At 34.0% G+C, this 144,179-nt stretch overlaps 3 protein-coding genes, 5 long non-coding RNA genes and 1 pseudogene across 22 annotated transcripts; 4 read left to right on the top strand and 5 right to left on the bottom strand.

Moving 5' to 3' along the window:
* Nucleotides 1-41,668: 41,668 nt before the first annotated feature.
* Nucleotides 41,669-43,844, bottom strand: LOC122301963 (annotated as a pseudogene).
* Nucleotides 43,845-62,769: 18,925 nt separating this feature from the next.
* On the bottom strand, nt 62,770-66,505 carry LOC122297102 (CRAL-TRIO domain-containing protein C23B6.04c-like). Of its 4 annotated transcripts, none has more exons than XM_043107010.1 (6): nt 66,248-66,505; nt 65,132-65,219; nt 64,781-64,985; nt 64,127-64,225; nt 63,793-64,038; nt 62,770-63,288 (listed from the first exon to the last, which is right to left on the bottom strand). In XM_043107010.1, the coding sequence occupies exons 2-6, from the start codon at nt 65,155-65,157 to the stop codon at nt 63,013-63,015; spliced, it is 852 nt and encodes a 283-aa protein (XP_042962944.1). In that variant the 5' UTR covers nt 65,158-65,219; nt 66,248-66,505; the 3' UTR covers nt 62,770-63,012. The 4 variants fall into 4 exon arrangements, with proteins under 4 accessions (XP_042962944.1, XP_042962925.1, XP_042962953.1 ...); XM_043106991.1 differs by having other exon boundaries at nt 64,781-64,957; XM_043107019.1 differs by lacking the exon at nt 66,248-66,505 and adding an exon at nt 65,937-66,105.
* Nucleotides 66,506-71,567: 5,062 nt separating this feature from the next.
* LOC122297079 lies at nt 71,568-77,839 on the bottom strand. Of its 3 annotated transcripts, none has more exons than XR_006238646.1 (3): nt 77,471-77,649; nt 75,460-77,355; nt 71,568-71,910 (listed from the first exon to the last, which is right to left on the bottom strand). It is a non-coding gene; the product is annotated as an uncharacterized LOC122297079 (long non-coding RNA). The 3 variants fall into 3 exon arrangements; XR_006238638.1 differs by lacking the exon at nt 71,568-71,910 and adding an exon at nt 73,214-73,479; XR_006238633.1 differs by lacking the exon at nt 71,568-71,910 and having other exon boundaries at nt 75,199-77,355; nt 77,471-77,839.
* Nucleotides 77,840-80,460, top strand: LOC122297094. The gene is made up of 2 exons (XR_006238654.1): nt 77,840-79,796; nt 79,892-80,460. It is a non-coding gene; the product is annotated as an uncharacterized LOC122297094 (long non-coding RNA).
* Nucleotides 80,461-80,726: 266 nt separating this feature from the next.
* Nucleotides 80,727-99,310, bottom strand: LOC122297074. Of its 7 annotated transcripts, none has more exons than XR_006238613.1 (7): nt 99,075-99,310; nt 95,901-98,825; nt 95,289-95,443; nt 88,411-88,908; nt 88,240-88,293; nt 85,697-88,147; nt 80,727-81,259 (listed from the first exon to the last, which is right to left on the bottom strand). It is a non-coding gene; the product is annotated as an uncharacterized LOC122297074 (long non-coding RNA). The 7 variants fall into 7 exon arrangements; XR_006238615.1 differs by lacking the exon at nt 80,727-81,259 and having other exon boundaries at nt 85,933-86,227; nt 87,619-88,147; XR_006238620.1 differs by lacking the exon at nt 80,727-81,259 and having other exon boundaries at nt 85,933-88,147; nt 95,901-98,914.
* Nucleotides 99,311-102,849: 3,539 nt separating this feature from the next.
* LOC122297072 lies at nt 102,850-103,995 on the bottom strand. Of its 2 annotated transcripts, none has more exons than XM_043106925.1 (3): nt 103,701-103,995; nt 103,434-103,585; nt 102,850-103,280 (listed from the first exon to the last, which is right to left on the bottom strand). In XM_043106925.1, exons 1-3 carry the CDS (start codon nt 103,769-103,771, stop codon nt 103,207-103,209), a joined length of 297 nt encoding a protein of 98 aa, XP_042962859.1. In that variant the 5' UTR covers nt 103,772-103,995; the 3' UTR covers nt 102,850-103,206. The 2 variants fall into 2 exon arrangements, with proteins under 2 accessions (XP_042962859.1, XP_042962870.1); XM_043106936.1 differs by having other exon boundaries at nt 103,434-103,573; nt 103,701-103,980.
* An 8,647-nt stretch (nt 103,996-112,642) lies between these two features.
* Nucleotides 112,643-114,333, top strand: LOC122301975. Its single transcript, XR_006240239.1, has 7 exons — nt 112,643-112,928; nt 113,079-113,173; nt 113,241-113,327; nt 113,498-113,547; nt 113,615-113,701; nt 113,814-113,864; nt 113,981-114,333. It is a non-coding gene; the product is annotated as an uncharacterized LOC122301975 (long non-coding RNA).
* Nucleotides 114,334-127,001: 12,668 nt separating this feature from the next.
* Nucleotides 127,002-127,784, top strand: LOC122301605. Its single transcript, XM_043113013.1, has one exon. The coding sequence runs from the start codon at nt 127,002-127,004 to the stop codon at nt 127,782-127,784; it is 783 nt and encodes a 260-aa protein (XP_042968947.1).
* Nucleotides 127,785-139,042: 11,258 nt separating this feature from the next.
* LOC122297070 lies at nt 139,043-142,777 on the top strand. Of its 3 annotated transcripts, none has more exons than XR_006238610.1 (3): nt 139,164-139,448; nt 139,653-140,177; nt 141,548-142,777. It is a non-coding gene; the product is annotated as an uncharacterized LOC122297070 (long non-coding RNA). The 3 variants fall into 3 exon arrangements; XR_006238609.1 differs by having other exon boundaries at nt 139,164-139,558; XR_006238608.1 differs by having other exon boundaries at nt 139,043-140,177.
* Nucleotides 142,778-144,179: the final 1,402 nt, after the last annotated feature.

Genomic DNA, 144,179 nt, shown 5'->3' with positions numbered 1-144,179 from the left:
TGCAGCAAAAGGATCCATCTAAGCAACCTGGGCTTTGCATCTTTTTTCGCTAAAAGGTACTTTAACGTAGTATGATCAGTAAAGATGACAATTTGAGATCCAATCAAATAAGAGCGAAATTTGTCAAGTGCAAAAATTACTGCAAGTAGCTCTTTTTCAGTTGTTGAATAATTCATTTGAGCACTGTTTAAAGTTCTACTTGCATAATAAATAACACAAGGCTTTTTGTCCTTACGTTGACCCAACACAGCTCCAACAGCATAATCACTAGCGTCACACATAATCTCAAATGGTAAATTCCAATCAGGTGATCGCATAATTGGGGCTGAAATCAACCAATCCCTTGAGTGACCATAAAATGACACTTCTCCCAGTTTAAAATCAAATTCTTTTCTTTGCATCTAATCAACACTCTTTCCAAATGACTCAAACATTCATCAAATGAATCACCAAAAATAGAAAAATCATCCATGAATATTTCAACGAAACGCTCTACCATGTCACTGAATATACTCATCATGTATCGTTGAAATGTAGCAGGAGCATTACAGAGTCCAAATGGCATCCTTCGATATGTAAAGGTACCAAATGGACATGTAAAAGTGGTCTTTTCTTGATCTTCAGGAGCAATCTCAATTTGGTTATATCCAGAATAACCATCTAGGAAGCAATAGAATTTATGGCCCGCTACACGTTCAATGATTTGATCCATGAATGGTAGAGGAAAATGATCCTTTCTGGTGACAGAATTCAGTTTTCTGTAGTCAATGCACACACGCCAACCAGTAGTAACTTTAGTTGGGATCAATTCATTATCAGCATTCTTAACTACAGTCACACCAGATTTCTTGGGTACCACCTGCGTGGGACTAACCCATTTGCTGTCAGAAATAGGGTAAATGATCCCTACATCCAGAAGTTTTAACACCTCTGCTCTGACAACCTCTTTCATGTTGGGGTTCAGTCTACGCTGCATTTCTCTAAAGGGTTTAGAATTGTCCTCTAGATAAATCTTGTGGGTACAAATCAAAGGACTGATACCTTTGATATCAGCTATGGTCCATCCTATTGCCTCTTTGTGTTCAATGAGAACACCAATCAATTTGCTCTCCTGAATTTCATCCAATTTTGATGAAATGACCACTGATAATGTCTCCGCTTGGTCTAAAAATGCATATTTGAGATTAGCAGGTAGAGGTTTCAAGTCGAGTTTTGATGTTTGCACACTTGAGGGGAGAGACACGACATCATGAGGCGGTAATTCCTCAAAACGTGTTCTCCATTTATCAGTGTCCATTATAGGAGTAAATTCTAGCAAAAAATTCATAGATGCAAGTACAGAATCATCATCAAAATTTACACCATGAACCAAACAAGCCTCAAGTGGGTCAGAAAAACTTGACAAATCAAATTTATTTTGAACAAGAGTTTGGATCAGATTTACTTCATGCACATCATCATCATCACCAGGTTGTTTACAAATATTGAAAATATTCAACTCCAAAGTCATGTTGCCAAAAGATATTATCATCACACCACTCCTACAATTTATTAAAGCATTTGAGGTCGCAAGGAATGGCCTACCCAAAATTATAGGAATTTGAGTGCAAACATCAAAGACAGGTTCTGTGTCCAAAACAATGAAATCCACTGGGAAATAAAATTTGCCTACTTGAACTAGCACATCCTCAACCATCCCTCTCGGTATTTTAATTGAACGGTCAGCAAGTTGGAGTGTTACCTTGGTGGGTTTAAGTTCACCAAGACCCAACTGCTCATATACCGAGTAGGGTAGGAGGTTAACACTAGCTCCAAGGTCAAGTAAAGCTTTTTCAATTTTAAAATTTCCAATCACGCAGGAAATTGTTGGACAACCCTGGTCTTTGTACTTAGGAAGAGAATTGTTCTAGAGGATGGCGCTTACCTGCTCAGTGAGAAAAGCCTTCTTTGCACCTTCATCGTACGCTTCACTGTGCATAAGTCTTTCAAAAACTTAGCATACGATGGAATTTGTTTGATTGCATCCAACAAAGGAATGTTGATTTTTACCTGTTTGAAAATTTCAAGAATATCAGCATTTTGAACCAACTTGTGAGAATGTTGCAATCTTTGGGGAAATGGAGCAGGTATTGGGGCTTTCACAAGCACATCCAATTCAACCTTCTCAAGTTCACCATCATTCTTGGAATTTAAAGAGTTGTTGGTCTCATCAACTTTCGTTGTTGAAATACTCTTATCAATTATTTTTCCACTACGTAAAGTGATGATGGACTTGGCATGTTCAAATTTTGAATCAGAGGGATTTGAATTTCTTACCTCAAATTTACCTTTGGGATTCGGTTGAGGTTGAGCAGGAAACTTACCCTTCTCTTGAGCATGTAATGCAGAGGTCAAGTCGCTAATAAAACTTCTCGTCTCAATAATGGCCTGCATTGTCTGAGTGTTGATATTTGCTTGTCCCTGCATAAAAGCCTGTAATGTTTCCTCAAGGGTTTTCTTATGTGGAGGCACATAAGGACTAGAAGAAGATGGCCCTTAAGGATTTTGATTTGAATTGGACTCATTCCTCCAACTAAAATTGGGGTGATTTCTCCATCTAGGATTATATGTTTCTGAATAAGGAGAAGAAAATGGTCTCCTATAGGAATTCATGACATTTGCTTGTTCGTGCAACACCTCTTTAAAAGCAGGGATTGTTGGACAATCCTGAGTTAGGTGACCACTAATCTCACAAATGCCACAATTTTCTTCTTCTTTTTCACTGGCCTTAACCGGATTTACCTTCCTAACCTCCATGGCTTCAACTTTTCTTGTCAGACTTGCTATCCTAGCATTCACATCATCATTTCCTTTAAGAACATACATACCTTCCTGAGACATGGCACCGAGTTTCAGCTTATTTGACCGATCAGAACGATCTATGTTATCCCAAGATTGGGCATTTTCAGCTAACTGGTCAAAATAGTCCCAAGCGTCATCAGGATCTTTATTTAGAAAATCACCGTTACACATCATTTCTACAAACTGACGCATTTGAGATGTTAAACCTTCATAGAAGAAACTAATGGTGCGCCAAGTCTCATAGCTATGATGCGGACAAGTTAGCAACAATTCTTTAAAACGTTCCCAACACTGAAAAAATGTTTCATTTTCCTTTTGAGAAAAGTTCATAATATTTCTGCGAAGAGTGTTGGTCCTATGAGTAGGAAAAAACTTTTTTAGAAATTCTCTTTGCATTTCTTGTCATGTGCCAATAGATCTTGGTCTCAAAGAGTTCAACCAATTTTTAGCTTTTTCTTTCAAAGAGAATGGAAACAACTTTAATCTAACAACGTCATCATTGATAGTTTGGTTTTGTAAAGTTGCACAAACTTCTTCAAATTCTTTTAGATGCAAATAAGGACTTTCTGAATCTAAGCCATGAAACTTGGGAAGTAATTGGATTACTCCCGGTTTTAAACCAAAATTTCTCATATTCGTAGGAAAAATCATGCAAGATGGAGTACTTGTCCTTGTAGGCTGCAAATATTCGCGCAAAGTTCTCATTGGCGGATTATTTTGTGCCTCTTCATTTTCTTGTTCGTCATGAACACTACGATTGTCAGCCATGGTATTAGAATGAGAATTTTTAGAATCACCTGACAAAGTATCAACCAATTCTTTTAAAACAGTTTCCTCTCTTCTCAATCTACCTGTTTGATCACGTTGCCACGAGATCATTCATCATAGAGGATCGAGTACATTCAAAAAGTAAAAACAAAATGCAAAACAAGTAAGAAAGTAAAAGAAAAATTTTGGAACGAGATTACCAAATGGTATGAATATGGAAGCAATGTTACATGCTCTGTTTTTTGTAAAAAATCGTACCTGCAAGTAGAATATGAAAAACAATTAGCAAAAGATTACTAAAAATTTTTTTTTTTCTTTTCTCAAAAAAAAAACAATTATCACACATTACAATCCCCGGCAACGGCTCCAAAAACTTATTGCGTCTAAACTTTGACTCAAATTAATGAACCAAAAATTTAGTACAGTTTTACCTGCAAGTATACAGGTGTTGTAGTATCTTACAGGATCGAATCCACAGGGATTGATTTTTGTGATAAAGAAAATAAATTCAGACAATGAAACGAAGTTACGAAAAGAAACGTGCAATCAAATGAAGATTGATAAAATATCTAAATCAAACTAAAATGATAAAATGAATTGATATGGAGAAAGACTAAGGTTTCGAGGATCCGTCTAATAATTTATGATATTGTTTCTGATTGATTTACTTCAATTAAACTAGAATAATGATTCCGTTTAATTGGAAGATTTAGCATTTAAGATCAAGAAAAATAGTCGCTTATGATTGAGCGTGAACGATTGATGAATAAAACATTTACAAATCTATTTGAATACCACAGGGATTCCTCAAGCATTCACTGTATTCGGAAATCACAATGAATCAAGACGAGTATATAGATAATCAAAATATCCAATAATAAAATCTTTCAATTGATCAAGCTCGCAAAATAAATTTTACATGGATTCGGAAACAATATTTAAATCATTAAACTTCACCTCTAACCTTAGTATGAAAATTTAGCCAAACATATTTATTACAAATACTATAGAAATCACATAAGTATTCTCCATTATATAACTAACACAAGAAATACTAAGCAATAACTTAGAAACAACAAAATCTGAAATACAGAGGAATAAATCAGAGATTGAATTCCATCCGTCTCTTCTAAATGAAAATGAATCAATACAAGAGCTTTACACCACAAGTGAAAAACATCCACTCCGAATGAAAAGTAAGGAAATGGAAACCAACATAATGAAAATAAGAACAGAGAGCTGAGTCCGTCTCACGCCGACTCAAAACAAAACAACAAAAAGTTAACTACCACTTCTCATCTCCCATCAAACTCCCTCCACGTCTTCCTCTTTATCCCAACACAAACATCTCCCTTTCTTCCCCTCACAAGTCCCCTCTTCAATAATAAACTCCAGCTCATGCACCGACTCTTTCAAGAGAATAAACCCACTGACTTTGCTTTATTTCACTTCCAGCACAACACAACACTTCAAATGTCCCCACCTAACTTCCTTCCATTCATAAAAAAAAGAAAATGAACTGCAAAAAAATAAAATTCCTCCACTGAGTAATTCCCTTCCACGTCCATACTCTTTCATTGTCTCTCAACTCTTAAGCAAAATAAACCCCAGCCTCACCTGACTAACACTTCTCTCAACCCCATTTAATCATGCACCGACCGGCTGCTTCTCTCACATCCAAAAGAATAAATCCAATGAAATCAGAACACCTATACTTCCAGCTTCTAATCCCACCGACTTTTTCCTTTCTACTCTAATCATGCACCAACTGCCTTCTTTCACTCACATGCAACTCTAATTCTCTCAATATCTCTCCACGTACCCCTCTCTTCTCACAATTCCAACCCGTACATTACACCTTAACCCCTACACCGATTGCTCCCCTTTCTCTTCTCACCTCAAATCTCTCTCTCTACTCATGACCAACACACCTCAACCCCTCTCTATCCCCCACGTAACCCTCTCACTCTACACCTCTCCAACCGATTGCTTCTTTTTCTTTCACGTCCAGCAACATATATATATATATAGCTGCTTCTAGTCGTCCAAACTCCCTCCTCCAATCACAATTCCTTTTTCTTTCAATCACCATCGATTTTTCCTCTTCACTTCCCTTCAATCACGGCACCTCTCTTTCTTTACACACCAACCAACTAATATTCAACTCATGCACCGATTTCTCTCTTCAATTCAATCAAGCACCTATTTTCTCTCATCACTCCTACACGTCTCCCTTGTTGAAAAATTAAACACGGCACTTCTCTACTCACCCACTCTCCTATCTCTTCTCTCCGTCCACTTTAGCTGCACCAACCTTCTTTCTTTTTTTTTTTTTTTCAGTCCACATGCCTTCACGTTTCAACTCCATTTTTAGACTTTAATGTTGCACCTCCAAAAATTCTCAAGCCTCCGTGAGTTTCGTTCAACCATGAAGATCACATGCATCTTGAATAATCAAAGGAAGAAAATAACCACTGATTCTTCATTTTATGTCTTCTTTTTCAGCTGCTAAGTACGTCCTTCCTTCCTCTCAATTAGTATGCATTTTTTATCAAAAGTTCCAACCGGATCTCATTTGAATTTTATTTAAACTGAAAATAAGAAGAAAGAAATAACACTCAAAAATAAATTATCAAAAACAGACTATATATGTGAGGAAATATTGTCCCATTAAATCATAGTTATAAAATTAAGCATAAACATAATATCAATCAATTAAAAATCACAACTCGTATTTATGCTTATTAACTATTTTTTCATCTAAAACCAATAATAGTGTCATGAAGAATTTAAAATACATTGGTTTTAAATAGCTAAAACATGCAATATTTCAGCTCAATCAGATTGCCTTGACGCAAACCACAGGCTCATTGGATGAAACCTTTAATAGTGCCATTCATCATAATAGAGTAGTAAGGGGTCAAAATACAAGCCCTGATAATATCACAAAACTGTGTAGAGAAGCCAAAACAACGAAGAACCTCCAAAAGGAAATTCCAATCCACTCTATAATAAGCCTTAGCCAGATCTACTTTAAGCATAATATTTCCCTCATGGGCCTTCTTATTGATGGAGTGGACCATTTCCTGAGTAAGGCTAATATTTTCAAAAATACTTCTACCAGAAATAAAGGCGCTTTGTTCCCACAAGATCATACTTGAAAGAAAACCTATCAATTGATTAACAATAATTTTGGAGCAGATTTTATAAAACACCAAAGACAGGCTGATAGGACAATACTTATCAAAACCTGAAGGCGTATATCAACCTTCGGAATCAAGACCAGAAAAGAAGCCATAAAAAATCTAGAAAGCTGCTTAGAGCTAAAGAGCTCTGATATAGTTTTGAAGATGTCCACTTTCACTACCTCCCAACTACTTTTGAAAAAACCTGACCAAAACCCATAAAGCCCTAGGGAGCTATTAGATGGAATAGAAGATAAAGCCAAAAATATTTCATCCATAGTAGGAACTGAGCACAGTCTAATATTATCAATATCCGAGATGACTGGATCAATGAGATTTGACAAATTTGGTAATGCTCTAGTCAGATCCCCTGCAGAAAGTTAGAAAAAAAAATCTACAGCCCCTTGATGAATACTCTCCGGCAAATAAAAAATAACCCCATTGGAAGAGCGCATTTCCATAACACGTTTACTCCTTCTATTAGCCAAACAAGCATGAAAAAATTTTGTATTACGATCACCTTCCACTTGCCGTTTTAATTTAGACATTTGGGCCAATCTAGTGTCTTCCCATCATCGCCAGGAGTCCAATTCCACAGAAGAAAAGATATGCTCCTTTTCTATCTCTTCATCCCAGCCTTATTGCAGTCTGTGTTCCAGGCCCTCAATCTGTTTCTCAAGAAAATTGATGTTTGTAATGGTACTACCAAACACTCGCTTATTCCATTCATGCAACCCAACCTTCATTTTTTTTAGTTTTGCCACTAATTTCATGAGACCCCTACTTGTAACATCATCAGACCACACATTTTGGACACACTCTAAAAAATTCAGGTGATCCACCCACATTTGTTGAAAGCGAAATTGCAAAGGTCCATAAGAGAAAGGGTCCATCTTGAATTCAATAAACAAAGGAGAATGGCCCAACGTGGTGCGCAAAAAGGTAAAAGCAAACAGCATTCGGAAACAAGGAGAGTAAAGAGACATCCATGAAAACCCAATCTAATTTGGCCTAAGAGTGGGTAAGCCCCGACTAACCATTACACCAAGAGAAAGTGGTGCCCTTTGATTTCATCTCAACCAAACCACCCTATTGAATCCAATTATTGAAGTCTTCCATTGCAACTCTAGGACGTGGGCATCCTCCCCTTATCTCTGAATTATTGCGAACAATATTATAATCACCAGCAAAAAGACAAGGCTCCGAACCCATGAGATGAGAGCTAAGATCCTCCCACAAAATTTTCCAAGCATACATATTAAACTTGGCTTGAGCCTTCAATTCAACCTTTAATGTGGCCAATTGCACTTTATTTTATTTTATATCGAACCAAACTTTCTTCAAATTAATTGCAACTCATTTAAACTAAATTTTTTTTTTAATCAAAATATGCCAATACAATAATTTCCTCATTTACATTCAACTCCCATTTATATTCTATAGTGACACAAGATTAATGTGACTAAAACTTAACATGTAGATCAACTAGAATCAAAATGTGACGTCATATTCAAGATTAAAACAGTTCAAAAATATAAAAATACCATGCATTTTAATCACGTGCACTTCAAGTTGGCTTTGTGCCAGTAAAAAATTATCAAGAATTAGTTAGAAAGATTTTTATTTTTTGTAAAGAAGGGTAATCAAATCCTTTCTAGTATTTTAAAAAAAAATTAAAAAATTGAAAAAAAAAAGGAAAAAAAGAAAGAAAGAAACAAGTCGGGTAATCCCAATCTTCCGAAATCGGGTATCCAGTAATTGAAATTCACTTGGATTTGGTTGAGTCAGATGGATTTTTGGCTCAGGTTGGATGAACAATACTACATACAATTAATATAATTCAATAATCTACAATTCCTTGATCTCCTTAATATGGCTTAAGCCAGCTTTGGAAGTACGTGCATTGATCTTAGACACTTCTTCTTGAAAATGTGATACAGTTGCCGATTGGTGAATGGGGGATCAGAGAGTCAAATAACAATTGGTTTGGGTTGTTCTAACTAATAGGATGAAGAATGTGCAAAATCCCATATTGTTTTTGAAGGATTTTTCAATGGCTAATGACTAGAATTCGCATTATCTTTAAAGACTTTGTAAGGGTTAATTTTTTTATATAGGGCAAATAAAAGTGTTACGAGTTAATGATAAACAATAAGCCGCATGCAGTACCCAACTAATTACATAATTCACTAGAGTTAGATGAGTGGCTGTAAAAATAAGAAAATGAGAAATTTTGTACAAAATGCACACAAATTCATTATAGACACAAGTATATATATACACTGCTAGCATGTATAAGATCTTGAGATTATTGGGATTGCAATTATAACAAATAAAAGGAAATTGAAGCTAGTTTCAAGAGGAAAATATGTAACAAGAGCATAATGATTTGAGAATATATCTTTCGAGCTAGCTGTGTTACTTTCCTTTAAGGGAACCTTGCCTTGCACATCTTCACAATCTTATATGGAGTGTGAGCCTTGTGTAGGACAAGAGTTTACCTTAATATCTACTTGCATGTCTAGAGCATTGCTGGATGATTGTATCTTAAAAACCGCCCAACGAACCAATGGGTGGGAAACACATCTTTAGCTTGTCCGAAAGAAGGATAAATCAAGAAGGTATGAGTCTATTAGTGAAGATATCAGCAACTTGGTCATGTGTGGGAAGATAGCAAGTGACAATGTCCTTTTTGACAACCTTCTCTCAGATGAAGTGGTAGTCCACTTTCACATGTTTGGTACGAGAATGGAACATGGGGTTGGAGGCCAAAGATAATGCTTCTAAGTTATCACACCATAGAGTTGGTAAAAATGTGAGAGAGATTTGTGACTCCTTGAACAACATCCTAAGCCAAAACATCTCTACAGTGCACAATGAAAGAGAGTAATACTCAGCCTCGATGCTAGATTTAGACACAATAAGATGTTTCTTAGCAACCAATGAACAAGGTCCAAAATAGTTTCCTATCCAATCTAGATCAATGTAAGCATAGAGCTGCGCTAAGCCTTTTCCAAAATGCAATCCATGGTTGATAGTGCCATTTAGGTTAGGAGAACTTGTTTAGATATTGTCAAGGTGTCTTGGTAGGATTATGCATGAACTAACACAGTTAGTTGACAGAGAAAGAGATATCTGGTCTGTCAAGGCACAGTATTGTAATGCTTCTAACAGTTGCCTAAACTCATACAGATTGTTAATAAGGTCACTATCATGATGAGGTAACTTAAAGCTTGCAAGAGTGTGTCTTGGCTGGTTTAGCCCCAGTCATTTTAGCTCTACCAAGTAAATCTATCACATATTTTGGCTGAGATAAGAACAGTCGCTGCCTTGTGTGTTGAACTTGTATTCCTAAGAAAAAGTACAGATTCCCAAGGTCTTTCTCGACAAAAGTAGTTTTCAAACAAACAATGAGAATAATGATTATAGATAGATTATTGTCAGTGACTATAATATCATCCAAGTAAATTAAGAGAAATACATGGATGTTGGACTTGTGAAGAATGAAGAGTGATTAGTCAACTTGGGATTATTCAAAATCGAGATTGATAAAAGTTGAAGCAAGTTTGTTGAACCAGGCTCTAGGAGCTTGTTAGAGACCATAGATTGATTTCTGAAATTTGCACACATGTTAAGGGAACCTGTAATGATGCAACCTAATAATTCTAAAGTCGGAATATTGATAACTTTTATTAGGCCTAAATTATATATAATTGGTCATATTGGATAAGCACACGATCGATTAGGATTGAAATTGATTAGGATTTTTAATTAGGCTCAATAACTAGGTTAATTCTCATTTATTATTTATTAAACGAGTTAGACTCCTTTTAGAATTTAAAAATCGGTCATTAGAAATTCCATCACTAATTGAAGTTCCCTACATAATCTCAGTCATTTCTAATCTTACATTAAATGAATTACTAGATCATGTTTTTTAATGTAAACTCTCTTCTTGAATGATCACAATCAAGTCTAACTCGAATTCAAATTTGTCGACACCTGCTCCCAACTCTCTTTATAAATATCGTCCGTGTATTGTTGGGAAAAACCATAAACATTTGTAAGTGCAACAGTAAAACTCAAAATACCCAATCCATCACTGTGTGTCCCATGTTCACCATGCTAATAGCCAACTGCCTCATTCCTCTCACAACATCCCTCATGTTTTCTATTTTCTTCAAGTTCACATGATGGATTTAATGCCAGAAATATTGGATTAAATCTATGGAGTAAGTAGCTTGATCATAAATTTAAATAATTATCATTACTATTAAAGTCAATTATTTAGAAACCAATGTTTATGTTCCAAGTATGTTATGATATCTACAAGCACGTCACTCATCATAATTTATGATCATGTTTCATTTATCATATTATAGTTATGTATGCATTATGCGTCTCATATAATATCTCACGTTGCATAAGAAACGTAAGTTTTTACAAGACAAAGTGTAAGATAGAGATCAGATAAATCAGATGGTCATTCAGATGCATACTATCAACGCAATCAGGGTGGATGTGCAAGCCACCAACTCAATGATGGTCCACCATAGTATTTTATCATATTAGATCAACGGTTCCCCTTGTGGCCACAGCATGTGGGACCAGCGCATAACCTTGCACATAGGGTGAAATGTGTTGGCCAGTCAAACAAGTCAGTTAAGTTAGATAATTTGGATTAGTCAATTTACCAAAAATATTTTCAAGTCATGCATGTCATCAGCATATTTATGAACAATCATGATTTTAATTATCAACATGAAATATTTCATGAAAAACCTTATGTTAAATATGTTTACATTATATTGGGTTTCGTATTGAGTCATCAACTCATTTTAGTTGTTTTACATTTTCAACCACCCCAGGTCAAAATATTTGTAAAAGTAGAGCTGCAAAATAGGACTTAGTCTAAGGAGATGTGACAATGGCCTACATCATATACAGAACTTTTATGTCATAATTTTGCTAGTAACAATGTTTGAAAATTTTTAACAAATGCTTTTGCACACTTTCGATTATGATTTCAGTATTTTAATACAAAATGACCTTATTTATTATAAGAAATCTTTCGTCTTTGTACTTGGCACTTCCTTTAGAATAAAATAAATAAATATATTTTTAAATCAGGTTCAATAGTAGCACTCCGGCTCCTGTGATTTTTTTTTTAAAAAATGAACATCTTTCTTAACTTTGGAGAGTGGGGTGTTACAGAATCAATGGTCTCTAAAGCCTTATGGTTGTTCCTTATACACCTCCTCTTCGAGTGTCTCATGAAGGAATGCATTAGAGACATCTAGTTGTCTCATAGGCCATTTGAAGTGTACTACCACAGGTAGGAGAGTTTGAATTGTGGAGGACTTGACCACTAGGCTAAAAGTTTCTATATAGTCAATCTCACTTCTTTGTTCAAAACTTTTGGCTTTAAACCTTTCCAAAGGACCATTATCTCTTTGCTTGACATTGAAGACCCATTTATTTGTACTGGCATTTTTATGAGATTGCTTTGGGCATAAGGTACATTTATAATTGGGTTTGAGGGTTAGGGGCTCTTTACTCATGGCCTGGTGCCATTCAAGGGACTTCATTGCTTGAGAAAAGTGTGAAGGTGCTGATGGCAACATAGTGGAGAAAGAAATAATAGAATTGAGAACCATCAAGGAATGCTTGGTTGAAGAGTATAATATGTAGTCTAGAAATGTCTTTGGTCTCCAAGAACCATCTTGTGATCTAGTTGTCATGGGATGAGTAGAGATGACTAAGGTAGGCATTTGAGATGTAGAGTCTTTGGTTTGTACATTTGCTGGAGAGAGATGTGAATTCAGGTGAGATTGGGAGGTGTTTGGTCATCAACTGAAAGGACTGAATCAATGTGTTCAGGTAATATTTCAATAGAGGAGTTGTTGCAGAGATAGTAGAAATATGGGTACATTGAAGATGACATGTTTGTTGATGATCATTTTCTTGGTGATTAGATCATAGCATTTATAGCCATGGTAATTTGAGCAATAGCCTAAGAAGATGCACTCATTTGATGCACTCTTTTGACCTATACATTAGTCTGTGACTATTGTATGGACAAAGAAATGTAGCAAGCACATCCAAAGACCTTGAAAAGAGAGTAGTCTGGATCTTTGTTCAATAGCTTGACATAGGGTGATTCATACTTCAGTAGAGCAGTAGGCAACTTATTGATTAGGTATACTGCAATGTTAAAAGCATCTATCCAGTAAGTCAAAGGAAGCTTAGATCGAGCTAGGAGAGCTAGACCTATTTCTATAATGTGTCTATACTTCCTTTCGGGTAGGCCATTTTGCTAGGGTGTTTATGGATAAGATATTTTGTAAATAATGTCATTTGAGCTTAGGGGATTTTTAAGTTGGTTGGAGGTAAATTCTCCCTCACAATCTAAGTGAAAAGTTGTGATCTTTCTGGATAGAAAGTTTTATGCAATGCATTTAAACTTGAAAAAGCACTCATATGTTTTAGATTTATGATGCAATGGGTATATTCAAGAGAAACGACAAAAATTGTCAATGAAGATGACATAGTATTGACAACCATTAGTAGAGTCAATAGGTGAAGACCTCAAATCTGAGTGACCTTTTTCCAAAGCTTATGTTTTTACATTATTGGACTCAACGAAAGGAAGTCTTTTGGACATAACAAGTTGGAGTGACTCAAAGTGAATCATGTACAACTAACTCAACAATAGGAAGCTGAACATATTTCTTAAGCTTATCTAGAATATGAGGTGGTGGATGACCTAATCTTCGATGCCAGATGGATGAACTTGTAGAGACTCGAATGAAGGCAACAAAGTCTTGGATTTATTGGTTGTTTTTTATAGATGGATTGCATACAAGCCATCCTTACTTAGCTCTTACAAAAGCGTCAGCCCTATGAGGTTGTCATTCACACAGAAATAGGAATCCGTTAGTTTAAACCAACACTTGTTGTTAACACAATTTTTCTATGGACAATAAGTTGGCAAAAGCATTGAGATAATGGAGAATTTTTTTCATTTTAAAATACTGTATGGAATTAAAAAGGATTGAAGAATTGGTGTTTGCTATTTGCAAACAGGTACCATTCATACAACCACCTCTTCTTTTTCTTTGAATAGTTTTATATAGTCAAGTTCACCAAAGCAGTTCTCACATGGTTGTTAACTCCATTGTCAGCCTACTAGGGCTGCTCGTTAGGTTGGTCAGCAATAGAGTCAGTTTTTGCAACCATAGCTACCAATTGAGCAAGTGGATGTCTTCCTTGATTTGAAAAATTATTCTCTGGTGTCCAATCTTGCCACAAGTTTGGCAAGGTGCTCTGTTGAAGTTGAATTAACTGATTCATTGTTATTTGTGTTTCTCAAGGGTTGATTCCCATTTGATATTTTTGTATTGATAGTTGTTTTTCTATTCATCAGAGGACTTTCCTTTATAGTTGCTAGAATATGCAAGCCTTGGTATATAAAACAAAAATGGCAGGATCCAAGGACTGGGATTGTTGTTGGTGATTGTCAAGCAGTATCTCATAGTTGAGAAGTTCTACTTAGAGTCTTCAAAGGACATTGTTGACTCACGAGTAGAGAAATTAAAGGAGGTGATAAACAATGTATAGGTAGGATTAAGTCCACCAACAATGTGGGCGATAAGATCATCATCTCCTATAAATTTTCTTGGTGTTGTAAATTGGTTAGTAAATGCCTTGACTTGGTTAAGATACTTAGAACAAGGACGTGACCTTGATTTAGAAATTAGAGTTGGCATTTTAGGTATGTTATTCTGGATCTTAATTGTGAAGCAAAGCTTGCAGCCAATGAGTTCCACACCTATCTAGATGTGTTCAAACCATATATTAAGGATAATACACATGACTCAAAAGGAGTGGTGTTGAACCAGCTTAGAAGGTGTTGATTTTTGCTAAAAAGAGTAATCGGTTCACTATTGTGGTGATTTTTTCCAATTCTTCAACTAGAAAACTAGGAGGGCATGGCTCATTACCATCAACAATACCTGTCAACTCATGGCTTCTAAGAACTAGTAAAAACTGAGACACCCAATTCAGATAATTAGTGTTTTCCAATTTGACAAAGATAAAGTATGTAATGTTGGGAAGGTTTAGGGTGTTGTTGGATGTGGTGGAGTAAGAGATAAATGAAGATGATGCCATGTTGTTGGTGTGTAGGGTTGAAGGGTTTCCCGAAAAGGGCTCTGGTATCATGTAAAAACAAAGAAATAAGAAGTTTTGCACAAAATGCACACATTTTCATCACAAACACAAGTATATATACACTGTCTGCAAGTATAAGATCCCATCCTTATTGGGATTGCTATTACAAAAATAAAGAGAAATTGCAGCTAATTTAAGAAGGAAAATCTATGAAAGCATCCTAATAATTTGAGGGTATACTGCTGAGCCAGTTGTGCTACTCTCCTTCCAGGGAACATTGCCTTACACATCTTCACAATCTGATATGGAAAGTGAGCCATGAGCTAGACAAGAGTTGATCTTAGTATTTGCGCATGTATGAAGCATTAATGAATGATTTTATCTTACCAGTGAGGAGGGTCCTTTCCATTGTGGAACCATGGTGAGAAAAGCGATGGCAAAAAGTTTGGAGTGCTTCCATTCGAAGAGGCAACGGCCCATTTTGCTAGGTCTTGCACACAGAAGTTTGCACTACACATGACATCTTTTTCAATTTGTAGATTTAGACTTCATTTTATAAGATAACTTTGTATGCCAAGTGTTTTTTAATTATTTATTATGTTATATACTTAATACCTTAAATGATACGAATTTTCATCATTTTTGGTCTAGTGGATTCAAGTAGCAGCCAAGGAACTATGCATACTTGTAATAGTACAACTTTATGCTCAAACAAGACGCATATAAATGGCCTAAATTCTAAACTTAAGTGATTTGATAAATAGAATGTTGCATAGCCATTACACATATTAACAAAGGCTTCTGGTGAATGTATTCCTTGTTGTTTTGTATGCTGTTTTGACCAACAATTGTTTTTATTTTATTTTTTAATTACAAGACCTTGGGAGAAGTTATACTAGAAGTTTTGCGAGGGTCATGAAAGGGTATTGGTTAAATCGAGTGAGTACTTGTATTCTATGTTCTAAATACAAATATATTGAACTAACTTTTGGCTGGCTTAATGATGCAAGGGGATCCGAGACAGATGATGTTGAGCTGTCAGATTGCACCTTGATGGCGCTGAGATACCATGAGTTGGCAGATCATCGCAAAGGCAGGAATTGATTGTGATGTGTTCCTCATTAGGGCCGTTTTGAGTGCGTTTCAGTCTTTTGGCCATAACTTTGGCTACGGGTGTCAGAATCGCACATAAGACCCCAATTCGGAAAGCTCTTTTCGGCGCGTACGCTGTCCACATCGAGCATGGCTCCATGTGCCTTTTTTTTTACCTCAAATTCTGCTATTTTCCCCTCCGAATCACTAGTTTTAGTTATTTTTTACTATTTATGGTAATATTTCACTTGTCAGTTAGGAAGTCATTTTAAACCCGATTTGGGCCGGATTTTTTGCAGATTGTTTATTTTATTTCGATTTTCAATTTAGAGTGATTTTCAAGATTTTGCTATTTTTGGCAAAATTCGAAAAAATACGATTTTTTGCTATAACAGTCCGACTTGTGGACTAATTTTGATCATTGCTTGATTTTATAATATTCCGTTAAACCCTAGAGACTTTTCTCTCTGGTTTTGGGCGATTTTTCTCCTGTGAATCATCTGTTGGGACTAGCCTGCAGGATAATCGCTATTTTGTCTGGCGTCACTTAAGTGGTAAGACTTTTGGTCTCAAGAATGTGCTCCTTTAGGTCTAACTTTTAAACGGTTAAAAAATATAAAAATATGTTGTGTTTGCATAGGTGTTTCGTTCAGAAAATTATATTGAACTAAGTGCATAGTTAGATTACCTTAGCTTAACACACGAAGTAATGCTAAATACAATTATAGGATATGCAAGTCTCACATACTCCCTTTGAAACAAGTGAGCTCTATAATTAAAAAATGAGTTTTTTAATGTGGCTCCTAGATGTATATATTATTCTCAAAGAAAATATGCCAGACTTGCAAACTCTAAGACGTTATAAATTATTTTCCCAACACCTTCATTATCACACCCCCTTTTTCAAGCACTGAAATTCCCCAAGTACCCCTGTAAAACCATGAAATTATCTATCAATTTCCTTGAAAAAACTGGTTAGATCTCGATATTATGATTATTAAACGAATCAAATACTTAAAGAAAATAATCAAACTTATAAGATACAACGATTGGTTACGAAGATAAACTATTTAAAGAATTCTTTAAAGGTAAAACCCTACGAGGCAGCCAAATCGAGAAAAGTCAATTTTTGTTTAAAAATCAATTACATGTAATTCTCAATTAAAAACCCTTTGTAACTTGACTCTCTTACTTGTCCAGACAAATGACCCATTTGTCTTCTACCGTAGTAGCAGCCAAAACCTCTGGCAATTTTCAAACTATTGACTTCCCTTCTTGAACTCCAGTGGCTGAAATCCAATCAATGATCATTCATACTTGAAACACGATCACACTCAAAAAGAGATCACAAATATGAAAATTCACGAAGAAATTTTCTCACCAAAATATGCACTAGAAAATGCTTTAGAAAATATGTAGATCTGAATCTCTATGGATCCTAACCAATAGGATCTCTTAAATAAACAATTTGGAAAGAGTTCCAGTTGAAGTAGGATTCTACTGACGGATAGAAATTGTCGCAAGGACGTTCTTGACGAATTGCTGACATTTTACAATAACTTTCTTCTGCAGTGACTGATTTCTGTTCAGCTTCTATTCTGGATAAATGCAGAACCTCATGGACTCAATTTTTACCTCAATGACTTATCTAAACAACCTCTAAAACTTCTAAATAGACTCAAAATTGTTTAGAGATATATCAATAATTATTTTACATTCATCTAAAAATTTTAAATATAATGATAAGATAAGCCTTATTATATAGTCATCTAATCCTAGCTAATTTTTGCCTTTACAATCTCCCCTTTTGGCGGATTGTTGACAAAACCAACTTGATAAATGTAATATAAAACCTATCAAAATCACAAACAGCAAACCAATAAATCGAATAGAAATTCCAAGCAAATAATCAAGAATAAAACAATAATACAATAGAATAATGTTATAGTCCAACATCAAATTTATGTCCAGTAAAAATAAACAAATATCATTCAACTCCCCCTCAACAAATTCATTTAAGCAAGTTCATTAAACTTCCCCTCAACAACACACTTATTGAAACTCTCCCTAAATTTCGCAATACCAAAATATTTCAATATATTTCAATTTACTCTTCCAATACTCCCTATTGTTGTCACTAATCTGACAAGACTCATAAGGAAATAAATATCACTTATGTGTGCCAAGATGAAGACACTAAGAAAGACATGATGAACAACTCCTATGTGTCTCAACTTTTTATGGATTAAATGTACCCAATGTATGAGCATGAATTTATATCAAACAATGAGCAAATGATTGAGACAACTTAATTGAGACAAAAAATCAAACAATTGGTGGGCATTGGGATAAAACAGAACTGTATAATTACATAACCCACCAAAAATCATTCTCAATACATGCATAGAATACTCTGGAAAAAAAAAAATCCAGTCACTATCCACTCAACCCAACAAATAATCAAACCAATCCTTCAGATACTCAAACTCCACAACCAATCGCCATCAAACAAACTTCGAGCCCTAAACTTATAAAAAAAAAAAAAAATCGAATCAAACAGGCTTACCGTGATGTTGAATAAGAGTCAAAAATTGTTTGTTCTTAATCCCGAGAGAATTGAAACTGGTATGGGTGATATGGGTAGAATCTGAAAGTGCGAAGAGAGAGTACCTTGGGCTACTATATCGCACAGGATGAGGAAAAATATCAGGATAAGGCTGGGTGCTTTTTGTAGTGATATAAATCACTTAAGTGACTAAGGTCTATGCTCCTGTCATGCCTCATAAAGTCCCAATGGGACTTAACCAAACACCTATGAGGCCACGTCCCTGACGTAGACCAACACTCATAATTTATCACACACAACACTTTAATAGTTTTTATTACTTCATATATTTTATAAATAAAATGAAAAAATAAAAAATAAAATAAAAAATATGGAATAATCAAAGCCCTTTTTTTCATTTTTATAAATATATATATATTTATTATTATTATTATTTTAAATATGAGCATTGAGACAAGTAACATACTTAGATGTATCTTAGGTCAACCATAGTGTATCTCACAAAACAAATTTAATCATTTACACCCTCTCATTTGCCACAATCACTATGGATGTTCACACCTCATGAGATCATCAATATCAAAGTTCGAGTGAGTGTGTGAGTGAGCAAGCTTATATAAGGTAGCAGCTCTTTATTTTATTTTTTTCTCTTCAATATATTTTTATAATATTATCCATAAGTATTTTCTTCTTATAGATGCTCCCAAGAGATTGTCACTTATCTCAAAAGTCAAACTTCATACTAGGGCCTAGACACATGAGTATCTTCACCAAACGCTAGTTTGCACAATCCCTTTTTTTATATCCATTTTTGTTGCTCATCTTTTTCCACAATGATTAGAGTAACGATTATTTCTATAAGGACTTAAGGAGATAGATCCGTGTAGGGTGTTAATATTTTTCCACAATAATTTAACACCGACTTTTTCTATACGGATCAACTTTTTGTATTTGGCAAGGGGAGAACTCTTTATTAATGTACTATGTACAACTAGTATTAGTCAATTCAAGGCATGGACTCCCTCTATGGTGAGCATCTCGTTAAATAATATAAACTTTAATTATAATATGCGTACATATAAGTTCCTCATAGTGCTTTGTAAATGAACTTTGCCAATATGACCTATAAGGTTAATATACACAAAGTGAATTGCACAAAGTAGTGAGATATATAGGTTCAAGAATTTACCATGTGAGAACACAAGTGTTTAAATTTTGTCATATCAAGCATGCACTTTCCTTAAAGAAAAACTTTGAACCAAACCAGAAAAAAATTTTATATTATATTTTTCTTATTTAGAACTGAAAAACAAAAACATAAAAGCAAAACAGAAAAATAAAATGCATGTCCTAGACTAATGCAATAATATAAAGAATGCAAGAACATACAAGTAGTCCTATCAATTAATGTGATATGGCATCTTCTTTGACCACCCACTTTGCTTTAAATTTTGGCCTATTCTTTTCATCAACACAACTTTGTATGGTATTTTCTTTATTTTGAAAGCAAAAATCTACTAGTTCACCAAACTTAAAACTTATAGAGGTTATTTGATGACTCAACTCTTCAACCTTATTTTCTAAATTCTTTTCCTTCCTTGTATATTTTATTTTTCCTTCCTTTTTCTATATTTTTTTCTTCCTTCCTTTTTCTATATTTTTTTCATGTTAAAACAATGTGACTTTATATGGTCAAGAATACCACAAAAATGACAAGTAGGAGTAAACTTACTTTCCGACTTACCTTGGTTGGGCTTCTTTGTCATTGATCTATCATGTGAAGCTCTTGGAACATGAGTTTTAGATACGGCCTTCTTTGGAGCTTCCTCATCTTGACTTCATTTAACAAAAATGATATCTTTTAATGAAGTGACAGCAGATGATGAGCCTTTAAATTCCATACCTTGGGAAGTCATATACCCCAAACCCGTGCAATCACAATCAGATTTTTAAAAACTCAACATCTCGTCAAGTTTCTGAATTGCATTGTTTTCTTTGCATTCTCAAATTTTTTCCAACTCCTTCTCCAGTATTCCTCGTTGAGCATGTAACCTTGATACTTTAATTTCATATATCTTTAGTGCCTCGAACAGGTTACTCTTCTCATTTTCCACAGCTGTGTGATTTTTATATAGCTTCTTATTTAATTTCTTCAATTTGATTACTTCCTCACATAGATCATTATAGACTTCTTATAAACTTAACTCATAATCAGACACAACTATAGCAACCTCCGAATCACTATCATTATCATCACTTTCAGATTTTGTTAGCCCAATATCAGAAAAATCATTAACAACAATAGAAAAAGCCACACATGAATTGTCATCATCAAATGATGAAATTGAAGTTTCAAATTCTAAACTGTCATTAAGTGTGACATTCAATGTTTTTCCTTTACTTTTCTTGAAATTTGGACATTCAATTCTTATGTGACCATAACCAAAACATTCATGACACTTTACTTTATCATTATTATCAAATTTTTCTTTATTCCATTTTTCAGAATAATTTTTCTTTACAGAAAATTCTTTACCTCTTTTCTTCATTCCACTAGAGTTTTATTAAACATAAGTTTTCTAAACTTTCTTGCTATGAGATCTATATCCTCATTGTTAAAATTTCTTCATCAGAAAAATCATCTCGATCTTCTTTTACTATTTTTAAAGCAATGGACTTACCTTTCTTGTTTGAGAAAATGAGGATTCATACGTTTGTAAGAAACCGACTAACTCTTCAACCTTTATTGTATCCAAATCCTTACTTTCCTCAATGGCAGTAACCTTAGGCCGAAATCTTTCAAGTAGAGACCTTTCCTCATGACCCTTGAATCCTCCAACTTCTCACCGAGATTAAACTTGGAATTCACAATATCATTCAGTTTAGCATAAAAATCATTAAAACTCTCATCTTCCAACTGTTTAATCTCTTCAAATTTTGAGGTTAGCATATGTGATTTTGAATTTTTTACTATTCTTGTGCCTTCAAGTGTAATCTCCAAAATATCTCAAGTTTCTTTAACAATCTCACATGTGACGCCAACCCAAATCCCACGTACGGACACGAGAAAATCGAGACGTCCGAATGGTGACATCACGGGTCACCACCCTATCGCCAAGTGCCAAGTGTGTGTACATGCAACAAGAGTGCAAAAGAAAACACGCAGCGGATAAACAAGGTCAAATAACTAAGTACCAGAATTTTTCTTTGTTTAATACAAAGCCGTTAAAAACATACATAATAAAATATTACAAGCTACAAATATTATTTCAAACCAAATACAAAGCATAAACTCCAACTCAATACTCTGGAGGAGCCGCCTCCTCGGGCTCAGCCTCCTCCTCCTCCTCGATCTCTGCATCAAAATCTACAGTACCAAAAATGGTGCCGCAGGTAAGTAAGATCCAAATGCTACTAGATAAAAGCATATTAAACTCAAACAATATATATAAAAGAATGCCAAATGCACATGACCCGTAAACCACATTTTTCCACGCACGCCAAAAATCCCATTTGGCCCCAAAAACCTATTACTTTCCAACTCACACCAAAAGTCTCATTTGGCCCAAATCTAACTCAATCAAATAACCAATTATTCCGAATGCACCATGACCTCCCCTAGGGGTCATTCGCACACCCTGGCTCATGTGCCACACCGCACGCGTGTGACACCTAAACGAGCGATGCCCAGTTCCGCACCCTACGCGTTCGTAGCCAAACATCCTCTAACCCTCTCCAACGAAGAGCCACGGAGTCGGTACGAGAGCGTTACCATCCCGCCCGCTCCCTTTGTCGCCCAGCAACAACTCAAGGGATATCACTCAGTATATTATGCTCCCGAGTGAACAGAGGAGCTCCACCGAGATAATACCCCATCTCGACTTGGGGTCGTGATACACACGCACCCGAAAATCCATTTACGCAAATAAAACAGGATTTTCTCAATTTAAAACATGCACGTGAATGCACCATGTAAATGCAACCTAAAAGTACAATTAACCAACCAACCGATCACAAATCAACAAACCAAGCAACTCCATCCTCAATCTATCCGACTCCCGAACTCCTCGGACTCAGTCCGGAATCAACCAACTAGTCCAATAATTCATTGTAAGAGCAATAATATATTTAAATCTAAAATAGAGTTTGAAAAATACTTACAGCGCTATAAGGTATTTTTTGAAAACTTACGACGTTGCAAACGACGGAGAAAAAGTATTGTAACAGTGCATTTTATACTGTGGCCGTGGGTAGTAAATTACCCACTTTCGAACGGGGACAAACCAAGACACGAAATTGATAAGAAATGGCCTAGGGATGTTTATGAAGCTAAAGGAAGTGAGCTTTGGCCGTGGGTGGTGGTGGAAACGACGGTGGAAATGCAAACACGGGTTTATCAGAGTTGAGCTCGTGGGAGCTGCTCCGGCAACTGATCAGGGCCGAAAATGGGTGGGTTAGGATAGCAAGAGGTAGGGGAAGAAGTTGTGAAGAGGTGGTGGTCGGAGGTGGAGCGACGGCGCCGGAAACGGCAAAAAGCCGTGCGGCTTGTATGGGCTGTAAGGGGTGATCGGCGGCACGGATGGGGTTGGAAATTGGTGGGGTGGTGCGCCGGCAGGAGGGGAGTCGAACGGTGGTGGCTGTGTAGGCCACATTGGCCGGCGGCAGTGGGTCTGGGTGGAGAACAGGTCGGCGACGGGAGAGAGGAGAGAGGGAGTTCGTGCGTGCAGGAGGGGAAAACCAGGAAAGAAAAGAAGAAGAAAAAGAAAGAAAAGGAAAGAAAAAGAGAAAGAAAAAGAAAAGAAAAAAAGAAAAAAAGGAAAAAGAAAATGTGAGGGAAAAGAAATGAGGTCCAGTCCTCATCTTCGAAGACCAAAAACTGATCCGACGAAAACGATTTTTAAAAATCATAAAACGACTAAAATAAATTAAACACCACATCAAATAAAATAAAACTAATTAAAATACAATAATTTAAAATAAAAGAACTAATATATTAATTAAATTAAAAACAACTCCTTCAGTGAAAATACACGTAAAAACGAGGTATCACATTACAAATGGAGATTCTTTTAAATTTTCGGGGGATATCGCCATGAAACTAAAGTTAAGTCCTTTGCTATTCTAATTGCAATTACTGATTTTTATCTTTCATCCAAGCATCTATAAATGTCTCAGATTTAGTCCATCCTCGTTCAATCGAATGCCATACATGTTCATTCAAAGACTTGAGGAAAGCCCTCATACAAACTTTCCAATAAGCATGATTTTCCCCATCGAAGTATGGTGAAATATATAATGACGTCGACATGATCTACAAGGGCACGAATCACACTCAAATGAGTGAATCTCGCTCTGATGCCAATTGAAATTTTCCAAGTAACCCTGTAAAATTACGAAATTGTCTACTAATTTCCTTGAACAAACTTGTTAGATCTCAATATTATGATTATTAAACGAATCAAATACTTAAAGAAAATAATTAAACTTGCAAGACACAACGATTGGTTACGAAAGAAAACCCCTTAAAGAACTCTTTAAAGGTAAAACCTTTTGGGGCAACCAAACCCTAGAAAGTCAATCTTATTGTTTAAAAATTAATTGCAAGTAATTCTCAATTACAAAACTTTTGTAACTTGACTCTCTTACTTGTCTAGACAAATGACTCATTTGTCTTCTACTGCAGTAGCAGCTAGAACCTCTAGCAATATTCAAACTATTGACTTCCCTCCTGAAACTCTAGTGGCTGAAATCCAATCAATAATCCTTCACACTTAAAGCATGATCACACTCAAAGAGAGATTACAAATATGAAAATTCACTAAGGAATTTTCTCACCAAAATATGCACTAGAAAGTGCTTTAGAAAATATGTAGATCTGAATCTCTGCAAATCCAAACCAATAAAATCTCTTAAATAAATAATCTGGAAAGAGTTCCAATTGAAATATGATTCTTTTGACGAATAGAATCTATCACGAGGAAGTTTCCTGATGAATTGTTGGCATTCTGCGATAACTCTCTTTTGCAGTGACTGATTTCTGTTCAGCTTCTGTTCTGGATAAATGCAAATATTCGTGGACTCATTTTTACCTCAATGACTTATCTAAACAACCTCTAAGACTTTTAGATAGACTCAATATTGTTTAGAAATAAATCAATAATTATTTTACATTCATCCAACAATTTCAAATGTAATGATAAGATAAGACTTATCATATAGTCATCTAATCCTAACTAATTTTTGCATTTACAAGCACCATCTCAAGCGTGGAATGCGTATAATGAGATTCAAAATATCGCATATATTCACCTTTGGACGAATTCTTGAATGTTTTATTTTCACTCAAATAAGATTCAAAATATGGTTGGCCCTTCTTTTACCTCAATGATAGACTTGATAATTGGCACTTCAGTTTTAGGCAGTTTTTGTGTTAGGGGTTTGATCCACTGAAATCACACTGAATCAGATTAAAATTAACCTTTACCCCCCAAACAGATAATCTTCTTGGATTTATCATTCCTTCAGCAAGTCTAGCCAGATTTCTGTGCATAGATCCAAGTTCAGCTGTGATTCATTCGGCTAGATCAACCCCAAAGCGATACCAAACCTTTTGGATAATTAGTGCAGCAAGTTTCAGTAGGCCATCCTCCCCACTTGATTGGGTGATTGCGCTATGCAATTAAATCGACACTCAACAAAAAGATTTTTTCAGCATTGACAAAATATAGTTCAGAGATTTATATTGTTGGATTTGAATGAAAATTACACCTTGCTTTTCATGCAATTCAGTGACATCAAGAACGCAAGTCTTCCCTCATGGTTAGAGATAAGTAGAAGAAAGAAATGGCGGCATCTTTTATTTTGAGCATCATTTCCCTGCTCCCAGCATAAACTAGTCATATCTTAGTTTTGTGTGCATTATTCTGAGCATTAGTATGCGCACTCAGCTAGCTAGAGGTGCAAATGTTTTACATACTTTGACTCATTTTTTTTATAAATGTGATTGGATGCCACAAATCTCTTGGAAATATGCATTAGATGTAATATACGAAGAGTCACAAAGTCTCATAGTAGCATCATAAAAAATCTTCAAAATTTTACCATTATTTTAACTCTCACCCAACCACTAGATTTTGAGGGCTCAAGCTCATACTACAACAATAGTGAGAAAAATAACCATCATCATTCTCCAATCGTAAAAATGGGTTTTGAAATTTTTCTGCAACTTCTAGCATGAAATAAGTCAAGTTCCATCTAGTGGGAACACATCAAGGCATGAACAGTTAATTTTCTCATTCTCTATACACTTTTTGAATTTTTCCATTATTGTAGGAAATGATCTAACATACTTAATCACATTTCCCACCCTTGTGATTAAATCAGCACAATCTTTTAGTCCATCATTCACAATAAGATTCTTAATATGGGCACAATACCTTATGTGAATATACTTCCCCTCCAATAAATGACCTCCCACAAACCTTTTTTTAAGTAATCGATGGCAACATTGTTTGAGGAAGTGATATGAACCCACAGGAATAGAATCCTTTAAATCTATAATCAATTTGAAAACTCATCCAAGAAAACCAAAATCAAGCCAATGGAAAATCTAGACCCGTTGAGGAACTTGTTTCAAGAACCTAAATTATAGGAAATCTAGACACAAGACTCAAGGAATTTTTACGAGAGAAAGAGTAATTACAAAACAAGATAACAATTAGAATGATGTATTTAGCCACTTTGAAGATAAGGCTCAATCAACAAATTTATTTCTTTCTCTTTTGTTATAACTATATAGCAACTTTTGAATATACTATCTTCTTGCTTTTCTTTTCTTTTCTTTTCTTTTCCTATCATTTCATTTCCTTTCTTTTCTTTTCTTTTCCTATCATTTCATTTCCTTTCTTTTCTTTTCTTACTAATTCAATAAAAAACAACAATATTCAATTGTGAAAATCAAACAGTTTAATTCAAACTCACAAAAATTGACAAGGAAGTAGAAGAGAATCAATGAAACAACACTCCAAGCATATGACAAACTTAGATATGCAAGAAACCTTAGAATTCTGAAACTCTACACGATGAAGAACACGATAGCTCTAATAAGATGAAATTTCGGCAGCCCCTTGTTTGTTTCTCTTTTTCTTTTTTTACAACATTAGAATAATGAAGATAAGGCTCGATCAACAAATTTATTTCTTTCTCTTTTGTTATAACTATATAGCAACCTTTGAATATGCTACATTCTTTCTTTTCTTTTCTTTTCTTTTCTTTTCTCACTAATTCAATCACAAACAACAATATTCAATTGCAAAAATAAAACAATTTAATTCAAACACACAAAAATTGACAATGAAGTATAAGAGAATCAATAAAATGGCACTCCAAGTAATTGACAACTTAGAGATGCAAGAAACCCTAGAATTTTGAAACTCTAAATGATGAAGAACACGCAGATCTAATAAGATGAAATTTCGGTAGCCACTTGTTTGTTTCTTTTTTTTATTATTATTTTTTTTACAAATCTAGAATAATGAAGCCCTAGAATTAAATTTAAAAATGCAAGAATTAAAAGTTAGAATCAGATCTGATAAGAAACTTTGCTCTGAATACCAAATGATATGAATCCACATGAATGGAATTCCTTAAACCCACAATCAATTTGAAAACTCACCTAAGAAAGCCAATGAAAAATCTAGACCCGTTGACGAACTCATTTTAAGAACTTAGATTATAAGAAACCTAGACCCGTTGAAAAACCTGTCTCAAAAACCTAAATTATAAATAAGAACGCCACAAAAGTTATGATTTACCTTTGATAAGTTTAAAATTTCATTCAAAAACAATATGAAATAAACTTAACTCACAATAAAAATATTCATCAAATTTCATAAACCTTTGTAAAATGTGGCAATAAGAAGTTTAAATACCCAATCCCCAATTAAAACCCTAGGCCAAAATCAGACCCCTCCTTCCAAAAATAGCCCTAGCCAAATTTCACCCCAAGGAAACACTATAGGCGGTGCCCCCCCTGGATGCATATCATAAAACCCTAGTTCCTAAAATAACTTTCCCAATAAGGCCTTGGCCAAAAATACAAGGTCTTTCCAAAAACCTTATTTCATAAAAAATAAGACATGTGCGGGCTAAGTATCCTCAAGCTCAATTATTCTAAACTAATAAAATAAGTCCTTTAAAAGGATTAAACAAGTTGAAAGTCTTTAATAACAATAGGCCCAAACAATAACTCTAAGTTATGTCTTCCATAGCTTGTATTAAGTGGATCAAAACTATATCTCCTTCTCTCAAGCCCATCTTGAATGTTGGGCTCTTACTAGCTTCATCTCAAGTGAATTGCACCTATCATTACATAACTTCCTTGATCTTTCTAGCTCTTGACCTTGTAATTGGCTCATTGAAAACTTGCAAAAAATCTTTAAGATTTCGTCCACGTTGGTACCCATCAGGAAGCATTGTCAATTGTACTAGTAAAGATCTTGTCAATACCACAATCCTGTAGACATGACTCTACATGCTTTCCATTAGTGTCCCATTTGTGATTAGGAATCAAACAAAAATTTATAATTTTTTTGTGTAATTTTCATTCACAATCAATTAAGTGTGCAATAAGACAGATATAATTTTAAGTTCTAAATGAATGTCCAAGTGTAAGTAGTTAAACTAATTCGCCCAACTACTTTAAATATTTTTCTCAACTTCTCCTTCTCTTTTTTAGATAGTTTAATACACTCTCTTACTATAGTGGTTCGAGATGGCACTTGGAATCTTGGTTCTCATGATTTACATACCTTCCTAAATTCTTGTGCTTCCACGAGCCTAAACGGAACCTCTTCACAAATTATCATCTCTACAATTGTCATTCATACATCTTTTGGATCAAACTTATGTGTAGTTGTTATGTCATGCATATTGTTATCTCTCTTATGATTCATAGTTTGTTGATTCAAGGGTCTAATTCTATTTGATTTTTTCCTACAAACACCAACATGATGAAGCATACTTGATGTACCATTTTTTTTGGGGTAATAACTAATAAGCGTAAGTCTTGTGGTAGTAATTACACCCCACTTTTGGATCACTTAATAAATATCCATCTATTTTTGTGAAGTTTCCCACACCGTTGAGGGGTCCTTACTTGCCTTTCTTTTGGAAGGGAGGCAAGCATTACTACTACTAAACAAGTTAATGTTTGAAGCTAAAGGAGTAATAATCTCATCATCTCTTAAATTTGTAGGAGCGTCACTTCTGAAGCAATCTATGGTATGAACTGAAGTATAATTATCATATAAAAGCATGAGAAAATATAATAATTCAGCAACATTATTCCAATAAGATTTCAACAAATAGATATGACATGTGCATCCATTATCTAAGATTATATGCCTAGAACCCTGCACATAATGACCATAAATCAACAAATTGCTTGCTTACTATATATCTCAAGAACATAAATAATGGACTATAGGTTGTGCAATACAAAAGTAGTTAAAAGATTTCACCAGCCTTGCAAGGGAAGCATTTCGTAGAATTTAAATTCCAAAAACCCCGACTGATTGCTCAACTTTTTCTAGATGAGATAACCCTCTAATTGAAAATTTTTTCACTAGTTCTTGCAAAAATACCAAAACTATGATCCAGGGGAATAGGAGTAAAAAGATTTCACAGACACTTGTCCCCAAAGACATTATAGATATAGTTTAACTTAAGAAGCAATATGTTAATCATCAGCTGTTTTTAACACTGCTTCTAGGATAACTTAACTACTCTCAAACAACCTTCAGAATTACCTTCCAACAAGTTCAAATACTAATCAACAAATGATTCATATCGTCCAATAGTTGACATTATGAGCAATTTTGTTTTTTACAAGTAAAATTGTCTAAAGAAACTGCCTCTTATACTTCATTTTTGTCAAAAGAAACAAATAAATTTTTTTTCATGTGAGTCCAGTATTTATTCACTTTTTTAGAGTAATTGTGTGGTGCTTGCACACTTACGACTGAAAGTATCATTTCTCATGATTAAAATTTAAATTAATAGTATAAGTAATTCTACATATAACTGTTAAATGCGTAAACGCCATATAATTACTTTGAAAAAAAGTATGGTCCACTATTTAAAAATTATTTTTTTTTCATATGGGTCCGATGTTTTATTAATTTTTTTTCTAAAACAATTACGCGACGGTTGCACAGTTATAAATATCTTTTACCTGATAGTATTTTTCAAATGGGTGCTGCTATGCCCACCGAGGCTCCCCATCGAACGTCCATTTTTTTTTTCTATTTTTCTTTTCAAACATTTTTTGAACCTTTAAATATTTTTAAAATAAAAATCACAAATTTATTAAAAAAAAACTTCCTTAATCATTTAGTAAAAACAAACCAAAAATAAAATAAAATTACAGCTTTTGTACGGTGATATTCCTTGGTGGGAATATGATTTCCCTTTTCAGAAATATATAATTGGTTAATTTTGTAAGGCGGCCACTAGAAACAATAGCATACAGTGGATCTCAAGATAAAAAAATACATGATTCATGGATGCTCAATCCCTCTTTATAATAAGGACATTGAAAGGCTTTGGTTAATTTCTGTCACTTTTGAGATTATATTTTACATGCATTTAAAACATGCTTGCTTTAGACATAATGTGTCGGAACCTGTGTGTTGAAATTTTAGACGTCACAAGTACCACTGAATTATTGTATATAATTAATAGCTTTTATCACCAATTACTTATATGACATCAATTTTGCATTCAGCCACCAAAGCGCATCACCCACTAAGTAGCCTTTTGATATATTCTCCAGATCTCTCAGGGACAAAAAGTGTGGGTAACCAAAGGCATATATAGGTGCCATCGAACCAGCGCTCAGCTGCAAGATAAAAGAGTACAGGAATGTATAGTCCGGGGTACTAGCTACTGTATGGATGGATGCCTTGTTTGTTTTCGCATATAAGATGAGATGAGTAGAGATAAAAATTAAAAATTGAATAAGATATTGTTAGAATATATATTGTTAATATTATTATTATTTTGAGATTTGAAAAAGTTGAATTGTTTGTTTTATTTTATATGATAATTTAAAAAAATTATAATGATTAGGTGAGATGAAATATGTTATGAAAACAAACAAGTCATTATGTCTCTAACGTTTGAAAAACAGTGGGAACCTTTTAAGATTCCCAAATAAGTACATAGATAATAGATGTTTTAAACGAAGAGATGGAACTAAATTCTAATACTAGATTATTTGAATTTAAGTAATTGTAGTTATATTTAGGGTCTCATGCATATTAGTATAATAGGATTTTGATTATTTCGATTTTGATTCAAATTTATTGAATAAATAAATTATCCTGTTTTCGGAAGCTTACAGAACTGGCCGGGCTCTTCCCTTTATTTATATATGCTTGAAATAAGCCATGAAGTGGCTGTTTCAATACTACTTCAATGTATCTGCATTCATGGGAATTGCCGGATGGCCCTTTATTTACTCTTCTTGCCTGGGTACTAGCTAATTAATTGTTTACCTTTAAAAAAAAAAATCTTACTACAAATTATTTTCCAGGTTTTTCTATATATATATATATATATATATATATAATTTTCTTCAATATCACTACAACATGATGATATCTCGGTTTTTCTGGCAGTAACTTTGACCACAAATTATAGTGTAAAAATGGGTAGCAACAAGTCATTAATTTGCTGTGGCATTTTTTATTAATTTGCCACAGGCACCTTAGCTACCAGCATGCGCGCGACTACCGGCACCAAACATCCATAGAGACCAGTCCGCTATCGGTTCGGTCTGGTACTGTAATTTTTTTTTAATTTTTTTTATTCTTTTTTTTTCAAATAAATTTATTTAAATTATTAAATTAAAATTAAGTGAATTATCAATACAGATTATATAACTAACTCATTAAAAAATATTTTATATAGTCAATAATAATAAATTAGATGAATCGTACTAGTGCATTTCAAGAGATACATATATGGCTGCATTTTGATGTTGAGCTGAGCAGAATTGAGTTAAGTTGAGATAAGATAAAAGTTAAAAGTTGAATAAAAAATTATTAGAATATTAATTTTTAATATTATTATTATTTTAGAATTTAAAAAAATTGAATTTTTTATTATATTTTATATTAAAATTTGATAAAATTATAATAATTAGATAAGATGAGTAGATATAGGCTTGGGATCCAAATTGGGCCATGTCATGGTCTAGGATATTGGATGGCTTTGATTTTTGTCACTCTTAAAATTAAATTTTATATATCTTTCTTACAAACACTGAATTATTGTATATTTAGTAATATAGCTAATTTGTGTCTCCAATTAGATCATCAGGAGAAATCCTTCAAGCGAACAAAGCATCATCCACTAAGTAGCCATTTGACGGATCCTTGAGATATTTCAGAGACGAAAAGGTCCGGGAACCAAAGCCAACGGTACTGTTAGCTAGAGAACCGATACTCAACTGCAAGATAAGAGTTTTGTTATAATCTTTTCAACCTCAAACAGCAAAAGATAAATAATCTTTTCACATGAAGGATTGATCAAGAGATCCCTGACATGTTTTTTCAAGGTGATTGCTGTTGACTTGGTCCCCTTTTCGCAGCTTATATTTTGCGTACAATTTTCGGTTAGGAGTAACGATTTCTGAATCATCCGGTCGGAGATAGAGAGACAAGAAGCAGTGATCTGAGGTTGCAATGTCTGATCTTCCCCTTGGATAGAGCAACAACTTCCTATATATATCCAGAAATATTATATATATATATATATATATTTATTTATTTATTTAATGCTAACTACAGTCTACCAAACACATAAAAGTTAAAACCATTTGAAATTCTGATATAAAAGCAAAGATTCCAAATATAAGATAAAGAGTACCATTTACGTCCTTCAACAAGGAAGACATTAGATAAATGATAGCTTTCTTTCAGCGTGTCAAACTTGTCAACCCTCCAAGTGAAATAATTGATTTGAGGTTGATTTATCATCGATAGGCACACCCCCTTGCCGGCCAATACCTTTGATGACAAAAACTTCAGCTCCAAGAATGCAAGAATCGTCAACAATATAACCCTTTAAAAGATCGTTGAGATTGTCATGAGAAAGTATTAATTGAGCGAACCCCATTCTGGTTTTAAGTTATGGAAGAGTCTTAGAGTTCCATCTGCATCAAAATTGTTCAAGTTTATAGGAAATTTTCAACTATCAAAATAAATATCTCAAAAGAATAGACATGATATATATAAAGAAAATCTCATGCTAAGATTTAAATTTAAATTTAACTTATTTGTATATGTATAAAAGAGTAAATATTTATTGAGAAAATTTTCCAAAAAAATAAAAGATGTAAAGCTTAAACTTACTTTTTCTGTTTGTCTCTTTTATTTAATATTTACCATTGAATTTGTAAGTCTTCTTAAAGAATATTAAATGTTAGAAACCTACCATTGAATTTGTAAATCTTCTATTGCCAAATATAAGGAGATGTGACTTTTACTATTCTTCTTCCCATTTGTTTGGAGTACCAATCTCCTGGAAATGAAAATGGTTGGATTTATTTATTTATTTATAAAATTTATTTATTAACAAAAAAAAAAAAAAAAAACCGAGAGATGGATATATCTTCAAAATGTACCAATTGTAGCCGCCAACTTCAAACTGGCCCGATTCACCTTTCTAAACCTCTGCCTCAAACAGAACTGAGAAATTCTTGATTTGAAATGTGTAATGAGCTGGCGGAAGATCTCTAATTGATCTTACAACGTACGCCTGAGATTGAAGGGAATAAAAAACATTCAGGCAGACCAAAAATATAGAGCTAATTACTCGGACACTTTTGTTTTTGTCTAGTTACATATTCTAGTGCCACAGATCTGTGGTTTGAAGTTCTTGGAAACATATGTATTACAGTACTAATCAGTCAGGAATTAATAACAATTTCTTGATTATACTGGTCATCCCCTTGCGATGATATTTGCTAGGGCGCTTCAACTTGCAAGTTTTATAATGTCTCACAAATTTAACACCGATTAAGCATATGATACAAGTAGGTGTATCGACGAGACTTCTGAGAATTATGTTGGGAGCTGTTCTGACACAGAGACGATTCTAAATAAAGGAGGGACGAAATTTAACGTGGTTCGGCAATTGCTTACGTCCACAGCTGCTGTAATTTTACTATAAAATGATTTTTACAGAAAAACTCTCTGCTCACCCACTGTCTGCACACACGCAGCACACACTCTCTGTTTTTTTTTCTACACTTCTCTGCTGCGCTCTCTGATGCACACACCAACTGAGCTCTCTCCTATTTATAGGAGAGAGCAGCTTACATTTTTTTTTCTTTCGGTGCAATGATTTACGGAGAGAATTGAGGCGTCATTTGTTGCAGACACTGTGCGTGTCTGTGAGTGGCGCCTAATATGCCGAGGAGAGAAACAGTGCATGACTCACTGTTCACCGTTTTGTCTCCATCCGCAACAATCTCCCACTTGGAGACAAATGAGTCTACATATCTTCATAGCAACCATCACAGCAACTTCAAGTCATGCCTTTAAGTACGAAGGCCAACTGAAGCTATACACAACTTCAGTTTGTCAGCAGTAACTACTTTTGTAAACATGTCTGCTGGGTTTTCTGCTCCTCGAATCTTCTCAAGTATCAGCTATTCACTATCGAGAAGAGATCGGATAAAATGATATCGCAACTGTATGTGTTTTGTTCTGGAATGAAAGGCTGGATTCTTTGCAAGAAAAATAGCACTCTGACTATCACTGTGCAGAATGCCTTTTTCATTCTTCTTTCCCAATTCCTCCAAGAATGACTGCAACCAAACCATTTCCTTCCCTGCTTCAGTTATAGCAACATATTCCGCTTCTGTAGTTGAGAGAGCAACAATCTTCTGTAACTTAGAAGCCCACGATACAGCTGTACCACCCAGCATATACACAAATCCAGTAGTACTTTTTCTGCTGTCAACGTCACCTGCTAAATCAGCATCTACATATCCCTGTAATTTTAAACCTGCTTTTGTAAAGCATAGTGACGTATCTGAAGAGCCTTGTAGATATCTTAAAATCCACTTGACTGCTTCCCAATGCTGCTTTCCTGGATTACTCATGTACCTGCTCACAGCTCCCACTGCTTGTGCAATATCTGGCCTTGTACAGACCATGGCGTACATAAGACTACCAATAGCAGATGCATAGGGTATTCTGTCCATGCATTCTTGCTCTTCCTCCGTCTTTGGCGACTGATCCTTAGTTAGTCAAAAGTGACTAGCTAAGGGTGTGCTCACTGGTTTCGCCTTATCCATGTTAAACCTTCTGAGCACCTTCTTTACATACTCCTCCTGGGAGAGCTTGAGAGTATCATTAGACCTGTCTCTAATAATTCTCATACCAAAGATTTGTTTTGCAGCACCCAAATCCTTCATCTCAAACCGCTTTGACAACTGCTTCTTCAGTTCATTGATTTCCTCGATGCTTGACCCTACAACGAGCATATCATCTACATATAACAGTAGGATAATATAAGAGTTGTCAAAGTTCTTCATATAGCAACAATGGTCGGCCTGCACTCTTGTAAATCCATTACTGCACATGAAGTTGTCAAACTTCTGGTACCATTGTCGTGGAGCTTGTTTTAGGCCATACAAGCTCTTCTTCAGTTTGCAAACTAGATTCTCTTTTCCCTTCACTGAGAATCCTTGTGGCTGGTGCATATAGATGTCTTCCTCCAAATCACCATGAAGGAATGCAGTCTTCACATCTAACTGCTCAAGATGTAGATTCTCTGCAGCCACAATTGCCAACACTAGCCTGATCGTTGTCAATTTTACAACTGGAGAGAAAATGTCTGTGTAGTCGACACCTTCTTTTTGTTGAAACCCCTTCACGACCATTCTGGCTTTGTTGCGCTTGCTACCATTGTGTTCTTCTTTAATTCTGTACACCCATTTATTGTGCAAAGCCTTCTTGCCTTTTGGAAGCTTAGTTAGCTCCCATGTCTGATTTGACATCAGTGACTCCATCTCATCTTGCATGGCTTTCTCCCACTTGATCGAATCTTCAATTCATAGAGCTTCATCATAACTTTCCGGTTCACCACTATCTGTTAACAAGATGTAGTATAGAGATGGTGAGAACCGCTGTGGTGGCCTGATTGTCCTTGAAGATCTTCGAGTAGCAGTGAGTGGTGTACGTTGTTCGATCTGTGTATCATTTTCTTGATCCTCGTTCTGATCAGTGTTGACTCGAGTAACATCAAAGTCAACAACCTCAGGTTTCTTTGGCTGCTCTTCAGATTCAGCTTGTGACTTAGCTTTGTACAGAATCTGCTCATTAAATATCACATTTCTACTTCTGATGATTTTGCGATTTTTATCATCCCAAAATCGATAGCTAAATTCTTCATCACCATAACCGATGAAAAAACATTTTCTAGATTTGGCTTCTATGAGCATTCACATTGGTTTAGGCATATGCATATGCAAAATCACATCTTTTAGAGATCCAATTTGCCATACAAGCAAAATTTCTACATTGGCTTATGCAAATTTGAGACAAAATAATAATAAAATATTATCATTTTATTTTTTTATTTTTTGCTTTTTTTTTAATAGGGTTTGATATTCAAATATGTAAAATATTTAAGTAAAATATTTTTTGGAAAGTGAATGAGTAAAATATGTAGTAAAATATTTAAAGGTAAAATATGTAGAAAGAGAGTGGGAGGAGAGAAAAAGAATGAATAAAATATGTTTTGGAGAGTGAATAGTAGATATTTAAACATGTAAAGGTACTGTTCATAGCTATGCAAATATTTGAAGATGCATAATCCAATGTAGATGAATTTAGAGTCATATTATGCAAATATGACTTTGCATATGCATATGCATAGACCAATGTGAATGCTCTAACTTGTTACGATCAGTAGAATCTATGTGAACATATGATAAACAGCCAAAAACTTTCAAATGGGAAAGATTTACCTTCTTTCCGCTCCAGACTTCCTCTGGTAGATTGAACTTTAAGGGAACTGAAGGTCCCCGATTAATCAAATAGGCTGCAATGTTAATTGCATCAGCCCAAAAACATTCAGGCAATCCTGAATTCAGCCTCATGCTTCTGGCACGTTCGTTGAGAGTTCTGTTCATGCGTTCAGCTACGCCATTCTGCTGCGGTGTCCCGGGAATAGTCTTCTGAAATTTTATCCCATTTGCAACACAGAATTCTTTGAACCCTCCATCGATGTACTCTTCTCCATTGTCTGACCTCAGACATTTTAACTTCAAGCCTGTTTCATTTTCAACCATGGCTTTCCACTTCTTGAAAGTATCAAATGTATCAGATTTATTTTTCAAAAAATAAACCCATACTTTCCTGCTTGAGTCATCAATAAATGAAACATAGTACCGCGATCCTCCAAGAGAAGCGACTGGGGATGGCCCCCACAAATCTGTGTGCACCAACTCCAACTTTGTAGATTTTGGAGTTCTACCATTTTTCAGGAAACTAATATTTTTCTGTTTCCCAAAAATGCAACCTTCACACATGTCGAAATCAGTTGATTCCAACTTTGGTAACTTCCCCTTGGATAATAGTACTTTCATTCCTTTCTCACTCATGTGACCAAGCCTTTGATGCCATAGATTGGCATTTGCATCAGCAATTACAATAGTATCTCTAATGCTTGAAGTCATATATAGAGTACCTGTTTTTGTGCCTCGAGCTACTACCATAGCTCCTTTTGTTATCTTCCACGTGCCACCGGTAAATAGTACCGAATGCCCATCAGCATCAAGTTGTCCTACAGAAATCAGGTTCCTCATGAGCTTGGGAACATGTCGCACCTTCTGTAGCAACCATACACTTCCATTGGGCAGATTGATTGGTACATCTCTCATGCCTTCGATTTCCAACGCTTCACCATCTGCTAAGTATACCTTCCCGAAATCACCAGTGACATAATTCTGCATGATTTCTCGGTGTGCTGTAGTGTGGAATGAGGCTCCTGAATCTAACACCCAAGATTCAATTTGGTTATCGACTGAAAGGAGTAAAGCATCTCGGAGATCTTCTGTTGTGGCATTAGCAGAGTCATGCTCATTCTTCTTCTTAGCTTCTTTGCAATTATTTTTGAAGTGGCCAATCTTGCCACAATTCCAACATTGTACTTGTTTTCCGGACCTAGATTTACTTCTGCCTCTTCGGGACTTTGACCTGCCCCGATTTGAAGTTCTACTAACTCCTCTACCTCTCGTCTCGAGGTTTAAGGCAGAACTGGAAGTTGATGCTTCTCCTGTATCTCTTCTGCGAACTTCCTCGCTAAGAATATGGTCCCGGATATCTTGATACTTCATCTTTGTTTTGCCATAAGAATTGCTGACAGCTGTTCTCATGGCCTCCCAGCTCTTTGGCAATTGAGCTAGAGCAATCAGTGCACATACTTCATCATCAAATTCAATCCCCACTGAAGCTAATTGATTGATGATGGTGTTGAACTCATTCAGATGCTGAATAACTGGAGTTCCTTCTGCCATTCTAAAGTAGAATAGCTTGTACATCAAATGCACTTTGTTATTGGCTGATGGCTGCTCGTACATGTCCGATAGAGCTTTCATCAAATCCGCCGTGGTCTTTTCCTTTCCCACATTGTGTGCAACTGATCTTGACAATGTTAGTCTAATGACTCCCAACACTTGTCTATCAAGGAAACTCCAATCTTCATTGCTCATGTCATCTGGCTTTCTTCCTAGGAGTGGAAGATGTAGTTTCTTCCCATAGAGATAATCCTCTATCTGCATTCTCTAGTAGGCAAAGTCTGTACCGTCAAATTTCTCGATACCAACACCTTTAGCTTCTTCTCCAGCCATAACTTTATAAATGAGTTCAAATTCAAACAAACAAAGATCACCGTTGCGTCCGAAATGATCCAAATAGTTTGTCAGCACTATTTGATCGTCGCGATAGAACTTCAACTGGCGTGATCTAGCCCAAAATGATCTGCAACACGTGGATGGTTCAGATCCAATGTACTGATGCCGAATCTCAAAATTTTGACCGTACGGATGAGTCCGGAATGATCCAAATAGTTGGAAAGCACTATTTGATCGTCGAAATCGGACTCCGAATGGCTTAGATCCAGCCAAAAAACAGATCTGAAAAACGGACGGTTCTGATCTGTCTGGCGCGTGAGATACAAGCGCTGCACAGTGCGCGTGGGCAACGCGTGGGCACGTATAATACACGCGCGTACAGTACTGTGCACGTGGGGGAGAGTGAGGCGCGTGTGACACACGCGCCGAACCTCTCTAGGGCGCGTGGGGGCGCGTGGGAGCGTGTCCGTCACGCGTCTTCAACCTCTAGCGCGCGTGGGGGCGCATGAGCGCGTGTGGTTCATGCGTCTTCAACCTCCGGAGCGCGTGGGGCTTGTGAGTTGCAGCAGATGCACGCGCCGATCTTCTAGGGGCGCGTGTAGCCTCGTCCGACCTCCGTTTTCGATTCCGTTTGCGGCAACGGATGCGTCTCGACGCGAGGAACACCATGGAGTTGTCAAAAATTGATTTTGAACAACTTAAATTTTCGGACAGCTCGAACCAGTGCTCTGATACCAGTTGTTGGGAGCTGTTCTGACACAGAGACTATTCTAAATAAAGGAGGGACGAAATTTAACGTGGTTCGGCAATTGGCTACGTCCACAGCTGCTGTAATTTCACTATAAAATAATTTTTACAGAAAAACTCTTTGCTCACCCACTCTCTACACTGTCTGCACACACGCAGCACACATTCTCTGTTTTTTTTCTACACTTCTCTGCTGCGCTCTCTGATGCACACACCAACTAAGCTCTCTCCTATTTATAGGAGAGAGCAGCTTACATTTTTTTTCTTTCGGTGCAGTGATTTACGGAGAGAATTGAGGCGTCACTTGCTGCAGACACTGTGCGTGTCTGTGAGTGGCGCCTATTTGCAAAGGAAGCAATTCCCATATATATAATCTGTAGTACTGTGCATGCGTGAAACGTCAACTCTTAAGATTCCCAATAAGTCTTTAATTTATTACAGTCTCCAAATTTTGAAAACCAGAAATAATGAGGTTATGTATAGATGTAATTCCCAGTGGGAACCTTTTAAGATTCCCAAATAAGTATATAGATAATAGACGTACATCTAAAAAGAGTTTTGCTACTCATAAGTTCATATACCACACATCACATAATTTTTTATTTTTTTTATTTTTTAAATTTATTTTTTAAATTTTATTTAGCTTTATTCTTTTTAAAATAATAAAATTCTTCTATTAATCATCCATATACTACATATTTGATAAGAAAAAAATAAAAAAAATAATAAAAAGAGTGGTGTGTGGTGTATGAGGCTTATGAATAGAATTTTTCTATAAAAAAACAGATCCAGCATGCAAAAAATTAATTTTAGTAAAATTTAAAAATAATTGATCCTTTAATGTGGATTATGCAACTAATTCATTAAAAAAATTATAATTATGTTTATGATGTTAATAGTTTCTAGCTTAATACTTAGTAGAGTATGTATCTCTATATAATAACATATATTATCATATGATTTATTATATGATATATTAATTAATTAATAACATATACTATTTTACAATTTATATGGCCAATGGTGATCAATTAGAGACAATTATATAATTAACTTATACAAGTAATATATAAAATAATATATTATATATTTAAAAATTTTATATGTAAGTGATTTGATCGTTCAATCCTATACAGTCTAAAATATTCACACACAAGATTGGACCAAAAATTGAATTTTGAAGACACTATGAACCGAGAACGAGTAGAAGTGAATTCGATTCAATTTGGTCTGATCGGGTTTGGTTGGTTTTTTTGGATGGACCAAAAAATTTTCACCCTTAATTATCGTCATTACAACATATAATATGGGCTTTAGCGACCATATATGGCTAATTTTATTTTGTCACTTGTGAAATTCAAAGATGAGGCTGAGAGTAATTAGCCTGATAAAACATGATAGAGATGATCATAAATTAACCTTCTAAGATGTTATGCATGGACAATAGAGCAGCCTAGATGGTAAATTTAATAAAATATGATTTGTGTCATGCAAGAGCCCTAATGTATTTTAGGACATTATAACAAGTCACGATTTTAAAGGAGAACTTCGGGAGACAAATTTAGAAAATTATATTGATAAGTACTAGGTGTAAAGGATACACTTGATCTACGTATTCTAAATAAGGTACGAGTAGATTTATAAAATGATTGAAAGTTAGAAAATTATTTATTACGTTTAGTTATCTACTAATAATGTGATGTCACATCAATAGCTCATGTGAGAGGATGATGATTAAAATTTGGATTAATAGTATTTTTCAAATGGGTGTTGCTATACCCACCGAAGCTCCCTACCGAACATCCATTTTTTTCTGCTTTTTTTTCAAACATTTTTTTAACCCTTAAATATTTTTAAAACAAAAATTAAAAATTTATTAAAAAATACTTCCTTAATCATTAAGTTCATGTTTGGGATTACGGTAAGAATTATAACTTATAACTTTAGAACTTATAACTTATAATTAAGTAATAAGTTATAACTTAATTAATATGAGTCATGTTTGTTAAATGAAAAAACAAATCGGTCCAAGTGATCATGTATATTCTTATTTCTTGAGGGCCAGCTTTTCTGGAGATAATTCATGAATAATATAAGAAAATGAAAGGATTTTTATTTTTTGGAGCTAAGAGAGTACGTAGGAAGCCAACTCAAAAACCCAACGGGCCAACACCGAATGCAAAATTTGAATAATACAAGCATAATTAATATATATTTATATATATGAATGGCCCATTAATTAAGTGCTTGGATTTATTGGACGTACACTTCACACACAAAAAATATGGTAAGAATCGTACGAGTAGTGGATTTCAAGAAATACATATAATGTCATGATTTAGGATATATATTGGATGGCTTTGATTTTTGTCACTCTTAAAATTAAATTTTATATATCTTTCTTACACGTTAATTGCTATTATAGACATATATAATAATGTTGCGGAATTTGTGTCGAATGTATCGCTTCCACAACCACTGAATTATTGTATATTTAGTAATATTATAGCTAATTTTGTCTCCAATTAGATCATAAGGAGAAATCCTTCACTACAGATATGACATCAATTTTGCATTCAACGAACAAAGCATCATCCACTAAGTAGCCATTTGACGGATCCTTGAGATATTTCAGAGACGAAAAGGTCCGGGAACCAAAGCCAACGGTACTTATGAACCAATTCTCACCTGCAAGATAAGAGTTTTGTCATAATTTTTTCAAACTCAAACTGCGAAAGATAAATAATCTTTTCACATGAAGGATTGATCAAGAGATCCCTTACATGTTTCTTCAAGGTGATTGCTATTGACTTGGTCCCTTATGCGCAGCTTGTATTTTGCGTACAATTTTCGGTTAGGGGTAACGATTTCTGAATTATCCGGTTTGAGATAGAGAGACAAGAAGCCGTAATCTGAGGTTACCGTGTCTAGTAATCCCCTTGGAAAGAGCAATAACTTCCTATATATATACAGAAATATATATATATATATATATATTTAATGCTAATGACATGAGGAGTCTACTAAACTCATAAAAGTTAAAACCATTTGAAATTCTGATATAAAAGCAAAGATTCCAAATATAAGATAGAGAGTACCATTTACGCCCTCGAACAAGGAAGACATCAGAGAAATAACTGCCTTCCAGTGAGCCAAACTTGTCAACCCTCCAAGTGAAATAATTGATTTGAGGTTGATTTATCATCGATAGGCACACCCCCTCGCCAATACCTTTGATGACAAAAACTTCAGCTCCAAGAATGCAAGAATCGTCAATAATATAACCATTTAAAGGATCGTTAAGGGTGTCGTGCGAAAGTAATTGAGCAAACCCCCATTCACGCTTTAAGTTATGGAAGCGTCTTATACTTCCATCTGCATCAAAATTGTTGAAGTTTACAAGAAATCTTCAACTATCAAAATAAATATCCCGAAAGAATAGACATGATGTATATATAATTTAACTTATCTGTATATGTATAAAAGATTAAATATTTATTAAAAATTTTGTCCAACAAAATAAAAGATGTAAAGCTGAAGAAAGACATAAATGCATGGGTATATATATATATATATATATTGTGCATGCAAAAACTTACTTTATCTGTTTTTCTCTTTTATTTAATATTTACCATTGAATTTGTAAATCTTCTTAAAGAATATTAAATGTTAGAAACCTACCTTGAATACACAGGTACTTGTTTCGTATTTGATCAAACACAAAGAATCTGAAGTTTACGTTAGCCTCCCATCCAAGCGAAAGAGTGTTTTGATTTTCTATTGCCAAATATAAGGAGATGTAACTTTTACGTACTATTCTTCTTCCCATTTGTTTGGAGTACCAATTTCCTAGAAATGAAAACGAACACATGAAATGAAAATGGTTGGATTTATTTATTTTTTATATAATCAAAAATAAAAAAACAACAGAGAGATTGATATATCTTCAAAGCGCACCAATTGTAGCCGCCAACTTCAAATTGGCCCGATTCACATTTCTTAACCTCCGCCTCAAACAGCACGGAGAAATTCTCGATTTGAAATGTGTAATGAGCTGGCGGAAGATCTCTACTTGATCTTACAACTCCTGATACATATAGATTTAAAAACAAATTTGTACAAAAGATATATATCAGTTTACTAAAAATCTTACTTTAAAAATATTATTAACTTTACGCAATTGGACGCACATCGCCAATGTAATAAATATTAATATAATTTATTTTCTGTTTCGATTTTTAATGGATGGGATATTATACATGGTTTTAATATATAACTAATTATTCCAAAAAAAAATTTAATATATAATATAATTCAGCAAACAAAATGAAACCAATATTGATATGTCTAAAAATCAGATGACAATACGAGAGAGAGAGAGAGAGAGAGAGAGAGAGAGAGAGAGAGAGAGAGAGAGAGAGAGAGAGAGAGAATCATGCATGTATACCAGTTTTGTCGATGTCAGCAAGCAGAGAATGGCATGCTTTATCTAATTCCATGTTTTCCTTTAAATTTGAACACTTTGTTCTCCTGCATGCATGGTCATCCTTATTATATATATGCATTGGAGAACTAATATTCTGATCCTAACATATTCTAATTGTTTGGTTGCGGAGTTAGTCAAGGAATTGTAGAATTAACGGAGTTATAAAGTTAAGATAAAGAATGGAATCAAGTTGGAATATATAATATGTGACGAATGAAGAAGAATATTGGAATCAAACGAAAAGCAAATAACTTGGATGGTAAGTAAGAGAGGAGAGGAACTTTTATAACAACATTGATATAATCATGTCCTTCAGTTTTAAGTTTCCTTTTTCTATACATAAATTTTTATTTTATAATAAAAAATGATATGAAAAAATTAGGGCTGAACAAAAAGGCTGCTTACCCAACACAGCCGATTATTCTGACCTGTTTTCAGGTAAAATCAGAAACGGAAATAGCCGCATCCATTTTTCATTTTAACGGGCATTACTATTAACCCGATTTCAAATAAAAAAGGCGTCGCTTTCATTTCTATCCCACTAGCATTATTAGCTATTCTAACAGTCAAAGTTTGAGTAATATATGATCACTTTTTGGCTATTGATTAATCATTCAAAACTTTAACTCCGTATTAAATTAGTCAATGCATTCTCTATAATAATATTTTAAAATATTATTATTTTCTACTTTCTACTTTTTTATCTACTTTTTAATGCAATTTATTTATTTAAATATTTTTTATTTTCATCTTCACAATCTCTAACTGTCTATATGTTGTTGATCAAGATATTGTGCTACTATTTGGAATACATGCTGTGGAGCAACAATCATGAAAATAACAAAAAAATATATATATGATTTTCACTACAAGAAAAATAGATTTTTGCGACCAAAATTTTGTAACTAAAATAACTATTTCTGATGAAAATAACTATTTTTGTCGGAAATAATCCTTTTAATTGCAAAATTTTAATCACAAAAATACGTTTCTCTTGTAGTGTTTGCTACCGTTTCAAGTTATATATGACTTGTGGGATAGAATTATTGTAGCTAATAATTTTAGTTTGACTAATCCAATGTAGGCCAAATTTGAGCCACACTAGCTAAATTATGACTTTCACTAGCATTTGGATCAGTCTAAACCCTTTCTCCTCTCCTCTCCTCTCCTCTATCTCTTACTCGACGGTGACTCTCTTTCCAAGCTTCCTACTCTCGACTCTCAGAACTCCGAAGGCCGGAAGCTCTCATACTCTCTCACAAACTGTAGCTCTCACTCTCTCTCTATGTCTCACTCTCTGTTGCAGCTCACTCTACAAGTACCAACAACACTGATCGAAGGTAAGGAACACTGATAGTTGTATTTTTGGTTTCCTGAGTGTTTTTGTTTTGTCGGGGGATTTTTGGTTTATGAAATGTTAGGATTTGATTGTTGAGATTTTTGGTTTATGAATGTAAAATTGGCTCTATTTGTTCTAGGTAATTTCCATCACACAAACTTGATTATCACACTTACTCGGTGAATCTTAGTGGGATATAATTGTGGGATATGACTGTGGGTTAGGTGAATGAATTCTGGGATTTTGACCAATTTAATTAGACTCATTAAGAAGGATATTGGGGATTTGAAGGCCTCAAGCGATGAGAATAAGTTTAAGTGACTTTAGGATCACTCTCTAACTTCATTTATATTTAGGAATAGGTATTGAAAATTTATTGCTTCAAGAAAAATTGAGGAAAAAAGTAATTGGTGATTATTTGTATTGGTGGGAAGTCTTTGACTCTTTGGTTTGCTAGAACCATCAATATGGTAGAAACTTTGGGGAGGTTCTCCTCAAGTATTGAGATAAATGATTAGGAAGAAAGAATTAGGAATTTTAGATTTTTTTGGACAGATAAATGACCAGCATGTTTGTCTTGTAACGCTCTTTTGAAAATGAAATTTTGCTTCTTTTCTCATTTGTCGTTATTGGTTTCTTCTGGTTTTTATTCTAGGATTTTTTTTATAGTAATAGTCTTGCATAGTTGTTGCTCTGCAATTGATTGGGAAACTATTCATAATCTGCTTGGTGTCTTCAGTCGATCTGTATGTGGAACTTGGCAGGATTGGTGGACATGTTTTTCGCTGAATAGGCGAATGTAATATGTTCTTTAGTAACTACAATCTCTTTCCATTACAACGATGAGAAGACATGATCATATGTTTTGCCAATGGTTCTTTTTCGACCTGTAATTCATTTTGCAAACATTTGTGGGGTTTATTATGCTTCTATTCTTTTTCAATTAAGAATAATAATCGGTATACCAGTAATAGACCCCTCCCAATATAATAATGTTCAAGGCTGCAATGCAAAAGTCTTTTCCTGAACCCCAGATTTTCAACTAACAGCCTCTTATAAAAAAGTTGATTGGCCAAATTAATCAACTTTTTTGTAAGTATCTTCCAAACCTAAACTCCACTCTATGTAGTTTACAAATAGTCATGAAGGGCGAGACATTCGTAAAAAAGTTTACAAAATATTTAGTAGAGACCTTTGATGTTAGGACTTTCTTAATTATACAGGTATTTGTTTCACGTCCGATAAAATTGGCAAGAAATGTTGGCATCTTGCTCAGACAAACTTCAAATAATTATGTTGCATGTTTTTCATCTTGATATTTGTCTCAAATAAATTGGTAGGAAGTTGGGAAAATTTGCAACTTGTATGTAGAAGTAACATTGGTTGTTGTTTGTACATTCACGGTAAGTAGATGTATTATACATGATATTGCACGTTGATGTTTGGATAAGGGAAACAATTCAAATGTATAATGTTTGCTTATGTGGCTACGTGTACAAGGTTTCTCCTCGTACTAAATTAAACATGATGTTATTTTTTACTTTTACTAATTGGGCTTTTTGCATGTTTGTTCATATACCAGATTCTACATTATCCAAAGCATATGGTAGTTTAGCCCGAAATGTTATCAACAGACTTGAAGAATTCTAAAGGAAAATGCCCTCTTGAGATTTTCTTGTGAAATCTTGTGGTTATTTGTAAACCAACTCCTTCATGATCTGTTAGCAATAAAACAAATATATGGCAAAAAGTCACTCATGATAGTTATTTGTAATTGATGCCTTTTGAATACTCAAGTGTACAAACAAATATTAGCATAATTTTGTTATTTTTTATTTTTATGTTTTTTTTTAATGTTTTACACATTTGCAAAATGTCAATTGGGTTTCTAACCTTGATCTCTGATCACTCTTTGAATGCGATATTTATCACAGTTTCACCCAAGGCAAGGTTATGATTAGGTCAAGCAAGATTTCTATAAGACTTGGCTTGAGCATTCAATTTAACCTTCAACGTGGCCAATTGCACTTTATTTTGTTTTATATCGAATCAAACTTTCTTCAAATTAATTGCAACTCTTTTAGATTGCTAATTTTTTTTTTTAAATCAAAATATGCCAATACAATAATTTCCTCATTTACATCCAACTCCCATTTATATTCTATAATGACACAAGATTAATGTGAATAAAAATAAACATGTAGATCAACCAGAAATCGTCATGTGACGTCATATTCAAGATTAAAAAAGTCCAGAATTAAAAATACCTTGTGTTTTAATGGGTTCACACTTCAAGCCGACTTTGTGCAATTAAGAAATTATTGAGAATTGGTTACAAGGATTTTTATTTTTTTGTAAAGAAGGGTAATCAAATTTTTTCTAGTATTAAAAAAAAAAATGGGGTCAGGTTATCCCAATCTTTCAAAATTGCATAATTGAAATATACTTGAATCGGGTTGGGTCAGAAGATAGATTTTCGGCTTAGGTCAGATGAACAATACTACATAAAATTAATATAATTCAATTATCTACAATTCATTGATCTCCTCAATATTGCTTAAACCAGCTTTGGAAGTACATGCATCGATCTTAGACACTTCTTCTTGAAGAGGTGATATAGTTGCCAATTGGTGAATGGGGGATCGGAGAGTCAATCGACAACTGGTTTGGGTTGTTTTAACTAGGGGTGAGCATCGGCCGGTCCGGACCGGCAAAACCGACCGGACCGGCACTATTTGGACCGGACCGGACCGGACCGAATTGGGTCCGGTCCGGTCCGGTCCCATTTTTAAGGGACCGAAAAGATTCGGTCCGGTCCCGGTCCGGGAGTTTTTCACCCCGGACCGGACCGAATAGAAATAAAAAATAAATAAATATTATTTATATATATTATTTATATAATAGTATTAGCATATTACTAATATATATAATAGTATACTATATGTATATATATTAAATATATTACAATATAATTACATAAATATTAAAAAAAATGTCATTAAATATTAGCATATTATATAAATATATAGTTATCACTATTACTATTATTACATATAGTTATTAGTTATAGTATAGTTATTATTACATATATTTATTAGTTATAGTATTATTACTAATAGACTAATAGTATTAGCATATTACTAATATATATATATAATACTATATGTATATATATTAAATATATTACAATATAATTACATAAATATTAAAAAAAATGTCATTAGATAAAAAAAAAAAAAAAAAAAAAAAAAAAAAAAAAGTCAACCTTGGACCGAATGGAACGACCGGACCGAATAGGACCGGACCGGACCGGTCCTGATGGAGTTCGGTCCGGTCCAGGGTGGGAAAACCCTGGACCGAATAGGTCCGGTCCGGTCCACAAAACCTCCCCGGACCGGACCGAACTCACCCCTAGTTTTAACTAACAGGATGGAGATTGTGCAAAATCCCATACCGTTTCTGAAAGATTTTTCAATGGCTGATGACTAGAATTCACATTATCTTTAAAGACTTTGTATGGGTTGACCTTTTTTATAGGGTAGATAAGAGTGCGTTACAAGCGAATGAGAAACAATAAGCCGTGCGCAGTACACAACTAATTACATAATTCACTAGAGTTAGATGAGTGGCTGTGAAAATAAGAAAATGAGAAGTTTTGCACAAAATGTACACATATTCATTATAGACACAAGTATATATACACTGTCAGTAAGTATAAGATCTCATGATTATTGGGATTGCAATTACAACAAATAAAAAGAAATTACAACTAATTTAAGTAGGGAAATATGTAACAGTAGCATAATGATTTGAGGATATATCTTCTGAGCTAGTTGTGTTACTTTCCTTTAAGGGAACCTTGACTTGCACATCTTCACAATCTTATATGGAAAGTGAGCCATGAGCTGGACAAGAGTTTACCTTAATATCTACTTGCATGTCTGGAGCATTGCTAGATGATTGTATCTTAACAACCCCCCATGACCTAATGGGTGGGAAACACACCCTTAGCTTGTCCCAAAGAAGGATAAATCAGGAAGATATGAGTCCTTTAGTGAAGATATTAGCAAGTTTGTCATGTCTGGGAAGATAGCAAGTGACAATGTCTTTTTTGACAACCTTCTCTCAGATGAAGTGGTAGTCCACTTCCACATGCTTGGTACGAGAATGGAAGATGGGGTTGGAGACCAATGATAATGCTCCTAAGTTATCACGCCATAGAGTTGGAAAAAATGTGAGAGAGATTTGCTACTCCTTTAACAACATCCTAAGCCCATGCAAGAGAGCGATACTTGGCCTCAATGTTAGATTTAGACACAAAAAGATGTTTCCTAGCACGCCAACCAATGAGACAAGGTCCAAAATAATTTCCTGTCCAATCTAGATCAGTGTAAGCATGGAGCTGAGTTGATCCTTTTCCAAAATGCAATCCATGGTTGATAGTGCCCTTTAGGTAATGAGAACTCGTTTAGATACTGTCCAATGTGTGGTGGTAAGATTATGCATGAATTGGCACAATTGATTGACAAAGAAAGAGATATCTAGTCTGGTCAAAGCACATCAATGTAATGCTCCTACCAATTGCCTAAGCTCCTACATATTGTTAATAAGGTCACCATCTTGATAAGATAACTTGAAGCTTGCAGGGAGTGGTGTCTTGGCTGGTTTAGCTCCTGTCATTTTAGCTCTACCAAGTAATTCTACCACATATTTTGATTGAGATAAGAATAGTCCATGACTTGTGTGTTGAACTTGTATGCCTAAGAAAAAGTGCAGATTCCCAAGGTCTTTCATGGCAAAGGTAGTTTTCAAACAAACAATGAGATTAACTATTACAAGTAGATTATTCTCAGTGACTATAATATCATCCACGTAGATTAAGAGAAATAGGTGGATGTTGGACTTGTAAAGAATGAAGAGTGATTAGTCGACTTGGGATTATTCAAACTCAAGACTGATAAAAGTTGGAACAAGTTTGTTGAACCAGGCTCTAGGAGCTTGTTTGAGACCATAGATTGATTTCTAAAGTTTGCACACATGTTAAGGGAACCTATAACAACCCAGCCCAATAATTCTAAGGTCGGAATATTGATCATTTTTATTAGGTTTAAATTATATTTAATTGGTCATATTTGATAAACTCACAAACGATAATTTATTGAGATTGATTAGGATTTTAATTAGGCTCAATAACTAGATTAATTCTAATTTATTATTTATTAAACGAGTTAGACTCCTTTTAGAATTCTATTTAAATTAAAATAATCACTAATTGAAGTTCCCTACGCAATCGCAATCACTAACAATCCTACATTGAATGAATTACTAGATTATGTTTTTTAATTCAAACTCTCTTCTTAAATGATCGCAACTAAGTAGAACTCAAACTCAAATTTATCGGCACCCTCTCCCAAATCTCTTGATAAATATCTTCATTTCCTTATGTTATTTGAAAAAATCATAAATCTCCTTAAGTGCAGCAACCGAACCAAAATACCCAGTCTAGCACTGTGTGTGTCCCATGTTCACCATGCTAATAGCCGACTACCTCATTCCTCTCATAACATCCCTCACATTTTTTCTCTTCTTCTAATTCACATGATCGATTTCATGTCGGAAATATTGAATTAATGCTATGAGGTAAGTAACTTGATCATAAATTAGGATTAGCATACGTTAGCTAGTTATATTATTATTGTTACTATTAAAGTCAATTCTTTGGAATCCAATATTTATGTACCAAGACATTATGATATCTACAAGCACGTCATTTGTCAAAATTCATGATTATGTTTCATTCCTCATATTTTAGTTATGTATGTATTATGCATTTCACGTTGCATACGACACATATACTTTCATAAGACAAAGTGTAAGATAAAGATCAAATAAATCATATGGTCATTCAAATGCATGATATCAATGCAGTTAGGGTAGATGTGCAAGTAGGGCTGTAAATGAACCAGTCTGTTCTATAGCCAGCTCGGTACTCGCTCGGTTAAACTCGAATCGAACTCTACTCGTGAAAAAAATTAAAAAAAAAAAAAACTCATTCGTTAAAGCAGATACCCGCTCAATTTGTAAATGATACATACCCGACAAAACTCGACTCGACTCGGCTAAGGCTCGTTTAGGCTCGCTCGTTTATGCTTGAGTCGACTCGTTAGCTCGACTCAATTAAAACTCATTCATATATTGATAAATATATACATACACCTATGCATGTATATATGTATTAGCTAATAATATAAGCATACCACTTTTATAATTAAATATATAATATGTGTTCTAATTACTTATGTCTATATAGTAAATATACTTCTTAGGTATATTTTATAATTTGTATAATAATTAGTTGATAAAATTTAATAATTTCATATACTAGTAGATGGGAACCATATATGAAATAGATATATGCTATTATATTAAGTGTATGTATTAATAATATATGTAGGCATATAATATATTGTTATTTTGGATAAATATCAACTAGTTAGATATTAATTATTTATAAATTTTTTAAAATTTTATAATTTAATAGAGATTCTACTTGTTAGTTGTATAAATTCAATATTAGTTCTTTTTATTTATTTATTTAATTTATTAATTATTAAATCTTATTCTAAAAAAAAAAAAACAATTCAAGCTCGAGCTCGAGCTCAATCCGAACTCGTTTTTGGGATAGCTCGAGCTCGAGATCGAGTTGAGATTTTAACTTATCGAGTCGAGCTCGAACAAAGAATTAAAAAAAAATTCTCGAGCTCAAGTATTTTGAGTCGAGCCAAGCTCGGCAAGCCAAAAACCGACTCGACTCGGGTCAATTACAGTCCTATGTGCAAGCCACAAACTCAAGCGTAATCCATCATAGTATTTTATCATATTAGATCAGCGATTCCCCTTGTAACTACAAGATGTGATATCGGTGCACAACTTTGCACAAGGTGAAGTGTGTTGGCTAATCAGACAAGTCAATTAAGTTAGATAATTCAAAGTAGTCAATTTACCTGAAATATTTTCATGTCTTGCATGTCATAAACATATTTATGAACAGTCATGATTTTAATTCTCAGTATGAAATATTTTATGAAAAATTTTATGTTAAGTATATTTACGTTGTGATGGATTTCTTATTGAGTCATCAACTCATTTTAGTTATTTTATGGTTTTAAACCATCCCAGGTCAAAATATTTTTAAACTATCACGTCTCCTTGGACTTACTCCAAGGAGACGTGATAGTGGCCTAGTTCATGTACAAAACTTTTAGGTCATAATTTTGATAATAATAAAGATAGAAAATTTTTAATAAATGATTCCATGCACTTTTATTTATGATTTCAATATTTTAATACAAAATAATTTTTTTTATTTTAAGGAATCTTTGTACTTGGCGCTACCTTTTAAATTAAAAAATAAATAAATAAATTTTTATGCCAGATTCAATAGTAGTACTCTGGCTCCTGTGATTTTTTTTAAAAAAAAAAAGAACATCTTTCTTAACTGTGGGGAGTAGGGTGTTGTAGAATCAATGTCTATAAAGCCTTTTAGTTGTTCCTTATACACCTCCCCTTCTAGTGTCCCATGGATGAATGTATTAGAGACATCTAGTTGTCTCATATGCCATTTGAAGTGTACTACCATAGCAAGGAGAGTTCGAATTGTGGAGGACTTGACCACTAGGCTAAAAGTGTCTGTATGGTCAATCTTACTTCTTTATTCAAAACTTTTGGTTACCAACCTAGGTTTAAATCTTTCCAAAAGACCATTAGCTCTTTGCTTGACATTGAATACCCAATTATTTGTAATGGCATTTTTATCAGATGGTTTTGGGCATAAGGTACATTTATAATTGGTTTTGAGGGTTGTGAACTCTTTATTCATGACTTGATGCCATTCAGGGGACTTTATTGCTTGAGAAAAGTGTGAAAGTGTTGACGGAAACATAGTGGAGAAAGAAATAACAGAGTTGAGAACCATCAAGGGATGCTTGGTTGAAGAGTATAATATGTAGTCTACAAATGTCTTTGGTCTCCAAGAACCATCTTGTGATCTAGTTGTCAAGGGATGAGTGGAGATGATTGAGGTAGGCATTTGAGATGGAGAGTCATTGGTTTGTTCATTTGCTAAAAAGAGATGTGAATTCAGGTGAGAGGTTGGGAGGTGTTTGGTCATCAACTGAAAGGATTGAATCAGTGTGTTCAGGTAATATTTCAGTAAAGGATTCTTCAACAGGCTAGGTTGGATGATTAGAGGATGTGTCATCCGCTTGTAAAGGAGTTGTTGTAGATATAGTAAAAATATGGGTACAAAAATTGGATTGAGAATTATTTTTGGAGAGGGACTTACTTGTGAAGAAACTAATGCTATTGTTGAGGGACTAGGTAGGGATGATATCCAATCTTGAGCAGGGAACACATTCTCATTGAAGATTACATGTTTGCTAATGATCATTTTCTTGGTGATTGGGTCATTGCATTTATAGTTACTATAATTTGAGCAATAGCCTAAGAAGATGCACTCTTTTGACTTATAAATTAGTTTGTGACTATTGTAGGGTCAAAGAAGTGGTAGTAAGCACATCCAAAGACCTTGAGAAAAAAGTAGTTTGGATTTTTGTTCAAACCTTGACAATGCTTTGGTAGAGTAGCAGGCAACCTGTTGATTAGGAATGATCTAATGTTAAAAGCATCTATCCAGTAAGTAAGAGCAAGCTTGGATCGAGCTAGTAGAACCAGGCCTATTTCTACAATGTGTCTATGCTTCCTTTCGGATAGGCCATTTTGCTAGGGTGTGTATGGACAAGATATTCTGTAAATAATGCCATTTGAGCTTAGGGAATTTTTAATTTGGTTAGAGGTAAATTCTCTCTCACCATAAGTGAAAAACTTTGAGTTTTTTGGATAGAAAGTTTTCTACAATGCATTTAAACTTGAGAAAGCACTCATATGTTTAGGATTTATGATACTGTGGGTATATCCAAGAGAAACGACAAAAATTGTCAATGAAGATGACATACTACCAACAACCATTAGCAGAGGTAATAAGTGAAGACCACAAATCTGAGTGAACTATTTCCAATGCTTATGTTGTTACATTATTGGAATCAACGAAAGGAAGACTTTTGGACATAGCAAGTTGGCATGACTCGAAGTGAATCATGTACAGTTGACCAAATAATGGGAAGCAAAACACATTTCTTAAGATTATTTAGAATAGGAGGTGCTGGATACCCAATCTTCGATGCCAAATGGATGAACTTACAAAGACTCTAATGAAGGCAACAAACTCTTGGATTTATTACTTATTTTAGATAGATGGATTGGATATAAGCCATCCTTACTTGGCCCTTACAAAAGCTTCAACCTTGTGAGGTTGTCCTTCACATAGAAATAGGAATCAATTAGTTTAAACCAACACTTGTTATCAACACAATTTTTGTATGGACAATAAGTTGTTAGAAGCATTGAGACAATGAACAATGTTGTTCATTTTAAAATACTATTTAGAATTAAAAAGGATTGAAGAACTAGGTATTTCCTATTTTCAAACATGTACCATTCCTATAGCCACCTCTTCTTCTCCTCTGAATGTTTCTTGAAGAGTTAAGTTCTCCAAAGCAGTTGTCACATGATTGTCAGCTCCATTATCAGTATACTAGGGCTGCTCATCAGGTTGGTCAGTAGTAGAGTTGGTTTTTGCTGCCATGGCTGCCAATTGAGCTAGTGGATGTCTTCCTTGATATAAAAAATTATTGTTTGGAATCATTCCAAGGCTTGGTTTCCAATCTTGCCACAAATTTAGCAAGGTGCTCTGTTGAAATTTGATTTACCCAATTCATTGTTGTTTGTGTTTGTCAAGAGTTGATTCCCATTTGATTTTTTTGTGTTGATAGTTGTTTTTCTACTAACCAGAGGGCTTTCGTTTATAATTGCTAGAATTTGCAGGCTTTGGTATATGAAGCAAAAGTCGCAGGATCCGAGGACTAGGATTGTTGTTGGTGATTGTCAAGCAGTATCTCATAGTTGAGAAGTTATGCTTGGAAGTCTTCAAAGGACATTGTTGACTCACAAGTGGGGAAATTAAATGAGGTGATGAACAATGTATAGACAAGATTGAGTCCACCAATAATGTAGGAGATGAGATCATCTTCTATAACTTTTCTTGGTGTTGTAAATTGGTTAGTAAGTGCCTTGACTTGGCTAAGATACTTAGAATAAAAACATGACCTTCATTTAGAAATTAGAGTTGGCATTTTAAATACATTATTCTAGATCTTGATTGTGAAGCAAAGCATGCAACCAATGAGTTCCACACGTATCTGGATATATTCAAACAATATACTAAGGATAATACACTCTCAAAGGGAGTGGTGTTGAACCAACTCAGAAGGTGCTGATCCTTCTTTTGCCAAAGAGAGTAACCAGGGTTCACTATTGTGGTGATTTTTCCTAATTCATCAACTAGAAAACTAGGAGGGCATAGCTCATTACCATCAACAGTGCCCATAACCTCATGGCTTCTAAGAATTGGTAAAAATTGGGACACCAATTCAAATAATTAGTGTTTTCCAATTTAACAAGGATAAAGTGTGTAATGCTGGGAAGGTTTAGGGTGTTGTTGGATGTGGTGGACCGAAGGATAAATGAAGATAAAGCCATGTTTTTAGTGTGTGGGGTCAAGGGGTTTCTCAAAAGGGGCTCTGGTATCATGTAAAAATAAAGAAATGAGAAGTTTTGTACAAAATGAACACATATTCATTACAGACAAAAGTATATATATACACTATCAGCAAGTATAAGATCCGATCCCATCATTGTTGGGATTGCTATTACAACAAATAAAGAGAAATTGCAACTAATTTAAGAAGGAAAATTTGTAACAGTATGATAATGATTTGAGGATATATCTTCTGAGACAGTTGTGCTACTTTCCTTCAAGGGAACATTGCCTTAGACATCTTTACAATTTGAAATGGAAAGTAAGCCACGAGCTGGACAAGAGTTGATCTTAGTATCTGCTTGCATGTATGGAGCATTACTAGATGATTGTATCTTAACAGTGGGAAGGGTCCTTTCCATTGTGGAACCATGGTGAGAAAAGTGATGGCAAAAATTTTGGAGTGCTTCCATTCGAAGAGGTAAGGGTCCATTTTGCTAGGTTGTGCACACAGAAGTTTGCACTACACATGACATCTTTTTCGATTTGTAGATTTAGAATTCATTTTATAAGATAACTTTGGATGCCCAGTGTTTTTTAATTATTTATTATATTATATCCTTAATACCTTAAATGATACGAATTTTCATCAAATTTTGTCCAGTGGATTTAAGTAGCAGCCAAGGCACTATGCCTGCTTGTAATAGTACAACTTTATGATCAAAGATGACACATATAAATGGCCTAAATTCTAAACTTAAGAGATTTGATATACAGAATGTTGAGCCATTACATATACTAAAAAAGGCTTCAGTTGAACATATTCCCTTTTTTTTTTTTTTTATAAAACCCAGTAGCTGGGGATATGTATTAAAGCCTCGGTAAAGGGGAGGAAACCCATGTACACTTTCAAAAGAGGGAGTCTATCAATATACATCGTTGGCACAAAAGAAGAGTAAACAAAAGAAACTATCTTCGTATACATGGTAGTCCTAGTTTGTCTATGTTCAGGATCCCTTTGAGTAGATGAGGTAGGTCCCCCACGCACATCCACTCTGTTAGTTGCGGAGGCAAACTGCAAGCTAGGAAGTCAGCGGCTGCATTGCCCTCTCTGTACACATGCCTTATGACCACCTGCATGGTTGAGATTAAGGCTTGTATCTTCTCCTAGAAATCCTCCAGGTGCCAGATTCAACCTTATTATTCTCCAGCCATTGCACAACCAAAAGGGAGTCGATCTCTATTTCTACTTTCCTTAAATCAAGTCTTCTGCAAAACCTTAGTCCGTGAAGCAGGGCGAAAAGTTCTACTTGGTTGTTAGTTCCGTAACCCAGGCCTAGAGCAAATGCTAAGATCATTTTACCTTGATCATTTCTTATGACCCCACCAGCCGCCATCTATCATGGGTTTCCTCGGCAGCTTCCGTCGACGTTCAGTTTGCACCAACCCATTGCTGGCTTGCACCAGGTCACTAAATGCACTCTTTTCCTTTTCGGGTCCTTTGATGGTATGGACAGAGCTTTCAATATTTCCTCATCACTAGGTTTCAACTTATTTCTAGCTTTTAGACGAAGCCCACACCAAGCAATGGCAGCTTTGATTGATTGCCACAGGGACTCAGTTGATGCTTTAATTCCTTCCATTCTTGCTTTGTATTGCCAGAGCCAAAGTGACCATGTTAATATGGAAGGAATGAAACCTATTAGGAATCCTTTTTGGGATGATCTACCTGCACGCCTAAACCATAGGTTTATCTTTTCCTTCCATTTTTTTCCAGGATCAAATGGCATTCCCACTTGTGTTGAAGCTCTTTTCCATATAGTATTTGCAGTCTTACCTGTGGCTAGGACATGGTCAAGGTCCTCCAGCTTCCCCTCTTCACAGCATTCGCATTTTGAAACCATGGGGATGCCAATTTTACTAATCATGTCATCAACGCTCAAGCAACTTTTCATCGCCTTCCACATGGTGATCGAGTATTTTTTTGGGAGAGCCGCATTCCACATCCAATCTACCCTGTACATTTTCGGAGCTTTGACTCTGATGCAGTCCCATGCGCTTTTGGAGGAGAAGACGCCGCTCACGCTGAACGTCCATATTAGTCTATCCGAGCCTTCTTTATGTTGCCCGAGACCCCTTATGATCTCTTCTAATTTTTCTTCACCCACTAGGGACGTGAGCATTGCTACATCCCAGCCATTATCCAACCTACATTTTCGCACTTTGAGATCCGAACGTATTGTAATGGACACTTCCTCAGCTAAGGGACCAGGTTCCAACCAGCGATCATACCAGAAGGATATGTTTCCGTCCCTAATGCTCCACTCGAGTTACTAAGGATAATTGGAATACTCATCATAATTCCTTTCTAGAATCGAGACCCTTTATGTTTCTGAACTAGTGAGATATGGCCAGATTTAATGTACTTAGCTTTGAAGAAATTCGCCCACATCGAGTTTTCTGTCAAGATCTTCCAAGCGAGTTTCATGAAGAGTGAATTTTGAACGTCCTATAAGTTGTGAAGGCCCACCCCTCTTTCCCGAGTTGGTCTGCACAGAGACGACCAGGCTACCCATTTTCTCTTAGTTTTTCCCTCTGAAGATCCCCAAAAGAAGTTGCTCATGAGTTTATTTAATTTATTTAGAAGGGCTTTTGGCGCCTGTATCACTAAGAGTAAGTGTATTGGCATACTAGCCACCACTTGTCTCAGAAGGATTAGCCGGGCCCCATTTGATAAGATCTTGTGTTGCCAACCACCCAACTTTCTTCTAATGCTGTTCATTATACCATCAAAGTGGCTCACTTTGAGCCTGCCGGAAATTAGTGGGACCCCCAATTATTTCACAGGGAAGGTTCCTTCCATGAATCCCATGATTCTCAACAATCTCCTTCGTCTACCAGCCTGAATATTTTTGGAGAAGAAAATTGCCAATTTTTCCTTACTGATTGCTTGTCCCGACCAGTCCTCATAAGTTTGAAAAATATCTCTGATTCTTTTGAGTGATGAGGAGCTTCCGTTGGAAAACACCATGACGTCATCTGCGTAAAATAAGTGGGAGACAAGTGTGGCTCCCTTGGGATGGGCGAAAGGTTTTATTCCCCCAACCTCAAATTGCTTGTGCAGTAGTCTAGATAGTGATTCCTCTACTAGTATAAAGAGATACAGCGACAGGGGGTCTCCCTGACGTAGACCTCAACCACACGGAAAAAAACCCTCAGTAGTGCTATGCATAGCCACCGAGAACCAAGGAGAAGAGATGCAATGGTTTATTAAACTGCAAACTTCCTAGGAAAAACTGAAGGAGCTCATAACCTGTAACAAAAAATTCCAATCGACGCTATCGTAGGCTTTAACCATGTCAACCTTGATGAGTACATTCCCACCATGCACCTGTTTGTTTATCTAGTGGACCATTTCTTGGGCTAGAGAGATGTTCTCGAAGATGATGCGACCTGGTAGGAAAGCTCCTTGTGCCGGAGAGACCAGTCTGCACAGTAAAGGCGACAATCTCTTCACTATTATTTTTTAGCAAACCTTATAGACCACGGAGCACAAATTGATGGGTCTAAATTTTTCGAAGCCTGTAGGATTTTTTTCCTTTGGAATTGGGACAATGTGGGAGGCTGAGTAAAACCGTGGGAGAGGAGCTCCACTAAAGAAATCTCTGACAGTATCCACTACATCTAGTTCCACACATTCCCAACATGATTTGTAGAATCCCGAGCCGAAGCCGTCTGGACCCGGATTGCTTTCTATCGAGATGGAGAACATTGCATCTTTAACTTCTTGGACTGTTGGGGGATTCATAATTCTTTGGTTCTCTTGATCAGAGATCTCGAGTTGAATGTATTCAAAAAGGTCTGGGAGGGGACCTCGTGGCCTAGCTTTTAGGAGATTTTTTAAGTAGTCCACCGCCCCTAAATGAATCTCCTTTGGTGATTTGAGGGTGCTACCATCTCTAAGTCTCATTTCCTACATTGTCAGCCTTGAGTTAGAGTTGATAGATTTGAAAAACTGAGCCGAAACTTCCCCGAAACTTCCCCCTTCTCTACCCAGCTTAATTTGGCCTGTTGCGCTAGCCTTGTTTCTTCCCTCTGATTCCATGAATTCAGCTCTTCCCTTGTGCATAGTAATTCCATTTCAATTTCCTCCGAAAAGTGATTTTGCAGTTGGGATTCAAGGCTCTCAATTCTCCTTTCTAGGCTCTCTATGTGGTGTTTCGTCCTGCCAAACACTTTGATATTCCGTTCTTTAATAGCCGCTTTTAATTTTTTTAATTTGTCTGCCAATCTATTTAAGCCCACTTCCAGCGATGGTTCCAAATTTCCTATACTAACTTCCCAAAACCTTCATGCGATACCCACATGTATTGGAATTTAAAAGGTGATGGGCCGTACCTGGTTGCCTCTGTTCTCAGTTCAATGAGCATAGGCACGTGGTCTGAAGTTGTTCTTGGAAGGTAGTTACATCTTGCATCTGGGAGCATAGCCATTACTTTCGAATTCATCAAGCCTCGGTCTAGTCTCGCCCAGCTCCGTGCCAATCCTCTTTGACCATTGCACCAGGATAGAGATCTCCCAATTGTCTTCATCTCGCTTAGGCCACTTTGATTGATGAAATCATTGAAGTCTTCCATAGCCACCCTTAGCCGAGGACTTCCCCTACGTCTTTCGTCATTCCCTCTAATGATGTTGTAATCTCCTATGCCTAGCCACGGTGAGTCATTCAGTATGTCTTGATACAACGAATTCCAAAGGAGTCTGCGTTCTTTGTATCTACACTTTGCGTAAATAACGGAAAGAAAAAGCCGCTGGTTCTTAAATGGAAGGGAGACCGTAATATGTTGTGCACTCACTTGTAGGATTGAGACCTGTAGTCCTGCCCTCCAAAGTAACCAGATTTTACCATCTTCGGATTGGTTTGAGAAGCTTGAATCCATGTTTAACTTGCTTTGTAGAGTTTTCAGTTTTTCTATCTTAACAAACGGCTCTGCTATCATTAAGAAGTTTATTGTCTTTTTTCTCACCATCTTCTGAAGCCTCCTTTTGGAAGACCCCAAACCCCTTATATTCCAATAAAAGGCCTTAAGCATTATAAATCCAATCTTAAGGGCTTGCTAGGAACCCTGCTAGAGCTTCTTAGAGATCTCCTTTTTTTTTCTCCTTCATTTCTAGGATGCGTTTCACTATCCGACGGACAGTCCTTAGATTTCCCCAAATGTGATCCTGTCTCCCCTTCTGTATCTGAAGTAAATTCCCTCTAATACAATCTCAACGTATAGGTTGGTGGGTTTATGTGGTATGCCAATCCAGAGTCCACGGATGGGAGTTTTGGTGGCATCCATTTCCACACATACCCGAGCCCTATCAGTGCGAGTGGCACATTTGGTCGTATTGTCTTGTTTGAGAAATATGCCAATGGGGGAGGTGATATTTTTCAGAAACGATCCGTGATAGAAATTCGGAGGGAGACCTGGAAAGACGATCCATACTAGCACTAGAGATGGTTCCCTATCTTCATCGAAATCATAATGCCAATGGAAGGCCCTGTAAGGGACTCCATTAACGTCCGTTAGTTCTCGGGAGAGGGCTTTGAGGAAATCTATTTTGTTAGAGCCGAACGAATACATTTTTGGGTCTACGCATAGCCGAAACCACAGATTACGAACTCAAACCCCATCGATTCCGGATGAATAGACGGATATTGTCTAGAGAAGGGCGTTGTCTCATGAATTTTAGGACCATAGAGAACTTGAATGGCTCAACAGATCTTTCTATTTCTTCTTTGGAGAAGATGACGCAGACTTCCCCATTTATTATTTTGCTCGGTCGCAATGGAACGAAAACCTCCGGAAGATGCTGGGGTAGTTGTGCTACGAGATCTGCTGCCGTGCGCAGTCGCTCTGCCGTCACCTGGGGGCCCGGATGGCCCATGGCAGCGGCGGGCGTGAAGACTTTCAACGTTGAAAACCTAAAAGAGTGTTTTCTCTCTCCTCGGCCAATTTATTGATCCTCACGTTAATTGCTATCTTTTTTAACATATTCCCTGTTTTGTATATGTTTAAACCAACAATTTGGGAGAAAGGGTATTGGTTAAATTGAGTGAGTACTTAATATTCTACGTTTTCATTACAAGTATATTGAACTGATTTTTGGCCGGCTTAAGTGGCAAGACTTTTGGTCTCAAGAATATGCTCCTCTAGGTCTTACTATAAACGGGTAAAAAATATAAAAATATGTTGTGTTTGCATTGGTGTCTCATTCAAAAAATTATATTGAACTAAGTGAGTAGTTAGATTACCTTAACTTAACACACGAAGTAATGTTAGATACAATTCTAAAACATGCAAACCTCACATATTCCTTTTGAAAAAAGTAAGATTTATCATTAAAAAAATGAGCTTTTTAATGTGAGTCCTAGATGTATTTATTTTTCTCAAAGAAAATAAGCGAGGTTTGCATACTCTAAGACGGTATAAATCATTTTCCTAACACCTCCATCATCACACCCCCTTTTTCAAGCACCATCTCAAGCTTGGAATGCGTATAATGAGAGTTTACCAAGCATACTGCGACATCCTTTGTAAATACTTTGTGCTCCCAAAATATCACACCTTTGAACGAATTCTTGGATGTTTTATTTTCACTCAAATAAGATTCAAAATATGGCACTTCGGTTTTAGGCAGTTTTCAGTGTTAGGGATTTGATCCACTGAAATCACACCAAATCGGATTAAAATTAACCTTTACCCAACTGCAACCCCCCAAACAGATATTCTTCTCGGATTTATCATTCCTTCAGAAAGTCTTGACAGATTTCTGTGCATAGATCCAAGTTCAGCTGTGATTCGGCTAGATCAACCCCAAAGCGATACCAAACCTTTTGGAAAATTAGTGCAGCGAGTTTCAATAGGCCATCCTCCGCACTTGATTGGGTGATCGTGCTATGCATTAATTCGACACCCAACAAAAAGATTTTTTTAGCATTGACAAAATATAGTTCATAGATTTATATTGCGGGATTTGAATGAAAATTACATTTTGCTTTTCATGCAGTTCGGTGACATCAAGAGCACAAATCTTCCCTCATGGTTAGAGGTCAGTAGAAGAAAGAATTGGCGGCATCTTTTATTCTGAGCATCATTTCCCCGTTCCAGCATAAATTTGTCATATCTTAGTTTTGCGTGCATATTACTATGCGCACTCAACTAGCTGGAGGCGCAAATATTTTACATGCTTTCTATGTCACCTCTGTCCTCAATGGCATTCATAATGTTCTGGGGCTTCTCATCAAGTCCCCAAAACTTGGCAGTTTTTACATCATCCTGAGCCATCAATCGTGAGAACTCCTCGTGGTCGTATTTTAGGGTGGCTTTTCCCCCAAACTCACTCGGAAGATTTTCTACATCGAAGAACGTCTTCATGAGCTCTACACTTTCTTTATTTTTGGGGTATGCAAACTTCACCTTCTGAAATGTCTTCGGATCCAAGAAGTATTTGACAGCCTATTGAAATTGAAAATAGCACGCACTTCATTAATGCAAGATCTAGCAGGTAAAATGATAGAGAGACAGAAGATAAATGCAGGTTGCTACACTAGGTTTCATTCTGTACTCAAAAGGAAATCTCATCTAAAATGAAATACCAGATTCACGTCTAGAATTTCATATAGCAATAGAAGGAAAAGAAAAAGGAAAATCTATTTGGACTTCGACATCCCTACTAGAGTTTAATATAATAATAAGAGATTTCTCTGGCAACGTAACACTTTAGGTATGGGCACACTATGTGCCCAAGTAATCAAGACTGCTAAAACAGGACAAAAATGCAGGTTCTAGTCTATCGGAGTAAAATTGTACACAATAAGAAAAATAAATAAGCACTGATTTTCAAAGTTTCATACAAGGAGTAATGTATCGTCAAACTTCAATTCAGACAAAGAAAGTCTAAAGAAACAACAATATGCATGCAGTAGAAAGCCAGAAGGAAAACAGAGCAGAAGTCCAAACCTTCCATAATGCTTGAAAAACCCTTGGTGGACTGTACAAAATTGCAACCGCAAGCCTCTCGGGGTAGTGGTTTTGTAAAATGTTAATGATCTCACGTGATGTTTTGACAGAGACGCTGGTGTTCAATGAAAATCCAGTGAAATCTATCAACCATGACATTTGTTCTTGACCTTCAGGAAGGTTAAGGATGGCATTTTCTAAAAGATAGACTAAATGCCGAACATTATCTTCTGCTGATGTGGTGTTCTGAAAAATGGGAAGATAAAAGATTAACAAAACGAAATCCAAGTGACAGTAACACACACACATTATGAAAGAATTTCTTAGCTCAAACCTGCATCCCTGGCCTCATTATGAGCACAGTCCTTCCATGTCGATCATGAAAATCTGCTCTGGACACTTTGCCAGTTTCACCTTCATGGGCTACTTCATGCTGGACATTAACATTTTTCTTAAGTAAGAGGAGTCTCGATTACAATAATGGTATTGGAAATATCAGCATGATAACTGTCTACATTTCATAGCACCGGTCATCACATTCATGTCATTTTGTGTAGAATACCAAAAATTGGGGTCCTAACTATTTCATCATCAGACTTTAGCCATCTTGGAACTGCTAAAGTTGAACGGCAATTAGATTGATTCCACCACAAAAGTTTTTACACCTCAATTGTGCAAAGGGCTATGTCTAGCGTACAGAGGTTTTTAGACCTCAACGGTACTGAGGTTAAGGGCAGTAAACAATTTTATTGGACAGCAAACATAATCAATTGTGCCTGCCAAATATACGATTAGAAGCATAGGACAAAAAGCATGTATAAGCTAGGCCATCCAAAAATAGGTTATCAATTAATCAGGGACAAAAAACCCACCAAGTCATAACAAAAATAATTAGTATAACTAAAAACAGCCACAAAAGTTGCAACATATGTACTTCTACTTTTTGAATGTTGTCAAAAACATGTAGTCAATAAGTTATCATAAATACCCAACGAATCTCTTCAGGCTTATATATGGACCTCCACTTGAGTGTCTCTTCCAACATTTTCTTTGCCTTATCAACATTCCAATTCCGAGCTTCTAAATATCTCCTCAGGCACGCATCAGCACAGTACTTTAAAGTACGTCCAGATAGAGGTCCAAGAGCAGCTCTGAGTTCACTGACCTGTTTGTAAATATGCCTTATTAAGCATCTGCGTTCAATATGTCACGAAAAGCTAAAAGCATCATAATATTAGAGAACAAGCTTGGTCATAATCAATAACACGGAAAGCTCTTAATTTGAAAATAAATATTAAAAAAATACTTGGCCCTAGAATCTGTCCAAGAAATAAATTACTTTTGCATCTTTCTGTGAAGAGTCATTCTCCTGATGATTCTGAAGGTTCCTTCTTAGAAGATACATTATGACTGCCAAAGGAGTTCACCTACAGGAAATAACATTCATCTAAGACAACATAAAAAGATCGAAGACAACAATATTATGACTGCCATCAACAATTCAACTTCCTTTCACTTTAGTTTGTCCATACAACGTAAATTTGGGATAAGATCACAATGTTTATATCTATCACAACATAAATTTTCAAACCATCGATCATGCAAAAAAAAAGAAGCAAGTTGCTCAGAACCCATTATGGCCAATATTAGTTGCCCCTCTTGACTAGCCACATCCGGAAGCAATCCAATGGTTGTGATGGTTAAAGAAGGTCGATTGGATCAACCTTTCCTTCTTTCTTCTTGTTTTATTCTTTTTATCTTTATATTATGACTGATTCTTTTACCGTTCACTTTATCATCCCGCTAATCTATTCATCTAATTCATCTATCGTACTCAGCTTTTAATTTAGACCATTGCTGCTGACCCACTACTACTATTCCCACCCGCTGTCTCGTGAAAAAAAAAACAGCGATCACATAAATCCTTAATTTAACAATCACAATGGCAAAACGAGAATCAGCAACATAACTAACAATCCTACAGACAAGCTTCAAAAAAAAAAAAGTTGACCAAAATTCGAAAACAAAAACATGCATCCATCCGTATCAAAACAAAACCAAACTTTTCAGATTATTTAATAAGAAAAAAAAAAAACCGAAGAAAGTTTCTGACTAGACGGAGATCTTTTCAACCCGATTCTCACAATCACATTTAGGCGTCTTTGAGCACCCCCCATAAAAGGGTGATGAAGTGCCTTGATATAGAGCTCAGAAGCACAAGATCCACTAAGAATTACTCAAACGATCTAATCCATAGAACATAAACTTTCAACACTATGCCTAATCGGAAGAGTCAATAGATAGTTCCAGAAAAGTAAGGACATGGGAATGACCGAAAGATCTTTGACACCTTCAAATGAAAACTTACGCACAGAAACAATGCACAATTTTTGCGTGCGTGCGTGCGTGTTTGTGAGAGTGTTTTTTAATATGAAAACGTGAGCTGGTCACATACCTGGTCATGAAGCAGAAGAGACTCCGAGAGAGTGAACTCCTGACTCAAAATTCTCTTATTGGCGTTTTGGGCAATGAATGACGATAGGAATTAGGTGAGAAGAGAGAGAGAGAGACGGAGATGCGTGCGTTTTTCCTCTTCGAGTTGTCTTTTTCCCTCGCGAGGACGGCAGTCACATGAAATTGTGTAGCCGTGGAGGTACGGGCGGAACTCGAGGAAGGCGTGGAGATGGGGAGCTATGATATGGAAAATTCTAATGGCAGTACCCGTAGATCTTACGTTTAATTTATAATTTTTAGCGTGTGTGGGAATTCAATTCAGGTCTCCGTGTTAGACTTCAAAATGAGTTGGTAGGAACTATGGACTCTCTCGGTCCACGATTCCATACAAGTTTAAACAACCATATTTAAAAATGAGAAATACTTTAAATATATATATAAGTTTTACTATTCATAATCTCTACACACTACATATTATAATTTTTTTATTTTTTTATTTCTTAAAATCTTTTATAAATTTTTTTTTGAGTTTATTCTTCTTACACTAATTAAATTCTTTTATTATTATCTATATACTAAACATTTGATAAAAGAAAAACATAATAATAAAAAGTATGATGTGTGATGTATAGAATTATGTTTAGAATTCTTCTATATATATATATATATATATTTCTGCTTTTAGTCCTTTTCTCTGGAGTAATAATAATCTTCATTCTAATTTCATCGTCTTCCATGGCAGTGATGCATTTTAAATTTCATCATTTTCCATCACAATAATTGATAAGGTATAATTTAGGAAGAGAAATTATACTTATGATTGTAAGTGTCTGAGTACTATACAATCACTTTAAAAAAAATAAATAAATACTTGATTTACATAAAAATAAAAAATTAATTTTTTAATAATAGACTTCACTATTTATCAAAGCGACTGCATAGTACTTACATACTCTATGAATATATGTAATATTACTAATATAAGAGCCACATATGATATTAGTATGCCATGTGGCAATCATTACCAATTTTATTATGGTTAAGTATCAATATTGTAAAAATCTAAAATTATAACTTCGATTTAAAAAAAAAAAAAGTAAAAATTAGTTTGCATTTAACCCTAATAATTTAAGTGGTTTCAAAGCCAATCATTTTTTTTAAAAAAAAAAAAAACACATAAAATGTAGATCGTGATTTGATATCAACATAATTCAAGATGAACGACAACATTTTTTTCAATAACACTGCTATTATTAAGTAGCATTAGATTAATCTAAAGAAATATAAATGAATGTGTGTATGCATGAATTTGTATAAAAAGAATGTTAGGTACTGAGTCGTTAATAGATTAAACAATAATCTTTGGGATGATTTTTCTCCCGGTGTTTCAATATTCAACACGTCTCGCCGTGTTATGTGAAAAGTTAAGACGTACTCTATTGTTGGCGTACGATCCAATGAAAATATCAATCAAATAACTCCATAAAAAAAATAATAAATAATGTTTTCTATGATTTTTTTTTTTTTTTTTTTTTTTGAGAGAGAATTGTTTTCTATGATTGGATCAAGGAAATCAAGTTTACAGTTTAGGTTTAAATTACAAAATTTATTTTGAAAGATAAATTATAAAATTTTAATTTTAATATTTAAATAATATAAATGATATATTATACACATCGACGTCAGAATAGAAATAATTCGCAGTGGCCGCAAGAGAAATACGTGTAAATTTTTAATGATTTATAAGTAAATGAGTTTTACAATACTTAAATTAGAATATAAATGTAGGCATACAGTAGTCGTGTCACCCGATGCAAAGTATTGAGCTCACGCATGTGCACGATGCATAAACGCATTTCACCACCGTAAATGACGGAATTATTTTTAATTCAAAGAATCGTCTCGCTGTTATCTACTCTTAAATCTTTCTTTGCTATTTTCTAACAGCTACATCAAGCGATCCGGATCCTCTCTCGAAAACGACTTGAAAAGCAAAAGCAACAACACCATGACAATTTGTAAATTCTACGAAGTTGAAGGCCGCCTCTGCAAACGGGACCACCAATATGAACGTCATGTATCATGGTCAACATCAACTTGCATCTCCGAAGGCGAAACATCCAACGACCAACAGCATTTCGTATTGGACCATATCGTCCATATCTGCACAGTGTTGGACCACACCCACCAACTTTAGGCTACTTTTTTGGATGATCGAGATCATTGATTTGAATTGATCATTAAATATTAAATATTAGGATTTTATTTTATTTAAGGTGTGGGTTTTTGAACTCCAAATCTCTATTTTAGAGGTTGGGAGTAATGTCAATTAAATTATTCTCATTAATAATTAATTTGAAATTGGCTAAAGTAAGTTAATGTGCCATTAATGAATGCATTCCAACTCCGAGCCTCCTACCCTACCACAGATCTTCTAACCCAACCACACCTACAAACATGAAAGAATAAAATTTATTTATAAGTATTTTTATTCACACATCAAATACATTAATGATACAAAAGTTTGTTACGACAACTTATATATAAATTTTAAAAAAATCGATATTTTTTATAAATATAATCAATCTCCCAATAAATATTATGTTATACACTATACCTATAACAAAAAAAAAAGATAATTTAACGCGAAACACCCTCCACTTTCCAAGATTATGTTTTCAAGTCATGTATTTCAGGCGCAATAGCATGATGGTGGGGACAAATCTTTGTGTTGTTATTTTTCGTAAAGAGTGATGTTAGATATAGTTTTAAACGTACAAGTTTGGCGCATTTCCTTTTTAGAAAAATGAATATGTCATTATAAAAAATATTTTTTCATAAAAAAAGATATAAGAATTTAAATATCTATTATTTTAAATGAAAAGAAGCCTCGTTTGGATATTAAAAGTCTTTCATCTCATCTCATCTTATCATTACAATTTTCACAAATTTCTATAAAAATAAATATAATAACAATTCAACTTTTTTAAATTTCAAAACAATAATAATATTAAAAAATAATATTCTAACAATATTTTATTCAACTTTTAACTTTCATCTCAACTCACTATCCAAACTACACCTTAAATAGTTTTGAACAGGAGCTTAAAAGGTTACAAAAAATAATAGCTTATGTATTACATGACATAGATCTCCCTCCTATTCTATTATTTTGATGTGAAATCATCTACTAACTCTGAATTTGTTAATTTAAAAAATAAAAATGAACTTAATTTCAATGATATCACATCAATACAGGTCCATAAATGAAAATTCAAATATAACCAGTAGCATGATCAAAGTACAACTAGTTGAAACACTAGATGGAGCCTGGAGCTGCCATAATCCAGATTGCACCCCACTATTAATTTAATTGGATCCCCACTAGACTGCGAGCTGCAATAAATCCTCCCAACTATCCAATATTGGTGTTAATTCAACTTTGTTTTGATTATTTGGTTTACAAAAGTTGGGTTTTCTACTTATAGGTTGGTTAAGATATTTTTATTCTTGCTATTAGGCACTAAATTAATTGGATCCGGCCCTATGGAAACCTATCACTAATAATGACAAAAGAGATAAAACCACGAGATAAGATAATGAAGAGATAAACTAAAAGATCAAGATGAGCTCAGACTCTTAAAATGAAAAGTCTTTACAAGGTAAGTTAGACTTTATCACTAAGAAAGAAAACATATATCTAGAAGAAGGATATCTATATGAATGAGAGGAATTCTCTACAGACGACTCATTGAGAGGGGGGGTAGGTAAACCCACTCCTAGATTTCTTTATTATATTAAGCGATATATGAGGATATGAGAGATTATAAAATCACTAATTATAATAGATTTTGCCCTCAAATAACTCGTGGACATAGACTTTTATGTCGAAATACGTAAATCTCTATGCCTCTTTTTTATTTATTATCGTATTACTTATTTATTATTTATTTTATAAATGAACGTGAAAAGTGCCGTATCAAAGTCTGAATCAATCTCGTGAGTCGGGGATAATTCTTTCCTCCATTTGGACGTGTTATGCAAATTTACGCATTAACACTTGCAATAGATGTTTATTTAATGTACAGTAGAATAAATAATTGCTTTTTTTATTTTTAGAACAAGTTTGCCAACACTAATGTGAAAGGCTAGCTCTTAAGGAATATTAACAGAAATACTTACTTATGAATTTTCTTTTATTCTTTTAAGTATCAATGATTAAACAGATAAAAACTGTAATCTTGATTTATAAAAACGTGAAAATTACCAATTTTAATGTTTGGCCCTAAGTTTAGGCGATTTGAGGTAAGGACGACAGAGAAGAATTAAGTGAAATGGGGTGAATCGTTCATAATACAATTCAGTAGCATTACTTCCAGCGAGAAAGCATGGGATTAGAAATCCCATATTTTGACGTATGGGAGCGTTTGATTAGAAATCCAATATATATTGCAAGAAAGCAATACCTAATTCCAAAACGAATCCAGCCCTGAGAGATGACACATACCTATCTCCCTGCTCGCTATGATAAATTCCACAAGACTCAACCTTGATAACAGGTATTTTGGCCCCCGAATTAACATTAAAACATCACCCATTTGGAGGATGATTCTAAACGTTTCATGGATATTGTTGGCATTGAATTCCTTGAAACTCTCGATGTAATCACCGCCCTGGAGAGGAGAATGGGAGAAGAGGGATTGGGGGACTGGGGCATGGTGGAAGAGAGAAGGGAAAAAAAAAAAAACTGACATGGCATTGTAGAATTCATTTGTGGGATTCTTTTGTGTCAATGTTTTCCAAATCTAAAAGCGTATTACTCGTTGTAGGCAAGGAATGATGTGGAATGCAAAAAATATATAACTTGTGATTGGTACTTGTTTTGTTTTCATTTCTGCTAAGCAGTCTGTTTAGTTCGTTCTCAAATGAATCCACACTAATGGAAATATGACAGCAAAACAAATGTCAAAAATATTCTTGTGATTCTCCCTTATTTCATATGCAGTACAGTAGTGATATTTATACACCATGAAAAGAGAATATTCTTGTTATAATAGAAAATGACACTATGAAACAGAGAGTATTCTAGACTATTATGGACTTGTATTTCTAAGGTGAATTCGGTGGAGACGCTGGGCTGCCCTTTGCATCTTGAGTGAGTGTAGTGGTATTGTTAACATGCCCCTATAAGCCAAGCAGGCCTAGAAGGACTATGAAGCTCGATCTAAGAGTGCAGAATATGGAGATGGAGAGGGGCTTAGTAAAAATATCTGCCAAGTTGGTCCTTACTTGAAAGGAAAGACACCTGAAGAGCTTTTGCATGAATTCAATCTCGAACGAAATGATAATTAATATCAACTTGTTTTGTGTAGGAATGCATTACTGAATTGACTAATAGGTATGTAGCTCCCAAATTATCACAATAAAGAATGGGAGGTTTGGACAAAAAAATTTCCAATTCTGACAAAAGAGACTGCAGCCATAATAATTCACAGGTCGCATGAGCTAAGGCCTTGTATTCTCCCTCGATGCTAGACCTTGCTATTGTGGACTGTTTCTTTGAGCTCCAGTAGACCAAATTTTTTCCATAGAAAACACAACCCACCAATTGATTTTTTGTCATCCGAGCAGTCCTCCCAATCGGTATCGGAAAAAGCAGCCAAGCTTGGAGTAGAAGAGGGTTTGATGAGCAACCCATAATTCAAAATTTGCTTGAGATAGCGTAAAATACGCTTAACAAATTGCTAATGAGAGAGACAAGATGCATGCATAAACTGACATATCCGATTCACAAAGAAAGACAAATTGGGCCTAGCAAACAACAGTATTGTAAACTACCCACCACACTTCTGTATAACGATAAATCTTCCATAGAGGTGGAATCAAAGGTAGATAATTTTGTAGAATGAGACAAAAGACTACTCACAGGCTTACAATTAGTCAAGTTAGTTTTCTTGAACAAGTCAAGAATATATTTTCGTTGAGATAGCACAAGACCAGTGGAATCATGATGGCATTCAAAGCCCAAAAAATAATATAGGTCACCCGGATCCCTAAGAAAATTCATCACTTCAAGCAGTAATAAGCTAAGTAAGAGCATGCGGATTTGATCCAGTGAAAACAATATCATCAACATAAACTAAAAAATAAATTGTCACAGAGTGCTAATGATAGATAAACAATGAGGTATCCAATTTAGACAACAAATCCCAATTCCAAAAGTCGATAACTCATATGTGCATACCAGGTGCGAGGACCTGTTTAAGGCCACACAAAGCTCGATTGAGCTTGCAAACATAATGAGGGAACTATGGGTGAACAAAACCCGTTGGCTGCGACATGAATACATGTTCATCTATAGTTCCGTGCAAAAAAGCATTTTGCATATCCAATTGATAAATCTACTACGGTAGCTCCCACCAAGAGCTAGGGGCAGTAGCCATAGCAGCTTCCTATATGAAGCGAGGTGTTCAAATGCAACTTAAGGACAACTTTGCCATGCGAGGCAAGCCATTCGAATGCAACTAAGTAAAATTACAAAAAGATCTATCACATACTTCGATCTACGCAAAAAGGAAAAGAGTTTTTCTTTCTATACGCGCAATACCCAACTTTGTAAATAAAAAATAGAAGAAGATTCCCCAGCATGGTGCTCCATCGTTGCAATTTAGTATGAGGCAAGACATCCGAACTCAAGGACGGTTTGAGTCTCAAACGCAATCTTGCCATTTGGAGATATGCGTAGAACTTGAGGAGTTCTACGAAGAAAGAACACTAAAAACTAGATTTGTTAAAGCTTGTTTGAAAAACATTTTCATTTCAAAATTCTCATCTTATTTATTTCTCAAATATTATTTAAACAAAAATATTTCCAAATTAATCTTTACAACTTTCTCAAATTTTTAAACAAAAGATAAAAAATAATTTAACTTTTTTAAATCCTCAAACAAAAATAAACTTAAAAAACTATTTTTAACTTTATAATATTTTTCATTCAACTTTTTTTTCTCTTTATCCAAGAGCCCATAAAGCATTAACTCAAACCATCTCACTATTCACAATCTTACCACTATTCACAAAATTCTCATATCATCTCACTCTACAAATTTGTCCGTATAAATAACCCAAATCACAGGTGTAAGAAGAGATGCAAACATGCGCCACTGGATCTTTAGAATTGTGCCTAGTGAGAATCTAATAACATTGGTGGGGACCGATGGGTGAAGCAATGACCTACAAGTTAAACGTAACTATTGTAGCGTTATTCATGGTTGTCATCATAAACGACATGACACTTCCAAGATTTAAAAAAATAAAATAAAAATAAAAATCATATAGAATAACAATGCAACAAGAATTTGCCACCATAAACAACATGACCCTTCCCAAATAAAAAGTCATATAGAAGAACAAAACAACAAGAGTTGTATCAGACATGCCATACTGGAAAATAAAAAATCAAAGTCTATTGGATATTTGGCTTTAAAAGGTGGCAGGTGAAGGTGGTGGAATATATTGAAGGAGTTTACGAACTTGACCCAAGTAAGGGTCGAACGTCTTTGGCTAATATAATCATAACTGAGGTAAATGGTTCCAAGCCTATGCTAAGGAATTGGAGCCTAGATTTAACATCCATTATTTTTATATATAAGTAGGTTTAACATTCCATCTAGCCACACACACGGTGGTGAAGAATTTTCTTAAAATATATATGCTTGAGAATTATTTTTTAAGAAATTTATTGAAAATCAAAGAGTTTGATTTGCTACCAATACTTGGACATCAGTTCAAAATTTGTAGTTTGAACTACATGTGTCTTACTGATTGTTACATAGATAACGATTGAAAAGTGCACATAAAAAATTATTAAGTTTTGTTTAATTTTCAATCACATGGATAATATACCGTTGTTAGGTGGTAGAGTTCAGAATAAAGGAATGAGATTTAGAGTAGGTTGTGACAATTATATTAGATAATGGCTCTTCTAACGAAATCACACTTAAATAATTTTTTTTTTTTTTTAAGTAAATCACACTTGAATAATTGAAGAATAAGGTTAAAGAGGAAAATATGTCCATCTTATGTGGTGAGTTTTTACATGTGCAATGTCGTGCACGTCTTTAATCTTATTGTGATCAACGGCCTTAAGAAATTCATGAGTTGACTGCAGAAGTAAGAAATGCAATGAAATTTGACTGCGAAATGATAGGTTGATACACTAGTGGTTTGTTAATACCTTTTTCGTACTTATTTTACTCTTCTTTCCTAATTGAATTTCATTCATTTTTTACACGGCATTCTCATTTTTATGCATGGTTTTTGTTTTAGTTTGTTTTTTCAGGTTTTCTTGGACACTTGGAGGGACTGAATTGGATTTGTTACTTTACTTTTTGCTTTTCTTTGTAATGTATATTTGTTATTCTTAAATTATTCAGATTGTTTGTAAAATAATTTTAAATTAATTTGTAATAACAGTTGTGTAGGATATATACTGCACAATCCTCACTTATTTTAAAAATAATTAAATAGCACTTGCACACTCCTGCAAATATTATCTCTTAGATTAATTTACATTTAGACGTAAACTTTATTTACAGATATTTTAGATTTCAAAAATTGTACTTATTTTGCTAGATATGGGCTGAAATCAGGTTCTAGCCCACAAATAAAATGGGCTTAAAAACAAGTTGTGGGCTCAATGGGCACATAACCCCATGGAGGTGGGCAGATGGCCCGTTGAGCAGATGGCCCTAAAACACAGTAAAGAAATTAGTCATCGCTAACATTACGATGGAAATATTGCAACATTACAATTGCTGTTTTTTCATGAGAATTTAGGTTTGGACTATAAAAGAGCTTCGAGCACATGAGTTTTTCAAGGAAGTTAAAAAAATGTTTAAGACAGATTCGTTGCGGCTTGTTTTGCAGATAATGCATAAAACTTCAACAAGATTGAATAACAATTAACAAGGTTAACCATAACGAGTTTGGTAAGCAAATCAACAATGTGGGAAAAAAGCACGGCATAAAAATGACACCTCTAAAACACAAAACCAAGAATACCCAAAACAGAAAAATAGAGAGCCAGGGTAATGGCATAAAAGATATCGAAATGTCAAACATACCAAAACCAAGCTAGAAGTCACTGTACTAAATTAATGGATACTCGTCCCGATCATTTAAAACAAAACAATAATTTATAATACTTTTCACCTGAAAGGAACAGCCGCAAGTGGACCTGCCACCTGATACGAAATCTTACTCCGAAAAACAGCTTGTAACCACAAATGTCTTCTCCACAAACCATTGTGATGAGAAGGCTGTTAAGCTCTTGATCAAAGAAGAATAATAATTTTGACCCACATTCCTTGATTAGCCTGATTATAAGTCGTGAATTGAAATTGAAAACAAAAGGCTAGGGCAGATCGGCTGGCCCAAGAGACGGAACATTGTACCTCAAAATATAACTAGTAGTCACAAATGTCTTTTACATGAATCATTGGTCGGGTTGAGCTGCCAATTCCTTGATCAGCCACGAGAATCGCAATTTTATCCCACGTTGCATCATTTGCTCGATTATGAAAGCCACGACTTCAAGTATAGAGAAAACAAAATCTCTTCCTAGTGCCACACAACTTACACCACCAAAACACCTCACCAAAACCAGCACAGGTTAAACAAAAAGTCACAATCCTTACAAGAAACCAAACGCCATGAAACTTGCACAAAAAAGATACTGATACGTTTTTGCAGGATCAACCAAAGAGGCAAAGAAAATGGGTTACGAATAACCTTCATAACAATGAATTCTTTTAGGCAAATCCAATACGCATATTGAAGCATTTTTTAAATTAACCACTACATACAAATAAATTTGGAAGGAAGCATTGCCTGCAACATGTAGAACATAGAACGCAACATTTCAATTGCAACATGTAGACCATCGACTTCAAAACCAGCCCTCCTTCAGTTAGAGCATGGCAAAGTCTAAGGATCAACCAAAAACAAAACTAGGCTTCAAGCTTTTCACCAACACCATGGACGTATTACAATGCCCCTCTCGTATCAAGCTTTGAGAATAAGAAGTATTTTGAAAAAAAAAAAAAGGTATAGTCTTAATCGTGCAACATGCATAATCCAATGTGTATGTATGTGCAGACTTTAGACGTGATTGTTATAAATTAATGGAGGCAGCTCGAGCTCAACGCTAGATTGAACCGATCAATTTCCTCGAATTTGTTTATGATCGTATGCAAACTTGCAGTATTTGTTCCACAAAATTAGTTAAAAAACTAATGAAATCCAATTCAAGTGGAGGTGATGATTTGTGTGTACCTTCAATCCTCAGAAGTTAAACAAGCCCAACGCAAATCTCTACCGGCTCGAACTGTCGCTGTATCAGATGCATGGGCGCAAGATAGAGATTAATAGAAAAACGAAAAGTTGTGTACCTTCAATCCTCAGATGTTAAACATGCCCAGCGTAGATCTATCGGCTTGAATTTTCGCTGTATCAGATGCAGGGGCGCAAGATCAAGATAGATAGAAAGACGGCAAGAAGTCAAAGGAAAGCAGCAAAACACAGAACACCATTGGAGAGACCCCGGGCACAAAGAAAAAAAATGGCCCATGCGGTCTCTCCTCTAAGCAAAATAACAAATATTTTATTAATAGATTTGTTAGACCTGCCATGCAAGCGCACCCGTCATGGCAAAGGTCGAACAATAAAATCAATCACGGACTCCGACCCCCTGAAATTAGGCCTTTCCTGATTACTTACACAGATCTTCTAACAACTTCCGCGTGATTTATGGCGATTACAACACAAAGTGCTCGTTCACTAATCGAATACAGAGTTCAGATCACTACAATGAATATTATAAGCCTCAATCCTTCGTAGAGAACACCTATCTCGGCTGGATGCAGTAAGACTCCATATAAGGACAGAGAAGCACAGACTCCAGATCTGTTATAAATTATAATCATTAGCCTCGGTCCTTGGCAGAGAACACAAATCTCGGGCGGATGCACTGAGACTCCATAGGACAGAGAAGTAACGAGACTCCAGATCGAGAAAAGTACGGATCCCACAGCTATAAATCGTGGATCTCTGCAATTATCAGTCATTTCAGAGACGAACAAAAACTGATGTAAGAGAGAAACTCTAAAAAACAAAAAACCAAAGAGATGGCAGACGATGAAGCGGTGATCGAAGAAAATTATACCTCTAGATAGAGATCTAAGACGGCGAAACATGATCGAAGAGCGAAGCCACGGAGAATTGAGAGAGATCGAGAGAGGGGGGAGGCGGGGAGGGCTGTTCAAGACAGAAATCACGGACCCGAACTTATACAGGGCAATGAAAATTGCACTTACCCATCGAACGTTCTGGATGAAGCTAGTACAAGTTAAGATGGATGGCGTTGTGCAAGCAACGTGCGTTACACACCGCCTTGATTTCCAAGCCGGATTGCTTTGTTTTCGTCCAGAAAAAATCTAATTATTAATTTAATATAATTGATTAAAAAAATATATTTTATTAAAAATAATATTAATTTAAATATAAAATATAAAATAATATTAATACTTAAATTAATAGAGTAGTGCTACATAGAAGCCACTGTAGCAGTGCACACATTGCACTCACTACGTGGCTTCTGTTTTTTTTTTTAAAAACCAAACATGCGTTTTACTTCTCGGTTGATTTCTCTTCCCCATTCGAATTTCAGAGCCCCGCGAAATACCTCCTCCCTCTCCCGCATCACATCACCTTTCTCTACCCAGCACCACCCGGCGACGCTGTCTTTCTGTCCAACGACACCGAGCGACGCTCCTCCGTCTGCCCAGCGTTACCACTTCCTGAGATCAAATCATTGAACGGAGCAAACCATATTTAAATCCCATGAAGACCCCCCTCCTCCCTCACCAAGCAACCTATGTCACGGCATTTGACCTCTGCCCAGCACCACCCTGCAAAGCTCATCCATCTGCCCAGGTCTGCCCCTCCCCCGAGCTCATTTAACGGAAACTAGCGACACTGCTATGGTGGAGCTCTCTTTCGCCGCCGTCCCTTGGAGGGCATCGTAGGTAACATTTCAAGGACAAATTTGGTTTCTTCTTGTGTACTGAGAGGGGTGAGTTTTGGGTTGTTGTGAGATGGGTATTGCAGCTTAGGGAATGGAGTGTCGAAATCATTTGCATCTTTAACATCTTCTTGCTCCGTCATAAATAATTTTTTCACATTTACACAAAAAATAGAATTTTTACAAACAACATCAATCTCTCTCTCTCTCTCTCTCTCTCTCTTGAAAAGCAAGTTCGTGTAATATTTCCAGAACTCTAGAGAGCTTCCAACGGACGTGGTTTGTGCTCCAAAACTTGAGAACTGATATTGCTACCTGTTGAGACTCTCAGTGCTTGAAACTATCGAAGAAAGTTTGAGGATTAATGGCTTTCATCTTTGAATTATTATAGTTCTGCTTCTTTTAAATTATTCTCTTTAATGCTCTAAAATTATGTCTCGTTTCATGTTTCTCATATTTCTTTTTTTTGTCTTGTGGGCTTGAATTATTGGTTGTTGATTGTCTTTTTCTTTTTAATAATTTTATTATTGGTTAATAGTTATATGAGGATTATGGTTGCATCTTTATGATAAATCATAAATGGGTTTTCGTTAGTTTTGATGAACTTACAAATTGACTGCCCCAGATTTTACTAAATGATAGATGTCTTGAGTGGCATGTGTGAGTTCCAAGAATTTTATGTTAAGCAGGAGATACATGCATGCGAGTTAACCCGAAGAGAACATGTTGGCTTCAATGACTAGGCCTGCTAAACTTTTATGTTGGCAAAGTTCTGAATGTAAATATACACCCTAAGTGGGATTATTATATTTAAAACTTTCCCATCCACTGCATTATCTACAAGGTTTTTTTTTTATTTCTCCCTTCAACTGAGCAATTTGATGGAGTAGATGATTTTACCCTTTCATATATTATGTGGTGAGCCCTTATAGAGAACGTGTTTGAGAAAAGAGAATGTGTTTTGAGTTAAACTAAAAGTTTTCCTGTCTTTTGTACAAAGCTCCGCCAAAATACAGTTTTGAAGTGAGATCATTTTCATTTAGGAATTCATCTGATTATGTCTAAATGTCAGTTTAAGAGCTATCAACTATGATTTCTGTTATCTTTCAGTTTTATGGAAACTACCTCTCCCAATTTTCAAGAGCCAAAGAATCACTTGTAGTAATGTCACTGAAGCTTTTGAACAATGTTATTCTTCATCTTATAATTTGTCATTCTCAAATCATACTTTTCATCATTTTCAAAGGTCTTGTCATCATTTCTTTTCTTTTACATTTCTTTTTTCCTTTTATGACTTAAAGCCTTCTTTTTAGATATTTGTATTTCTCATTAATTTGACTTTATATCCTCTAACATTGTATGATTGACAATCTGCTGTAGCAGGAAAGTAGTTCTATTTTGCAAGTAACTTTAGAAGAAAAGTTTCAGGGCAGACATTAGTGAATCAAGAATGCTACAATTTTAATTGGTAAATGATATTGTGTATGTTTTGTCTTGTATAGACTTCAAATTTGAGGACTTATGTTACAAAGAACTTAGAATACTAACATTATTCTTTTACAGGTTCCTGTTTATATTGCAGAAATTACATTGAAGAATGTCAGGGGAGGTTTTACATCACTTTCTCAGATAGATTTTCTTATACTAGATTTTCCACTGACAATCTAATATGCAGACATATTACTCATTTTTTAGCTTCATTTGATTTTGAATTTTTCTCAAATAATCTACTGGTGTTGCAGCCTTGCCTCACTTGTGCTTCATTGAGCTTTGTAAAATTGTTTGTTTGCAAAATTGTTTCTACCATGTTTTGATCAAACACCTTACTAATGAATTGCATGTTTATTGTGCAGACTTCCATAGGAAGTGAATCACAATACAAAGAGGCCCCTACTGATATTCATGATGGACACAGAATAGAAGGGACTCAACCTAGTACAAACAAGTTGTAACCTTTTGTGTAGTGTATGAACAAGTGAACAAGTTCTGATGCGCGTAATTCTTTGTGATGAATGCTCTCTTGTAATAAGTATTTTGACACAATGCTATTTGTGATGGAACCTTTTCTTGTAATAAGTATTCGATACAGTATTATTTGTGATGGAATGCTTTCCTGTGATGCTTTCGTGTAATGCTGGTGTGTAATTTTTTTTGTGATGGAATGAGTTTACCATTTTGATTCAATACTATCTTTAGTGTAATGTTTTTTTGTGATGGAATCAGTTTACCATTTCCTACAATGTCCTATAATAAATGAATGATAGATAGCTGCTCCGTTAGTGGCCTTTTTTTAACCAAGGGCAATTCACCATGTGCTTACCATTTTGATGGATACAAATCAAAACTGGATATACTCATCTAAGGAAAGATAAAAATGCCACTTTGCAAAACTGCCACATGAAGATAAAATGCAAAATTGAAACTGATTATTCATTCTCAAGTTTAGAATATTTACAACCAAGAGAGTAATGTTTACAACCAAGCATTCTCGAATACATTGCCTTTACATTTATTCACCATAACTCTTGGTTACGAATCCTATATTATGGCAGAAGGCTCTTTTGAGAAATCCCCCTCAGTGTTGCCAAATAGGTTGTAAATGACTATCGTAGTTAATCTCCACTCCATTTTCTGAACTTCAAACTCTCTTTTGAAGGCTAAGAACCCCTTCAACTTTTAGAGAAGATATTTGTATCCATGAAATCCAATTCTTCCTGTGGTCATCATTTTTCATTTTTATTAGCCCATCCTCCCTTTTTTGAAGCTAATACTCATTTCTCAAGACTTCATTCCTCCTTTTTCTGAACCTCAAACTCCCTTTTGAAGACTCCATACTCTTTTTTCCTGAATCACATCCAATTTTTTTGGAAGTTCATTTTGTCTTTCTTTATAATCATCTACCCATATGAAGAAATTGCATTTGGAATGCCCCTGAAATGGAAAAACCCTCTTAGTACAAGTCTTATAGGTAGGGCTATGATAGGTTAAAAGTACCAAATCAAGATATTCAGTAACAATGAGAAGCATGGTCTGAGGAAAAATCATTTATATCTTTTGCACAGTTTCAGGAAAAATCATTTATATAATAATTAGAAAAAATGATGATAAAAATATTTTTTCTATGATTAAACATGTGAGACATCCTTCTTAGATAATATTTTTGTAATTTTTTAATAGTTTTGGAGATGCAATTTATTGGATAAAAAACAAATTGTGTTTTGGGTGGGAATCTATGAAAATAAAGCCCCATTTGAATTATGAAAATGTTTCTTCTCATCTCATTATTATAATTTTTTTAAATTTTTACACAAAATATAAGAAACAATTCAATTTTTTTAAATCCTAAAACAATAATAATATTAAAAAATGATATTCTAATAATATTTTATTCAACTTTCAATATTTATTTAAAATCATATCATCTTATCTCACTATCCAGACTGTACCTAAAACTTTTCATAATTTTTTTTTTTTTTTTAGTTTATGAAGACTCCTCTTGTCTCTTGAATTTTTCACAAAATATATAAGTAAATGATGAGATTAAATTTTTTGAAAACCAAACACCTCTAATTTACTAATCTTTATTTAAATTCTCATTTTCTCTTTCTTATTTATTTTTAGATCGTTGATTCATATTACACATAAATTACACATAATAATGTCCTAGTTATGTTTTAACTTTTTATGAGTAGTAGGAGTTGGTAACCACTTGTTACCCCATATTTTAGTCTTTTGACCATTGTCTCCATCTCATACTCTCTTTTAGCAGTTCATAGACCCCAAATACTTCTCCATCTGTGAAGGACCACTACCAATCTTAGCAGTCAAAATACACCATTGTTTAAAGTATTTTTCTTTCATATTCTTGGCCAGTAAAGAATTTGGATTTGTTAGCAACCTTTAAAACTGCTTTGCCAACATTAGGTTAAAGCTCTCCACATATCTAAAATCCAACTTTCCTAAACTCTTGATTCATATGCCTCCACCAAAACCGAGCCATCGTGATTGAGATCTCCTTACACAACTAATTAGGCAAGTTAAAAACACTCATTGAATAAGTAGGTGTTGCTTGTATAACTGTTTTTATAAGGATGTTTTTGCCAACCTAAGATAACTGTTTCTCAACATCCCCACAAATGATTCATCTCTAACATATCACCTTGCATTAGTGCTAAAATAAATGGAGGTTTTTTACATATTCAGTTTCTACCCAGATACATGTTCATACCTATCCATAATTTGTTTCATAGATCTCCACTTCTGCATATTTGATTTACCAAACAACATACAATCATATGCAAATAGCAAATGATTGATACTAATTCCACCCTTACTTACAAATGCCCCTATTCTTTCAACATCCATTGAACTTAACCCTTTTGCACATAATAGGAAAATGTAAGGAGACTCCTTGCCTAAGACCCTTGGTAGGTGTTATCAAATTCTCAGGCCATCCATTAACTAGCATTGAGTACTGCACTGGTGAGACACATTTCATTATTAAATTTGTCCATTTATCACCAAAACCAATTTTTCCCATAACTGCCCTCCTATAAGTCCAGTCAACTACATATCCAATTTTAATGTCATACTTCATTCTCTCTTTCTGCATAGTTTTCATGGTATGTAGGGCATTATATAATATATGCTATCATAGTATTGTCTGTAATAAGCCTACCTGGTATAAATGCACTCTGGTTATAAGAGATAGTGTCTAGTAACACTTTCTTCAATCTATTAGCAATAGTTTTATACAATACATAACATAAACTTATTGGTCTAAAATCACTAATAGACATGGGACTATCTATCTTGGAAATTAATGCAACATATGTCGAATTAATCCTCTCCTCAAGCTGCCCATCATTAAGAAATCTTAGAACTATTGTAGTAATGTCATCCTCAATTATATTCCAGTATTCCTGATAAAAACATTGGGGCCTAAGGATTTTAAAGCCCCGTCTAAAATAATGCACTTCCATCCTAGTAAATGTCTTCTCTAAGTTCTCATTCATCTCCATGGTAACTTGATTCTCTAAATGAGATCAACAATCTTCTATTGCATCATGTGAAGGACTGCTTGAACTTTAAACTTCCCTAAAATGGTCTTGAAAAGCCCTTTGAGTTTCCAATTGATTTGTTCTTAAAACTAATAGAAAGTCCAACACCTGTTAAATCTAATTTCTCTTCTTCCTCTGAGTAGCACACATACGGATGTATCTTGTGTTTCTATCTCCTAATTGATACCAATTTCTTTTGGCTCTTTATCTCCACTTTATATCTTCTTGACCTTCTAGTCACCCAACCACTAATATGCCTCAACGAGAAGTTATGAACAATGAAATTAATTTCATATTTCCATATAAGGCCAAAACCTCACTTCTCCCTACTGGGTCAACAACAAAGCACCCATCAAAACCTAATTTTCTTTTCACAACTTTTATTTTTGACGTTGTAAGTAGTGTTTCCATCATATACACCACTTTGAGATACTTTTCCTTTACCAATTGGTAAAGATCTTAAACTTTTCGACAATTCCAACTCAATAGATACATAATCCTCAACACGGCGGACTAATAGCCTTCGACGATTCCTTCTCCACAGCATTTCCGATTAACCTAGTAATTATTTTTGCTTTTTTTCCTCTTTTCTCTTCTAAGTTTTCATCAACCAAGAACAAACCAACGTAATTCTTAATAGAGGGCAATAAAGGATACTGACATGTCCATCCTTGCTTCCGAGCCCCTCTCTTCCAATTTCTTTCCGTGCATCTTCCTTTTCTTTGTGAATTGGTATAAGCAACTCCCTCATCCTCCTACGCTTTTCTATTTACCAGAGTTGTGTCATCTAAAGCGATGTCATTTGAAGGCCCCTTATTTTTATTCAGTCTATTGGTATTTTTGGTCTGTTTAGCATATTCCATTTAATAATGGACAATGCTAGGAACACCAAGAAAATCGATTCGATCGAGGAATGGTGCCGACAATGTATAATAGTTTTTTTTTTTTTGGGTTCTTTTTTTAAGGCATTTTTATGTATTTTTTTAAATACAAGAAAACTATACACGATATTAAAAAATAAACAAATGCAAATCGTAAAACAAGAAACCTAATATGTGATAGGTATACTTTGTCAATGTGCCTATTATTTTCCTTTAATTCAACATCTTTACAATTACATATCAAAATCGAACAAACTCAGACTTAGTAAGTTTTCCACTACCACTCAAAGCTTAAACAATTAAATTAAAAATAGCAATGATGTAAGCATTTAGATCTGGGTGGACTTGAACCACCATCCTCTCAAAACCCAGATGAACGCTCGAGTGCTCAACCATTTCGAGCTTCCAGATCTTCTCCAATAATATACAATAATTCAAGAATTAAGAGAAGTTTAAACAATGAATTCTACTTCATACAGATATTTTTACGTATTTATTATGCAAATCACTAATTTGATTGGCTAAAACAGTTATTTTGTATTAAAAAAATATAATACAACTAAACACATTAGTGAAAGGCATAACAAATAAGTAAAAGTGACTTTATATAAAATTTTTGTTTCTTTATATCCCCCCTTAAGACATAGGAACCTTCCAAATAAATCAAACTTCACTCAACAACAGAATAAGGAAAGGAAAAAGGAAACCTGAGGCCAGTCTAACCTGGTTTTGGTAAAGTTTTATTTAGGGAAAAATAAGTAAAGTTTTCTGAGTTTGAAGTTTTGATATGAGCCTCTTCTCTTTACCCCATACTCACCACGACAAACTAAGGGTTAGTTTGGATACACAAACTCAAACTATCACATCTCATATAATCATTATAACTTTTACAAAATTTCACACAAAACAATTCAACTTTTTTAAATCCAAAACAAAATTAATATTAATAAATTAATATTATAATAATATTTTATTCAACTTTTATTAAAAAAATCATCTTATCTATCTAAATCTAACGTGGCTGCTGGACAATCGTGAGTCCCAACGGCAAGTTAACAACTAAGCTATCCCCCCACTGCCCTCTCTTCAATCTCTTCTGCTCTCTCACCGTCTGACTCTCACCCTGCTTCTCTCATTATCTCTGAGTCAATTAAATGAAATGCTGCTTCATTTCATGCAGAAAATATAACGGCTTACTTAGTTGCGGAAAACATAACTACTTAGTTGTAGGCATAAGTACCACTCATCGAAAGAAGAGGTATCACTACGCTTTTATATTCACTGAAATGTTTGAAAGAATTCTATTCACTGGCCTCGTATAGCCCATCGCAAGTAGTTATCAGTGACTCACAGGTTTATATAATTCAGTTAATAACAAATTTCTTACGCTTATCAGAAAAGTTATCAACAGAAAAAACAGTTCTTACCAACGATGACGTCTTGTTAAGCCCTTATTCAAGCAGCTTCAGACCGATCACAACTTCGAAGATCTTCACCAACTACCATACCAACTGTGCAAGCTCCTCGGTCCCAAATTATTTAAGTAAACAAAAGATTAGAGGTATCGCTAGACATCTGGCAAGTTTTCAGACTTGTACCATGCTTGCTTGGTTAACGAATTCATCAAAACATCGTAACTTTAAAATACTAAATTAATACACAATTTTACCGACAAACCAAGGCAATCTAATGATAGCATAAAAAATAAAGTTAATGGAACACAACTAACCAAACCTCAAACAGTACAATGAAGTTAAAAAAAATATGGAGTATTATAATGAATGCTGAAAATAAATTTATCATTTTACTCTGAAAAATAAATTGAGGTAGTCACAACCGCCATTAGGAGCCAAAGAAGATAAAGAATGAACTCCGGAATGAAAAGGTTCAGATTCTAGTTTTTGTATCATACTAGGTATCATCACCTCGGACGCCGCATAACCTCATGCTTGCTGCAACTGAAAAACACCAAAGCAGCAAAACTTCCAATAAGAATCTAACTTCCAAGTCACTTTGGCAGCCTAAAACCTCATGTGGCACAACACCTTTCCACATCACCAGCTAGAATCGATATGCAGGACGAACGCAACCTCAACACAAGCACTTTGAATGCCCAAAAGGACTTAATACAGGAATACAGTTCATGATCTCAAAGCGTAGTAAAAATACGCAGTACATATTAATATATAGTCCTCCCAAAAGATCGAAAATTGGTGATACAACAAATAAATCAAGTAAACCATATTCGATTCCAAGATATATCACAACATAAGAAAGTAGTCCAAAACCACAAGATTAGGCATATCACAGGCTCCATATCGGAGTAACAATAAAAAGATGCACGCTTTGGCAATTATGAGGGAAACATTGCAACATTATAACTGACTTTTCGAGTATTTACAGGAATTGCTGCCTTTGAGCCTTGCGAAGCCAAAGTTGAGATGCCATGGATAAATTATGATGTCATTAAGATATAATTAGTAGTGCAGTGTGATTGCGATCACTGAAAGGCAAATCAATTCGTCTTGCTTATGTGCTTGTTCATTGGATTGAATATATAGAATATATATAATTACTTTGAAAAACAATTGTTAGAGGGAAGGCAAATAGAAAAGCTATCTGATAGCTAATACATGGAACTTAAGATCTCGTTTGGACACTTCAAATATTTTAGAATATTGCAAATAACAACTAAATGATTTAAGTTAATACGTTTTATTGGATTTTAAAAAATAAGAGAAATTTACAACAATATTTTGCAAATGAGATTAAAAAAATAATAATAATAATAAGAAAAAAATAAAAAAATAAAAAAAGAAAGAAAGGAGGACGATGGCAGGATGTTTCGCTGTGATTGAGGCAAGCCATGCACTTGAAGCCAAATCAAGTTTCAAGAAAAGAATGGAGTTAAAGCGATCTTTCATGGACAATTAACTACAACACTAAGGGAGGTAATTCAAGTCATGGGAAGACTAAGGCATTGTGAAGACAGTCTGTACAGGAATTTGAATTAGTTGTACGGCAAACAAGGGATGGGATTGGGGAGGTGGTGTATTTAGGGTTTGGTGTATTTAGGGTAGTTTTCACGGGCACACTAGTATGGGCCGAGCATTTTCTTGTATACGTCTAGTCAATAGATTTGACGAACGTCTCATGCAGCTGGCAAGGATAAGATTTCCAACATTAAGATCATCTTTTCCGTTCTTAAAATCTGCTCCGAAACATGCGATGCAATGAACCTATAGTTTGTCGGTACTTCTAAACTCTATAGTTGAATAATTCTTTTTTTAAAAGATCTATAGTTGAATGAATTAAATAGATAAAGGAAAATCTGATATAAAGAGTATACCTCAAACTCCATGTGAACTGCGAGTGCATGAGCCGTAATGCTGCTGATGTATCTCAGATACCCCTTTCATCTGGTAAGCAAACATGGGCGTCGAGAGCGAAAATATAAAGGATCACAGAAAGAGCAGCACAGGGAAACGGCACACACCGGTGGGGAGACCCCGGGCAAAATCCCCGTGCGATCTCCCCCTCAAACCAAAAAACGTATAACTTTTTTATTATGGTTCTTTGTGACCTGCCATGCAAGCGCACCTGTCATGGCAAAGGTCGGATGACAAAGATGAATCAGGACTCATTAGCCAAATTCAAACTCTGGCCCTTTCGTCCTGATATTATCCTATACATCCATTTACATCAACAAGTTACATGGAACGACCTGCCACAATTGATCTTTATAACATCATCTCCGCAATCCCACCCCCCACAGATCCAGCGCCATCGCGGGGACCAGCAAGCCTTCCCGTGAAATCATTAACTCTCAGTCTCTCAGACACCGGACCTGAAAAATTGTCTCCGGACGATCACCACGCCTGCCTCCAAGAAAACGAATAAAATAGAATCACCGCAAGGAAACATTCCGTAGGAGGAATTTCAGTCAAAGAAAATCAATCGATGAACAAACCCTAGAATCGAAACGGAAGCGGATCCCGTAAATCGAAGCGATCATTTCACAGATCTAGAAAACAAAAAAAAAGGCCAAGAAGGTATCCTTATAAATTACGAAGCGATACCAAGAATTCAAAACATAAAGAAGAAGAATCATCACAAAGAAAAGTGATATCCACAAACAAACCTTGAAGTAGATATCTCAGAACGAAGATCCTCGACCTATCGAAGTTCAAACCAGAATTTTAATAGAGTCAATCGGTTCAAAGTCTTGAAGCGGCCATCAGCGTGTGCCACCCTACGCGACCTAGCCGAATTCGAGAACATCATGCAAGGCAGAGAAACCTCGAGGAAGAGATCTGCAAAGGAATTATGAGAAAACGGAGGTACGCAGGTGACCTAGAGGCGTACGTAGAAAGAAAGCCAGGCGCTTTTCTTGCCTGGGATAAACTCGGAGGACCTTTCAATTCCTCCCGTTGTTGATGACAATATATAATGAAACGGACGGTTGAGATTGGACAAAGACTTTAGAAATCGACGGATAATATCAGACGACCTCTGTTTGACACGTCAGTGTGCGTTATCCGCACGCATATTAGGAGTCCTTCTTGCCTCTTGGTATTGATCTCGTGAAACACGGCTCATTACGTAGTCCTCACTCCTCAGTCCTCACGCCTCCTATAACCTTGTTTCATAATTTCGGTTATTCTAATTAAATTTAAAAGATAAATTTTAAAAATAAAATTTCGGTTATTCTAATTAAATTTTCCAATATCACTACTTTTATTTATAACATATAAGTTATGAATTATTGGTTATTAATTATTAACATTTTGTAATATCAATATGTGTTTTTCCCATTTATTCAAAAATAATTATTTTAATTTGAAAAATAAAATTTCTACCTCATGAAACAAAACTAGCAACTAGAGTAATTCCTAATGTAACCAAAGGATCAGGATTCCAGAATTATCAATATTAGGATCTTGATCCATTATTCTCAAATAGAAAATGGACACAATTTTTCATTTGACAGTTATTTTTTTTAATCAAAACAATCTTATTTATTAGAAACTTAGGGTCAGTTTAGTATCTCAATTCCTCTCAACTCATTTCATCTAATTATTATAATTTTTCTAAATTTCAACATAAAATATAATAAATAATTCAACTTTTTCTAATCTCAAAATAATAATATTAAAAAATAACATACTAACAATATTTTATTTAAATTTCAACTTTCAATTCAACTCAACATCCAAACGTAGCTTAAACAGTTCTCTCTAAATTAAAGACTTATTCAAAAAACTTTTTGGCGTGCACAGAGAAGCATTTAATTCACCTTCCTAATTCCTGATCACATCACCAGCTTCCATCCTAAAATAATCAACATCTAATGCACCATCCCAGTTAACTTTATAAAAGTTTATAGGTTCACTGAAATTTCAGCTGGTGTGTTAGATCTCTAATCTTCATTTGTGCCAGTTGAAAGCTCTCCACCTCTTCTTTTGCACCATCTAAAACTTATCTAAGACTGTCAAGTTTTCTATAAATAACAAATCTATTTCTTCTTATCTATAAATTGCTAAAAAAAATTGCCGAGACATCTTGAGCAACAACACAACTCCACATTGACAGCTTGTTTCCTCATCTTGTTCACATATAGGACAGACGTCATTTCCAATGATTTTCCTCCAAAAAGATTTCTCTTTGTAGGGAGTACTTCAATTTACAACTTTCCAAACAAAGCCAAACAGACTTTGGGACTTTCAACTCCTAGATTTTCTCCCATCCAACTAAAATGTTCCCCTCTGCCAACTCTTTTAACTAAACTGCCAAGTGATATATTGTTGTCTTCACAGAGAACATTCCAAATTTATTAATGCCCCATATTATTTTATCTGCTGATCCTCTCTTCACTCATCACTTCATTAATAAGGTTTATGTTCTACCAACCATTGTCATTAGTTAACACTTTAATAGTAGTTTCACTTAGAAGAATCTTCACTTGTGATTAAACCATACGAGTAGTAGTTGTATGAGTTAGTAACCACTTGTCATCCCATATTTTAGTCTTTTGCCCATTCTCTCCATCTCATACCATTTTTTATCAGGTTCCCAGAGCCCCAAATACTTCTCAATATCTGTGACGGACCACTACCAATCTTAGCAGCCAAAATACACCCTTGTTTAAAGTATTTTTCTTTCATAATCTTGGCTAGTAAAGAATTGGGATTTGTTAGCAACCTCTAGAACTGCTTTGCCAACATAGCTTGGTTAAAGTTCTCCACATTTCTAAAATCCGACCGTTCTTAACTCGATTCATGTCCCCCCTAGAACCGGGACATCATGGTTGAAATCTCCTTACACAACTAATTAGGCAAGTTAAAAACTCTCATTGCGTAGGTAGGTATTGCTTGTGACTGTTTTTCTAAGAATTTCTTTGCTAGCCTGAGATAAAAAGTGATTCTTCCAGTTGTTTATTGTATCCCATACTCTCTCCTTATCCCAGATATTTCTCAACATCCCCATAGACACTTGCTCCTATATCTTGTACTAATTCATCTCTAACATCTCACCTTGTATTAATGCTAAAACAAATGGAGGTTTTTAACATATTATGTTTCTGCATAGATGCATGTTCATACCTATCCATAATTTGTTTCAATATTTGATTTACAAAACAGTATACAATACAGAAACCCCTTTTATAGCCCATGTTCTTTCAACGTTGTGAACCATTGAACTTAACCCTTTGGCAAATAATAGGAAAAGGTAAGGAGACTCCTTGCCTAAGACCCCTGGTAGGTGTTATCAAATTCCCAGGCCGTCCATTAACAAGCACTGAGTACTGCATTGTTGAGACAAATCAAATTTATCCATTTATCACCAAAACCAAATTTTCCTATAACTACCCTCATGTAAATCCTTCTCCTTTCTGCCTAGTTTTCATGGTACGTAGGGCTTTATATGCTATCATGGTATTATCTGTAATAAGCCTACATGGTATAAATGCACTATCTAGTTATAAGAAATAATATCTGGTAACACTTTCTTCAGCCTATTAGTAAGAGTTATAGCAATAATTTTATACAATACATTACATAACCTTATTGGTCTAAAATCACTAACAGACATGGGACTATCTATCTTGGAAATTAATGCAACATATGTCGAATTAATCCTCTCCTCGAACTGCCCATCATTAAGAAATCGTAAAACTATTGTAGTAATTTCATCCTCAATTATATTCCAGTATTCTTGATCAAAGCAGGACCCAAAACCATTGGGCCTAAGGATTTTATAGGCCCCATCTGAAATAATACATCCTCCACTTCCATCCTAGTAAATGTCTTCTCTAAATTCTCGTTCATCTCCATAGTAACTTGACTCTCAAAATGAAATAAACAATCTTCTATTGCATCTTGTGAAGGATTGCTTGAACTATAAACTTCCCTATAATGGTCTTGAAAAGCCCTTTGAATTTCTAATTGATCTATTCTTAAAACTGACAGAAAGTCGCTCACATGTTAAATCTAATTTCTCTTCTTCCTCTGAGTAGCACACATATGAAAGTATCTTGTGTTTCTCTCTCTTAATTGATACCAGTTTCTCGACTCTTTGTCTCCACTTTATATCTTCTTGTTCTAATAGATAACCTACTTCTTGCTATAATCTTTTAATTAGAGCTACATTTTGTGACCCCTTAGACTTCTTGTCATCTTTTTATAGCTTCTGTCTTCTACTTAATCAACTTCTCACCTCCTCTACATCTATTTTTACTCCATTTTGATGAAGAATTACTGCTCTTGAAAAGAGCAGATTGTACTCTTTCCGGTGGATGCATAAGTGGTAACTAAGTATTCCAAACCACCTCAGTTATTTTCCTACAATCAAATCATCGTTTTTCCAACATGCTTCAAATTTAGATATTTCCTTTTTTTTATGTATTGTCTTCCTTTCTCATGGCTAATTAACAATAATAAGGGCTTGTAATATGAGCTTCCAGCTGCTTGGCTGCCAAGCATTCTACCTTGACATATTTATACATCACTCCATGGTAAATTTGCCACTACTCTGTTTAATCTCTCCTTCATAAAGCTATCATTTGCTTGTCTATTACTCCACGTGAAAATATCCCTATGTATCCTAAATTAAACAATTTATTGTCTTCAATAGAAGACCTAAAAGCCCTCTTTTGGTTTTCAGGTCTATTTCTGCCCCCCAACTGCTTAAATTGCACCAACATTTTGTTAAAATCCCCTATAGTGCATAATTCCCTAGGTGAAGCCTAGACCATAATTTCCTAGATAGCGTCTTTTCACTCACCTCAAGTTCACCTTCTACTGTCACCCAACCACTGATATGCCTCAATGAGAAGTTATAAACAATGAAATTAATCTCAAATTTCCACATAAGTGCCAAAGCCCCACTTCTCCCTACTTGGTCACTTGGTCAACAACAAAGCACCCATCAAAACCTAATTTCCTTTTAGAGAATATCTACTAAATTGAGCATACATTGAATTAGCTAAATACTTGTTATCTAACATATTAGCTACAGTAAATTCATCCTACATTTCATATTTCTGTAGCACCTTCATATTAATATTTTATTATTTTCTATCACACGGTCATTTTATTTTCCTTCCCGCGACCATCTGCTTCTTCGCATGACCCTTCTCCTCTCCTGCAAGTCTTCTTCGCACAACCATCTCCTTTTCTTCTTCCTTTTCTTCTTCTTTTTCCTGCACATCTCTTTCTCCCTATGTCCCGCAAGGCTCTTTCCTTTTCTTTCCTGTAAAATCTCCTTTCCAGCAACTGCTCAAAGTTTCTCTCCGAATCATATACCAACAACATGGTAATATTCGAAACCTTAGCCTTGATTTTTCTCATTTATTTTGCTCAATTTGTGTGGGTGCCAATGTTTGGGTTCGTTGTTATTTTCGTTTTGTTCATTAGGTGCCCTTCTCTGATCTGTGGGTGCCATTCTGATATGGGTTATGTTGATTTGTGGGTGCCATTCTGATTTAGAAGTTTGCGGGTCGTCTTTTACTCTATTGTGAGATAGCTGTGTAGGCGGAGCTCTTGGACAGTATAGGTGGAGCTCACAAATTGTTGTAGTGTGGAATATAGTTCCTACTTGCTATGGTGTACTTGGAGGGAAAAAATGCTTGAATTTCTAAGGAACTGGAGCCAACTATAAAGGAACTCAAGATTTTCTTTTTCATTACAGAATTTTCTTACTAATTCTACGGACTTTAATGGGCTAAACTTTACATCATTTCTATTATCTTTTCCTCTCTGATAGATATTTTTCTTGTATAAAACCTATGAACTTGGAGTACACATTTTTAGCTTCTTAGTGAAATTTTTGTTGCTTTTGAAAACAATGAATAGAGAATTGCTTATGGGATTCATAATGACTCCAAAGGGTTAGTGACGATTTTTGTTTTAAAGCAACCATTCTTCTGCAGAATGTTATCATATTTTTAAAAACTTTCATTCAACATTTAGAATCTCAGTGGCCTAGAGATGAATTTCTTATGAGTTTCTATTTTTAAGCTTTATTCAATATTAATCATTCCTTAACTTGAGAAATCATTATATTCATATACCAAGCTTCTTAGAAATATTATGACGTCAAAACACTCCATGTCTTGAGACTAAATGCATTCATAGATTTTTAAGTGAAATTAATAATATCCTTGTTAGAGCAGTTGGAACAATTTGTCTCGTTTGTTTACCCAAACCTAAACTATCACATCTCATCTCATCTCATCTAATCATTACAACTTTTTTCAAATTCTCACACAAAATATAATATACAATTTAACTTTTTCAAATCTCAAAACAAAACTAATATTAGAAAAGTATATTATAACAATATTTTATTCAACTTTCAATAAAACATCTCATCTAAACTATGTAATCAAACGAGACGTTATGTTGCAAGTGTGAATCCCGGCTGGTTTTTATTTTGGATGTCATTCCTTAAATCGTCATTGATTTGATATCAAACATCTGCTTCTATTATGTTAAAAGCTATGGATTGATTTACATGAGAGAATGAAACATATAATACTTCCTATTGTTGTTGAACATGCAGATCTAACATAGTCCTCTTTTAATGGGGTCTTATGTTTACCGAGGTGGTGGAAAATCAGTCCATTCCATGTTCCGTCAAAGTACCGTTGACATGGTTTTTTTGCTTTGGAATGTGTTGTTTTGAATGTGGAGTCCTATTGTATTCGCAGCATAAAATCATTTTAATGGTGGCACCCATGCATTCAGAACATTTAAATTTGTTATCATCAGGGTTAATCACTTTTTTTTCATCTTTTAATATATTTTTTGGTTTGTTTATTGGTAGAACTTCATACATTTATCACATGGATAAGATTATATGGACAAAGCACTCATAGTCTTTAATTTCCTTGAAAGAAATATATTTTGTTTCCTTTATGGTGTCTTGGAGATCCAAGTTGCTAAAATGAAACTGAGAACTATAAAATGTGTTTTTACTTTAAAGGTGGTAACTTCACAATATGCTGTTTATCTTGAGGCCAAGGTTAATGAGAATGGAGATTCTTTCCCTGATAGAGAGGGTTTTATATATCAAGAATAACAAGCATTTTGTTATATTGAATAGTAGTGAAAAATAATGAATAGTATAATAATAAATAAATATATAAATACTAAAATAATAAATAGTAATATAGTATTCTAAGAAAACTTAATACCCAAAACTAGCCTAAATGAAATGCCACATCATTTCATGCCAAAAAAATAATAACTTTTCTACATGTGCCATTCCATAAAAATTAAAAATTAAATAAAATATTGTAAAAAAATAATTTTATAATATTAATTTTATTAAAATTTAAAAAAATTAAATTATTTATTATATTTTATGTTGAAATTTGAAAAAATTATAATAATTAAAATGAAATAAGATAGTTTTGTATTGTACACAAAGCCTAAATTGTCCCCGACATAATTATTTAATAATAAATTTCCTACGCTTATCAGAAAAATTATAAACAGAAAGAAATGAAGTTCTTACCAACGATAACGTCTTGTTAAGCACTTATTCAAGCAGCTTCAGACAGATCACAACTTCGAAGATCTTCACCAACTAACACACCAACGTTGCAAGCTCCTTCGCCCGTTGATTTAAGAGGTATGAAAGAAAACATCCCCAAGGGTATTTGAAGCCTTCTACCAATCAAACAAACGATTGGCAGTCTGAGATAACATCTTAACTTTGAAATACTAAGGCCAGGTTTAGAATATTCATATCAATTCAAAATTTTCATTTCAGCTCAAAATTATCATCTAATTATTATAACTTGTCTAAATTCCCCCACAAAATATAATAAACAATAACTTTTTTAAATTCCAATTCAACTTTTTCAAATTACAAAATAATAATATCAAAAAATAATATTTTAAACTTTCATCTCAACTCAAAATTCTCATCTTATTTACCAATCATGCCCTAAATTACTAAGAAATGTACACATTCTTCTGAAGGCATAAAAGATAATGCAAAAAGTTACATGAAATAAAATAAAAACATGCTTCTACTAAATAAATGCGAAAAAGAATTGAGGTTCAGAAGATTAATAATGAATTACGAAATGAAAAGGTTCAGATTTTAGTTTATGAATCATACTGGCAAGTGTTTCCACACAACACCTTTCCACATCATCAGCTAGAACCTAAAAGCAGGACGAACACAACCTCAACACAAGCAATTTGAATGATGCCCAAAGCGTGGTAAAAATACGCAGTACATTTAACTCTCAACTCCGAAGATCTTCACCAACCACCGTACCAACGTTGCAAGCTCCTTGGTCCCTATTGAACTTTGACTAGTGGCACCACATCATTTTATTAACAAAAGATGAGAGGTACGAGACTCGAAAAGAAAACAGTCCCAAGGGAATTTAAGGTCTTTTACCAATGAATCAAATGACTGGCAGCCTGATAACATTGACTAGAATTTTCATGAGGTGAAATCAGCTATTGTTTTTTCTATTATAAGAGAGTATGGCTAGACATTGGCAAGTATTACCAATGAGTATCCCGATTACTCTTTTACCCGTTATCATCACCTCAGATGCCTGCATAACTTCATGCTTGCTAGGGTTTCTGCTGCAACACCAAAGCAGCAAAACTTCCATAAGAATCGAACTTCAAGTCCGTTTGGCAGTGAAAGATCTCATGCAGCACAACACCTTTCCACATCATCAGCTAGAGTCGATATGCAGGGCGAACACAACCTTAACACAAGCACTTCGAATGATGCACTAAAGGACTTGATACAGGAATACAGTTGATGATCTCAAAGCGTAGTAGAAATACGCAGTACATATTAAAACCATATTCGACTCCCAAGATATATCACAACATAAGAAAGTGGTCCACAACTACAAGATTAGGTACATCACAGGCTCCATATCGGAGTAACTAAATAAAAAGACGCACAAGCTACAAATACGAGTTGGCAATTATGAGGGAAACATTGCAACATTATAACTGATTTTCCGAGTGAATAGCTGGCGTTGAGCCCTTACGAAACCAGATTTGAGATGCCACGGAGAAATTATGATGTCATTGAGATATAATTAGTAGTGCGGTGTAATTATGGCCACGGAAAGGCCAATAGAAAAAAACATTTGTTACAGAGAGACAAATAGAAAGCCAACCTGGAGCATACATTGATCTATGCATATATATATATATATATATGCATAGTCATATATGCAGTCATATTTACATGAACCTAAATTTATCTACATTAGATTATATGTATCTTCAAATATTTGTATAGTTATAAACATTACATTTACATGTTTAAAAATTTACTATTCACTTTTCAAAACATATTTTATTCATTCTTTTTCTCTCCTCCCATTCTCTTTCTACATATTTTACCTTTATATATTTTATTACATACTTTACTCATTCACTTTTTAAAAAATATTTTTCTCAAATATTTTACATATTTGAAGATCAAATCTTATTAAAAAAATAATAATAATAATAATAAAATGATAATATTTTATTATTATTTTCTCAAAATTGCATAAGCTAATGTAAAAATTTTACTTGTATAGCAAATTGAATCTTTAAAAGATGTAATTTTACATATATATATATATATATATATATATATGCATAAACTAATGTAGATACTCTACAGGAAGAGGCTAGGGTCGTTTGGCTGACAAAGTGAGATGAGTCTCGCCTAGCTAGTGCGCTAGTGTGCTTATTTTTACGTAAGAGATAAAGATAAATTCATATTTAAATTAAAAATTAAATAAAATATTATTAAAATATATATTTTTTAATATTAATTTTATTTTAAGAATTAAAAATTTTAAATTGTTCATTTTATTTTATAAAGAAATTTAAAGAAATTATTATATGATTAGATAAGACAAAAATAGTTGAAAGCAAATGACGCCTTCATCTTAGAATATTTGCGAATAACAATGACAAGATTAAAATTAAAATATTTTAATAAATTTTAGAAAAATAAGAGAAAAAATTGAAAATATATTATTTTAATTAAAAAAGTCTGAATATAATTTTTTAATATTATTTTTATTTCAAATTAAAAAAAAAATTGTATTATTTTTTTATTTTGATTGAAAGATTGAAAAATTATAATTATTTAGATAATGATTACATAAAAAAAAATTTAAAGAAATTATTGTGTGTTTGATTAAACTTTAGGAATGAAATACCTGAAAATGGTATCCAAATATTGTGTTTGTTTAATTGATTAAATCTGTTAAAAGACGAATATATGACCCCAAAAAAAAAAAAAAAAAGACGAATAAATCTGTGTTTAATTATTTAGATTTGAGACGTTTGCAGCTCCCTCCAAGGACAAGATTTCCAACATTAATTATGATAATCTTTTCCCCTTTTCGTAATCTGTTGCGAGACATAGTTTGCCGGCACTTCTAAAATCTATAGTTGAATAATTCTTTTTTTTTTTTTTTAAATCTATAGTTGAATAAATTAAATTGATAAAGGAAAATCTGAAATAAAGAGCATACCTCAAACTCCATGTGAACTGTGAGTGCATGAGCCGTAATGTTGGCTGATGTATCAAAGCTACCCCTTTCATCTGGTAAGCAACCATGGGCGTCGAGAGCGAAAATATAAACGATCGCGGAAAAAGCAGCACAGGTAAACGGCACACACCGGTGGGGAGACCCCGGGCAAAATCCCCGTGCGATCTCCCCCTCAAACCAAAAAACGTATAACCTTTTTATTATGTTTCTTTGTGACCTGCCATGCAAGCGCACCTGTCATGGCAAAGGTCGGATGACAAAGATGAATCAGGACGAAAGGGCCAGAGAATTTAGCTGGCCCTTTCGTCCTGATATTATCCTATACATCCATCTACATCAACAAGTTACATGGAACGATCTGCCACAATTGATCTTCATAACATCATCTCCGCAATCCCACCCCCACAGATCCAGCGCCTTCGCGGGGACCAGCAAGCCTTCCCGTGAAATCAATAACTCTCAGACATCGAACCTGAAAATTTGGCTCAGGACGAACGCCACGCCTGCCTCTAAGAAATCGAATAAAATAAAATCACCGCAACGAAGCGTTCCATAGGCGAGGAATTTCAATCAAAGAAAATCAATCGATGAACAAACCCTAGAATCGAAACGGAAGCGGATCCCGTAAATCGAACCGATCATTTTACAGATCTAGAAACAAAACAAAAAAGGCCTAGAAGGTATCTTTAAGATTACAAAGCGATACCAAGAATTCAAAACATAAAGAAGGAGAATCATCACAAGAAAAAAAGTGATACCAGAATTTTAATAGAGTCAATCGGTTCACAGTCTTGAAGCGGCCATCAGCGTGTGGCTCCCTAGGCGACCTAGCCGAATTCGAGAACACGATGCTAGGCAGAGAAGCCTCGATGAAGAGATCTGCAAGGGAATTATGAGAAAACGGAGGCGCGCAGGTGACCAAGAGGCGTAGAAAGAAAGTCAGGCGCTTTTCTTGCTTGGGATAAGCTCGGAGGATCTTTCAATTAATCCCGTTGTTGATGACAATATATAATGAAACGGACGGTTGAGATTTGACAAAGACTTTAGAATCGACGGCTAATATCAGACTACCTATGTTTCGACACGTCATTGTGCGTTATTCGCACGCATATTATTAGAGAGTCCTACTTGGTATTGATCTCGTGAAACACAGCTCATTACGTAGCCCTCACTCCTCACGCCTCTTTAGATTTTGAACCGAAGTTTCTTCGCAATTTACCTCAAGAAACAAGGCTAACAACGAGAATATTCCTAATGTTGAGATGAAATAAATTAAAATTAAAATTAAAAATTAAATAAAATATTTTTATAATATTATTATTATTTTAAAATTTAAAAAAATTAAATTAATTATTATATTTTATATAAAAATTTGATAAACTTACAATAATAAAATACAATAAAATAAAATGAGTTAAAAAGACATTTTGTATCCAAACCTTCGCTTAGCTTCTGCCATTATTTTAATATCATTTCTCTATTCTTAAATAAAAAATGATAGACATATCACTCTTTTTACAACTGACATATCACTCTATTTTTAAAATAAATTATAAAAATAATATTTGTTAAAAGACATGATATTTTTAGTTAAAGAGTGTAAAAAAAAAAAAGATAAATATAAGATTTATATAAAAAAATAATTATTTAATAATAAATTTTACTTTTTTTCAAATCAAATATGTGATATTTACATAATTCATAACAATATTTAATATTATTCATATTTTAATCTTGTTGTCGTCAATGCATTCTACGGCTCTTGCCTTATTAGGTGTATTAAAACCACTGGTTGCCTTTATCAATGAAAAAAACCAAAGGCCAGAGAGGAATAACGATAGCTGTATAAGATCTTTTTTATTATGATTTCAAAAAAAAAAAAAAGATCTTTTTTATTATAATACGTAATAATAATAAAATTTTAAACATAAATTTTATAAATTAAATTATAATACGTAAATGTGAATTTAAAGGTTTATTTTCGCATGTTTAGCATAACTAGGAATCAAATAAAGTGTTGAATTTAAAGGATTTAAATTTTTTAAAGTTTTCGTCCCGACGAATTTTGCTACATGTAATCGTTGGTGAGAGTTCCAATTTTTGAGTAAATTTCCTCTCTCCCTCCCTCAAGCATCGTTGGCTAAATGAGATGTTTGGTCAAATTTTATATAATTTGACTTAAAAATCTTTTACATTAGATTGGACAAATCTAAAATAATTTAGACTTTTACTATAGTGGTTAGGATTGTTCATCGACCCGACCCGATCCGTTAGCAAGGTATTCCGACCCGACCCGATAACAAGTACATTCCGTTCAACCGATGCCCGATACCGACTCGACAGCAAATTCGGAATTAAGTTCCGACCCCTTATACCGATTCTCTACTGCTAATGACTGTAATGACTCTAAAAGCAACCAAAACTAGAGTACCCATCACGCTGCCAAAGAATCAGAGACGACAAACTTGATTAACTGCCAAAAACTTGACTAAAATTTTTAGATAGAAAAATCTACGAGCACTCTGTTTTATATTTCTCACTGAGATTTTCCATTTCCGGACTCTAGCTAGTATAAAAGATCTAGCAAGGAGAATATATATGTTCGCAACAATTTCATCTCGCTAGTTATATTCTCATTTCTCATGCTTTTCTTCATTTTCTTAGCTAGCATCAGCCAAAGGGAACCCAGACAAATGAAACTCAATAAATAATAACTTAAGCATAACTCATGCTGTACTGAATCTAACAAACTGAATTTATGTCCCAGAAAATCCAAAAAAATGAAGAGAAGACAAATAAACCCTGAAAACGATCGGCTAAAATCAAGAATCGAAAAGCAAAATCAAAACTACGATTAACATGGCAAAGAGTAGAAAATAAAACAGGAAAAGTGAAAATGAAACCAGTGACTGGAACCCAAATCCCATACTATATATAAAATCGAATGGAACCCATACTTCCCATGAAACCCAAATCCCATCTTGACCCAAGATACCCATACTTCAACCGTCCAAGAAAATCACAATAACAAACCGAGAGAGAGAGAGAGAGAGAGAGAGAGAGAGAGAGAGAGTAATACCTTTAAATGATCTCGAAAATCAGGTGGATAAAGAAATGGAGAGAAGATTTGAGATTTGAGAATGATGAATCAGGTACTGAAACTTGGAGGAAGCATTTGTCGTGAGAGAGAGCCTCTGGTTCTGTTGTGGTTTCTGATTTGTGGGTCTCAGATTTACAGGTATCGGGTAGTACCCGATAAGCAATGAAAACGATAACGGGATAACCCGTTACCGATTCCACACCCAAACGAGTCGATATTTCGGGTCGGTTCGGTTCGATAGTTCGGGTCGGGTCGGCCGCACGGCTTATTTGTACAATCCTAATAGTGGTTAGTTAAAGATGAAAGACCACTATTCATTCATCAAATATTAAAATATTAATTTCTCATTCCAAACAAATAAATTAAATTAATTAGAATATAATTAACATTTAACCTTTAGAATATAATTATTATTAACATTTAATAATATTTTTTAATATTAATTTAATTAGAATATAATTACTATTAACATTTAATTGGTATAATTATAAAATGTGATAAAATGAATTAAATAAAAAAATTATTAATTTAATAATATTTTATTATTATATAGAAAATGGATAGCTAATCCAATGTGAAGATTGAATTTAGATGGAATAGGTAAATGTAAAAAAGTGTTAATATTGACCAAATTTCAATATAAATTTGACCAAACCAACGTCAATGCTCTTAGTTTGCAAACTATCTACAATGAACTCGAGCAAATCTTCACTCTCCCTCCCTCAATTTGCAAACCCATCGGCACTCATTCACAAACCCATCTTTTGCACCAATTCTTCTGATTTTTTTATTTTTTAAATATGATCAAATGTTAGCCAATCAGATATTCTTGCCCCTTTGTTAATGATCCTGTTTGGAATCTTATAACATTTGTTTCATAAATAACACATTACTGTCAGCACTTATATCTCCCTCCCTTCTGCCAAACCCCCATTTGCAGTAAAACAAAATAACAGTGAAACGCAGCCGTGTCATAAAAACAAGTGGACAGCCCACGTCTGTGACTCCGCCCCCGGTTGCAAGTAGAGTTTTTCTTCCCATTGTAACGTACCTTGTGAGTTGTGTGTATTTTAAGATTAATTATTGTTAAAATTTGATTGATTTGATTCAATGAGCATGAGACGTGTCCCATACAACAAAAGCCTTGTCCATGCAGCTTCCTCTTTCCTTTCCTTGGTATTTTACCATTTATAGTGTATTTATTTTTTTATTATTAGTTTTTAAATATTTTTTTAACATCTTTAATTATTAAAAAAAAATTTAAAAATATATAATTTTAATAATAATCACGTGCTTAATTATTAAGTAAAAGAAATTTTTTTAAAAAATTAAATAATTAAAAAAAGTGATAAAATTAGAGTGGTGAAACAGTGGTAAGACTATCATTATTCCATTTCCTTTATAGACTTTCGGATCTTATTAAATGCCTCCTCTTCCCATAAAAATACTTTCAAATATAAAATTTATTTAAAAAGTTCTCGAAGTCCATATATACTTCATAGCAGGCAGGTTCTAGCTGCCAATTCAAGCAATCTCTTCAACGATGTTTGCTCAGCAAGAAATAACATCTACCTAGCTATTTCGGTCATTATAAAACCATAACTTATTGAAAATAAAAATAAAAAATTAAACAAAAACAAAACCTTCCCGAGGAAGGTTGCCACATAAGACTATGAAAATAAATTAGGGGAGTCATGATCAGCTCTAACAGCTGATCTCGTACGTGATTACCCATTGGGGAACCAAGATTTATTTATTTATATATATATATATAAATAAATCCTGTACGTCTACGATTTTGAGCTGGTCTGGTGTCTTGCCTTTTCCTTCTCCTTCACTTCGCTTCCCTGCGTCTTGTCATAAGCTTCAAGCACAATTCCAGATATGCAAATGAGAGTCTTAACCACGAAACAGAGAAATCACAAACAAGCTGTGGAAATTTAAATGGAGAGCATCATCTACTTGACAAATAAGTAGAGATTACAAACAATTTTCCGATAATGTGGTTGTGATTTACCAGGGTGATTTTCATGGATATGCTTGTCCTGCTCGGTGTGTGCCTGTGGAAAAGACTGGTTCCTTCCATATATCCCTCCATATCCTTCCTCATCGGATCTGGTGGCATACCCCTCCCCGAACGAATGAGACATCACGTCCCTTTCCAAACACATGAATTACCACAAATTCAAAAACATCATCAACAACATGTAAATTTATCCCACAAGACTAAAACTAACAAATGTTTCTGTACGTACTAAATAAATAAAAAAACAAGATCACAAACCCAAGTTTCTCATTTGGGTTCTGGCCGGAGGTGTCCTTGTCATGCTTACTCTCAAGTTGGCTGCTAGCCATGGCCGTTGTGACCTTCCGGAATCTGATGCCAGACGCCTTACGGCTTACGTTATAAGGCGGAGTAGTCGACGCTGCGAACAAAGTAGCCTGCGGGTATGTTCGAGTTGATTTGAGAGCCCAATTTATCGTTTGCCTCTTTGGATCTTTATAGTGCTTCGATCGGTTAAAATGTGCCAAAAACCTGGATGCCAATCAACCTTCTGTATCTTCAAGTTAAGAAAAGACTCAGTCCAGCAATGATGTCCGATTCTAAGGGACCAATACGGGTCTAATTTCCACAAACTACCAAAAATCCTCGTTCTTATCGTGACACGTAGAATATTCTCATAGCACACGAGCCGTGTTTTAAGAGTGTCGAGGGTTACGTGGGTGCTGTGGACATGCAGCTTGACATGCAATATGACATTTGGTGGCCGGTGCATGCAGCAACCGTTCAAGCCACCTAAATGTCAGTACCGGCCACCTTAGTTTGAAGATATGTCCGAATATTTTAGTTTTATTTTTTATTATATTTTATCAAATGATTAAATTTATTATTAAATAATATATCATTTGATGAATAAAGGTAGTGGATAAATGGGTTCTCTCTCCATTATACATTATATGGGTCGTGACGACTAAAGTAATAGAAGTACATATTCGGGTAATGGTCCAAGGCCCCATCATAATGGCCTATGTTTCATGGCCAGCTCTGTCGCCAACCGGGCTGAATGCCATAAGGGAAACGAAAGTACCTTATTGTTGCAAACTCACGTGCATGTCTTTATTAATATTTATGGTGATTATGCATCAAGGGACGAAGGCACGAGGAAGTTTCTCCTGCACGACCAAGGATCGTCTCCACCGCCATTCAAACTTGACCACTTCTTCTGAAACCAAGTGTTCATTTCTAGTACTTTTGGGGTCATGTTAAAAATTAAAAATTGTTAAAAAAAAAAAAAAAAGAGGACGATTGGCAGTGAATATATGTAATGACTAAATAAAAGTTATTAAACATTCCTAACTAAATAAAAAAATAAAAATAAAAAATAGCATTTAAAGTTGAGCAATGTTACACAACCTCTCAATCTCTATACACCACTTTTTTTTTTAATTTTTAATATTTTTTAAAAAAATTTGAGTTTATTCTTTTTAAATTAATTCAATTCTTTTATTCATTATTCATATATTAAATCTTTGATAAAATAAAAAAAATCATAAAAATTAAAACTTTTTCTTTAAAGTTAGATATTATATATTATCGATTGCTCCGTCAACCATCTATCTTTTTTAATAAAAAAGACAAGAACTCTCAATTATATTAATAACCATATTTTATGGCGGATGAATACATTTTACAAACGAGAAAAGAGTTTTGGGTTTACATAAATCTCTAAACCAAAGCTCTTGCAAAAATCATATATTCAAATAAACTAATCGACTATGCAATAATTGTTTTAAGCCATCTATCATAACATAAAAGTTTATCCAAAACATATATGTCATGTAAGTGTGTTTGGTAAGTGAAAACTGAATAAAAAGAAGCGTCTACACTAGAAACTCCTAAATTTGTTAAAGCAACAATCAAGTTATTGCATTTTCTATAAGTCTGAATTAATTCAAAAGAAAATAAAAAATGGATAGTAAGTATGTCAGTCTACATTTCAAAATACTTGAAATACTTCCAAAAAGGCTCTTGTTTTTTGTTAAACCAACTCAAAATAGAAAGCTCAACAAAAATGTTTGTCCCATGATGACTCAGATGGAAAGAAAAACCATAATCAAACTTACCATTATAATTTATAGAAGGAAAAGTATAGTTGCAAGCATAATTGTGTATTAATCTGTGTACCAATGTGATGTGATTAGTTAAAAAGTAGATTTTATTGAAAATAATATTAATTTAAATTTTAAATATGAATAAATCAGTATTGATACACAGATTAGTACGCGACTGTACTTGTATGTAGTAAAACTCTTTATAGAATGATGTTAAATACAATCATAACTTGTATATGCGTCATGCATCTTTTTTAAAAATGCGTGAACTTTACTTTTTTTTTTTTTTTTTTTAATCAAAATGAGTGTGCGAGAATTTATAGGCACTGCTTTTCATAAGATGTGATGCGGAAATAATTCAATGTGGTTCACGTGTTGTGCAAATAATTCATCATGTCGTCATACATGACGTAGATGCGGAAATTAAGGAAGGGTTTGGTAGATATCAAACTTAAAATTCTTTTATTATTATTATAATTTTTTTAAATTTTTATATAAAATATAATAAATAATTTAATTTTTTTTAAATTTAATTTAATATATTAAATTTTAAAATAATAATAATATTAAAAAATAATATTTCAGTTATCCTGAAATCTCACAAAGTATTCGATGGATGCCAAGTACTTTGTGACATATTTTATATTACGGGAAAAGTATATTACTTTCTGCCATCAAACTATATATAAATTTTTTTTATCTTTTTTAATATAATGGAGGGTATACAAAGTTAGTTTATGATACTTCCAAGATACACGATATGTCAATTTTGACAATCAAAATGAGTGAATCCTATTCATTGTTCAAGTTTGAACTGATACTGTTCATAGGCTGAAAGAATTTTTTTATTCTAAAATAGGGAAGAACAACCGCATGCTTGTTTTTCTAAACTCCCAACAGTTCATTCTCTTGTTAGTTTCCTAGTACCTTGGCTTTCCATTCTTGAGTAAGTAATTTTGTGCTCAAGATTTTACTTTTAATATTTATAATAAAGATTCTAGTTCTGGTTTTGGAGATAAAATTAGGAAGAATGAAAAATCGAAGTTTTGAATCTCATATTTTTTGTTTATTACGTTTTTTATTGTTATTTTCTTCTTTGTTTTCTCGGCAACCAAACATAGGCTTTGGACTTTTTTTCTGGTCATTGAAATCTTGATGCGTTGCTTTCAAGAAGAGGAAGCCGCAATTCGTAGCTTGCAGACATTGTTTGGTAGTAGAATTGTTGACTACATGATTGTGGCTTTTTTGTTTTCTCCGCAACCAAACATAGGCACGGACTTTTCTACTTACCATTTACAACGTTAAATTATTAATTAACATAGATTTAGTGTAATTGTAAAATATGAAAAAAAAATTAAAAGTAATCTTATTAAAAAATAATATTATATAATTATTTTGATAAATCTAATTACTAATCCAACGTGAGATTATGACTATGAAGGTTTTAGACTTATGAAAAATTAGTAATAGAGCAACGTCCAAGGGACGTTTGCCTAGTTTAGATATTTTACAAAAGAAAAATGATTAATAAATTATTTAACTTCATACTTAAATACTTAATTTCATGTTCTTATAATAGAAATAAGACAAGATCTTAGCTAACTACCTGAACTATAAAATGTAAAAGAAAAAATTAATTCCATTAATATAAGAAAAAAAATGATCAAATGACTACCAATGAATTAACCCACATTCCATGAATGTAATATTAATGTTATAGAAGAATAAATTTATATGTTGAAGAAGAATATATAAAATAATGTGACATTTATTATATAGAAATATATATTAGCCTAACATGGTCAATATTAATATAAAATATGAAATCAAGTTTGATTTACCATGAATACAACCAAACCCATATTTATCTACGTACGATCATCGACTTGTAAACATCATGTATTATCATTGTTAAGAATACATTTGTAGGATTCATTTATTATTCAAAATTATTATACATTTTTTAATTTAGACATGATATATTTTTTAATTTATGAAATTTATAATCTAAACTATAATCTAACATGTCAGAAATTATTTTATCATAAAACATTTATGAACAATTAGTATTAATTTAAAAGAAAAAAATACTATAAATCATTTGTTATAAAAAAATTTAGAAGGGGTACTTAAAATTTTATATTGTTCTAAGTATATTACTTTCCATGCATAAAAAAACGGTTAATATCCAAGAAAACAGATAGAGCAAAGAGCAGTGGAATGGTGAATCCTTTTATTGAATGATTGTTTAAATTATTAGAATTAGTAGTTCTCTTGTTTTAAATTTAACGTGTTAATCGTTGGATTATTTTATGATTTTTAATTTGTAAAATTTACTTTAATGTGCTTTCTTGATATTAATTATTATTTTGCATTTAAATTAATCTTTACTTTAATTATTTTATTGTTGAACTTTAAATATTTTATTTTATTAATATTAAGTTGTAGTATTTTTATTTGACTTTTATTTATTTTTATTGTACTATTTTCATTTGTTGGACCCTTCTATTTTTGGGTAGGCTTATTTTTAGTGGGTTTTAAATTCTATTTTAGGCCTAACCTTGTAGCTGTTGGAGGCTCAGTTCGTTGGCTTGTTTTCAGCCAGCTCTCTCTTCCCAAACAGTGTGTTTTGGCTTTGCCTTAGGGCTTGTCTCATTTTCTTTTCTTCTTCTCCTTTCTCCTACCGCACACTACTCTTCTTATTCTTTGTTTTATTTTTCTTCTCCTACACGCCGTCCATTCCTTATTCTTCTTCATTTTTATTGTGTTCTTTTCTTTTGCAATCGGTGTTGCTGCAGCTGACTTTCTCCATTTTCGTTAGGTAATTGCTTGCACTTTAATCTTCTTGTTTGGTTTCCATTTTTCTGCAAATCCGTGTACTGCTACTACTTCTCTTCTTCTCCTTCATTTCTTTCTCTTTCTACTTCCTTGTGCACCTTTGCTATTCTTCTTCATCTCCTTTTTATTTTCGTGTTTTTTTTTTATCTGCAAAATAGGATTGCTGAAACTCCTCTTCTTTTTCATCTGATCTGTCCGTGACACCTTTCTTTGTTTTTTGGCCTCATTTCCATATTCGGTTTTCTCTTTTATTTTTCTTTAGTATTTTCGTGTTCAAGCTTTTCGTATTCATGCCGACTGTCTGATATGGCTAAGACCAAAACATCTACTTTTACACGGTCATAAAAGTACAACACGAGGGTTAAAAGAGAGACTACACAATATACACGGATAAAAAAAATGAAATGAGAAATTTACTGTTCATTAATGTAGCAATGGAACAGACACTTAGAGCATTGGCAATGGCCTAGCCATTGCCAAGTCTAAAATGGAACTCAAATATGATCTTTTAGCTATAATATGGACTTCTAGCTAAATTAGTCCACATTGGACTAGCTATTTTAAAATCTAAATAATAATATAATATTATTTATTTTAATAATATTTGATTATTATTTTTTTTTTTACACTTCATGGAATTGGGAATGACAACTCATGGAACCATGAAGATGAACAAAATATAGAGAGTAATGCAACAATGAAACTATAATAAACAAAAAAAACTGAAATAAAATATAAATGATATTATCAATATGGTGCAGAATCAAAACCCAAATGTCATTTGATTGATATTGTTGCTCTAAATGAATCCAACATCTTCTTTTACAATTTGAGTGGGTAGGCTTGGTCTGGGTCTTTTCATAATTTTATATAAGGAATTCTTTCATGGACAATAAATATGTAGCTCACATATTTTTACATCTTTGCCATTTCTCCCCTGTTGCTTCCAGAAGCTAGAAGACAAATTCAATGCTAATGATGCACAAAACGTGCAGCTGCAAATGGGATTTAGCTTTGCAGAACCAGACCGAGAGATGTTTGGATTTGAGTATTTTCTATGTTGATCTTGGGCCATCCATAAACCATTTACAGATGAAGAAGATGCATGTCTTTGGACATGAAGTCTAATATTTCATCAAAATCCTGTCCAGGAGTAACATTTTCATACTCGAGAGCTTCTACTAACTTGAGGTGAGAGGAAAATCAATTACTAAAGCAGGTATGTTTTCCCTTTCTTGAAGATATTAGGAAATTAGCAAATGGGGATTTATAATTTGCAGTATACTCCTACATACACCACTGGATCCAAAGAAAAATGCATAGGCTTGAAACAGAGGGAAATCAGAGGGAAAAATGCATACTCCTACGTACTCCTGTACGCATCGTAATTCATGGCTACCTAAATAAATTAGGAAATCAGCAAAATGACAAAAACGAAAACCCTACATACATACTTGCCTAAAAGTATGCAATCAACACAGACCCACAGAGAAAGATAGATGTAAAGAGCTTATGATCAAACTAAAACATGAGAAGAATTGAGAAATGAACATAGAAGAATACCAGGTCAAGGATGTAAACGAGAGCTTTAATACCCTTCTCATCCATGGAAAAATCGGAAACCCCACAATATCGAGGCCCAAAAATGGCCTGAGACGAAGGGGCTGCAACGGAGCTTATATTGGAATTGAGGATTCGGTGCAGCAGATCAGACTTCTTCGAAAACTCCCCATTTTTCTGTTCTGTGGAGTGGGATCGTACAGCAGCTAAGGCAAATAGAGGAAGTCCTGGGAAATGGTTTCTGGAGAAAGAAAGAAGAGAAAGAGGAAATGGGGACTTTCAGGATGAGGCAAGAGAATAAACGAGGGAAAGAAACAGAAGGTAGTAGAAAAATAATAAAATATTCGTTTGATCCCAGAACAGTCTCTCGCCAAACATGGCGAGCTCCTAACATTTACTGTAGTTTATATGTCAAACTTTGTAACTATCGCTAGGCCAATGCTGGAGATTTTCCTCCCATTTATTTTTAATTTAGACTTGCATTGGGCAATGGCGAGGCCATTGACAATGCTCTTATTATTATAGAAAGATATGTACTTTTAATCAAATTTTAGAAATTATGGCTAATCAAATTTTCCTCTTCTCCCTCTTTCAACAACACAACAAACATTCACATTCACCTTCATTTTGATTTAAAGATACATAAAAAAGTTTTGTATTAACAAAAGACAATTTTTCTTAAACAAAAAAGTTAATCTCCCATGAAAATAATTTTGCATATGCACATGTATTAACCAATACCAATACTCAGTGTGCGCTCATTCAATACTGATACCAGGGAGGGGGAGTGGTGCCAAAAGGAGGGCCATGGCCCTGTTGCTCTCGGTTCCATCTTTAGTACCCTTCATCTACTTTTATAAAATTTTTTATCTCATTTTATTTTATTTAATTATTATAATTATTTTAAATTTTTATATTAAATAAAATAAATAAATTATTTTTTAAAATCTCAATATAAAAATAATATATTTTAATAATATTTTATTTAACTTTTAATTTTAATCTTATCTCATATCTAAAAATAAACTAAAAAGCATTACTTAATTATTCGTAATGAAAAATCTTATACAGCTATCTTTATTCCTCTCTTAGTTGGATGGGTTTTTTTTTTTTTTTTTTTTTTAAATTAATAAAAGACAACCGGTGGTTTAAATACACCTAATAAAACAAAGAGCCATCGAATATATCAACAAGAGTATTTTAAAATAGAATAATGCTACATATAGTTATAAAATACGTAAATATTATACAACTACTTTGCAAAATAGTGGGGTCTAAAATTAAAAATTTAGTCTTTTTTTCATGTGGGTTCCATATTAATTCATTTTTTTCAAAAAAACTGTTCGACGTTTACACAACTACGATTGTAAATATCATTTATCTTTAAAATATAAGTAATATTAGATATAGTTATAAGTTCTGTAAATATCACAAATTTATTTTTAAAACAATAATATTTACTATTAAATAATTAATTTTTTATATAGATCTCAAATTTATTCACTCTTTAACTACAAATATTATTTTTTTAATATAATTTATCAAAAATAAAATATCATTTTTTATGTGAGGATTGAGAACTACGTAATGAGCTATAGGGGTGTAAAAATAAATTGATTCATTTGAAAACTAGCCCAAATCAGACCGATTTTCAATTAGTTCAGTTCTTTCATTTTAAAAAAAGTTAAATCCGGTTCAAAATTGGTTTTACCTTTTCTAACACATGATAAGTTTACATATTATATATATTATTAATTTTTAATATTATATATAATATATTTTATATTATATATAATTTTTTATATATAATATAATTATATATGAAATAATACATTATAATTTATAACATAATATTTTAATTTTAAATATGAATATTTATTTGATTATATGTTTTAAATATAAAATGTATATTAAATATATTTTATACCTAATAAATTCTCAACATATTTCTTTTGATAAATATATTAGTAATACTAATTTATCTAATATATTAAAACCATAAAATCAGACTAGACCAGTCTGGAACCGATAAAATTGGAAATACTAATTTAAGAAATAATCGATACATAATCAATTTTAAAAAATACAAAACTAATATTACTAATTAGATCTTAAATTTTATTCAAAATCAATCAAACCAGACCGATTTCACTCTAATAAGCCGTCTCCCGAGATCAATACCAATTTATCCTGAGACCAAGGACTCCCTTAGAGCATTCACATTGATTTATGCATATCTTAAATTATATGCAAAATCACATCTTTTGGAAATCTAATTTACCATATAATTAAAACTTCCACATTGACTTATGCAAATTTGAGACAAAATAATAATAAAATATTATCATTTTATTATTTTATTATTATTTTTTAAATAGGGTTTGATCTTCAAATATGTAAAATATTTGAATAAAATATTTTTTGAGGATTGAGTGAGTAAAATATGTAGTAAAATATGAAAAATATAAAATATGTAAAAAGAGAGTGAGATGAGAGAAAAAGAATTAATAAAATATGTTTTAGAGAGTGAATAGTAGATCTTCAAATATATAAAAATACTGTTCATAATTATGTAAATATTTAAAAATATATAATTTAATGACTTTGTATATATATATATATATATTTATCTATAATAATAAGCGCCTATCACGCTTCTATAGGAATGAGCAGTAAATTATTGCGTTCCATTTTTTTCTTCCGTTTTTATTACATAATTACGTTTTTAACCTTTTGTTTTATTCCTTTGTGTCCGTTTATATAAGGATGTTTTGGTCTTTAGTGAGACTGTGTCAGTGATATTTTTTCATTGATCTCTCTCTTCTCTGTTATCTCTTTGTCTCCGCTCTCCATCTTGCTGAATCTCTCTCTCTCTCTCTCTCTCTCTCTCTCCGTTTATTCGTCTTCGCAGAATCTCCATCAAGTTCTTTATGCTTCAACACTTAATTTCTTACTTGTTCCTCTTATTTCCAGGAGGCTGCTAGATTTTTGCAATCAAAAAGTGAGTTAATCTCTCTCTCTCTCTCTCTCTCTCTCTCTCTCTCTCTCTCTCTCTCTCTCTCTCTCTCTCTCTCTCTCTCTCTCTCTCTCTCTCTCTCTACGTTGGGTTTCTCAAAGAATTCTTAGCCAGGCTAATGTGTTCTTAAATCAGATAGAGGTATTGATCAGGAGGTCAAATACAAGTCTCTACCTGCAGGCCCAAGCACTAGCACTCGTTCAGAGACCAAGGAATCTGAAAAAGCAAAGGTTAGAATACTCAGTCAATCCTTACTTGACTCGTGATTTTCATAACTGACATCTGTAACATTCCCAGGTCTCTATTCTTGAGAATATTTACTGGAAGGAAGTTTGTGTACTTTCTGTAGTGTGGATCGTTGTCCTTGGACTGCAGATCGCCAAGGTTTTAATCAGCTTTGTGCATATTTTCTTTCTAGAAGTACTTTATGATTAGTTTTCCTTAGCTTCTCGCAGCAATGAGCTAGATTGATGGATTTCTCTTGTGATGGATACAAAATCATACAACTACTTGTTCGGTGCTGTATTGGGTACTAAACAAGCCTCTACCTGCAGGCCCAAGCACTAGCACTCGTTCAGAGACCAAAGAATCTAAAAAAGCAGAGGTTAGAATACTCAGTCAATCCTTACTTGACTCGTGATTTTCAAAACTGATATCTGTAACATTCCCAGGTCTCTATTTTTGAGAATATTTACTGGAAGGAAGTTGGTGTACTTTCTGCAGTGTGGATCGTTGTCCTTGGACTGCAGATCGCCAAGGTTTTAATTAGCTTTATGCATATTTTCTTTCTAGAAGTATTCTATGATTAGTTTTCCTTTGCTTCTTGCATCAATGAGCTAGATTGATGGATTTCTCTTGTGATGGATATAGAATCATACAACTACTTGTTCGGTGCTGTATTGGGTACTAAACCTATTGCAGGTACCTTTAAACAACTTCAATGAGAATAGAAGAGCTGTGGGCTCGGATGCTAAGATTCTTGAAAACTATTGCTTAAGCATCTTGATGATGGTTTATTTTCATTTTGTCATCCTCAGATCCCAATAACCGTTGGAGTGACTTCATATGAATCCGTGAACCTGTACAAAGGGCAGAGAGTGATCGCATCAAAGGGAGAAGCAGACACAAATTAAATTCAGTTTACAGTTATTTAATTAAGGAATTATGGATATGAAACAATTCATAACAATAAGGTTTTGAGTGCTTGAGATGTCTTAAAAAATGTCGTAGTCAGCATCGTTGAAAATCTGCGAGTATTGCGTGGAAGATTAACCCTTGATTAAGAAAATCAGCCTCTAATAAGTCAGTCCTACAACACAGCATGTTGATTAGTTTTTTAATGGTGCTGAGCTGTGTTTGGGATTTTGACCCTTTAATAATTATATGAAATTTGAATTAATTAGCAAATAAATTGTCATCTTCTCTGAAATGATCCAAATCTAAATTGCGAGTGTCCCCACACTACAATGATAGATTCGTATATTAGTAAAAAATAGTAATTTTTAGCGATAAGAACGCATGACTTATTCCTAAAAATTAGTTTGTCCCACATGTCTGCAAAAAGCTTGAAAAATAATAAACGACAAAACAAATGATCCAACGAAAGGTGTCTTAAAAGTCAAAAGTAGAAAGAAGAAAGTTACATTTATAATTTTGTCCCTGCAAAAACCTTGAATCATGAATTTAACATTTTTATAAAACGTTGAAAAAATAGATCGATCTTATCAATAATTGATTTTGAATAGTTTCTAGCAACCAAACATGGTCCACTTCACGTGATTCATGCCGCTCACATCCTACATTAGTGTTCTTTGCTTGACCACTCTTCCAATATTTGTCTTTATTTTTCTCAATAATTGGGTTCTTTTGCACTCTCTCTTGAATTATTGATGTTAGATCTTTCAATTAAAGCTGTAGAATTATTGATGTACGTTCATGGAAAAGGAAATCCATTAGTGATTTAAATCAACTTTAATCTTTATTGGTGGGTCTGGGATGACTTATATGAGTTTGAGAGACCCACAAAAAAGATATATATATATATATCAGAACCTTTGAAAATAATAAGGATACAATTCTTATTTACGACTCTATTTTAAATGAAGGACATATTTATAAAATAAAATTGTAAGGTAGCTCGTTATTTTATAAAAATAATCTCCATTTAAATTAGAATTAGTAAAATAAATTATAAAATATTTGGTCATGTTCGGTTTATGAATAATTTAAAGAATTTTGATCATTATTTAATTTTATATTACAACAAATATCTTTAAATCTCAAATTTCTTATTTCAACTTTTAAACTTTCCATTCAACCATCACTTAATCAAAATATTGAATACGATTTTATATATAAAAATATTAATAATTTTTAGAACTAATTAATAAAAAAGTATATATTTTTCTTGCATGAATAATAATTAATAATGAATTGAGTTGATCATGATCAGTTTATTTCAATCTCTAATCAGCGCGTTTTCTAATCGAATGGGGTCCACTCAATTATTCGAACCCATCTTATAAAAAGTATCAGTTACTATTCACGTGTCAGGAAAGAATCCAAAATTGATTGACGTGTTAAATTGAAGATTGCAAAAAATTAATACAATATTTGACTTGCTTGATGATTGAGATAAGCTTTGAAAGTTTTATTGTAATATATTGACATTGTCCAAAACAGCCAAATGCATGTCTTTCAAAAAGGAAAAAGAAAACTCTCCCTTGCGTCCAAAAGCTGAAAGGGGCCTCATTATTACTGTTAGAGAACAGATCTGTGAAATATTTTAGAGAGCGAGAGAGACTTTTAAAAATATTTATTTTCTCTAAATAAAGCAAAATTATTGTTCTTGATCGAGCCCTTTAATTGCTTGTCTTAAAGACAAAAATATTGAATTTAATATGCTAAGATGGGTGGAAAGTTTATATCGACAGGTAAGTGATTGAAAAAAATAATACATATCTCCCTTTTGCTAAAGCATTTGTCATTTTCTTTCAAAGTTATCACCAAATCTTGCACTCGTGTCTAAAACAAAAGCAAACAATATATAAAATTGATAACTGTTTTTATAGTATGCAAGGAGATCTGTGTGATATCTTGTCTGTCTGATTGAATTCAATCTTCTTGATCCATCAACGTTCATGACACACAGTATTGCACATTAATATATGTTATAATTGGATTATCATTCCCCAACTCGCATCAGATATATTTAATTATAATAATATAATATAATTTTGCATGATTTCTCATTCATCATCATGTCACCGAGGCAGTGGAGACCCATGCATCACCCCATCGACTTCTTGAAATAAATTATTGAACTAATCACTTTATGTCCCTTTCCTGCTCTCATGGTCATATCGATTCTTTCCAGTAAAACACACATTATTAATCACTTTACGTCCCTTTCCTTGTGGATATTTCTTTGTCCATGCTTAATTTGTACACAAATCCAGCCTTTGTCCATTTACTCCGCTGGATCTTCCTACCCACCTTTATTAGATCCTATACCCTTTTTTTTTTTTGGTCTAGCTTTTAAATTTAAGGTAAAAGTAAAACATAAATAATCTTATTTATTGAACATTTACTAAAACAGCTATAAAATGCTGAGAAATGTGAAAAGAGGTTGTATAAAAAATAGAGATTTACAAACTGACTTTAAACTAAATCTAGAAATTTAAATATTTAACTTTTAAATTATTAAACTCATCTCAATTGAAAATGTCTTTCCACGAAAGACTCATAATCTTTTTCAACTTAATACATCTTTACACGCAAAATACACAATTTTTTTCAATTTCTCATTAATACATTCAAACTCATCTTAAAACTCACTCAATGATTTCAACTCATTACTATTTATAAAAAACTCAACTCATCTCAATTCAAATCAACTAATCAACATTCAAATGGAACCTTATTTAAAGTGATATATCAAATCAATTTTATAATAAAAATAAGTTTACAATCTAATATATCTTTATCTAAGATTTATTTTGTAAGGTGCTATATAAATAGAATATTTCTCCAAAATGTTATAGGAAACATCAATTATTGATCATCTCTTGTCGGCTTTTTTTCTGTCTTGTAATTACTACATGGTAATAATTGATAATATAAAGTTGTATTGTCACATACACAAATCTCTCACATTCCTCTGACGAAATAAAAGTTAGAAAAATATAGTTGCAAACACAATTGTGCACTAATCTGTACACCAATATGATGTGATTGATCAAAAAGTAGATTTTATTAAAAAAATTGTTAATTTAAATTTGAAATATGAATGAATCAGTATTGCTAAGTACTATTCTATTTGTTAGTTTTAACAAATAAAGATAGACAATTTTAGAAAATATAATGAACGGGTAGCATAATGTATTAAATATGATGTTATATCATGTTGATGGTGTTGCGAGTAAAGTAGTTAATCTAACGATGTAACGGGTCGAAAACAGACTTAGTCGAGCATCCAAACAAGTCGTAATTCACCAAAAAGTAAAACCGAAAACCGCTTTAACGATAGCTGGTTTTCATTTGGTGGGACAAAATCCACTTCTCAGCACAAATATATTGCATGTGGGTTTCTCTTGTGTGTATTGTCACGTACACAAACCTCTAACATTCATCTAACGAAATAAAAGTAGGAAAAATATAGTTGCAAGTACAATTGTACACTAATCTGTATAACAATGTAATGTGATTGATCAAAAAGTAGATTTTATTTAAAACAATGTTAATTTAAATTTGAAATATGGATGAATCAGTATTGATACACAGATTAGTACACGACTGTGCTTAAACTCATAAAAGTATTCCCCATTGACCCACCCCGACTCCTATCATTTCGCTCCTCACCTTCTCTTTCCTCTCACTTATTTTCTCTACTTTTTTTTTGCCCTATCTCATATAATTTGCATGTGGGTTTCCGTTTTTGTTGATAAAGCTCTGTACGAAGAGATTTTGGCCGTTGTCTTCTTTGGTTTTCTCTTTTTTGCTCTGTTTGGAGGGTTTTCTGATGGAAAACGGTGTGGATTCGACCTCCTGGGATTTTTTCAGCTGTACCCATGTCTAACATATTCGGTTTCAGTGGTAAACTCTCGGTTGCCTTAGAAAAATATAAATGATATACTTTAAGTGTCCTTCTAAATAATATACTTAGTAAAGAATTCATCAAAATTAAGCAGTTAACTTTCTCTCTCTCTCTCTCTCTCTCTCTCTCTCTCTCTCTTAACAAGAGCCGTGGTCCTCTGTTTTAGACCAGACAACTCTGATCCGTAGGATTTTTACAGGTCTTCTGTAGCTGTCAGGCGCCGCATAGCTATGACACTACATTGCTCTTCTGTAGCTGTCAGGCACCGCAGCTATGATACTACATCACTCTTGTCTCTTGTAGAGAAATACTTCACGAGAGATGATTCATCATAATTTTCTCTATAAAAGAATTATTCAGTTCATCTTCTTTCGCATCTCATCTTCTTCACTTTTATGAAATTAGTCTGCATTCTTACTCTGCAATCTCTTTCTGTTTTCTCACTTTGCAATGGCTCAGCAATCTTCTCATTACCAATATATGAGGTATTCTGCACCTCGTTCACCAGTTGTTTCTGCTTCTTCCGTAGGTGTTATAATGCAATCCAATAATGATCTGACTAATAAGTCAGATAATGAAATTATCTACGAGCTTGTGAGTTTCGGTACCCGATACTCATCAACCCTTGTCGCATATTCTCAGCGACTACAATCTAGGACTGGTGGGGTTGACAAACTCCACGAGAATATTTCTATCCTTCAGCGGCTTCTTATGGATTCCAACATGAAGATAGAAGCACTAAAGCGAGAGAACAGAGATTTAAAATCTTTGCTTAACTCTTCTTTTCGAGTGGTTACTCCTTTAGATAGGAAATGCATGCAGATTTTTGAAGAGCAAGAGCGTTTAAAGATTGAGGCAAAGAGCCTCAAATTTCTGTGATTTTGCTTTGTGATAATAAAATAATACTTCACAAATATTCATATTTGTGTTTCTATCTTCTGTTAGATCTTCTATGTATTATATTTTATTTCTCCTTTAATAATGTACAATTTCTTACAAAACCGTAATATGAATCTGAAATACTAATTGTATTTAAGAGATGGTATTTTAGATTTAATAATTTCATTCATCTCCTCCATGAATGTTCTCTAAATCCCAACTGAAGCTTCTCATTTTACAAATCTTTGCTTGTTATTTAGAAAAATTCCACGGGATCAAGATATCAACAATCATGACAGCGCTGCTGCTCTCCTTCTAAACAGGTTGATTCACATGAATAACTTCAGTTGCTTAGTATACTGAATGATATGTACTTATTTCTTCTATTCTTTATTTTAGGGCATTTCACCCCTCTCTTACCTGCTGTTGAGCGGTGCATAGCAGTGTTGCTGATTGCTGAACGTGTTGCTGATTACTATTATTTACTTTCATGGGAAGGTTTTACATTTATATTTTGTCTCCACTAGGCAAACGTCCCTTGGAGTGGCTCGGGAAAAAATATTTATAATTTATTTTTTTTGGCACCGATGATGATCATCGAATATTGATGATTTTCTTCTTTCTACTTTTGACTTTTAAGACACCTTTCGTTGGATAATTTGCTTTGTCGTTTATTATTTTTCAAGTTTTTTGCAGACATGTGGGATAAACTAATTTTTAGGAATGAGTCATGCATTCTTATCACTAAAAAATACTATTTCCTACTAATATACGAATCTATCATTGTAGTGTGGAGACACTCTCAATCTATTGTGCTTTCTATTTATCCCGTGATAATATATTATGGAGTATAATATAAGAAGTGGGTAGGGTCGGTTGCAAGGGTTGTGGGATCATTTTCCTTATCTTACATTTCTTTCCTGTTTCAAAGCAAAAAATATAAAAGCAATTTGCCCAAAGTTTGACAATAATGCTTCTCCAATGAAAGCAACCACTCATCTACTCTCTCTCTCTCTAGATTGCTTGTGAGGTATGAATTCAATTTCGTTAAGTTTGCCTACGCCATACGGAATCAGAAATTCTAATTGGATAGCTGGGGAAGATTAGATGCGTACAGTATTGCACATTAATATATGTTATAATTGGATTATCATTCCCCAACTCGCATCAAATACATTTAATTATAATAATATAATATAATTTTGTATGATTTCTCATTTATCATCATGTCTTTAATGCTCCAATGGTCGATGTAACATCAGTTGTCAATTGCATATATATATATACATATTTATATATAGTTAGTTAGGTTCTCCTTTTTTTTTTTTTTTTCATTTTTTATATGATGTAAATTATATTTTATTCTCTCAAATAAGACTGGAAATTTTGGTAAGAGTAGGCATGCATGCTGTTTCAGCTTAAAGAAATGGCCAGTGATGATTCTCGAAAGCATAACCGGCCAATAAAGAAAAATATATATGCAAGTTGATTTGTAGGCATTTCTTCATTCTTTTGGACATGGTAAAAAGTATCGAATTGATCATAAATTGATTCGATCATCTTCGTTAGGAATTCATGTTAATTTAATTCCTATTATATTGATCTATTTTTTATCGATAAAATTGAAGATAATTAGTGTATGATATTACATCAAATTTCATAATGGCAGTATATATATATTGGCTTGATATTTTATAGGTTAGAGATATATTCCTGTTAATACCACATGCATTCGATCCACAGTAATCGTCTTTGCTTTCTCATCTAAAATAGTAATTTCAGTACTAAATAATATTCTTATCTAACTCTTATCCTTATCTCGACGTTCCTTTATCACACAATAAATGGTGTGTTGGCATAGTACTAGACTTAAAAGTAGCACAACTCATTTAAAATATAAAATAATAAATCAATTAACATGTTTTTTTATTGACACACCACATAAAAAATATTGACATATTGATCTACTTAAATAAAAATATATATATATTTGTTTTTTGAATTTCTTATTAATATATATAATAAATCCTAACCTTGGTAAATGGGGGGTACGTGGTATATAAATCCTATGTATATATAGCCCCATGGTCGGGAGCTGCACGTAATTTCTCAAACCAATCATGACTCATATCAATCTCGTTTTACCCCGACAATATCTATCCTGCTTGTACACACAAGATATGAATGTTCCTTTGCTTTTGATATTTTCACTATAAAGACTTCTTAAAATAATCCATGATAAGTTTCAAAATAATCCATGATATGTAAAAGCATTATTCTCATGCAAAAAATATGTTACATATAGATATAATAATAGTTATAAAAATATGTAATCATTATCATGATCGATGTTGAATTATTGCACTACGTGCGTATTGGCCTACCTTATAGGAAACAAACATGAAAAGCGACAAAAATTCATCAAATTAAGTTTTGATTTTAGTAAAATATATATAAAGGGAAGTGATTGAAAAAAATAATAAAGAAATAATAAAAAACATTGATTTTGCCTATAAAATCTTGCCAATTCATGTGTGATGTGAGTCTGCACTTAGGACGAAAGATATTAAATATGGATATATCTTTTGTAGATTTGCTGTCAATCTCAACATCAAGAAAAATATTTCCATCCTGGGAAAAAAAGGAGTATGGGAGAGAGCCACAAATCATAAACAATTAAATAAATGAATTCGTAAAGAGATTTGGTTGCAGCAGTGGTTTGACAGGGTGATAGGACGTCTGGATGATTAAGAATAACACGCTCCTTAAAACGGTCTTTATGGCTCATTTGTGTTCACTTCTAACTTCGTCTCGCATAGCTGATTCGGTTTTTGTTTCAGAAGGTACGTATTTCCTTAGTTTTATTTCTTTTTTTATGGTAAGGAAAATCTGCCTACACATAATCTGCCTGTGTATATATATGTATATATATATATAATACAATTAAAACTTACAATGCCTTTTGTGTCTAAACAGGAATTTTCCTCATCAAGAGATCTAAATATATAAAAGACTCTCTATTATTCATTTCAAGACTTGTAAGTGCCTTTATATATATATATATATTATATATCTCTTTTTGCTGGTCCCTACTTATAATTTTTTTGTGGATCCTTACTTTGAATGGCAAATTAATTTTGAGAAATATTTTATTCAAGAATTTTGATATGTGATATCGATCTATGCTTTTTATAAGTTCCATTTTCATGGTATTTTTCCATTTCATGTGTTATTTTCTTATCTTCATTTCCTTGTTGATTTAAAATATAAATAATTTGGTTGTATGTATTTTTCAACATATGAATCAATGAAATTGTTTGTAGCATTTAAAATGCATCATGGAGGTATGGATTTCGCATTAAGCAATTATTATTTATTCATTTAATTTTGGTTGTGTGGAACAGTATCCAACTTTTGGAAGAATCATTTGCTTCGTTAACATAATGAGTAGTGGTAAGCTTGTGTTAATAAGTTATGTAGCATTTTTTTTGAAATAGTAATATTAGTTTTGTAAAAGTTAAGTTTGGAGACTATTTTTTGAAGATCAAAGAAAACAACGGGTCTGGTCCCTACTTATAATTTTTTTGTGGATCCTTGCTTTGAATGGCAAATTAATTTTGAGAAATATTTTATTCAAGAATTTTGATATGTGATATCGATCTATGCTTTTTATAAGTTCCATTTTCATGGTATTTTTCCATTTCATGTGTTATTTTCTTATCTTCATTTCCTTGTTGATTTAAAGTATAAATCATTTGGTTGTATGTATTTTTCAACATATGAATCAACGAAATTGTTTATAGTATTTAAAATGCATCATGGAGGTATGGATTTCGCATTAAGCAATTATTATTTATTCATTTAATTTTGGTTGTGTGGAACAGTATCCAACTTTTGGAAGAATCATTTGCTTCGTTAACATAATGAGTAGTGGTAAGCTTGTGTTAATAAGTTATGTAGCATTTGTTTTGAAATAGTAATATTAGTTTTGTAAAAGTTAAGTTTGGAGACTATTTTTTGAAGATCAAAGAAAACAACGGGCAGATAATATCCCGTATAAAGATTTACCAGAAGAGAAAAAGGAAGAACTCCGTAGAAAACGGAGAGAAATATATGCTAAAAAAAAGGCATCTAGCAGCTATTCCCTCTAATTAAAATATTCAACTTCGTTTGATGGTGATCAACTGACTATATCAATTGATGAACGTTCAAATGATGATGTCCAACATATAAACATCATTCAAGACTTTACTATTCTACAAAAAGTGTCAAAGAGACAACGGATTTTCCATTCTGATATTGACATCGGTGAACTGATTTCATCTCATGAAATATGTGTTCCTCCTGGTGTAAATCTCTGTGTGGTTGATTCAGAAGCAACTTCATCATTAAACAATGTGACAGATCGTTCAAATTGTCCGAGTCATTCTATGGATTTTTTGACACGTAAATCAGGAAATACATACATAGATGAAACAACCGTCTCTAATCAGTTTCTGATTCAACAGGTTTTCCTGAAATTATTTTGTCATATTTCATATTCAAACATCCTTCTGTTCTTTTTTATTGAAATTTGGGAACATTCTATTCAAATAGGCTCCATGTGTTGTTCGGGAACAGTCAAGTTTTGAAACAAGTATATCGCCACCTTGTAGGGGTAAGAAACCAGTATAATTATATTATTCATTCTTCTGATTCCATTGTCAACTCTTGTCACTCTTCCAGTAGTGTCCTTGGTCAAAACATTCAAAAAACAATCGATGAGTTTACACTTATTGTCTTATATTCACTTTTGAACTCAATAGGTGAGGGGCATCGCCGCTCTGCTGGACTTAGGCAATTATTACAAGTCGTGTCATCTGAAGCATATTCTTTGCCATATGTGCCTTGTTGCAGACATTGTAAAGCAAAGCGATTCTATCAGGAAACAAACGGATTTTGTTGTGCTGATGGGACAATTTCTTTGGCCACAAATGCCGTCCCTGATCAACTTTATGATCTTTTCACCTCTAACACAAATGAATCTGCGCATTTTAAGACCTATGTTCAGACTTATAATAACAAGTTCGCGTTTACATCCTTTGGAGTTAAATTCGATGAAGATCTTTGCAGACAGAATAGAGGAATTTATACCTTTCAAACTCAGGGACAGATCTATCACTATATCAATGATTTAATCCCTTTAAATGGTCGTCCTTCTTATCTTCAATTGTATTTCTATGATACGGAGCATGAATTAGAAAATCGCATTTCTGATTCAGACAGAATGAATCCATCAATTATAGCTCAACTCATCGATATTCTTCACATCAATCCATATTCTCTGTTCTTTCGATCTCTTGGTGATTTGTCAAATTTGGAAAATCAAGTAATCCATATAAGATCAGATGTTGGTCTAGATCAACGTGTATTCAATATCCCGACATCTTCACAAGTTGCAGCAATATGGGTTGAAAATGAAGATGCAGATCAGCTAAGAGGACGAGACATTTATGTCTTTAGTCATTCTGGTGGAAGTCATATAGTTCAATATTATTTTGTCTGCTATGATCCACTTCAGTATCCGTTGTTATTTCCTCTTGGCGATACTGGTTGGCACCAAGGCATTCAAAGGGTCAATAGAGGAAGCACATTAACAAGTAACGAAACAACCCGATCAATAGATCCTCATCGATCAATATCAGCAGAAGAATTACTTAGAAGAGAACATCAAGGTTATAGTGTAATCTTAATCTTCTAATTTTGTACTTAGTTTATAGACATCTAATTTTATAATATTTCATTCCCCTACAACTTTTGCAGCATTGAACAGAAAAAGGAAGGATCCAATTGTTTCGTGTCGTGAATATTATTGCTACAAGTTACAAATCAGAGAAAATGTCATATCAATTTTGTTACTGTCTGGTCGCCTATTGCAACAATTTGTTGTCAATATGTATGTTAAGATCGAGATGTCAAGATTAGATTATTTCCGTAGCAAACAACAACATATTCGATCTGAGTTATATCAAGGTATTGTTGATACCATTACACTTGGGAAACTGATGCTTCTAATGTTGGAAAACGGATTATTCTGCCTTCTTCATTTATTGGGGGTCCAAGAGATATGCGAAAAAGATATATGGAAGCAATGGCTTTAGTTCAGCATTATGGTAAACCAGACATTTTTTTAACAATGACGTGCAATCCAAACTGATAAGAAATTTCAAATGAATTACGCCTGCATGAGGAGAGTCAAAATGGGCCTGATTTGGTTGCTCGGGTCTTTCGTACAAAATTAGAAGAATTAAAGGATCGATTATTCAAGCAGCAGATATTTGGAAAAGTCTCGGCATATGTTTATGTTATTGAGCACCAAAAAAGAGAGTTTCCACATGCGCATTTTTTAATTATATTACAGAGGAATTGGAAACTCTATACGCCTGAATCTTTTGATGAGATTGTATCGGCAGAAATACCTAATAAAAGTACAAATTTGCACTTGCATAATGCTGTTATCAAGCATATGATGCATGGACCATGTGGAGTGTTGAATCCAACAAATGTTTGCTTAAAAAAAAATGGTTGTTGCAAAAGCCAATATCCAAAAAGTTATGCATCAGGTACGATTGTTGGAAATGATTGCTTCCCAATATATAAGCATTCTGACAATGGAATAACTGTCAAACTGAGAGACCATAATTTGGATAACCGTTGGGTCGTTCCATATAATCCATATTTGCTTGCAACATTTGACTGTCACATTAATGTGGAGATTTGTTATACGATAAAAGCAGTCAAATATCTTTATAAGTACGTTTACAAAGGGCATGATCGTATTGCTTTCAATTTGGTTTCCAAACAAACCAATCAACAAATTGATGAAATCCAATAATTCCAATCGGCCCGATAGATTGCTCCACCTGAAGCTATGTAAAGAATATACGACTTCATTGTTAATGAAATGTACCCATCAGTATATAGCTTACATTTACATCTTGAGGATAAACACCAAGTAACTTTCCGAGCAAATGAAGACTTAATTAATGTTCTCAACTCTGATCGATCTGCAAAATCAATATTAACAGAATTCTTTGCATTAAACCAAGTAGATGAAAATGCCAGGACATTGTTATACAAAGAATTTCTAGAATTTTATGTTTGGAGCCAACAATACAAAGAGTGGACTCGTCGGAAAAAAAAAAACTGTTATAGGTCGAACTGTTACAGCAAATCCATTTGAAGGTGAGAGGTATTATTTGCGGATATTGCTAAATCATGTAAGAGGACCTTTGTCGTTTGAAGATCTTAGGACAGTTGATGGTGTCGTGGCTCCAACATTTCGTGAGGCAGCAACTATGCATGGTTTGCTACAAAGAGACAATAGCTTACAAGATTGTTTACATGAAGCATCTCTATATCAAATGCCGTCCAGTTTGAGACGACTATTTGCAACTATTTTGGTTTATTATAATCTAACCAATCCGAGAGAGCTTTGGGAACGTTTTGAGCAAGATATGTCAGTTGATTTTAGGTCGACTGAAGATTCTATGTCGGATGTAAGAATGCAAGTTTTGCGCTCAATCTCTTTTACACTTGAATCAATGGGGAAAGACATTAATTCGTTCCATCTTCTTGATGACAACATTTGTTTTGGTGAAGACCAACTCGAATCTAGGGAAATCGATGATGAATTGGCTGTTGAAATTCCAGAAGAAGATATTGTTGCATCAGAAGCCCTTAATAGTAAACAACGACATGTCTATAATTCAGTTTTGGGAAAGGTTTTTTCTAATGAAGCTGCTACATTCTTTGTCGACGGCCCTGCTGGGACGGGGAAGACATTCCTGTACAAGGCACTTCTTGCAGTAAGATCAAGAAAATTAGTTGCACTTGCAACTGCTTCATCTGGTGTTGCTGCATCCATCCTTCCTGGAGGTCGAACAGCACACTCGCGCTTTAAGATTCCACTAGATACTGATAAACATAGCATATGTTGTGTCAGTAAACAAAGTGTCATCGCAAAGTTACTACGTGTGGCAAGGTTAATTATATGAGATGAGGCCCCTATGTCAAGAAAACAACATATTCAAGCATTAGATAAAATGCTACGAGACATTAACGATTCAGAGTTAACATTCGGTGGAAAAGTTGTCGTTTTTGGTGGAGATTTTCGCCAGGTTTTACCTGTGGTTCGTAAAGGAACAAGACAAGAACATGTTAACGCCAATTTGGTTTCTTCTTACTTGTGGCCTACATTGATCAAGTTTCATTTGACTGAAAATATGCGAGCAAGATTGGATCCAATCTTTTCAGAATATGTGTTAGAATTGGGCAACGGAATGCCACCAATCACAGTTGATGAAACTATAAAAATTCTTGATGGCATGCTTATTCCTTACGAAGATGACTGTACTTCTTTGGATCATTTAATAGATGCTGTTTTCCATGATATTCATGAATATTCAATAAATATTTCAGCTATGATGAATCGGGCCATATTAACACCAAAGAACAGTTATGTTAATGAAATAAATGCATTACTAATTCATAGATTTTCTGGTGAGCTTAAGCGATATTATAGCTTTGATGAAGCAATAGATACATCTGAACAGTCAATTATGGAAGATTTTTTAAATACTCTAACCCCAAATTTTCTTCCTCCTCATGAATTGTTACTGAAGATAAACTGTCCTATCATGCTGCTTAGAAACATTAATCCTTCAGAAGGACTATGCAACGGAACACGTCTAATTTGTCTGGCTTTTGATCAAAATGTCATTGATGCAAAAATCGCAATTGGGCATCACAGCGGAAAAAGGGTCTTTATTCCAAGGATCCCATTCTTACCAAATGTTGATGAAAATAGTGGCTTCCCATTCAAATGAACTCAATTCCCTATCAGATTAAGTTTTGCAATGACTATAAATAAGTCACAAGGGCAAACATTGGATTTTGTTGGAATATATTTACCTCAACCTGTTTTCTCACATGGTCAATTATATGTGGCTTTATCAAGGGCAAAGACTGCATCTACAGTAAGGATTTTAATACGGCCAGTGTCAACTGAGCGATCAGAAAAGAACTACACAAAAAATATTGTCTATACGGAATTATTAAGATTAGCATCTTCAGATTAATGTTAAATGGGTAATGATTCGATTGTATAATTTCAGTTTAATTACTTCAACAATATTGTGCACTTAATAGAATTTTCTTTTCTGTATATTTAGTATTGTATTTTTTAATTTATTATACTCTTAAATTCTCTTTGCAATTTTTTTTATTTAATATTGCATTGACTATACTTACACATTTAATATTTTTGTGTGTGAACAGCTTTAAAGATGCGGACGGTTTATACATCGATAAAATATATCACTCCAAGTACAAGAGACTGGAAAATCAAAATGATTGTGGCAGAAAAGTCACCTAAACGAACAGGCCAACGCTCACCAGTGAAGTACCAAAGCCTAACATTGATTGATCCAGAGGTATAATATTTATTTCTATCTATTGTTCTATATTTTTTTTAGTGGATTAAAAACTGGTAAATGATTTTGTTATTTTTGCATTCTATCTATTGAGTTTTGTTTTTATTTTTTATTTTTTTACTGCTAATTTGTTGGGTCTTTTGATGTTTGACTTTTTAAATCTTTGGCTTCCTTATATAAATGTCGACGATGTTCTATTAATTTAGTTATCTTCCTGTAACACATTTAAAAACAAAAATTTTACACATAACTCAAAACAATTTAAAATCAAAGAAAATCATTATAGTCAATTATTTATTACAATTTATTTTTTGTAAATTATCTGTTACAATTTTTTATATTATACAAGGAAATCAGCTGCAAGCTACAATATTTGATAAGGATATTGACTCGTGACAATATACTTTGCACATTTTCCAGTCATATTATATCAGTAATGCATATGTGAAGCCATTGGATCCGAAGTATAGAATTGAAACATATGAATATCAATGGATCTTAAATGCTAAAACGATAATTGAGGAAGTTCCAAAGGATGAAGGACAATTGGAGCCACCAAAGTACCAACTCATTCCATTCAATGAATTATATGCCTACAAGAATTCAATTGCAGAAATAAGTAATTCACTCTTTACTTTAGAATATTTAATTATCAATATACTAAAAATTTAAATCTTATTTGTCAGACATTTTAGCTGTTGCAATCCAAATCAAGCCATGTAGAGAGATAACTTTAGCACATGGACCAACAACTATTCAAGAGATATATGTTATCGATCAAGGGTAAAAATATTTTTTTAATAGTTCACTCTTTTTGAATTATGTTCCAATTTTTATTTCTTACATATTTTGCTAATTCTTTTTTTTTTATTCCAATTTTGTAGCTTAAACCCCATATGTTTAACTATGTGGGGTCGATTCGTGCAAGATGAATGCAAAAAAATTTCAGAAATGATTGAGACAAAGCCAATTATACTTGGAACCAGAATAAGAGTTGGTTCTTATAATGATATTTTTAATAATTAACAATCTTATATTTTCTTTTACATTGTATATACTTGCATTAATTATGATGCCTATTTCTAATGAAGAATTATCTCTATCATCACGTTCGAAAAGTAAATTTATGATCAATCCTGTTATTCCTGAGGCAACTTCATTGCAAGAGTGGTAATCATTACAAATAAGTCATTATTTGTTTCATACAATTTGAATATTGAAATTTTCATATTTTTATTTCTTATTTTGTATTTGTTTTTATGAATTTTAAGGGCAGCGATTAATGATTTATTACTCAAGAGTATTATTGCAAAAAACTTGACACACCCATCTGTATCTCTATCTTCTGTTGGCATTCGGGAAATAATTAAGAATTGTGATGTTGCTGAATTCATCAAAAGTTTGCAACCCATGGCGGTAAAATCCTATTCTTAGTAACAGATTCAAATATTTATACAATCAATTCTTCTAAAAAATTGTCTCTAACTAATGTGATGCAGAAAATAAAATTTTGGATAAAGGCGAAGATAATTGTGGTTGATTTGCGTCAGATATTTTTTTACATGTCATGTATTGGCTGTAATAAAGGAACTGGATATGATTACAATGATACATTCCTTTGTTACCATTGCAAACACGAAAGCATTTCCCAACCACGGTATGTATCTTTCAAATCTTTTATTTGATCATTTATGTAATAGATTTAATGTATAGTTTTTATTGATTGTAACTTAAAACGATATTTCCAACAAATTTATAACTGCCGAGCATATGTTGAACTCGACAATAATATAGGAAGACTATCTGCTGTTATGTTTGGTGAAGTTGTAGAAGAAGCATTCGGTTGTTCAGCAGTTGAACTTATGAATCATACTGGAGATGTACATCTTCTTATTTTCCATTTGCTTTATTGTTGCGAGTAAAAAAATCTATCTCATAATTTTTAACATATTTAATACATTATCTATAAATACATTGAGGTTTATATTAAAAAAAACTTTTAAAAGTAAATTATAACAAAAATCGTTGAAATTGGTTTTTATATACTTGTCTATTATGTCAATTTTATTTTTATTTATAACATGCATAGTAATTTAATTAAAAACATTACATTCAAAAATTTGTGTTAATTTAGAAGACATAAATTTTCAGCATATAAGTTATTTAAATTTTTATTAATTATGCAATTATAATTAAAAATTCCCTTTGCAGGAACATTTGTCATATATAGAAAATCTTGTGGCACAAGTTTCACAGAAAGAGTGGAAGATTGAACTTCTTACAGACCTCGATCGACTCAACCAAAAGCAGTTCAAGAATTTCAATGTCGTTTCTATTGATGCTGTACAGGATGACACAAAATGATGGATCAAAGTAAAAACATTAAAGGATTCATATATATATTTTTTTATCATTTTGTGTTGATTTAACAGTGAAGGTTGTACATCAGACTTTCAACTTTGGTCCATGTCTTTGGGTGCCACAATTTATTATTGTTGTAGAAGACAACTTATTATGTTTCAATTTCTCAGATATATAGTTGTTTTAATACAATTGCTGTATTTTTTTTATACTATTATTTATTTTCATAGAAAAATTTTATATTTATAATCTATCTCCACTAGACAAACGTACGTTGAATGTTTTAATTCTACTAGTATATATATATCTATCTATAATAATAAGCGCCTATCGCGCTTCTACAGGAATGAACAGGAATGAGCAGTGAATTGTTGCGTTCCGTTTTTTCCTTCCGTTTTTATTGCATAGTTACTTTTTTAACCTTTTATTTTCTTCCTTTGTGTCCGTTTATATAAGGATTTTTTGGTCTTTAGTAACTGTGTCAGAAGGTTGGCTGCTTTATATTTTTCTTCCTACTTTTCTATTTTTCTCGATTCTTCTTCTCTTTGTCTCTCTCTTCTCTCATATCTCTCTCTCTCTCTCTCTCTGAAGCTCACGAACCCAGCTCTCTGCCAAAGCTTCAAGATCCACTCCACCCCACCGGTTTTGGTCGGCAAGAGGTAGGGGAAGAAGCTGTGAAGAGATGGTGGCCGGAGGTGGTGCGACGGCGCCGAAATCGGTGAAAAACCGTATGGCTTGGAGGAGCTCGTGGTGGCTAACGGTGGCTCGGATGGAGGTGAAACTTGGTGGGGATCTTCACCGGTGAGAGGGGAAGAAAACTGGGTGGGTGGTGTAGGCCACGCCGCCGGAGAGCAGCGGTTGTGAGCTGCGAAAGCAACCGGCGACAGGGGAGAAAAAACAGGCAGGTGCTGTGACTTCCAGGGGCTCGTGGCGGCTAACGGCTGGTCCGATGGCTCTGAAAATTGGTGGGGATGATCTCTGGTAGGAGGGGAAGAGAATGGTGGGGGTGGTGTATAACACAGCCTCCGGACGGCGGCGGTTCTGGGCTGCGAAAGCAACCGGCGACAAGGGAGAAAAAACAGGCAGGTGCCGTGACTTCCAGGGGCTCGTGGCGGCTAACGGCTGGTCCGATGGCTCTGAAAATTGGTGGGGATGATCTCTGGTAGGATGGGAAGATAATGGTGGGGGTGGTGTATAACACAGCCTCCGGATGGCGGCGGTTCTGGGCTGCGAAAGCAACCGGCGACAGGGGAGAAAAAACAGGCAGGTGCCATGACTTCCAGGGGCTCGTGGCAGCTAACGGCTGGTCCGATGGCTCTGAAAATTGGTGGGGATGATCTTTGGTAGGAGGGGAAGAGAATGGTGGGGGTGGTGTATAACACAGCCTCCGGACGGCGGCGTACCGGGCGGTCAAAGGGGCGACGATGAAATGGAAATGAGAAAAAACAGGCAGGTGCCGTGACTTCCAGGGGCTCGTGGTGGCTAACGGCTGGTCCGATGGCTCTGAAAATTGGTGGGGATGATCTATGGTAGGAGGGGAAGAGAATGGTGGGGGTGGTGTATAACACAGCCTCCGGACGGCGGCGGTTGTGGGCTGCGAAAGCAACCGGCGACAGAGGAGAAAAAACAGGCAGGTGCCGTGACTTCCAGGGGCTCGTGGCGGCTAACGGCTGGTCCGATGGCTCTGAAAATTGGTGGGGATGATCTCTACTAGGAGGGGAAGAGAATGGTGGGGGTGGTGTATAACACAGCCTCCAGACGGCGGCGTACCGGGCGGTCAAAGGGGTGACGATGAAATGGAAAGGAGAACTGTGTGTGTGTGTGTGTTTAACCCGTATCATGTGCATTAAAGCCTTGAACGTTTTTCTCCTTCATCCTTATATATTATTGTGATGATCTATAGAAATACAATAATGATTTGAAGACCCACTACCGGGGTTAGTATTGAACAGTATTAGAACTTTATATGCAATTCCTCCTCCTTGTATATTTATATATAGTTAGTTAGGTTCTCCTAATTTTCTTTTCTCATTTTCTAAAAGATGTAAATTATATTTTATTCTCTCAAATAAGGCTGATCTTTATTTTAAGATATTTGAGGTAGAAGACTGACATGATTTTTTAGGCTAAGCAAGTACAGTTAGGGATTATTTTTATGAGCAATGATGCAAGTATAAATTTTTTTATAATTCTTTATATATTATTTTAAATTGAAAGTATTTTTATAAAAAGCGATGCTATTTTTATTGGTTATTTTATAAAATCATATCTTATTTAAAATAGAATTACATAAAAAAACATTTTGAAAAAAATTATGTGTATCATTTTTTTTTAATAAGATCCCAAGAATGATTAAGATTTAGATGTAGTGGTGAAGTTGTTGGTGATTTTAACAAAAGATTATCGAGATGATTAGGAGTAAACAGTGGTTGTGATTAGGAGTAAACAGTGATCACGGAGGATTCACCTCATTGTATTTCTTGGTTATTATAATGAAATGGCGGTATTATCTTTTCTAATAATAAAAAAATATATCTATGACGTAGATCATGTCTCGAAGGCCACTTCTCTATTATATTATTACCCATTGTCCACCAAATTTTTGGGAATTAACATAATTTGGGAAACAAATCTAATGCAAGATCTCTCATTTTTGTCATTTAATGCAACATCACTATGACCAAAATCATTCTTTAATGTTAGTTGATTGCTACGTACTATATCGAAAGTAACCTTTAGTCTATGATTAAATTTCAAACCATGTGACAATGAAACTATTCTGGAGTTGATGCCATGTGAAGATGCTTTGTTCGGTTGCCGAGTCTAATCGCATCTTCTCACTTATTTTATTTTATTTGATGACAGAGAGCATCAATAGCTGGCACACACCCATGCATTTTAAATTATTGAATTAAGTTTTAATATATCAAGTTTTAATATATCGAAAGTTATAATCTATTACTTTAATATAATATTATTTTGTAAAGTGAGATATTTCTCAGGGACAGCAACACAATTACTCACTTACTTGTAAAAGATATTTTTACCATTTCTAAACTCATCGTAATCACGGAGGATTCACCTCATTGTATTTCTTGGTTATTATAATGAAATGGCGGTATTATCTTTTCTAATAATAAAAAAATATATCTATGACGTAGATCATGTCTCGAAGGCCACTTCTCTATTATATTATTACCCATTGTCCACCAAATTTTGGGAATTAACATAATTTGGGAAACAAATCTAATGCAAGATCTCTCATTTTTGTCATTTAATGCAACATCACTATGACCAAAATCATTCTTTAATGTTAGTTGATTGCTGCGTACTACTTTCTACTTTCAACATCAAGTTTACTTTCTACTTTCAAAAGGTATATTTTTCACTCTCAAATAATTTGAAAATTTATATTTTGCATTCCCAAAAAGTCCATTGTTGAATTGAAAAATGTTTCAACAATCTTATTTATAAAATTAAACTTATAAATTAACATAGTTTAATAGTGTATGTTAAATTGTAAAAGTACTTTTATTATAAAATAGATTTAATATATCATATAAAAGTATATTAATTTATAAATTTTTTTTTATGAAATCTTTTTATAATTGTAACATTTTTCTTTACAATTACACTTTCAAGTAATAGAAAAAAAAAATTAAGTAACGTGGTATAACCTTGTATATATATATATATCTTATATTTACATCAGATCAAAAACAGTTTTACAAATTGCCTTCTAAACAAGTTGATTCACATGAATCACCAAAAAGCAAAACCGAAAACCGCTTTAAGGACTCCTGGTTTTCATTTGGTGGGAGGAAATCCACTTCTCAGCACAAATACATTGCATGTGGATTTCCCTTGTGTGTATTGTCACGTACACAAACCTCCCACATTCCTCTCACGAAATAAAACTGTTCTCCATTTACCCACCCCGACTCCTATCATTTCGCTCCTCACCTTGTCTTTCCTCTCACTTATTTTCTCTACTTTTTTTTTTGCCATATCTCATAGAATTTACATGTGGGTTTCCGTTTTTGTTGATAAAGCTCTGTAAGAATAGATTTTGGTCGTTGTCTTCTTTGGTTTTCTCTTTTTTGCTCTGTTTGGAGGGTTTTCTGATGGAAAACGGTGCGGATTCGACCTCCTGGGATTTTTTCAGCTGTACCCATGTCTAACATCTTCGGTTTCAGTGGTAAACTCTCGATTGCTTTAAAAAAACATAAATGATATACTTTAAGTGTTCTTCTAAATAACATACTCAGCAAAGAATTCATCAAAATTAAACTGTTAACATATCTCTCTCTCTCTCTCTCTCTCTCTCTCTCTCTCTCTCTCTCTCTCTCTCTCTTTCAACAAAAACGGTGACCCTCTGTTTTAGACCAGACAACTCTGATCCGTAAGATTTTTACAGGTCTTCTGTAGCTGTCAGGCGCCGCAGCTATGATACTACATCGCTCTTCTGTATCTGTTAGGCGCCGCAGCTATGATGCTACATCTCTTATCTCTTGTAGAGAGATGCTTCACGAAAGATGTTATGAAGCAATAGAGTGATACTTTGTCATAATTTTCTCTATAAAAGAATTATTCAGTTCATCTTCTTTCGCATCTCATCTTCTTCACTTTTCTAAATTTAGTCTGTATTCTTACTCTGTAATCTCTTTCTGCTTTCTCACTTTGCAATGGCTCAGCAATCTTCCCATCACCAATATATGAGGTATTCTGCACCTCGTTCACCAGTTGTTTCTGCTTCTTCTTCTTCCGTTGGTGCTATAATGCAATCCAATAATGATCTGACTAATAAGTCAGATAATGAAATTATCTACGACCTTGTGAGTCTCGGTACCCGATACTCATCAACTCTTGTCGCATATTCTCAGCGACTACAATCTAGGACTGGTGGGGTTGACAAACTCCACGAGAGTATTTTTATCCTTCAGCGGCTTCTTATGGAGTCCAACATGAAGATAGAAGCAGTAAAGCGAGAGAACAGAGATTTAAAATCTTTGCTTAACTCTTCTTTTCGAGTGGCTACTCCTTTAGATAGGAAAGACATGCAGATTTTTGAAGAGCAAGAGCGTTTAAAGATTGAGGCAAAGAGCCTTAAATTTTTGTAATTTTACTTTGTGATAATAAAATAATATTTCACAAATATTCATATTTGTGTTTCTATCTTCTGTTAGATCTTCTGTGTGTTCCATTTTATTTCTCCTTTAATAATGCACAATTTCTTATAAAACCGTAATATGAATCTGAAATACTAATTATATTTAAGAGATGGTATTTTAGATCTAATAATTTCATTCATCTCCTCCATGAATATTCTCTAAATCCCAACTGAAGCTTCTCATTTTACAAATTTTGTTAGTTACAGTTCACTTGTAAAATCTTTGCTTGTTATTTGGAAAAATTCCACAGGATCAAGATATCAACAATCGTGACAGCGCTGCTGCTCTCCTTCTAAACAGGTTGATTCACATGAATAACCTCAGTTGCTTCAGTATACTGAATGAGATGTACTTATTTCTTATGTTCTTTATTTTAGGGCATTTCACCCCTCTTATCTGCTGTTGAGCGGTGCATAGTGGTGTTGCTGATTACTATTATTTACTTTCATGGGAAGGTTTTACATTTATATTTTGCCTCCACTAAGCAAACGTCCCTTGGAGTGGCTCGGGAAAAAATATTTATAATTTATTTTTTTTGGCACCGATGATGATCATCGAATATTGATGATTTTCTTCTTTCTACTTTTGACTTTTAAGACACATTTCGTTGGATAATTTGCTTTGTCGTTTATTATTTTTCAAGCTTTTTGCAGACATGTGGGATAAACTAATTTTTAGGAATGAGTCATGCGTTCTTATCGCTAAAAAATACTATTTCCTACTAATTTACGAATCTATCATTGTAGTGTGGAGACACTCTCAATCTATTGTGCTTTCTATTTATCCCGTGATAATATATTATGGAGTATAATATAGGAAGTGGGTAGGGTCGGTTGCAAGGGTTGTGGGATCCTTTTCCTTATCTTACATTTCTTTCCTGTTTCAAAGTAAAAAATATAAAAGCAATTTGCCCAAAGTTTGACAATAATGCTTCTCCAATGAAAGCAACCACTCACCTACTCTCTCTCTCTCTCTAGATTGCTTGTGAGGTATGAATTCAATTTCGTTAAGTTTGCCTACGCCATACGGAATCAGAAATTCTAATTGGATAGCTGGGAAAGATTAGATGTGTACAGTATTGCATATTAATATATGTTATAATTAGATTATCATTCCCCAACTCGCATCAAATATATTTAATTATAATAATATAATATAATTTTGTATGATTTCTCATTTATTATCATGTCTTTAATGCTCCAATGGTCGATGTAGCATCAGTTGTCAATTGCATATATATATATATATGCATATTTATATATAGTTAGTTAGGTTCTCCTATTTTTTTTTTGTCATTTTTTATATGATGTAAATTATATTTTATTCTCTCAAATAAGACTGGAAATTTTGGTAAGAGTAGGCATGCATGCTGTTTCAGCTTAAAGAAATGGCCAGTGATGATTCTCGAAAGCATAACCGGCCAATAAAGAAAAATATATATGCAAGTTGATTTGTAAGCATTTCTTCATTCTTTTGGACATGGTAAAAAGTATCGAATTGATCATAAATTGATTCGATCATCTTCGTTAGGAATTCATGTTAATTTAATTCCTATTATATTGATCTATTTTTTATCGATAGAATTGAAGATAATTAGTGTGTGAGATTTTACATTGTTTAAAAATGAGAAATTCTTATTCTTAAAAACAAAGTAAATAATAAATATATGTATGATGAGTTTCATCTTTTATTAATTAACATCGCGCTCGTCATTACCGCGACCCCATTTTCATTCTTTTCACTTAAAGAGGTGCATTATTTTCCAATTTTTTAAAATAATGCATGTTGATGTTCTATTATCTCTTCTATTTTTTTTTTTGAAAAAGTATTTATCTATAAAAATATCTAAATTCACAAATTTATAAACTTCAGCTTTAACTTAAATCTATTTTATAATACCATCACTTTACGTACCTCACCACTTATTATATAGCAATTAATAAAATAATAATAATAATAGTATAGTAGTAGTACTAGAGATAGGTAGGCGTGGAAAGCATGATAATGAGCCGCTCATTAATTGAATGTGTTAGGAGGAGTATGGACTCTGGACCCCAAGAAAAAGTAATTATAAGGATCATGACAATTAAAAATAAAATACAAAAAAAAAAACCAGAAAAGAAGAGGTAAAAGATCCAAGAATGAGGAGTATATTTACGAAAAAGGCCTTAACGTACCATCCCTCTCTTGAAATTGAAACCGAGGCAGTGGGAAAATTAAATTTAAGAGATGGGTACCACTTAATTTTGTTGTTAAGCGAAAGCTAGCACATGAATCATAGACGTGAGGGACTCGAAGTTAGGATCAGGTTGATCATGCAAGTGGTGCTTGCTGTCTTAAGGAAATAGTAACTGATAAGAAAATTCCACGAAGTAAATCATGTCAATATTGATGATGATAATATATATTATATAATATTTTATCTAAAATAGTAACGTAAACTTTTCTTCGACAACAAAAATGCACATGCATGTGGGACCCTACCGAAATACTATTGGGAATGATGATAATATATATTATATAATATTTTATCTAAAATAGTAACGTAAACTTTTCTTCGACAACAAAAATGCACATGCATGTGGGACCCTACCGAAATACTATTAGGAGCGATATAAGAGAGAGAGAGTCTGAAGCTATAAGGTTGAAAGAGACTGAGATAAAAAAATGTGGAAGAAGGCCGAAAGGAATACTATAAGCAAGAAAATGAGAGGCAAGTCAGACAAACAAAAAAACACTATAAGCAGGAAAATGAGAGGGAAGTCAGACAAACAAAAAATAAGCGATTTTAACGGAGATGGATTAAGTATTATTATTAGAGAGAGAAAGACAGAGACAGACAGAGAGAGAGGCAATGTGAAAATATAATTTTGGGTTTATGCAATTTCTCAATCTATTATTATTGTAGAAAATAACTTGTTATGTTCCAATTTCTCATACATACAGTTGTTTTAATACAATTGCTGTATTTTTCTTTTATACTATTATTTACTTTCATGAAAAAGTTTTACATTTATAATCTGCCTCCATTACGCAAACGTCCCTTGGACGTTTTAATTCTACTAGTATATATATATATGTGCCTAGACCAACGTGGATGCTGTTATAATATGCGTGCGAATAACGCACAATGACGTGTCGACGTGTCGAAACAAAGGAAGTCTGATATTATCCGTCGATTCTAAAGTCTTTGTTCAATCTCAACGGTCCGTTTCAATATATATTGCCATCAACAACGGGAGCAATTGAAAGATCTTCCGAGTATATCCCAACCAAGAAGAGCGCCTGGTTTGCTCTCTACGCCTCTCGGTCACCTGCATGCCTGCGTTTTCTCATAATTCCCTTGCAGATCTCTTCCTCGAGGCTTCCCTGCCTTGCATCATGTTCTCGAATTCGGCTAGGTAGCCTACGGAGCCACACGCTGATGGTCGCTTCAAGACTCTGAACCGATTGGCTCTATTAAAATTCTGATATCACTTTTTTTCTTGTGACGATTCTTCGTCTTTTGAATTATTGGTATCGCTTCGTAATTTATAAAGATACCTTCTTGGTTTTTTTTTTTTCTTTTGGTTTTTTTTCTAGATCTCTAAAATGATCGCTTCGATTTACGGGATCCGCTTCAGTTTCAATTCTAGGGTTTGTTCATCGATTGATTTTCTTTGATTGAAATTCCTCGCCTATGGAATGTTTCGTTGCGGTGATTTTATTTTATTCGTTTTCTTGGAGGCAGGCGTGGCGTTCGTCCTGAGCCAATTTTTCAGGTTCGATGCCTGAGTGTTAATGATTTCACGGGAAGGCTTGCTGGTCTCCGCAAAGGCGCTGGATCTGTGGGGGCGGGATTGCAGAGGTGATGTTATGAAGATCAATTGTGGCAGATCGTTCCATGTAACTTGTTGATGTAAATGGATGTATAGGATAATATCAGAACGAAAGGGCTAGAGTTTGAGTTTCGCTGGCCCTTTCGTCCTGATTCATCTTTGTCATCCGACCTTTGCCATGACAGGTGCGCTTGCATGGCAGGTCACAAAGAACCATAATAAAAAAGTTGTACGTTTTTTGGTTTGAGGGGGAGATCGCACGGGAATTTTGCCCGGGGTCTCCCCACCGGTGTGTGCCGTTTCCCTGTGCTGCTTTTTCTGCGATCGTTTATATTTTCGTTCTAGACGCCCATGTTTGCTTACCAGATGAAAGGGGTAGCTTTGATACATCAGCTAACATTACGCCTCATGCACTCGCAATTCACATGGAGTTTGAGGTATGCTCTTTATTTCAGATTTTCCTTTATCAATTTAATTTATTCAACTATAGATTAAAAAAAAAAAAAAAACAGAATTATTCAACTATAGATTTTAGAAGTGCCGACAAACTATAGGTTCATTCCATTGCATGTTGGAAATCTTGTCCTTGGAGCGAGCTGCATGAGACGCTCGTCAAATCTATGGATTTTTTTTGTAATTTTTTTGTCATATGCAAAAGATTGCATGATGTAGGTGTTCATTCTTTGGTTCCCAATGCATATAGTGTGATATGTTCGTCTTTAAATAGATTCAGGGCTAAATTCGGATGCTCTGAGGCTATTCTTAGGTATTTCATTCATAAACATTAATCAAACACAAAATATCTCATTTATTTAATTTTATCTCATTTTTTAAAATTTAATAAAATATCTTAATTTAAATCATTACATTTTTTTTGCAAATATTCTAAAATGTTTTAGGCCTCATTTGTTTTCACGACCATTCTTATCTCATCATTACAAGAATTTTACTACATACAAGCACAGTAACTCACTAATCTGTGTACCAATATTAATTTATTCATACTTAAAATTTAAATTTAAATTAACACTATTTTTAATAAAATTTACTTTTTAACCAATCAATCACATTGGTGCATAGATTAGTGTACAATTATGCTTGCAATAATATTTTTTCTATCAAAAAAAAAATATGAGAGTGCTACTCTGGCAGACCGCTCCACCTTACCGCTAGTTCAATTTTAAATCTTTTTTTTTTTCAATTTTTTTTACATTTTTAATATATATTTAAATATTTTTAAAAAATAAAAAAAATATCAACACACTTAAAATTAATTATAAATTATTTAATTTTTATTTTATTTTACTAAACTGTACATTTGAATAGGTGAGCTGGCTTTATTTAAAAAATATATTTTAACAATATTTTATTTAATTTTTAATTTTTATTTCAATTAATCTCTTCTCGAATGTGAAAACAAGCACACAAGCAAGCAAGACCAATCTCATCCGACTTTGGCAGCCAAACGACCCTTTTAAGTTTCATGTATTTGCTATCAGGCTTTCTATTTGCCTTCTCTTTAACAAATGTTTTTTTAAAGTAATTCTATATATTCAAACACAATGAACAAGCACACAAGCAAAAGACGAATCTAGTCGCCTTTCAGTGGCCATAATTACACCGCACTACTAATTATATCTCAATGACCATCATAATATCTCCATGGCATCTCAACTCTGGTTTCGTTTCGTAAGGGCTCAACGGCAGCAACTCTGGTTTCCCTCATAATTGCCAACTCGTATTTGTAGCTTGTGCGTCTTTTTATAGTTACTCCGATATGGAGCCTGTGATGTACCTAATCTTGTAGTTATGGATCACTGCCAAACGGACTTGAAGTTCGATTCTTATGGAAGTTTTGCTGCTTTGGTGTTGCAGCAGAAACCCTAGCAATCAAGAAGTTATGCAGGCATCTGAGGTGATGATAACGAGTATGATCCAAAAACTAAAATCTGAACCTTTTCATTTTGTAGTTCATTTTCAATCTTCTGTGACTACCAATTTCATTTTCAGAGTCTTATGATAAATTCATTTTCAGCGTTCATCATAAATCCAGTTTAGTAGAAGCATGTATTTTTATTTTTAACTTCATTGTACTACTTCAGGTCTGGTCAGTTGTGTCCCTTCAACTTTTGGCTTTATTTATTATGCCTTCAGATGATTGCCTTGTTTTTTTTCCCGCACTGGCTTTTAAAATCACTAGGTTTGGCCCCTACTCTGGTTCTTAGTAATTTAGCGTGTTAAAGTTAGGATGTTTTGTTGAATTGGTTAACCAAGCAAGTATGGTGCAAGTCTGAAAACTTGCCAGATGTCTAGCCATACTCTCTGATAATATAAAAACAATAGCTGATTTCACCTCATGACAACTCTAGTCAATATTATCAGACTGCCAGTCATTTGACTCATTGGTAAAAGACCTTAAATTCCCTTGAGACTCTTTTCTTTTCGAGTCTTCATAACCCTTATCTTTTGTTAATAAAATGATGCGGTGCCACTAGTCAAAGTTCAAAAGGGACCAAAGTAAATAAAGAAAGGAGAAGGAAGTTGGGTCCTGGTATAATCTTCGACAGAGTTATCTTGGAGCTTGGTCCTCTCCTCCTGCTCCTGCTAGAGGGTGAGGTTTTGTCTTTGCGAAAGCAAAGGTGGTCTCTCCATACAGACTGTTGTTGACAGAGAGTGTGGATTGCAATGGAGACTGAACTGGAGAGTCTGTGGAGAAGCTCTTTCTCATTATCAGATCAAGAGAAAACTGAGGTGGAGGTCCCTCAGACTGAAGTTGACAGAGGAGTGGGCAAAGGAAAGTTATGCACCATGGTACTGGTCGTTTCTGAGAGAATGATCAATAAAGAAGCCTTCCGCATGACTATGTCAAAGGTCTGGAATTCGGTGGGATGGATACAATTTAAAGAGATGGGCCTAAACAAGTTCCTGGTCGAATTCCATATGTATTTAGCACAAACAAATTCTGGATGATATTGTCTAATATTGATATTCCATGCTGGCTTTGTTGTGAAAGCATAATCTGAGATATGTTTCCAAACTCTACGGTCCTCTCCAAGTTTCAGCTTGACAGAGTATTTCATTACTTCATATAATAAGGGATTTCCTCCCAATGAAAGCAACTTTGTATCACTCCAACATGAGCTTGAACATATATCTCTTTAATTTTTAGGCACGGTTTAGTAATAAAAAATTTTCATTTCAAACTCAAAATTCTCATCTCATAATTACAACTTTTTCAAATTTCTATATAAAATATAATAAATAATTTAATTTTTTTCAAATTTTAAAACAATAATAATATATTTAATATTTCATTTTAAACTTAAAATTTTTATCCTACCAAACAGAACCTTAGTGAATGGGAAACAACAATAAATGACATCTTTGCTAGAGAACATGTTCCTCTTCAAATCTTCATATTAGAAGTTAATTGACCCATATTTCACCAACCATTGGCTTTTTTGAACAATGACGAGGAGAATATGACAAATAGACTTCCGGATATGAGAGTAAAAGTTTTGGAACCACATTTTCAATCGCAACGACCAAGTTATCTATTTGTCATATTCTCCTCGTCATTGTTCAAAAAAGCCAATGGTTGAATATCATAAGATGACTTTTCACGAGTCATTTTCTTTAGCTTTTATTTTAAAAATTTAAGTTGAACAATATGGACAATTAAAAAATTTTAATTCATAGACTAGGTTTCGAAATAAAAATAGAATGAACTTCTTCAACTCTTAATATTGTCGATCTAAGGCTTTGAAACAAAATAAATGACGACTTTCTTATAAATTATTGGTTAGTCTATATTGAGAAGAAATGTGATAATTAATAATATTTATTTATTGAAAAAACATTGAGATCAATTAGCAATATTTGATGTTTGAATGTTTGCTAAGGTACTTGTCCTGTTTCAGTTTGTGTTGGGTTTGACCCAATGTTTTCTTTCTCATTTCTTTTCCTTAATTGGTTTATTTTCTTTATGTTTAATTTGTGGGTTTGAGTCATGTGATTGTCATTTATTTGTGGGTTTGAGACATGTGATTGTCTTGACAATGTTTTACTATTGTTTTATTTTGTTTTGTTTTCGTCATTTAATTAGCTTGCTGCTTGCAGAAAACTATGTTAAGTGGTATTTACAAATCCATCAGCACTAATTATCCTTAGGTAGGATGATAGTTGTATTATTTCTCCATTGGTGCAAAGATCCTATTCTTCTGAACTAACCATTATTATTTCTATGTATGTTTTTCTCTTAAATTTGAATGATTGGGGCGACAGAAATGTTGCACTTCTCATAAAGAAATCAATTGTATGCATTTTAAAAAATAACATCTATTACTGTTGAATTTGCTATTTACTTCTACCTTATAAAATCTTCGACATATTATTGCCAGTGAAATAATCACTTCAACGGAAGTGGCTGCAAGAAGAGC

This window comes from Carya illinoinensis, chromosome 2 (assembly GCF_018687715.1).
Source record: "Carya illinoinensis cultivar Pawnee chromosome 2, C.illinoinensisPawnee_v1, whole genome shotgun sequence".
In the NCBI taxonomy this organism is placed as follows: domain Eukaryota; kingdom Viridiplantae; phylum Streptophyta; class Magnoliopsida; order Fagales; family Juglandaceae; genus Carya; species Carya illinoinensis.
The sequence above is the reverse complement of the archived record's forward strand: the minus strand, read 5'-3'. Positions and strand labels throughout refer to the sequence as shown.

Bases quoted from the DNA above. Each gene is read 5' to 3' on its own strand.
- LOC122301605 (XM_043113013.1), top strand. From the start codon at position 127,002: ATGCTACGAGACATTAACGATTCAGAGTTAACATTCGGTGGAAAAGTT.
- LOC122297072 (XM_043106925.1), bottom strand. From the start codon at position 103,771: ATGGCTAGCAGCCAACTTGAGAGTAAGCATGACAAGGACACCTCCGGC. The intron at 103,586-103,700 runs GTTTGTGATCTT...GTGGTAATTCAT, and splicing joins AACCCAAATGAGAAACTTGG to GTGTTTGGAAAGGGACGTGA. The intron at 103,281-103,433 runs GTAAATCACAAC...TTGTGCTTGAAG, and splicing joins TATCCATGAAAATCACCCTG to CTTATGACAAGACGCAGGGA.
- LOC122297102 (XM_043106991.1), bottom strand. From the start codon at position 65,197: ATGTATCTTCTAAGAAGGAACCTTCAGAATCATCAGGAGAATGACTCT. The intron at 64,039-64,126 runs GTTTGAGCTAAG...CCCATTTTTCAG, and splicing joins TAATGAGGCCAGGGATGCAG to AACACCACATCAGCAGAAGA. The intron at 63,289-63,792 runs GTTTGGACTTCT...CAATTTCAATAG, and splicing joins TTTTTCAAGCATTATGGAAG to GCTGTCAAATACTTCTTGGA.